Source organism: Delphinus delphis, chromosome 13 (assembly GCF_949987515.2).
Source record: "Delphinus delphis chromosome 13, mDelDel1.2, whole genome shotgun sequence".
In the NCBI taxonomy this organism is placed as follows: Eukaryota; Metazoa; Chordata; class Mammalia; order Artiodactyla; family Delphinidae; genus Delphinus; species Delphinus delphis.
This window is the reverse complement of record NC_082695.1, coordinates 18,415,163-18,559,341: the sequence shown is the minus strand read 5'-3', so window position 1 is coordinate 18,559,341 and position 144,179 is coordinate 18,415,163. Positions and strand designations below refer to the sequence as shown.

General features: G+C 47.8%; 1 protein-coding gene across 1 annotated transcript; it reads left to right on the top strand.

Annotated features, from left to right (window-relative positions):
- The first annotated feature begins 34,783 nt into the window (after positions 1-34,783).
- WSCD2 (WSC domain containing 2) lies at positions 34,784-133,228 on the top strand. Its single transcript, XM_060029413.1, has 9 exons — positions 34,784-34,832; positions 87,876-88,823; positions 99,043-99,157; positions 102,249-102,433; positions 115,333-115,454; positions 118,427-118,601; positions 122,938-123,102; positions 124,821-125,021; positions 131,119-133,228. The coding sequence occupies exons 2-9, from the start codon at positions 88,445-88,447 to the stop codon at positions 131,469-131,471; spliced, it is 1,695 nt and encodes a 564-aa protein (XP_059885396.1). The 5' UTR covers positions 34,784-34,832; positions 87,876-88,444; the 3' UTR covers positions 131,472-133,228.
- The last annotated feature ends 10,951 nt before the right edge of the window (positions 133,229-144,179 follow it).

Genomic DNA, 144,179 nt, shown 5'->3' with positions numbered 1-144,179 from the left:
TTCTCTGTGCTTCACTTTTCCTCTTTAATGAGCCTTGTTTACTCAAAGCATCGGGAGGCTTGGAACTAGAAATCGTGTTCTTTGTTAAATGCTACCCCAAGCCTCTTCCCACAAGATCCCAGGGTATCCCAATATCCTGCCACCCCCAATTATGGAAACATCAGCTCACAAATATCTGGGGTGTGATGTATGCGTCCAGAGTAACAAGGACGCCCATAACAGAGCTCCATCTTGGCGGGCCCTAAGTGATCTGGGTGAGGGAAGGACACAGACACGGCTGCAGAAATGCCAGTACACCCCAGGGGCATGAATAAAATATTCTTCTTAAAGGCCAGGTCTTCCCTGCATCACAACACAGGCTTCCTCACCCCCAGCCCAGGTTTTCAGTACCTGACTTGAAAAAGACAAAGATGCTGCTTTTAGGCTGAACTGATAAGCCATCTGCTTTCAGGTTGTCATGGGGAAAGACAGAGAGTCCAGGGACATTTCCAGGTGTGGCATGCAGGGGATTTTTGAGTTTTTTACCCAGAGCTCGGTGGAGGCGGGGATATGAAGAATGATAACAAACAAGTTTACATCATCAATGCCATCATCCCATGGAGCAAGCAGATGAAAAATAATTATATATGTAACTAGGCCATTGTGGACACATGACCACTCATGCCATGGTGTATAAATTGGTCCACATAAGGAAATCTTGCAGTATATACTGAAAACCTTGAAACGTACATACTCTTTGATCCAATTATTTCCCTCCTAGGAATTTATCCTGACAAAAATTGGACAAATGCAAATATATATTAATTGTATGGTCAGTTATAGTAGTGAAAACTTGAAAATGACCCCCAAATCCAGCCAATGAGACTGATTGAGTAAATTACACTTCAACCCCACACTGGAATACATGCAGCTATTTTTTTTACTAGTGTGACATCCGAGTCATAAAAATGATAAGGCTAATTCTGTTATGAAAAGTGGAATAAAATGATGTCAGAAAACTAGCCTCACATTCATAGGATTGCTTCTTATTTCTCTCCATCCCCATGTTTTCCACCTCAGGGCAGCTTCTTTGTTCAGTTTCCTGGACATCACTTTGCATAAAGTTCCCAGATCTTCCCTGGGGCTCCAAGCCCCACTAGAAGCGAATGCCATGTTTTTTGAACTTCTCTCTAGTGTTGTGTTTTATTGTCTGCCTGGTATTAAGGTGATCTGTGCCTGTGACATTTCTGTAACATCCCTTCCTGAACTTGGCCAGATCCATGTCTGATTTGCCTTTGATCCCAGGGCATGAAAATCTGTTGTTTAGTGTAGGTGCCTTCATCAGTTATCTTAGCGAGATGTTCTGGATAACCTGCCGCAGCTTCTGTATCAGCATTTGCTGCTTCACCTTGCACTTTTGTATTATAGAGATGGCTTCTTTTCTTAAACGTCATGAACCAACCTCTGCAAGCTTCATGCTTTTCTTCTGTGGCTTCCTCACCTCTCTCAGCCTTAATAGAATTGAAGAGAGTTAAGGCCTTGCTCTGGATTAGGCTTTGGCTTTAGGGAATGTTGTGGCTGGTTTGCTCTTCTATCCATACCATTAAGTATCAGCAATAGGCTGTTTCACTTTCTTATCATTCTTATCACTCTTACTTTCCTTCAAGAACGTTCCCTTTACATTCACATCTCAGCTGTTGGGTGCAAGAGCCTAGCTTTCAGCCTGTCTCGGCTTTGGACGTGCCTTCTTTACTAAGCGTAGTCATTTCCAGCTTTTGATTTAAAGTGAGAGACGTGCGAATCTTCCTTTCGCTTGAACACTTAAAGGCCCTTGTAGGGTTATTCACTGGCCTAATTTCAATATTGTTGTGTCTTAAGGGATAGGGAGGCCTGAGGAGAGGGAGAGAGATGGGGGAATGGCTGGACAGTGGAGCAGACAGAACGCACACAACATTTATCTATTAAGTTTGCCGTCCTACATCGGCACAGTTCATGGTGCCCCAAAACAATTACAACGGCAACCTCAAAGATCACTGATCACAGACCATCGTAACAACTATAATAACAATGAAAACTTTGAAATATTGTGAGACTTATCAAAATGTGACAAGGAGATATGAAGTGAGCAAATGCTCTTGGAAAAATGGTGCCAATAAAGTTGCTGCACAAAGGATTGCCACAAAACTTCAATTAAAAAAAAACACTATCTGTGAGACGCAATAAAGTGAAGTGTAATAAAATGAGGTATGACTGTATCAGCACTTAAAAATGTCATTGCCATTCTGGGAGGGGCAAATCTATAGCAGTAGTAAAATGAGCAGTGGACGCTAGGGGTTTAGGTGGAGAGATGAATGGGTGGAGCACAGAGGATTTTTAGGGCAGTAAAGTATTCTGCATTATTACTGTAACAATGGATACAAGATAGTATGCATTTGTCAAAACGCATAGAACTTTCGAACACAAAGAGTGAACCTTAAAGAATGCAGTAAAAAAAAGTCATTTAGGAAGTCAGGGATCCCAGGAAGGAATGGAGACTGGGATGAAGAATCTAACTGTTTTACAAATGTATGAAACAACCACACTAAAGGAGGGGGAGAGGAAAACGTGCTGACCTGAGGAACTTTGGAAATGAGCAGAGTCTGTAAGACTAAAGGCAAAAGTCACCGCACATAAGCACTGTGCTGTAGTTGATAACGCTGTTTTCCATGAGGTACAGGTTAGCAATTCTGCTACTGCTGTACATGTATACTGGAATTGAAGCATTATGTGAATGGGTGGAGCATAGTGGGATCCAGGCTTCTCACTGTTGGAGTGGCGGTTTACAGATAAGCAAGAGTCGGAGGCAGGGTGATGCATGTGGTAATGGATTGGAGCTGGAGACATCCGTATGAATTCATGTTTCCCTTAATATAGGGACAGATGATTCCATATAGAAATATTTCTAGATACATGTATATACATAGGTTAGTATACTCACATATATTTTCTTGCTCTGCCAACTGAGAGGGCAGAGAATCAATGACCCCTGTGTACCAACATGAACATGTAATGCCCAGATCTTGGTTTATAATATCATTCTTCAAAAAAAAAAAAACAAGAACTAGGGCTCATTGGAGAGATAACTGACTCAATGACTGAGGCAGTAAATATACAAGGTGAGCCTGGAGCATCTTATACTGCCTAATTGTAAGGATGTGCTCAAAAAGAAAAATGATGGGAGTATGTCAAAGGAGCATAGAAGCCAATGGAAGGAGCTCCCAAAACCAAAGCTGGAACAATTTGAGCAAGATAAATAAAGGAGCAGTGGCTTAGAACCCAGAGTATAGAATAAATAGCCATGAGTCCATACTGGTGTAAATAGATTGAATAACTTAATAAACGAGGGAGAAGAGACAAATTCCCAGAAGAATTCGAAATCATTTATATAAATACTCTATCCTCAAGGAGGGTGACCATAACTCCCCACTCCTTAGGTGTGGGCTGTGCATGTAATTCCTTACAGAGGGTACAGTATAGAAAGGGGGAAGAAAGTACCTTGATAGTGGAAAAACCTGACAAACACTACCTCAGCCAGGTGGTCAAGGCCAGTATCAACATTCATACGTCATGTTGATGCTATGTACCCTTGATAGGATGTGATGAAAATTGCATTTTACCTCTCTGGTCTTCTTCCCCAAAACCCATATCCCAGTGAATTCATGGAAAAAATATCACCGTAGAGAGACATTCTATAAAACACCTGACCAATGTTCCTCAAAACTGTCAAAGTCATCAAAAAGGAGGAAAGTCTAAGGAGACATGACGGCTAAATGTAATGTGCTATCTTGGATAGGATTCTGAACCCCCTCAAAAAAGGATATGAGGTAAAAACTAAGGAAATTTGAATAAAATGTGGACTCTAGTTAATAATAATGTACTGATATCAGTTCATCAGTTGTAACAAATATACCACATTAGGGTAAGATGGTCTTAATAGTGGCAATTCTTTGTACTCTCTTCTCTAATCTTCTGTTGATCTAAAAACTGTTCTACAAAGTAAAGTATATCTTTTTTAAAAATTGCCATTTAGGTACAGGTGAAAAATGGTATATTTTAATCTTTAATTTGACTTTGTTTACTAATGCCTTCTCATGTATGTGTTGGCTCCGTTATTTCTTCTGTGGATTGCTGATTGTCATGTGCTACTAAGGCTTTATGGTTATTTGTTTTGCAGCATTATTCCAGTCATAGCTAACTGACACAATCTCACTGAATTGCCACAGTCCTATGAAGTATTATTGGTCTGCTTTCCATCGCCCATATACCCATTTTACAGACAAAGAAATGGAAACTCAGAGGGGCTAATTAATTTTCCCAAATTCACACAGTCAGTAAGTGTCACTCCTAGGTTTTGAACCAACATCTGTCTGACTCTAGAATTCCCCAAACACTACACTATACTGTGAAGCGCCGAGTGTGACGATGACAGGGGGAAGGGAGGGAATTCTGGCAGCTAGCCAGGTGTCCAGTAACAGGCAGCCTTTGGATTCTGTGCTTTAACGTAGTGATGACAAGACTCCAAAGAGGGGCACCATGCACCAAACTAGAAACGACCTAGGAAGTCCCTGAGTGGCCACTGTGAGAAATGGCTCATGAGGACACCGAATTTCCTGTTTCAAGCCGAGGATATAGAAGAGGTCACTCCAGACTCTGCTGAGAACAGCAAAATGGGCTCTCTGGAGTCGAGCCTGGAAGAAATGTCATTGTCAGGGGCTAGCAAGTGGCACAATCCTGTGTCATGCATTAGCATAGTTTAATGTTGAGGCTCTGAAAACTGAAGCCAGGAAGGAGAAGCTCTTCTCCCCAGAACACTTAAACAGTGCCCAAGCTGCGTGGCCCCCACTCACCAGCACCTGCCTTCTCAGGACTTGACCTCAAGGAGCTGGGCTGGAGTCCAAAGGCTCTGGACTCAAGGAACAGAATGTGACCTCTTGCCCGGCTGCTTGTCCTGTGCAGCCTTGAGCAAGTCAGGTCACCATTCTGGTCCTTGGTTTGTTCGTTTCAAAATAGAGATCATAGTCCTTGCCCTACTGACCTCACAGAATTCTCCAGTGGATAAATAATAGTACTGATGGCTAACAGTTACTGCACACTCTCTACGGACCAGCATTTTGCCTGCATCATCCTGTTTAATACTCAGCAATCTTTGTGGGCATGTGCTCACATTGTGCTCATTTTATCAATGGAAAAACAGACCCAGAGGGATGATGCCACTTGTCTGAGGTCACCCAGCTTGCAAAGATTAAGCTGGAATTTAGAGCCCATCTTGTTCACCAAGGGTCACTAACCACGTTCCAACGTGATGCTTGATGGAAATAATGCTTGAGGAACGTCAGACGCGAGGAGAAGAAATTAGGAGCAGGTTGGAGAAGCTGGAGAAGGGTGGGCATGGCTAATAGCTAGCATTGGTGTTTATCGCTGGGTGTGCAGGGGGGTTTGGAGAAGCAAGGTGCGGAAAGAAACGAGGTTGAACGGAGAAAGCTGGCAGAGAAGGAGAAGGGAGAGGTGTGGCAGCTGCCAAAAGAGACGGAAATCTGGGGAAGACAGAGATGCCTGAAGGGGATTTTTAGGAAGCTTCACTCTCAGATGCGCTTTGTAATCTCCATTCTCTGGCCCCCACTAAACCTCCAGTAAAATCCCTGCTTTTTGTCAATGCCTCCAGAGGTAGATCCAGTTTCACTTGGGGACCCAACAGCCTGAGACTGGTCACAGCTTGGGGTCTCACTGAGAGGGAACAGCCCCATTCTTCTGTCCTGGGCTTGTTGGCATGAGCCTGCCTTGGGGGCAAGGCTGTCCCAGGGAGTCCTTGGGCTGCAGCTTCCAAGAGCTCTGGCTTTGGGTCCACCAAGGACAACAGCTTTTCAAGGGAGTTAGCTGTGCAAGGTATAAGATTCCAGCTGGATCCTGGCAGAGGTTATCTTCTTGACTATATGCAACTGAGTTAAACTGAGGCAAAATCACCCTTTCCTTTCCTTCCCTTCCTTTTCACCCTCTTTTATCTTTCTCTTTCCTTACTTCTCTCTTTCACCCATTTTCTTTCTTTTTTTTCCCTCTTTCACCACCCATTTTCTGTGCTTGCTCATCCAGCCCTCCTTCCATCTTTCATTATTGATCTTTCAACTGCTACGTGCAAGATACTACGCTTTGTCCAGCATGCAGGGGTGAGTGGCATGGACAGCCTTTCTTCTCTCTTACATTTATTATGTCCCCTCCACAGAGCTAGGAGATGGTGATAGATAGATAGATAGATAGATAGATAGATAGATAGATAGATAGATATTGACATGTAGTTATGGATATCACAGTCCCTGCTCTCCAAGTGTCCAAATACAGTGGAGAGGTAGGCATTTAAGCCAATCACCAGCATACTCTCTCTCCAGATTCAGCTCTCCTGGACAACCAGATCCTAGTGAGATTTACCTTCTCATCTGGTAAAATGTGCTTTTCACCTTCCAGTCCCAGTGTTATTTTGTAAGCATTTTTTCCATGTTGCTATACAGTCTCCATCCTTATTACTTTAATGCCTGCATAATACGCCACTAAGTAACCACTGGCCCCCCGTCATTGCACATCAGGTAGTCACTAGTTTTTTCACCTTTATAGGTAAAGGTATGAAGTTTTTAAGGCCAGCCCTTTCTCATGGTTCCAGTTTAAATGGGGGCATAGAAGGCACGGGGTAGGGTTTGTCCTGGAGCATCTACCTGCCCCTTTCCTGTCTCCAGTGCACCTGTCAGGATACATCAGTTGCTTTGTGAATGCTGCCCGAGGATGCCTACGCTGCCCCTATTTGAGCACCCATCCCACTGCCTTACAACTCTCCATTAAAGCATCCTCTCTCCCACCTGACCTTGACCTCCTAGTGACCTTTTCATCTCTATGTCCCCAGTGCCTGGCACTGGGAAGCCCTTCAGAAATGGAAAGGAAGGAAACAAAGAAAGAAGGAATGAAGCGAGAGCAAGGTTTCCTCTCTTATTTTGGCCACCCCTCATTAATAAGGCCTGGGTTTGCTGTGGGGCGTAAGTGACTGAAAGTGTTGACATTGTGTCATTTATTAGCCTGAACTGTACAAATTATATGTTCCCCCAGGACTTGCCCACGAAGAGAAGCAGCTTTTCACGAGTTTATCCTTGGGACCCAAATAAATAAGCAGAGAAACAAAAACCTCATGAAGTTTTTAAAGAGCTTATTGGAATTGGGGAAAAACCTGGCGTTCTGAGTACAGAAGTATCCGATAGATCAGCCTTCGCTTCTCTTTACCCTCTTAAATCCTTTTTTAATCCTCTTGCTCGCCAGTGTGAATCTGTGCTTTTCCACCTGAATTTCCTTCCGCTTCGGATCATCAGGAGAACAATAGCCACCCATGAGCCTTCCATCTGCATATCCCACTACTCTGGGGGCATCGGAGTGCCCAGACCCCAGTGAAGGCTGGACCCTGGAGCCCCAGAGGTGCTGCACCCCATCCTCTGCCTGCACCTCTTTTAGGTGGGATTACAGGTGTGGGGTTGCCACACTGAGACCCTCAGTGTCCTCTTAAAAAAAAGCTTCTTGGCTACAAACAACACCTGAGCTTATCATTCCCCAAATGTCAGCCTTGTTGAAAGTTAAGCGGTTTACAAGGTCTTGGTGAGAAATTCCATGTACTCAAAGCTAATAGAAAGTCAGCATTTTCCATTTCAATTTTTTCCTTTCCTGCTGCCCAGGGTCTAGGTAATGCTCCCTTTGGCATTTTGAAGACGTTCTTACAAATTCTGGTGAGGTAGCTGAGCACTTGATGTGATGTGTCCTCCCCAAAGCCTGTGAAATGAGGGTTGTTATGATTTCCATTTTATAAATGAGGAAATTGAGGCTTGAACAGAGAGGCATTCCCTTCCTTGCCCAAAGTCACACACAGCAGGTGATAGAGCTTGGTTCTGGACCCATGTCTATCTGCATCCAAAGCCCAGGCTTTGCTGCATTATGACTTCTTCCTCCATTTGCCAAGTCAAGAATATTCCCTCCACTGCCCCAGGTTTCCCTTTGCAGTGACCCCTGCAATTAATTATGCAGCCTAAGATCTAAACTGAAGAACTGCAGCCTTGAACAGGTGCAGTGGACATTCCATCTCTGGTTCTCTCTAGTTTCCTAGGGCAGAGGTCAGCAAACTACAACCCACGGTCCAAATCCGGCCCACTGCCAGTTTGTGCAAATAAAGTTTTATTGACACAAAGCCACATGCCTTCATTCACATATTGTTTATGGCTGCTTTCACGCTACAAAAGCACAGTTGAGTAGTGCGGCAGATACCGCATGGCCCACCTGGGGTATAATAGTGACTTTCTGACCCTTAGAGAAAAAGTTTTCTGACTGCTGGTAACTGAAATAAACATTATCTATTATCCCAGAATCTGTGGTGATAGACTACAGCAGCAGTCCTATGAGTAGATTGCATTTCTTGAGTGCTGGCTACAAGCCAGGCACTCTGCTAGTTGCTTTCTGTGGGTGATCTGAAATCTTCCAATGATACTGTTCGGCAGGTGCTCAGAGAGGTCACCAACTTCCCACGGTCGCAGGGCTGCAAGGTAAGAGGTCCAGGAGTCAACCCTGGAGCTGACTGGCAAGCTCTTTATAAACTGGCACGTGCTCTACAACATTAAAGGCATAATTTCCAAATAGATGGGAATCATCGCAGCACCTGGTATCATGCTGCGTGTTGGGCGGGGAAGTGATATAAAATGAGCAAGTCTCTGTCCGTGGGAAACCTGTGGGCTTGTGGGAAAGACAGACCTCTGTCTAGATCAGCCATCAAGATGGGCTGTCGTAGAAAACAAAGAGCCCAGAGGATGGGATTGGGGAAGGGACCTCAGAGAAGGTGACCTTTGAGTTGGGTCTTTAAGGATGAACAGAAATTTGATCACTGAAATGGGAAAGAAAGAAGAGCACCACAGGCAGCAGGAACAAGTTCAGCAAAGACTTAGATTAAAACAGTTTCCATGTGCCTGAGTCTAGGGTGAGTGAAGGGTAGAAGGGAGAGGAGGGGGACCACAAATGACAATACAGTTTGTTTGAAACCAGAGAAGAGTTTGGGATGTGATGCTGAGGGCTTTGAAAATGTATTTCCTTCCCTTTTCTAGAAAGAGCGTCAGGTTTTTCATGCCATCCCATTTCCATCTGGTAGGTAGTAGGTGCTCAATAAATGCTTCCAAGAACCAAATGCCAGTCCCTGCAGTAGGGAGCAAGTCTGCTCTTAGCTGCCCCTACGGGATGCTCACGTAGCAGCAGGCAGCAAGACCTTTCCAGGTGGCAATGATGCATCCTCCTGGGATGGCTCCAGACCTTTCAAAGAGTTTCAAGTTTGGGGGTAGCTCCAATGGGTCTCTGGAGAGGGGCACTCCAGAAAAAGCTCCTATTTTCCCACCTGTGCTCAGATGGCAGGACAGTGGTCTTGTGCCCTGAAAGAACTACACTTGCCTGGTTGATCGTTCACTTGGGTGGCAGAGAAGATAGGGAGAGCGCAGCCTGTGGGGCCATTCAAATCCTAGCTCTGCAGCTTTCTGGTTGTGTGACCTTGGGCAAGTTCCCTAAATCCTCAGAGCCTCAGTTTTATCATCTGTAAAATGGGGATGACAATTCCTGTGTCATGGAGTTGTTATTTACTATATGGCAAGAATAGCCTGCCATATAGTAAATGCCCAGTATCTATTATTGGCAATTATTTTTATTGTTAATAGTAATCAGATTTCTCTATGAGCCAGCTTTTGCTGTGATAATGATGCAATAATGCCAACAAGCTGCGTAATTTACAAGAGAATTTATTTTTTCTTCTTACGGTTCCATGGATCAGATGGGGATGGCTCTTGGGTTTAAGCCTGCTCCCTTTCTCTTTCATTTTGAGACCCAGTGGCCACCCAGAACATGCCCTTCTAGAGCCAAGGAACAGAAATTTCAAGAGGAGTGTGTGAAAATACAGGCACCAGTTAAGGCTTGAGCTCAGAACTGGCCACAGTTGCTTTGGCATATCCCATTGACCAAAGCACGTCTCATGGTCCAGCCCAATAGCAAAGGAAGTAGGAAGGGGTAGGAAGGTACACTCCAACCACCGTGACCTATAGTGAGGGTATAGAAAGGACCAAGAATTATGAGCAAATCATACCACTTCCAGAATTGCCAAAACTCATAACATGACTGTGCTCCATGAGTCCATGAGCCACCTAGCATTGCCTCCTGTCTTTCTCAAGGTTTAGCAGGTCTTCCAAATTCCCAGTCTAACTGATGGAGAAACTGAGGTTTGAGCTCCCTCCTATGGTTGTCTCTGGTCAAAGAATGTCCTAAAGACTTGCCACAAGGTCACTGTATGTCTTATTCCAGTGGGGTTCTGTTAGGTAGCTTTCAGCATGAATTCCCTGGGAAAGCCTAACTTACTACCGGAATATGAAGGCAGCTGCCTTCGCACCCCACTGTACATCCAACGTGAGGGAAAACAACAAAACAGCCCCCGTGTTACATAGTGACCACCGAAATTCCCATGATCAGTGGCCAGCACTGCCCATCTGATTTCATATGGCTGACACTTCTGGTTGTTCTACTGCCGAAACCAGGTTGGCTGTTTATTCTGGACACTAATGTCTGTTATTAAGAATGTTCATACGCAAGTCTTCCAAAATGCCATCTCAATGCCAGGAAGAGTTAATTTAAAACAATAGGAGCAAAAGCAAAATCAACAAGTCAGTCATATGGTGTCCACCCTAGCCCAGGGGAGCCTGGTGGTGAGGTGATGAGTAATTTTGGATACGGGAAACTTGAGCGGGGGGATGCAGATCAACTCATTGCTTCAGTAGTGCTTTCCAGAGAGAGTTCAAATTATTTCCTAATCTGTCCCAGTTATACCATCTTCTGTGGCTTCATTTGGGCATTAAGGTCATCAAGAGATAATCCAGCTGGGGAAAGTAGAGAGAGGAAAGAAATGCTTCATTCACTCATTCTCTCACTCACTCATACACTCACTCACTGCTGAGTGTCTGCAGTGTCCAAGGGGCTGGGGATTTAGCATTGAAAGAAGCAGGAGATGCTCATTGTACACCAGATCCTCATTAAATATTTCAAGGTAGATAGTTGGCTTCCCATCAGCCATTGCACTACAGATGATAGGTTTAAACTAATCACCACAATACTATTCCCTTGTCAATAGCTGGTCTAGAAGTTAACATGGGACCCAGTTCTGCCCAATGAGAAATGAGGGAAAGCCTGTTCATGGCTTTTGAAAAACTTTTCTGCCTTACTAAGAAGGCGCTATAGGAAGGGATGGACACTCTTCTCTTGCCTATTGTATGTGCAGATGTGACAACGGCAACTTCCACAGCCGTCTTGCTCCGTGCCAGAAGATACAAGATGAAGCCAACTCTGACAGTGGAAAGATGAGAGGAACTATATCCTCACTGACATCACTGAGCCACTAAGTTTCAGGCCACTCTACGCTTGAACTTTCTGTTATGAAGGATAATAGCTTTCCTCAGTGTCTTAGCCAGTATAGGTGGGGTTTTTTGTTATCTGCATCCCAAAGCTTCCCAGTCAGTATAGCATTATACCGTAGAACCTTAATGTAGCTGTAAAGGAGCAGGCACAGAGAAGTGTGTTAACTTGTCTGGGGTCACAAAGCTAGGAAATGTCTGAATTAGATTACGGACCCAGGACTCTCTGCCCCCAGCCTCCTCTCCCCATAGGTGACTTATCGCTGACCTCTGAGAATAAGCAGTTAGCAAACAGATGTTGAACACCTCCCACGGGCAGTGCTGGGTACTGAGGGAGTGGGGAGCTGATACCCAGAGCAACAGAAGATGGCAAAGATCCTGATGGGAGGAGGGGGGAAACCATCCATGCTGGTGCCAGGCTAAAGCCCCTCTCACATCCCCCACCGTCTCCATAGTCACCAGCTGCTTTCCCTGGGGCAGTCTGGTACAGTGGAAAGCACTCCCATTTCTAATTTAGAGAGACCTGGGCTTAAATCCCGTCTCTTCCTAGGTATGTGACATTGGGTATGTCCTGTCTCAGTTACCTTACGTTGGTTGTTCAGGAGTGGACATGATGTATGCGTATTGCTGGACACTTAGGAGATGCTCAGTGAATGATAACTCTGAGGATGATTATGACAGAATTGTTAAGAACTTTGAGAGTTACATAGCAGAAAGAGTGCTGTTCTCATGGCAAGAAGACCCAGGTCCCAGTCCCAGCTCTGCCATGATGAAATGTATGACCTCAAGCAATTCCTACCTTCTCTGGGCCGTTTAGTTGCCCCATCTGTAAAATGATGGGGTTGAGCTTGACCAGTTGTTTTCAAACTCTGCTCCATGGAGCTCTAGAGACTCATTGGCTCTGTAATGAGAAAGGGACAGAGCCAGGGACTGGGACCCTCACAGCCAGCTTCAAGCATGGCAGTTTTTTTTATTATTTCTTTCATGGGATTGGGGTTTTCTGTAAGATGTTCTTGGAAGAGATGCTTCTGCTCCTTTAATTAAAAAAAAAGAGAGAGAGAAGGCTTGAAAACCTCTAGATTAGATCACTGAATTCTTTCCATTTATTCAGTGGTTGATAGCATAAGCTTTGGGGCTCAACCACCCAGACTTAAATGATGATTCTGACATTAACTATCTTAGTTAATTCAGGGGAGCAGATAACTTCCTGGACCAGTTTCCAGTCATCTACCAGCCATTCATGAGAGTTTCCTTTCCCCTCATCTCTGCCAGCAGGAGGTGTCATAGCTCTTTTTAATTTTTGCCAGTTCAGTGGGTATAAAGTGGTATTATATTTTTACTTTAATTTGCATTCCCCTAACTTTTAGACAATTTAAGCATCTTTTCCTGTATTTATAGGTTGGCCACTCAGATTTCTTCCATGAATTCTTATCCTTTGCTCATTTTTCTGTTGGGTCATTTGTTATTTTTCTTGTCAATTTGTGAGAGCTCTTTACTGTAGTACGGACATTATCCTAATATAGTATGGATTTTATATTTTACCTGAATTACATCTTTTTCTAGAACTATCTTTTGTTCTTAAAAAAATCTCATAGTAATGATGACCCCTGCACTGTCTTGTGGCGATTAAAGCACTGAACAGGATTCCTAGTATATAGTTCAGTCAATTATTTCTAATATTTACAAGGCTTGGTGTGGGTATAGGGTTCCAGAGTTATGTGACTGTGTGTGAGCTAAAATCCCATTGTTCAAAGCAAGTCACATGGTTAAACTGAGTCATGGAGGGGGAGCACTGCAGTCACATGGTCAAGGACGTGGACACAGGGAGGGGTGGAGAACTGGGGCCATCACTGCAATCAGACACATGGCCTGGCATAGAGATCGAGATTACAGTTATGGAAACAGAAAGACTCGGCTTTTGGTGCCCTCATGCTGGGATTTGCACATCTCTCCCGTTACTCCCCCAGGTGCCTACCCCAAAGATGTTTTCCCACAAGGCTTTGTCCTCAGCTAGCTACCACGGCCAAAAATCTCTTTTCAATATTGCCTTCCAGCTGCTAATGCGTCTCTCTCTTTCAAGGCTATTTGCCTTCAAGGATCCTTCTTGCTTTTTCAGATTACAAGGGAACACACCCTCAGTGCCCAGTGCTCACGCCAGGCGGATAACTGCCATCGAGCTCTCACCACCCCACCCTGAGTGGAAACTATCCACGGTTAACATATTCTTCCACACTTCTTTCTTGTACCCATTTGAGATCTCTTCTTCTCTTTGTCAAGTACAGGGTCATGCTTTATTCAACGTACTTTTTTAAAATTTAGCGTCAACAAGGTGGACGTTTTTCTGTGCAGGGTGTAGCCAGCATCAGAATCATAGGGAGGAGGACATCAAAATGCAGATTCCTGGGCCTTATTCCCGAAGAGTCCATTTTCACAGGTCTGAAGGGAGGTTCAGGAAACCTGTGTATATAAACCTGTGTATTTAATTATTAGATCCACAGAATTTGTAATTTAACAGGGTCTCCTGGCCTGGTGCTAATTTTTGGTGGCAGTGGTGGAGAAAGAAATAAATACCCAGTGAAAGAAATGCTTAATGGAAGAGTTCCAGACATTGTGACAAGCAGTAGGGGAGACAAATCATATCACCCAAGGAGGTCAGCCTTGACCAGAGAGAGGATCCCGCCTTTAAGCCACAATTTCTCTGGCATCTGCCCGGGTATGGACCCCTAAGTAACCAAGTAACCATTACCCGGGTTCTGGAACTTGCCAACAGTGTGTCTTTGGGCGAGTGACCTCAGTCAGCTCATCTGTGACATGGGACTCATACCATCCACGTGGCAGGGCTGTTAAGAGGGTCAAGGAATTTGCACATATAAAACACCCACTCTAGGGCTGGACTCACAGTAGGTCTTCCATAACCATAGCTTCCCTTCCCCCAGGAAATGAGGAGAGCAGGGACTCACTGGGCGGTTTGGGAGGATGCCAGGGAGTCCCTGCAGAGAGCAGCAGCCATACCAGGTGTCTTGATGAATTAATTATGGAAAATTAGGGCAAGTCAGGTTTCCGCCTCTAGGAATCGCATATTAAGTTCTGGCCGAGTGTGGGATTTTAGTCATTCTCCTGGGGGCCGGAGACAAGAAAAGGCTCTTCCTGCTGGGACAGATGAGAAGTAGGGGAGCCAATCACAATATGCAAATACAGCTGAGGAAGAGGCTGCGGACACCTTCAGAGAGGGCCAAGGCCTTTCCTGGATGTTTGCTGACTGGGGACTCTTACCCAAAACCTAAGGGGGGCATTCATAACTCCTGACTTCAAAGTTATGTGTAATAGACGGATGCAAAAACGACCGCATTGCTCTACGCTTCCCTCTGTTCACTCTTTTCCTAATGTGACTTTGCAGCTGCTCCCTAAAAGCCCTTGAATCTGGGCTGGCCCTGTCCCTTGTTTCAGCCTATAGAATAGGGAGGACGTGACTGTGATGGTTCCCAACTTGTAGGTCACAAGGACTGGAACACTTCTGCTCTCTGTTGGAATCTGGCCCAGCCACTGTGAGAACTGAAATTCCACTGGTGAGAGACAGATAACAAACAAAATGTATAAATCCATGTAAAGCCAGGAATGGAGATGAAAAGAGTGCCACGGCTGGAGTTGTGATTTCTAACAAGGAGGGGAGGGAAGGTTTCTTGGAGGAGGTAGCACCTGAACAAAGACTTGAAAAAGATGAGTGTGAGAGTCAAGGGAATGTCTGGGGGAAGGTCGTCCAGAGAGAATAAGAATTATTAATCCATTTTATGGATGAAGAAAGGAACTCGGAGAGATTAAATTGCTTCCCTGTTAGATGGCAAGCGGCAGAGCTGGAACTTGGACCAGTTTTCCAGACCCAGGCAACCTGACCCCAGCACCTGTGCCCTTAACTACTTCATAGTTGTCTTATGCGCCCTTAACAGATGCCCTGACTTAGCAGTCAGTCTGGACATCTGTGCACGGATCCCGGGACCTCCACCCTGGGCCCTGAGCTGTATCGTCATGCAGATTTCAGCTGATGACAGTGGGAAACCACTTTGGTTCCTAATGGATTCAATACTCTCCAAATGCTCTGTCGTATTAGCCGTGGAAATGGACCTCGTCTCGTCCAGGGAGTCGTCACTTGATAAAACGAGCAGGCACTCAACCTCCCTAAGCCAAAGGTGATTTAAAACTATTGCAAGAGCCAGCCTTGGGTGAGGCTCATGCAAACAGTCTCTTTGATTTGATTGAGGGGTCTTGTGGCCCTCCCCAGGGACCTTGAGCTCCCGCTGCTGGCAGCTGGCAGAGAACAAGCTCCCTGAGCTTGGTGGCCATTGTCCACCACCCTTGAGCCTCCTTGACCACTGGTGCCTGGAAGCAAAGTTAACTTGGAGAAAAGGGACAGCATCCAGATGCTGTCTCCCACCCCCCAGCGGGAAGAGGCAGAGGACGGGGCTCCAGGCCTTTTTAGGAGATGTTTGTATGTTCTGGAAAATTCCCTTCCTGTTTCTCCTCATCTTCTTTCTCTCCCAGCCAGACCTGTTCATCACCAAGCATCTGTGAGTGGAAAAGTCTTAGTCTGACATTAGTGTTGTCTAGTACAGGGGCCCCGGGTCACGAGCCACGTGTGTCTAGGGAGCCCTTGAAATGTGTAAAGTCCACTCTGAGATGGTCTGCAAGGGTAACAGACAGTAGAAATCAACACAACATTGTAAACCAAGTATATGTCAATAAAATAAAATCTTTTAAAAGTGTCTCCATACATTGCCAAATATTTCCTGGGGGCAAAATCAGCCTGGCTCGGGGAAAACCCCCAGGCAGAGAGACCTTCAGGTTTGCACTGAGAAGCTGCTGCCCTGCATGGGAATAATGACTGTGTGGGAATCCGAGCAGGGCGCTGACGGCACCTATCGTGGATGGTCTGGGGGTCTGCTCCCTGCACCAGGGATGCGGTCCTAGTGGAAAACAGTTTTCATCTCCAGAAATGCCCTAGACATGGGTGGTTCCCCCAAAACAAGAGAATGTGCTTTGGACACACGCAAACCAGATTGATTCAAACCCCAGCTCTCGGGCTCACTGTCTGCTTCCTCTCCTGCCAGAGAGGATTTAATCTGAGCACAGGGAGAGCTCAGAAAAGACTGCAGCCTTCATGGATGGGTGTGGAGGTAGCCTGGTTATTCTTAGCAGTGAATTTAGGGAGGAAGAAGTTTCTTTGGGCTGCCAGGGCTACATAGCACCTTCCAGAGGGAGCAGCTCGACCACAGTCTTTCCTGGCTTGCCAAGTTTGGTCGGAAATTCTATCCGCCCCAGGCAGTGGGGAATGTGAGGAATGTGGGGTGGGCCTGCTGAGGGCCTTCAGAGCCCCTTAGCTGAAATTTCTCATCTCTGGTGTCAGAGCAGTGGGCTGGCGTAACAGGGGCTGTTCAAAGAGCCAGGCCTGGCAAGCAGGACCCCTGAGTCTGGGCTCCTAGCCCGGCTGTAGTTTTCCTTCGCCTGCCCGAGTGCTTTGATTCACGCAGGGGCTGGCCCAAGGAGGGCAAGAGGAGCTGAAAGGTAGTGTCCTCAAAGCCAAGGCAGGAGGCAGGCAGGACACTGCTGCAGCTTTGCTGAAGCTCTGGCTTTTGAAGGTTCCGGAAGAGCTGAATGCAACTGAGACTTGGCATTTTGATCCAAACTGTTGCCATACACCACTGAACAAAGGCCCTTTTCTAGGGCAACAGAGTGGGTAAGAACCCAGGCTCTGGACTTGGAGTCCTGGGTTCAAATCCTGACTCGGTCAGTAACAAGCTGTGTGGCACGGGACAGGTTATTTAACATTTCTGTGCCTCAGTTTCCTCAACTGAGTTTTTCTCATCAATAATCCCTACATGACGGGGTTGCTATGAGGGTTAAATGAGTAAACACAGTTCTTAGAACAGAGCTTGGCATAGAGAAAGTACACAATAAATAGTAACCCATGGGCCTGGCATACAGAAGGTATTCCGTACATAAAGAGTAACCATCGGGGCTTCCCTGGTGGCGCAGTGGTTGAGAGTCTGCCTGCCGATGCAGGGGACGCAGGTTTGTGCCCCAGTCCGGGAAGATCCCACATGCCGCGGAGCGGCTGGGCCCGTGAGCCATGGCCGCTGAGCCTGCGCGTCCGGAGCCTGTGCTCCGCCACGGGAGAGGCCACAACAGTGAGAGGCCCGCGTACCGCAAAAAAAAAAGAGTAACCATCATAGGACTTCCCTGGAGGTCCAGTGGTTAAGACTTTGCCTTCAAATACAGGAGGTGCGGGTTCAATCCCTGATCGGGGAGCTAAGATCCCACATGCCTCGGGGGCAAAAATACCAAAACATAAAACAGAAGCAATGTTGTAACAAATTCAATAAGGACTTTAAAATCATCAAAAAATCTCAAAAAAGAGTAACCATCATAGATACAGGCTGATTTTCCTTCCATCCATCCAGTCTGTTGTAGAGAGTGTGTCAGAATACCAGATGTGAAGGAAGACAGACCTTGCCTGGAATCTCTGATCCACTCCTTATTAGCCGTTAGCAAATGACTCAGCTTCCTTATCGGTAAAATGGGAATAATTGTAGTAGCCGCTTCATAGAGCTATAACGAGAATGAAATGAGTAAGTGTATCACTCAGTGAATAACGCGGTGCCTGGGACACAGTAAGCATACGATACTGATTTGTTTTATTATTATCTGTTATTTATTTTTGCTAGAGTTATTCATCAGTCATCAAACCCTTCTTCTTCAGGTATCACCTCTCAGAGAGGAATCAAATGTGCTGTTACCCTCAACAGGTTAATTCTAAGTCTCTTGTGTGTCCTCTCAGGATGCTTGGGGGCGGGGGGGGGGTGGTGTGGGGAGAGGAGAAGCGAGGAAGCAGGAAAACCAATGTCCATTCCGACTCCTAGGTCTTCGGGTGCAATTGTGGGCAGAGTGGTGGGTGAGTTGGGCATGTTAAGGATGCCAAAAGCAGGGCTCACACGCTCTTCTTTCTGACTCGGAGTCTTTCCTGAGCTGTCTGGGAAGTCGGGAGCCAGGTGGCAGATTGATGAGGCCACACATCCTAGTAAGAGGCAGAGGCTATTTCCTGTTCTGTGAATCTGGGCCATGGTGAGTCGCTGGACCAGTAGAATGTGGCAGAAGTGATGTCCTGGGCCACCCGAGCCTGGGTTCGTATGGAGCCTTGCTGAAGTAGTAACCAGAACAAGCAGCGGCTCCCAGGAGGGCTGTGGACCGCTTTTTATGAGACCATCCAGGAAAATTGATACACTCTGATTAAATACACTTGACCCAGTAGACCTGCCTTCCCACCGCACACAAAGGGAGTTCCCCCCATGCACTTTAGCATTTAGCCCTGAGAAGTCCCACATTAAGGAATCCTTTCATCTCCAGTGAACCCAGAGTTACCTTGTGACACCTTCTAACATCTTCCGTTGTAACTTACTAACGCTTTAGGGAATGCTAGCCTAGACGCCCACATTAAAGATCTTTGGGGCAGAGGAGTTTTACAGCTTGGAGAAAAAACCCTTGTTTCTCCCCCTGACACCCTACACACCCCCAGTCTTTTTAAAACCTCCCTCCTCTGTGAATGGGGTAGGGCCAACCTTGGCAAACCAGCGTCTACAGCCGTTCACCTGAACAGAATTAAAATGATATTACAGAAAGGGAGTCAGGCTATAGGCATCTTCGAATTACCTAGACTCTCGGGAGACACCAACTGGGGGTGAGGCCCAGAAATTGTGGAAATGCAATGCATAATAGCAACCATTCCCAAAAAAACTGAAGAAAATAATTTGGAGATTATTGAGTGCCAGAACCCCAAAGCTCTAAACAGGATGTCTGAAACCATTTCAAGCATAAAGATCACAATCTGCAATTTAAACGGATAGCTGTTGCCTTTTTTCTTGGTTATGGTTGGGTGCCACCAATTAGTCGAAGTGTGTGTGTGTGTGTTTTGTGTGTGTGTGTGTGCGTGTGTGTAAAGGTTTTTCAAAGAGCGCACTGGGAATCAGGCTGGGTTAGTTGACAGCCCCTAAGCCTGAAGCCCACACAGGGGTGGGCACATCCTTTACTGCATGAGAACACGCAGGACTCTCATGCTACACGGTGAGGGCTTTCTTCCTCATTCTGAAAAAATAAAAACATAACCTACACCCTGGATCACTGCAGCTCTCTGCAGGGGTTTTACCCTGAAGAAATGAATCACTGTAAGATCCCCCCTGGGGTGGCATTGCCCACCCAGCCCTATGGTGGTTATTAACTTGCGTCCTATTTATCGACATGGCGAGGGTGATGGGAGGGAATCTCTTCAGTTGAAGATTGGCGTCAGTCCTTTGAGCCTTTGCTCTGTGGACAGACACCCGACAGAGGTTATTTTGTGGCTTGGGCAGGGCTCAGTGAGCCGATAGCCAGTGAGCCTGCATGTCCTTCTCAAGGTTGGGACCCTTTCTGCCATTCATGGGAGGGGGGCTGTGACAGAGTTAGTCAGAGGGGGACTGAATTAGGAGTGGCTGTCAGGACAGGGTCTCTTAAACTGTCATGTGCACATGAATCACTTGGGCATCTTTGAGGTTTAGGTAAACTACTTCCTAGCATCACTGCCTCAGCCTCCATTCTACATGGCCAAGTAACCTACAGGGACGTTGAACTCACACTAGCCCCTTCCACAAGTGCATGTCCTAGACAACAGTCTGAAGAGTCATGAGTAAACATTAAGTTCCTAATATGACTCCCCCAAAGGCCCTTGTGGTAAACATCCTCCCCTGCCTCCCGGGACCATGAAGCTCCCCCAAACTCCACTCTTTCTGGTTTGAATTGACAAATCTGGCTTCAGTCTGGGAACCCCAAAGCGCTCTATCTGTGGACCCTACTAAAGGCATGTGCACTCTGCCTTGCCCTCCTCTCATGGCCCCTTGAAGTGGCTGCCTGTGGCCTCTGGGACCTGTGAGTAACAAACGTCTCTATTTATTTCCCTAGTGACTCTTTTTTAAAAACTGTGGCTCGGCATCCAACCCCCCAGGGCTCTACAACAAACGTTAATTTAACAAAGTCACAACAGTCTTATTGAAACGCAGGTTATGACTGAGTAGGTCTTGGATGGAGTTTGAGATTCTGCATTTCCAAGGAGGCTCGCGTGAGGCTGATGCTGCTAGTTTTAGGAATAACCCTTTCACCGGCAAGCCTCTGGACCGGCACTGTTGGATAGAACATTCTGGGCCAACGGCAGTGTTCTCTATCTGTGCTGCCCTTTATTGTAGCCAACAGCCTCCTATGGCTATTGAGTACTTGAGATACGGCAAGTGAGATTCAAAACCTGAATTTTAAATTTTACCTAATTTTAATTATTTTTAAATTTAAATAGCCACATGTGGCTAGCACAGTGAGCTCTGTATCAGCAGGGACCATATATATATATTTTTTAATTGGAATATAGTTGCTTTACCCTGCTGTGTCAGTTTCTGCTGTACAGGAAAATGAATCAGCTATACATATGCACATATCCCCTCTTTTTTGGATTTCCTTCCCATTTAGGTCACCCACAGTGCACCGAGTAGAGTTCCCTGTGCTATACAGGAGGTTCTCATTAGTTATCTATTTTATACGTAGTATCAATAGTGTATATATGCCAATTCCAATCTCCCGATTCATCCCAACATCCCCCCCTCCCCCTTGGTGTCCATACGTTTGTTCTCTATGTCTGTGTCTCTATTTCTGGTTTCAAATAAGATCATCTATACCATTTTTCTAGATTCCACATATATGTGTTAATATATGATATTTGTTTTTCTTTTTCTGACTTACTTCACTCTGTATGACAGTCTCTAGGTCCATCCAAGTCTCTGCAAAAAACACAATTTTGTTCCTTTTATGGCTGAGTAATATTCTGTTGTATATATGTACCACATCTTCTTTATCTATTCCTCTGTTGATGGACATTTAGGTTGGGACCATATTTTTATTTCACTTTTGTGCCCTCATCACTTAGCAGAATGTCTGGTCCACACCAGATCCTTAATACATATTTATTGACTACCTTATTACATAATATAAGTGGAGAAGGAGTTTTAAACCATGTTTGTTAGAACGCTATGGTTGTAAGTGACCAAAACTCACCTTGAACTTGAACCTACCAAAGACTTTATTTGCTCTTATGACCTAATGGCTGATCTTGGGGAGGATTGGAGCCAGGAACTAGTTTAGCAACATACTTCTTCTCTAGCCTTTTGTCTGCATTCTGGTTCATTCCTTCAAGCTAGTCATCCTCACTGGGCTCAAACCAATTTCACAAGTAGCTCTGGACCTCCAAATCTAGAGCCTTCCTCTGACCGCATGAAATAGGGCTATTTCCCACCAACATCAAGCAGAAGCTCCCAGGAAAATTTTCTGATTGGCTGAGCTTGGGTCATGTGCCAATTTCTGGACCTATCACTGTGGCCAGGGCAATAGGATTCTAAGACTGGCCCAGCTAGACTCAAAGGTGCCCCTCCATATTCAGGGATGGCTTCTTCGTGACACAAGAGGTTGGAGTGGGGAGGAGCAGTTCTCACAAAGATGGGGAATGCTCTTCTGAGCAAATAGAACGGTAAATGTGGGGAGGAGGGTGGAAGGAGGGTTCCCAGCTTCTGTAAATGGTTGTTGAAAGGTATTTCTTTGAGCTAAACTCAGGCTATGGAATTGCCTCCTCTGGTTATGGCAAAAGGCATAATGAGAATAATAAGATTCCTTTGGCCAAACTGGTATCCTTCTACTCTCCCTGACCCTGCTACGTAAGTGAGACAATGGGATTCTAGAAAGCAAGGCATCCCAAGGGAAGGCACCATTTGAAATTGAAAGATGACCAGGAGCTTGTTGGATGGAGAAGCGGAAGGAAGGAGATGAGATTTTGGGGAGGAAAAATAGCCCATACAAAGGTGAAGTGGGGAATGAGCAGGGCATGTGGGAGAGGGATGAAGAGTCTGCTGTGGAGGGTGGACGGGAGCAGAGGGAAGGGGTGCAGGAAGTGGGCTTGAGGCAAGACTTCAGGAGGCCTTGAGTGCTGGGTGAAGGAGTCTGGGCTTTCAGCTGTAAGAAACAGGAAGCCGTTTGGAGGTCTTTAGCAGGGGAGTGGTGTAGTCAGAGCTGTGTGTGTTCTAAGATATTGCTGTGGCTGGGTTTGGAGGGTGGACAAGCTGGTGATGCAAGGCAGGGTGCCAAGGATGAGGCTGTCCCAATAGGTCCTTAAGGAACAGCTGCCTCAGAGATGGGTGGTGGAACTCCAGGCTCCATTCTGCCTGCTGGTGTCCTTTCTCCCCATCTCATGCTCAGGCCTTGGCCGGGCTGGGCCCGGGTTTCAGCAGCACCACTTCCCATCTCTGTGATGGGTAGCTTACCTTATTTCCCGAGCCTCATTTTCCCCGTCTGGAAAATGGGAGTAGGGATACCCACCTTGCATGGTAGTTGAGAAGCTGCGAAGTCAAATGCATGTGATGGCCTGAGACCAGTAGACCTCAGACCTGCACGTAGCAGGAGCTCTGCAAATGTTGCTGTTGTTATTAACGGACGGTTGCTCCTGAGTGTGTTTGCTTGGGAAAAGCTCAGTGAAGACGTTCAAATTACTGAAGCTTCTTAGGGCAACTCTGCAACCAGGTCACACTGGCTTCTCCTGAACCCCAAGGTAAAAATCCACCAACCCACAAGCCCATGGCTCTCTCTCCTCCCAGGAGACTCGTGTGTCCAAATTGGAAGATGCCAGAAAGGCTGGTTTCCAAGAACATTTCCCTGGAGGCCAGGCTGGAGTTTCCAGGGACAGTGAGGGTGCCGTACTGCATTTTAGACTGCATCTTGGACTGACCTTTTTGCCAGGCTGACAGCCATGTGTCCCGGTGGAAAAACCCCAGTGTGGAACCAGGCTGTCCCAGGCCTGAAACCTGGAAGTTCTTCAAGTTTAGGAAAGTAGCTTTGCCTCGATGGGACTCAGTTTCTCTGTTTGGAGGATGGGAACAGTACTGTGCACGGGGAAGCTGTTATGAGGATTAAATCAACCAATATAGGCGGCATGTGGTCACATGGCTGTGCCTCCAGATGGGGATGAGGAGTGTGCATTTACGGAGTCTCTTTGAAGTGTAAGCTCCTTGCTGAGTGTGAACAATACACAGACAAGGAAGATATGGATCCCGGCTTCAAGGGCAAGCTTCGGATACACATAACTGAATGTACCACAAATGATGATGTGACAGTCTCTGCTTGGCACTGTTCCTCTCTATGAAAGGTGTGTCAGTGTATGTTGAATATGATTTTTCCATGGAAATCATGATATACTCTGAGATAACATTCATGTCTTGGAGACTGAGGCTTATTCTAATTTGTTTGACTAAGCACGAACACTAAAAGTAACCGTCTATAAATGTCTCCCTGGTGTAACAATAATGGTAAAAATACTGTGATAGCAGTATCTCATTTGATCTTTGAAACAGATGAATATCAATAATATCTAATGGGTAGATATTATTGTCCCCATTCTATAGATGAATAAACAAAAGTTCAAAAAAAGGGAGTTGACTTGCTTAAGGTCACACAGATCAGAAGAGCCGGGTCTAGAACTTAAACCCAGATCCAACACCTAATCCCTCATCCTTATCACAAAGATGCCGCATGGAACATCCTCAGGAAATGTGTGGCCATCAACAAACCCAGATGAGCTGGTCAGGAGAGTTTGTCAGTCCACAGATATTAACTGAGCATCTACGACACGCCAGCCTTGCTCTATGCACAGGTTAATTCCTGCCCGTGTGGAGCTTACAGCCCAGTGGGTAAGACAGCCATCCAATAAATAATTAAAATGGGTGCTCTTAAGAGGCGCTCTGTACCCCGGCTCATAACCAATGTGCTGAGTAAACCGATGCTCATTTAGCCTTCTGTAAAATGTGCCGACATATCCCAGGGTCTGCTGGTCTGAAGACTAGCAGCCTGAGCCATCCCTGCCCAACCTGGGCTCCACCAATGGGTAGTCTTTGCTCTGGGGCTCCAGTTGGGCTGCCTAAGCCTTTCTCACAGTTGTGCTGTGTCTGAGGCTCTTCCTGCACAGTCTTTCCTCCTTCTCCCTCTCCCTTCCTGATGTCAGACTTGCATCATAGTCTGAAGCCTTTCTCTGCTGAATCCTGCTCCCTCTCTCTTTAACCTGTATGGAAGTTTGCTTCAATAAATCCCATGTATATCTCCTTCCATCTTGGTGCCTGCCTCACAGAGGACCCGGGCTCCCTGACTGTCCGCCGAAATGAGGTTCTCCCTGAGGCCTGATGCATGAGTAGCTAGAAGAGCATCCTTGGAGGAAGGAAGAGGAAGTAATGGCAGCAGAAGGTATGGCTGGTGAGGGAATCGGTTAAAAAATAAATGACTCCATTCCTTTCTGGTGTTCACTATAGGGTGACTCATTTAACCTCTCTGTGCATCAGTTTCATCCCCTGCAAATGGGAATAATAATATGGATATTACTTCCTTCTTAGGGCTGTTGGATTAAATGAGATAATCCGTACTCTGTGGCTCAGAGCTGTGTCCGGGGGAGGCCGTGGGAGAGCCTCAGCATAGGACCAGGAAGGAGGCCTGCCTGGAGCCCCACAGGGATCCAGACTAGCTTACCTCTCTGTGGCCTCTGCAGAGTCTCAAAGAGCCCCCGAAGCTCCTCTTGCAGAAATTAGACCCGGGGCTGGCATAGGACTCTCTGCCCACAAATATGGCCCCAGGGAAAGAGTCTACCTTGTGGGTGTTTTGGCTGGGACGTGTGGTGTCACCATGGCAGTTTGACCATTATCTGGGTCATTTGATCCCAGGAAGCTGCCAAATCAGATAATTTGGGTGTTTGCCTGTCTCTCTGGATCGGGTGTCCTGAGTAATGGCCCTTGTCTCCACCTGGCCAGGTCCTGGGTAGACAATCCCCCTTTTCAGTGAGCCAGAAAGGGAAGCTGGTTTCAGCTGGTATGTTCAAGGTCAAGGCTTAAGAGAGGATGCTAATTTACAGGCCTACACTTACCTCCTTCATTATGTGACTTGATCCGTGATGGAACATAGGCTTCAGTAACTAATAAAGGTTGAAAGACTGGAATTGGCAAGTTTTTACATTAAGGAACATTTTTTTTTTTTTAATGTTGAGCCATCTTTTAATTTATTTATTTTTATTTTTGGCTGTGTTGGGTCTTCGTTTCTGTGTGAGGGTTTTTTCTAGTTGTGGCAAGCGGGGGCCACTCTTCATCGCGGTGCGCGGGCCTCTCACTGTTGTGGCCTCTCTTGTTGCGGAGCACAGGCTCCAGACGCACAGGCTCAGTAGTTGTGGCTCACGGGTCTAGTTGCTCCGCAGCATGTGGGATCTTCCCAGACCAGGGCTCGAACCCGTGTCCCCTGCATTAGCAGGCAGATTCTCAACCACTGCGCCACCAGGGAAGCCCAAGGAACATTTTAATTGAAGTGTAATATATGTCCAGAAGTGTACAAATAATAAGTGTACAGCTCATGCATTTCACAAAGAACACACCCATGTCACCAGCACTCAGATCAACAAAAGGAACATTATCAGCCCCTGGGAGCACCTCCCAGCCCACTTCCATCAGCAGCCTCCCACCCAAGTGTAACCACTCTTCTGACTACTAGCAGCCTGGTTAGTTTTGCAGTTTTTGAACTTTATATAAACGGCAGCAGACGATATCTCTGGGGCTGACTTCTTTTGTTCACATTATGTTTGTGACATTCATCCGTGCAGTGGTGGCAGCTGTAGTTTGTTCATTCTCACTGCTGGATCATATTCCTTTGAATGAATACAACAATATTTGTCTGTTCTTCGTTGATGGACATTTGAGTTGTTTCCAGTTTGGGGCTATTACAAATAGTGCCATCTAGTTACAGTAAGTGTATTTTTGTGAAGAGTGATGCATGTCTGTGTTAGGTATCAGGTTTTGTACTGTTTAAAAAAATATAAAGTAGAAAGGAATGAGCTCGTAAACATTCTTCTTCTCAATCTCGTTCATGCTGATATCGATATACTTTGGGATTGGGAGAGGAAGGGGTGAAGCCACACCAGGACAGATCCCCCCTGCCTCTGGGGTCTATGTCTCAGTTTTAGCAGGTCTCACATATGACCATCATCGGTCCCTTGGAAGGAAGTGAGGGTTTCTACAGGTTTCATAGGAAGAGCTTTGGAGCAGAGACCCCATACCTAACCCAGAGGGGGTCCTCCTCACACAGATGCTCCTCAAATCTGCCTCCCACGTACCCCACCACCTCAGATGACTTGCTCAACCTCTCAGTCTCAACCATTTTATCTGCAAAGACAGATTAGAAATGAGTGATCTTGTTAGATGTTTCCAGTTCTCAAATGATTTGAAATTGACTGCTGTTGACAATTAATTATGATATGAACAGTTATTTGCTGAGTGCTTGCCTGGTTTTCAGCGTTTGTATACATTATCTCATTGAATACTTCCAAGGTTTATTATCCCCATTGTAATGTTGAGGAAACTGAAACTCAGAGAGGCTAAATTCCTTACTCAAGACACACAGCAAATATCAGAACGGGGATAGGAATTAAGCCAGTTCTATTCTAGCCTTCACTCTCAACTGCTGCTTCAGTTTTCTTTTTTTTTCTTTAATGAAATATTTCAGGCACACCAAAAACTGCAGAGAACATTTTCTGTGCATCCACCAAACAATCTCAGAAATAGAACATTAAAAACATAGTTAAAACTCTCTGGAATCCTCCCAGTCCCACTCCCTCCCCCTAAGCAGTGGTAACCTATCCCCTGAATTTGATGTTCATCAGCCCCGCATGTGTTTCTATGCTTTTACATGTATGCACTCATAAAAATATTCTGAATTGTTTTTCAGACTTTCGAGCTTTATTAAATAGTATTATTCTGTCTGTGTCCTTTTGCAACTAGCTTTTTCTTTTCACTCAATACTAATTTTTGAGGTTTATTCATGATGATACGTAGAGTTCTAGTTCATTCATTTCACTGCTGCATAGCGCCTCCCTTCAAGGATATACCAGAAATGATCCATCCATTCTCCTGGTGATTAGCATTTAGATTCTTCCCACTGCTCTGCCATTAAAAGGTGCCTCAGTATACATTCTTCTACATTTATGTCTCTTTCCCTCTTTTACTGAAATTTTAATGGGTGAATTTTCTTAATCACACCAGGTTTTCTTTTAATCTGTATATATCTGTGGGAATACTGGACAGTTTCATTCATTCATCTATGTCTTCCTGAGCACCTGTGTTACAGATTGAATGTTTTTGTCCCTCTAAAACTCACATGTTGAAAGCTAATCCCCAATGTGATAGTATCAGGAAGTGGGACCCTTTGGCAGGTGATTTGGTTATGAGAATTGAGCCCTCAGGAATGGGATTAGTGCCCTTATCAAAGAGACCCCCAAAAAAACCCTTGCCCCCTTCCACCATATGAGAGCACAGCAAGAAGATGGCCATCTATAAACCAGGACATGAGCTCTCACTGGACACTGAATCTACCAGTGCCTTAATCTTGGACTTCCCAGCCTCCAGAACTGTGACATACATTTTTGTTGTTTATAAGTCAGCTTGCCTATGATATTTTTGCTATAGAAGCCCAAATGGTCTAAGACAACCTACCATGTACCAAGCACTGTGTTGGGTGCTAGGCGAAGAGAAGTGGTTAAAAGACACAACTCTTGATCTCTGGGAGTTTGCATGGTTGACCAAGCACCAGTTGCTGTCAGATGAGATGGGAGATGCTGGGAACTCACAGTAGGGCTCTGAATGGTGGGGTCAAGGAGCAGAGAGAGATTCCACGGAAGAAGCAGAAATGCAGGGTGTCAGAGGGAGTGACCAGCCCACCCTGGACGTCGTGCCCAAACTCCTTGCAGTTAGAAGACCTCCTCCATTGTGTATCTGCACCAGGACAAAATCACAGCAACCTTTGCAATTCCCCCTTCTCAACCTTAGTCTCTTTCCCTCACATTAACAGTGATGTGTGAGTCAGTTGCTTAATGCATAAAAAAAAAAGTCTGACTCTGGGAAACCCACACATGCTTGAATTGGGAATTCTGTTCAGAGCCCTAAATGAATGGCATCCTCACATCGCCTTAGCTTTGTCCTCTCCATCTGGAAACATGATAATAAAAAGGTCATGGTTTATGTGCATAATACATGTACTGTGGGAAACAGTCTATATATGCCTATCATTTAATCCACACAAAATCCTCATTCTCTATTTTTTAAAAGATGAAGCCCAGAGATGTTAATTAATTTACCTAAGGCCACACAGCTAGGAGGTGGCAGAGTTGGGGCTGCATCCCAGGTCGGGCTAACTCCAGCATCCTTCATCTTAACCTTCTGACTTCTGCCAGGATTTGCCTAGCATTTCTGGAGGCAAGTTCTCCTCCTTTCCACTTGAGAAAAATGCCATCAAGTGGGGGGTTACTTACCGCCTGACACAGCCCGTTCTCTACTCTCATAGTCTCTCCATTTGCATCAGCTACTCAGGAAATGAGAGCAAATCCTATTTTTAGATGCTGGGGTCCAAATGACAGTGATGTATGGGTTAGTGGCTCATTTTTATGAAAGTAGCTCAGAGGTGTTACCTCTTCTTATGCTCAGAAGCTCTCTTACATCACCGTTTTGATCTTTATAGTTTATTTCAAAGATCGCTTTGTTTCTTGCCTCTCTTCTCTGAGTCCTGCAACAGACTTTAGCCAGAAACAATAACATTCTGAGCTGAAATAGATGGCATGGAGAGAGGATGAGACTCTTCTCAGAAACCTGAAGCACAGATGATGGCAGGGATAAGCAGAGAGTGGAGCAAGTCCTCCCCTCAAATTAGACTTTGCCCAGTGTTTGAGCCTAGAAGCAGCAGACTGGCCCTTCCTGCCAAAACTGTGTGTTTTAGTCCAAAAAACCCTACAACTTTGCTACTTACTTTTTATAGCTAATCACCATCTCTTAGTTTCAAAGGCCAGCAAGGGGGCTAAACTATGTTTGTGGGGAGCTCTGGTAACCCTAAGACTTAGGCAAGGAAAGAAAAAAACAGAAGAAGAGGGATGGAGATGATGGGAAGTGAAAGGAACAAATACAGAGTGTTCGATGCATGCCGGCAACAAATCTAATTTAATCAGTTTCATTCTCTTGTCAATACTGGAAGGGACCTTTATTCCCATTTTACAGATTAGGCAACCGAGGCCAGAGTGGTCAAGCAACTTACTTCAGGGCACACTGCTGGTAACTATGAGGTTAGGATTGCAAGGTTTGCAAAATAAAAATACAGGACACCCAATTGAATTTGAATTCCAGATAAACAATGAAAAAAGATTTAAGTACGTCCCATGTAAACTTATAGACTTATCCTAAAAATTTAACTGGGCATCCTGTCTTTTACCTGGCAACCCTCGCTGAGGTTCAAGCTCAGTTCTTTCCATTATTTCTCAGGCACTCCTTTACTTTATACATAATACTTTTATATATATTACTGCAGAATATGATTCACGATCATTGTCAGCCAATATTGGTTGAATGCAGTGCTTTGCATCTGTTATTTCACTTGAACCCCTATCATTCTCACAGCACCCCATCAAGTAGGTACAATTATTGTTCCTATTTTCTGGATGAGGAAACCAAGGCTCAGTGAGATACAATAACTTGACCATGGTCACATGGCCAGAAGGTACCAGAGAACAGATTTGAACCTGTTTCTGTTTTGCCTAAGAATTGTCACTTAAAAAACAGCTTTTTCAAAAGTGGAATTAACACACATGCAGAAAAATACTCAATATACAAACATAACTTTCAATGACTTATCACAAACATTTGTGTAGGTACCAACTGGATCAAGGAAGAAAAGATGTCCAGCACTCCAGAAAACCCATGCGCTCCCTCCCAGTTACACCGCTCATCCTCCTCAGAGATGCCATCATTCTGGCTTCCAACCTCCAGTTGAGTTTGCCTTCATCCAAACATTATGTAAGTGAAATCCTATAGGGGTATTCCTTGGTGTCTAGTTTCTATCACTCAACGCTATGCTTGTTGGATTTACCCTGTGGTGTATATCTGGAATCTGGGCCTTTTCATTGCTGTATAGTATTCCACCAGCTATTATACACAGTGAATCCAACCTGTTTTTGGTGAACATTTGAGTTATTTGAGATTAGTTTAAAATGTGATTGTTTTAAAAAAAATTATTGAAGTATAGTTGATTTACAATGCTGTGTTAATTTCTGCCGTACAGCAAAGTGATTCAGTTATACATATATTCTTTTTCATATTATTTTCCATTATGATTTATCACAGAATATTGAATATACTTCTCTGTGCTACATAATAGGACCTTGTTATTTATCCATCCTATATATAATAGTTTGCATCTGCTAATCCCAAACTCCCAATCCTTCCCTCCCCCACCCCACCTTGTCAACCACAAGTCTGTTCTCCATGTCTGTGAGTCCATTTGTGTTTCATAGATATGTTCATGTGTGTCGTTAAAACGTGCTGTTGTGAGCAACAAAGATTGCTGTCTGCGAACATTCTTGTAAATGTCTTTTGGTGGACATAAGCATTCATTTCTGTTGGATATATACCTAAAAGTGGAAATGCTGGTCAGAGGCGGTATATAGTCAGCTTTGGTAGATGTGCCACACAATTTTTCAAAGCGTTTGTAGCAATTTACACTCCTAACAGCAGCACTTGGGATTGTCAGTTTTTGTAATTTTAGTGTAATGGTATCTCCTTGCAGTTTTAATAGGCATGCCCCTGATTTCTAATTAGGTTGAACACCTTTTAATGAGTTCATTGGCTCTCTGAACATCTTCTTTTGTGAAGCCTCTGTCCCAGTTTCTTGAGCATTTGATTTGGTTTTCTGTCTTTTACTTATTGATTTGTGGAAAGTTTTTTTATAAGTTCTGAATAGGAGCCCATAGTTCTGGGTGTTGGAAATGTCTGCTCCCACTCTATGCCTTGAGTTTTCACTCTCTTAAATGGTGTCTTTTAGTGAAGAGAAGCTCTTATGATTTTAATATATGAAATATATCAGTGTTTTCCTTTATGAATAGCTCTTTTTCCCTTGTTTAAGTCTTTTCCTACCCTCAAGGTTATAAAGACTGCCTCTGCTATAGGCTTCTGGAAACTTCGTTGTTTTGCCTTTCATATTTAGATCTACAGTGCAATTGGGATTTATTTCTGTATATGGTGTGAGGTAGGGGGATTGGAAAACTCAATACTGTAATGATGGCAAATCTCTTCAAAGTGATATGTAGACTCAGTGTCATCCCAATCCAAACCCAACAGGAATTTGTTGTTGTTGTATGAGGGACCTGATAAACTGCTTCTAAAATTAATAGGCAAATTCAAAAGGCCAAGACTATCCAAGATAGTCTTGCAGAGAGAATGATGAAAGAACATGTTTTATTGATGTCAAGACTATTATAAAGCTATAGTAATTGAGACCATGCGATATTAACGTAAAGATAACCAAATCGACCAATGGAACCAAATAGAGAGCCCTGAACCAGTCTACGTGCACGTGGGGATATATGCTATATCCAACAAAGGTGGACCCACAGATCAGTGGGGGAAGGACAGTTCTTTCAGTACATCGTGATGGGTCATCCATATGGGGAAAAACAAACTTGTCTCCAGTGCTCCCACTCTTCAGCACTTCACAGGGCCATGGTACTCTGTTCTTATATGCTTGTATGATGATGACAGTAATGATTATAACATCACCATTATATATTTATGATTTTGCCACTCTCAAGGTGCTTTCCAATCTGTTATTTTCCCAAAACCCTAAGAAGCAGGCAGGAAAGACATTATTAGTCCTTTCATGGGTGATGAAGCAGAGACTCCAAGGGGTGAGTGACCAACCCAAGGACACTTGCCTAGCACTTGAGCCTCACCTGCTGGATTTCAAGCCTGCGGCTCTTTCCACTTTGTGAGGAGCCCAATTCCCATTCCTAAGGGAGATTAGGGAGGCACAGGAAGAAGTGGGCTTTGGCAGAGGTGGACTGGGAATGGCTGGAGGTTAATCACACCCTCCTCAGACCCCCTACTATCCTGCAGTGGGCTCCTTGACCAGGTGCCAGTCCCCGGACATCTCCCCAGAGGAGGTTTGTCTCCAGGATAGAGCAAGAGGGTTGTGAGTTGTGGTGGGAAGAGGAGGGCATGGGAAAGGTGCAGAGGGTCTGCCATTTGGAATAATGCTGGCACCCAGTGGTGGGGTGGGCAGAAAAGCTGGGGTTCTAATTCAAGCTCTGCCATGAACTTGCTGTGTGCCTTTGGACAAATGACTTCACCCTTCTGGGCCTCAGTTTTCTGTGACTTCATCTTTCAATGAACCAATTCCAATATTTACCACCTAAGATGTTTGTAAAGAATTAACAGTAATTGTGCCTGTTGCTTAGCAAGGACTCAGCAATTCTTGGCAATCGATATTAGTATTATTCAGATCACTTCTTTCTGATAAAAAGCAATGGCCGCCATTGAGTGAGCATTTACGTGTCTTTTTCTCACGTAAAACTGGGAGCTCAGCCTTAGCAAAGGATTTATGAGTTGCATTTGCCAAGCCCTCTCCATCTCCTGATACAGAGTGGATGATTCTCTTTGTGCCAACTACTTTTACACGTAGGTATGGAAGAAAGACTGGAAGGAACTACATCCAGATGTTAATAATCATTATCTCTGGGTGATGGGAGTGAGGTTGATTTGCTTTTCTTCATATTTTTAGTGTTTTCTGAATTATCTGCATTAAACAATAATTAATTTTATAATTGGGAAAACAATCGCTCTGATAAAAGAAATGCAGATATGAATTCTTCTTGCTAGTCTCAATGAGGAGTAGTCTGCAAAGGGCCACTTTAAAGCCTCTCCTTGAGTCCCAAGCTTAACAGATAATGGTTTTGGAGTCAGAAAGTCCAGGGTACAAATCCCAGCTCTGCTACTTTCTAGCTGTGCTAAGCCAGGTGAGTCTCTGAACTTCTCTGAGCCCCAGTTCTCTCATCTGAAAGATGAAAATGGAACTAGCTGCCTCCTAGGGTTGTTTTGATGACTTAAGGAGATGTGTTTGAAAATACATAGCCAGGTGTCTGGCGTTTAGGAGGCTCTCACTCAGTGGTCGCTCTTCCATGAGATGGACTCCTTTCCCAGAGTTTCACTGGAGATCCTTTGAAGGCCGGCATTATCTACCATCCCACTCTACAGAGGAAGATACAGAGGTTCAGAGGGGGGACCTGTCCAACATCACAGAACTCGGAAGGAATCTTCTGAAACAGGCTCAGAGAGCGTAAGTGATCAGCCAGAGGTCACACAGCTTAAACTTACTGCCTATGTAGTTTGTAAAACAACAAACTAACACCACCACCCCCCAAAAAAACCCAGAGTGCCATTTATTGGGGGTTTACCATTGTGAGGCACCGTGTTAAGCCTCTTGAACAAAACCAGCAGCAACAATAACAAATACTCTGCCGTTTATCGAGTGCTTACTCAATGCCAGGCAGCTTGGCACTTCCCACAATCGTCTCAGTTAATTCTCCAGACAACCCTATGACGTGGGTCTCTAGAGCCCATTTTACAGACGAGGATACTGAGGCTCGGAGGCTGAGGCCCTTGCCCCAGCTCCGCAACAGGCCTGGCACCGGGTCTGCCCAGCTCCCCGGGAGGCTGCGGGAGGGCCAGGTGGCACGCAAGGAGTTAAGCGGTAGGCAGTGCTGTGGCTCCGCGCGGAGGAGCGCGCCGGGCTGAGGCGCGCTGCTGGCGGCGGCGGCGGCGGCGGCGCGGGGAGCTCGGGCTCCAGACGTGAAGTCCGGGGGAGCGAGCGAGGCAGCGAGGGAGGCAGCGAGAGAGAAGGAAGCGAGGCGGCGGGAGCCCCGCGCCCAGCCGCAGCCCGTGCTCGGCGCACAGCGGGCCCGGGCATCCCCGGGCGGGTGCCTGCGCGGGGCCTCGCCTTGGAGTGGGGCACCCGCAGTGCCGCCCGCCAGCCCGCCCGAGCGCCAGGCTCGTAGGAGCCCGGTTTTCACTTCCTCTCGCCTCCGCCCGCCTCCCCGGCTCTCCAGCTGGCGTCGCCAACCGCCTCCTCGTCCCAGGCCACCGCTGTCGCCGCTGCAACCCAGGACGTACACTCTTCCACTTTCCCGCTAGAGGCGCGGAGGATGTCCCTTGCACCACACCCGGAGAAATAGACCCCCGGGCCCGCCAGGAAGCGCCTTGGTGGCGAGAAAGAAAATCCAGTCTCTGCTTTCCTTGATGCCACTGCAGCAGCTGGCAGCTGGGAAGGTGCCCCCAGAGCGGGCGCACGAAGCGGGACGCGGGAGTCACAGAGACAGAGACCCCAGGCGCCTGCTGGGCTCCGCTGGCAGAGTTTGCAAGTGGCTGAGACCCTCAGGTAAGGGCTGAGGGGCCTGGACCTGTTAGGAGGGCACCATAATGGAGGGGGTGCAGAGCTGCTGTGAAAGGATTCCTGTCCCCCATCTGGGCTGCCTGTTCCAGCCGCTTCCTGGAGGCTGGGGTTCAGTGCCCAGAGCCAGGTGAGTAAAGAACCCTGAGTGGTGACAGCCCAGCTCTGGGTAGATGACAAACTTTCTCTCCTCTGGCAGAGGGTTGGACGTTCTGGCTCATCCAGGCGTCCTTCCTCCAGGCATCTCACTGGGTCCCCAAGGCAGGCATGTCCAGGGCTTCTCAGGATGAGCTGGGCCGGGGGGAAGGCAGTGGGCCCCTCTCATTTGGTTCATGAATCACCGCCTTCTTGGCCAGTTCAGAGTTCTGAGGGAGAAGGAGCTGGACGTGTTTTCAAGTTGACTTTACAAGGTGCTTGTCGGGGGTGATACTCTGGTGAATGAGATTCCCCGTCATTTGGAGCCAGCAGCCAGGGCTGCCTGGGTGATGGGCTCTGTGTAGAGTCCTTTGCAGTCTTGCTTACGTCCATTCTGGCGTGTGTGTGTATGTGTGTGTGTGTGTGTGTGTGTGTGTGTGTGTGTGTACGTGTAAGGAGGAGGAGAAAGAACTGGGGGCGGGGGCCCGTTCAGCCAGATCGCCCCTATCCAAGCCCTTCCAGCAGCCCCAAGCGTCATCACAGGAGCAGAATCACCTCCTTGGCAGAGATACTAGGAGCGGTAGGGAATCACCTCCCGTTCCTTGCAGCTCCTTAGATGAGCAAAAGATTTGGGGGAAGTTTCCTGAGCTGCTCAATGAGACCATTCAGACTGGAGCCTGGGGGAGGTACAGACTTTTACAGAAAAGAGGTTGGAATTGACATTTTGGGTGGAGGCTCCTGGCGCTCGCATCCCCAGCTCTGAGGGTGTGGGTACCCCCCACCCAATCCAGGCCCCTTGAGGCTTTGCTGAGCCCAGCACATAGCTCATGAGTTTGGCCAGATTATCTTTCCTTCTAATGAAAAACATGCTCCAAAGAGGCCACCTGGTCTCCAAGGATCATTTTGGAGCCACCCCTGTGGTCACAGCCCCCTAGATGGCATCATGCTTCCTCCCTAGGGTTCCAGCCTAGGGCTGGGGTCATATCGATGGACTAGTTGGTCAGTGAGGCAGGCAGTGGAGGTGCTTCTGGCCATGACCTGACAGCTAGATGTATTTCCCTGGCCCTGTGGTCACTCTTGGCGTTTGCCTCTAGGGAATAGCATTGCTGTGTGGTTCCTGGACAGTACTTGAGGCATGAGGTGGGAGTCTGAAGACCTCCTGCCCTTGCTTGGCATTCTGACCTGGGGCCAGGCTAGGAGCTGCTTCTCTAGGCTGCTGGGACCCATGGATTCCTCCAGGGTGTCAGAGGCCAGTACTTGATGTTCTGGGGAAACCCCATCTTTGGGTCAGGAGGTTGAACTTCAGGTCTGCCCTCAATTTGCTATGTGACTTTGGGCGAATCACTAGACCTCTCTGGGCCCATTACTGCTTCTGTAAAATGAAGAGATTTCACGTATCCTCAGAAATCCCAGTTCAGACACTCTTGTGGCCCTGAGTGATTGTCACAGATGCAATTTTCAGAATCCCAGAAGGCAATGTAATTTAGTGTTTAAGAGATCTAGGACTCAGATCCATCTGAGTGTGACCAGTCACTTCACCCTCCAAACCTCGGTCCCTCCATTGTAAAATGAGGAGTTCATAGTTCCTACTTCAGAAGGGTGTTGGGAGAACAAACTGAGATGGTGCATGGAAAGTGCTTAGTGTATCTAGTGAGCTACACGGATGCGGCAGCAAGGCTGTCTGCTTTGGGGTCTTGTGCAGGCGTCTGGGTGCTGTTATCCCCGGGGAAGCTGGCCCTGTCCTATCTGAGCACCAGGTGATCGTTGACTGAGGAGCAGGGTCCTTGTTCTCTCCAATCACCTGACACCTGCAGTCCCCGCCCCCTCACTGCTTCCTCATAAAAGTGCTTCTGGACCAGCAGCTCCTAGTGGGGAGCCCCAGGCGGTCTGAGAGGACTGGATGCATCCAGCTGTTGCATTGCCAGAACAACAGGAGATAGAGGTAAGCTGTCCCCACGGCTTCAACTTTGCAGCTGCGTAGGGACCCAGGACAGAGAAGTCCAGCATGTCTGCCCTCCCCAGACTAGGGTTTCTCTGGGACCATGCTAAAACCTCGACGGGGAAGGCAGACCTCATCTTGGCCAACACGGAGTGAGTTAACAGGCGTGCAGTCAGGACTGGGGCAGGAGGAACTCCACCATGTGTTAGCTCGATCTGCGGGCTCGCCTTTCAGGATGCAGAAAATGAACACTTTGCTTTCCTGGCCGAGTAGGATGTGTGTGTCTGTGTAGACACATGTGTGTGAACGTGTGCATATGTATGCATTCTCATGTAGGTATGTGTACGTGTGCGCATGTGAGTATGACTTACATAAAAGCCTTAAGTGTGTGTGGGCACATGTGAGACTAGTGTCAATATGAGAGTGTACTCGTGAGATTGCATGTCCATGGATTTATGGGTGTGTGTGTGTGTGTGCGTGTGCGCGTGCCTATGTGAGTCAGTGTGAGTGTGGGTACGCGTATGCATTTGTGAGCGTTAAGCAGTTGTATGTATGTGATTGGCTGCACAGATGCAGCTGTGTGTTGTGAGGGTCTGTGTGCTGAGCCCTGTGTTTGAGGAGCGGTGCGGGTCGGCCTGGGCGCATGCTTTGGTAGCTGTGCTGTCTGCACATCTGTGTGGGCATCTGTGAGCGCCTGCATGTGTGTGCATGAACACATGTGTGTTCAATGATGTAAGTGTAAACTTACGCGCGTATCTATCTACATGCTTTTCAATGTACCTTTGTGTCTCTGAATGCATATATGTGCATAGCACTGCACACTTCTCTCTGTGTATGTGTGTGTGACTGTTTGCCATGGTGGAGCCCCTGTGAGTGTCTCTATGTATACGTGTGAGTTTCTGAGCATGTGCATCTGAGCGGTAGAGGGTACATTTGATTGTGTCTGCGTATGTGTGTGTTCCTGTGGGTGTGTACCTGTGTGTCTTGCAGTGTTAACTTGTGTATCTTTGCGTGTACACACGTGTTTCTGAGTGTGTGTACCTATGTGAAGCATTGCGTGCTTGGTTGTATCTCTGTGTATATGCATGTGTTTCTCTGGGTGAGTTCGTTGCCGTGTCCATTTGAGTGTGTCTCGGTGTGCACGTGAGTGTCTCTGAACGTGTCTTCCTGGATGTTGCAGTGTGACTTTTGTGCATGTCTCCGTGCAGAAGTTTCTGAATGTGTGTACCTGGGGTGTTGCATTGCATCTTCTTATGAGTCCCTGGGTGTATGATGTGTGTTTCTGCGTGTGTTTGCCTGTCCGTGGGGCAGTGTAACTTTTGTGCGTGTCTCATGTGTACGTGTGCGTTTCTGAGCGTGTGCATCTCTGCAGGTGTGTCTGAGTGTCTGCAGGGCTATAAAGGTGTGGGGTGGCGGAGCTGTAAACACAGCCAAGAGCGTCCAAACAGAACACATCTCCGAACCTTTAAAGCTCCTCTTCTGTCTGCTCTGCACCTCTGAACTGTGCTCATGCGTGTACCTTCCGAGTGTTGATTCAGTGATCGGTGGTGCCAGGTCTGAGCAGAGCGTTGGGATGTCGGATGTTCATTTTCCCGAGTGCCTTTGCTCTGAAGCCCGTGCCTTCCTCTGCCTCCGACTCCTTTGGCCCCCACAATAGCCCACGTCTCCCTCACCAGAAGCCTGCGCTTAGGCCAGTCGCTGAACAGACTCACAGATGTTCAGAGCACAGGTATAATTTTAGGCAGAAGGTCTGAACATAGGCAGCCTAGGATGCACCAAACATTTCGACAGCAGTTTCTAATTAGGAGCAACTTGTTTTCCTTAAATAAACAAATCAAGTGAGGAAAGAAATTGCCAGAGATGAACGGCTCCCTGGAGCAGGTCCAGATGTTGGGAAGATGGGGATGGGGTCCCCACAGACTGCAAATGTTACTGCTCAGGGTCTTCCAGATTTTCACCAGGAGCTGATGAGGCAGGGGCTGCGGAAGCTGGTGAGGAGAGCGCGGCAGTGCAGTGTGGGAACCCTTTCCGAGGTTTGCCTAGTGTTTGGTTATTGGGGTAAATACATCACTGGCCCCAGTTCCTCCCTCCTCCCTGTATCCACGCCCTCAGCCATGCAGCGTTGCTGTTCTTCCCACTCAAGGGGCAGGCAGGGTTTATGCTCCTGATCCTTCACTTTGGGTTTGGCCATGTGTCTACCTTTGGTCACTGGTGGAAGTGACAGTGTGTCCATTCCAAGCTTAGGCCTCAGGGGCCTTGCATGTTTCAGCAATGGCTGGGAGAAGGGCTCCCCTGGGGTAGCTGCTGCCTCCTCAGCCTGGCCCCAGAATGAACACATGTCAACAGTGTTGACACAGCCTTAGTTTACCACCTTAGGAAATAAAATAAGGAAGGCATGTGCCTTAGTTTGCTCATCTGTAATATGGGAATGATAATAATAGTGCCTTCTTCTAGGGTTGCTATGAGTATTTACTAAGTAAATTCAGCCCATCTGCCCTCTCACCCACCCCCCTGGACACTGTAAAAGTGGGATTTGCCCGAGGTTGCAGAGGGTTGGTGGCAGACCTGAGGTTAGAACCTGAGCCTTCTACACACCAACCCATGACAGGTCCACAGCCCCTTAGATCCCATGCTACTTTCACATGTGAGCATATTAGTTTCCTGTTGCTGCTGTAACAAATGACCACAAGCACAGAGATGTAAAACAATACAAACTTATTCTCTTACAGTTCTAGAGATCAGAAATCTAAAATGAGTCAGCAGGACTCTGTTCCTTCTGGACTCTCTAGGGGAGAATCCACTTCCATGCCTTTTCCAGCATCTGGAGGCTGCCCACATTCCTTGGCTCATAGCCCAACATCACTCTGACCTCTGCTTCCATTGTCATATCTCCATCTCTGACTTCTGAATCCCCTGCCTCCCTGTAATAAGGACACATGATGACATTGGGCCCCTTGGATAATCCAAGGTAATCTCCCCATCTCAAGATCTTTAACTTACTCACATCTGCAAAGTCCCTTTTACCATGTTGGGTAACATTGTCCTAGGTTCCAGGAATTAGGACATGGATATCTTTGGAGGGTAGCTGTTTGGCTACCACGGTGAAAAAAGTGAATGAATTATTCCACATTCGTTGATTCAACACATATTTACTGAGTGCTTAGATGCACCAGGCATGAATATTTACTGGGCACCTACCATGTACCAAGGTCTGTCTAGGCCCTGGGGATAAAGTGTTGAGCAAAGAGAGGCCCTGCTGTCCTAGGGGTGATTCCAGGAATGGGAGTTAGAACAAAAATGCATAAATAAATAACTGAATAGCTTCAATTTAAATAGTGATGAGTGCAGTGAGGAAAGCACAACAGGTGATGGCGGTGGCGTCTTCTGATAGCCCCTGTTGCGGTCCTCTGCATTCAGGAACCTCCCTCCCCTGCCCCTTCTGGTCTGGGGGTGGTCACGGCCCCTCTCTGTTGCCAGGCCCCAGGGGATGCACTACCCACCCCTAGTGGCTTCCCCACACTCTGCCCTCCCATCATAACTGTCCTTGGTCACACCGTTGGGGTGAGCCGTCTGTTATTACCTGATGGTCCCTGACTGATACAGGTGCTTTTACGTGCTGGGACGTGTGCTCTGCCCTTTTTGTGTTTCCATTCATTGATCTTTTTTTTTTAAATATACATTTATTTTTGGCTGCGTTGGGTCTTCATTGCTGCGCGCGCGCTTCCTCTAGTTGCGGCGAGGGGGCTACTCTTCATTGTGGTGTGCAGGCTTCTCATTGCGGTGGCTTCTCTTGTTGCGGAGCATGGGCTCTAGGTGCGCAGGCTTCAGTAGCTGTGGCATGTGGGCTCAGTAGTCGTGGCTAGTGGGCTCTAGAGCGCAGGCTCAGTAGTTGTGCACAGGCTTTGTTGCTCCACGGCATGTGGGATCTTCCCGGACCAGGGATCGAACCCATGTCTCCTGCATTGGCAGGTGGATTCTTAACCGCTGTGCCACCAGGGAAGTCCCACTCATTGATCTTTATAACATCCCTCCGAGGAAGATGCTCTATTATCCCTTTCTCAGGTAATATAGCCATGTTCATAGCACCGTTATTCACAATGGTGGAAAAGTGTAAGCAACCCAAGCGTCATCGGCATGGGATAAACAAAATGTGGTCCATCCACAAGTGGAATATTATTCAGCCTTAAAAAGGAACAAAATTCTAACACACTACAACAAGGATGAACCTTAAGGATATTATGCTAAGTGAAATACACCAGACACAAAAGGACAAATACTGTATCATTCCACGTGTACAACATTCTTTTCTTTTTTTAATTTTTTATACAGCAGGTTCTTATTAGTTATCTATTTTATACATATTAGTGTATATATGACAATCCCAATCTCCCAGTTCATCCCACCACCCATCCCACTTTCCTCCCTTGCTGTCCATATGTTTGTTCTCTATGTCTGTCTCTATTTCTGCCTTGCAAACCAGTTCATCTGTACCATTTTTCTAGATTCCACATATATGCATTAATATACGATATTTATTTTGCTCTTTCTGACTTGCTTCACTCTGTATGACAGCCTCTAGGTCCATGCACGTCCCTACAAATGACCCAGTTTTGTTCCTTTTATGGCTGAGTAATATTCCATTGTATATATGTACCACATCTTCTTTATCCGTTCATCTGTCAGTGGGCATTTAGGTTGCTTCCATGACCTGGCTATTGTAAAGAGTGCTGCAGTGAACATTGGGGTGCATGTGTCTTTTTGAACTATGGTTTTCTCTGGGTATATGCCCAGTAGTGGGTGTGCTGGATCATATGGTAATTCTATTTTTAGTTTTTTAAGGAACCTCCGTACTGTTCTCCATAGTTGCTGTATCAGTTTACATTCCCACTAACAGTGCAAGAGGGTTCCCTTTTCTCCACACCCTCTCCAGCATTTGTTGTTTGTAGATTTTCTGATGATGCCCATTCTAACCAGTGTGAGGTGATACCTCATTGTAGTGTTTTTTTTTTTGGGGGGGGGTACGTGGGCCTCTCACTGTTGTGGCCTCTCCCATTGCGGAGCATAGGCTCTGGACGTGCAGGCTCAGCGGCCATGGCTCACAGGCCTAGCTGCTCCGTGGCATGTGGGATCTTCCCGGACCGGGGCACAAACCCGTGTCCCCTGCATCGGCAGGTGGACTCTGAACCACTGCGCCACCAGGGAAGCCCCCTCATTGTAGTTTTGATTTGCATTTCTCTAATAATTAGTGATGTTGACCAGCTTTTCATCTGCCTCTTGGCCATCTGTATGTCTTCTTTGGAGAAATGTCTATTTAGGTCTTCTGCCCATTTTTGGATTGGGTTGTTTGTTTATTTAATATCAAGCTGCATGAGCTGTTTATATATTTTGTAGATTAATCCTTTGTCCATAGATTCGTTTGCAAATATTTTCTCCCATTCTGAGGGTTGTCTTTTCGTCTGTTTATAGTTTCCTTTGCTGTGCAAAAGCTTTTAAGTTTCATTAGGTCCCATTTGTTTATTTTTGTTTTTATTTCCATTACTCTAGGAGGTGGGTCAAAAAAGGTCTTGCTGTGATTTATGTCAAAGAGTGTTCTTCCTATGTTTTGCTCTAAGAGCTTTATACTGTCTGGGGTTACATTTAGGTCTTTAATCCATTTGGAGTTTGTTTTTGTGTATGGAGGTAGGGAGGGTGCTAATTTCATTCTTTTACATGTAGCTGTCCAGTTTTCCCATCACCACTTATTGAAGAGACTGTCTTTTCTACATTGTATATCCTTGCCTCCTTTGTCATAGATTAGTTGACCACAGGTGCGTGGGTTTATCTCTGGGCTTTCTATCCTGTTCCATTGATCTATGTTTCTGTTTTTGTGCCACTACCATACTGTCTTGATTACTGTAGCTTTGTAGTATAGTCTGAGGTCAGGGAGTCTGATTCCTCTGGCTCCGTTTTTTTCCCCTCAAGATTGCTTTGGCTATTCGGGGTCTTTTGTGTCTCTATACAAATTTTAAGATTTTTTTGTTCTAGTTCTGTAAAAAATGCCATTGGTAATTTGATAGGAATTGCACTGAATCTGTAGATTGCTTTGAGTATATAGTAATTTTCAAAATGTTGATTCTTTCAATCCAAACATGGTATGTCTCTCCATCTGTTTGTGTCATCTTTGATTTCTTTCATCAGTGTCTTATAGTTTTCTGAGTGCAGGTCTTTTACCTCCTTACATAGGTTTATTCCTAGGTATTTTATTCTTTTTGTTGCAATGGTGAATGAGATTGTTTCCTTAATTTCTCCTTCTGATCTTTTGTCATTAGTGTATAGGAATGCAAAAGATTTCTGTGCATTAATTTTGTATCCTGCAATTTACCAATTCATTGATTAGCTCTAGTAGTTTTCTGGTAGCATCTTTAGGATTCTCTATGTGTGGTATCATGTCATCTGCAAACAGTGATAGTTTTACTTCTTCTTTTCCAATTTGTATTCCTTTTATTTCTTTTCCTTCTCTGATTGCCATGGCTAGCACTTCCAAAACTATGTTGAATAATAGTGGTGAGAGTGGACAGGCTTGTCTTGTTCCTGATCTTAGAGGAAATACTTCCAGTTTTTCACCATTGAGAATGATGTTTGCTGTGGACTTGTTGTATATGGCCTTTATTATGTTGAGGTAGGTTCCCTCTATGCCCACTTTCTGGAGAGTTTTTATCATAAATGGGTGTTGAATTTTGTCAAAAGCTTTTTCTGCATCTATTGAGATGACCATATAATTTTTCTTCTTCAATTTGTTAATATGGTGTGTCACACTGATTGATTTGCATATATTGAAGAATCCTTGCATCACTGGGATAAATCCCACTTGATCCTTTTAATATGTTGTTGGATTCTGTTTGCTAGTATTTTGTTGAGGATTTTTGCATCTATATTAATCAGTGATATTGGTCTGTAATTTTCTTTTTTTGTAGTACCTTTGTCTGGTTTTGGTATCAGGGTGATGTTGGACTCATAGAATGAGTTTGGGAGTATTCCATCCTCTGCAATTTTTTGGAAGAGTCTGAGAAGGATGGGTGTTAGCTCTTCTCTAAATGTTTGATAGAATTCACCTGTGAAGCCCTCTGGTCCTGGACTTTTGTCTGTTGGAAGATTTTTAATCACAGTTTCAATTTCATTACTTGTGATTGGTCTGTTCATATTTTCTATTTCTTCCTGGTTCAGTCTTGGAAGGTTGTGCTTTTCTAAGAATTTGTCCATTTCTTCCTGGTTGTCCATTTTATTGGCATGGGTTTGCTTGTAGTAGTCTCTCAGGATGCTTTGTATTTCTGCAGTATCTGTTGTAACTTCTCCTTTTTCATTTCTAATTTTATTGATCTCCCTCTTTTTCTTGATGAGTCTGGCTAAAGCTTTATCAATTTTGTTTATCTTCTCAAAGAACCAGCTTTTAGTTTTATTGATCTTTGCTATTGTTTTCTTTGTTTCTATTTCATTTGTTTCTGCTCTGATCTTTATGATTTCTTTCCTTCTGCTAACTTTGGGTTTTGTTTGTTCTTCTTTCTCTAGTTCCTTTAGGTGTAAGGTTAGATTGTTTATTTGCGATTTTTCTTGTTTCTTGAGGTAGGGTTGTATTGCTATAAACTTCCCTCTTAGAACTGCTTTTGCTGCATCCCATAGGTTTTGGATCATCGTGTTTTCATTGTCATTTGTCCATAGGTATTTTTTGATTTCCTCTTTGATTTCTTCAGTGATCTCTTGGTTATTTAGTAACGTAGTGTTTAGCCTCCATTTGGTTGTGTTTTTACATTTTTTTCCCTGTAATTTATTTCTAATCTCATAGTATTGTGGTTGGAAAAGATGCTTGATATGATTTCAATTTTCTTAAATTTACCGAGGCATGATTTGTATCCCAAGATGTGATCTGTCCTGGAGAATGTTCGTGTGCACTTGCGAAGAAAGTGTAATCTGCTGTTTTTGGATGGAATGTCCTATAAATATCAATTAAATCTATCTGGTCTATTGTGTCATTTAAAGCTTGTGTTCCTTATTAATTTTCTGTCTGGATGATCTGTCCATTGGTATAAGTGAGGTGTTAAAGTCCCCCACTATTATTGTGTTAATATAGATTTCTTCTTTTATGCTGTTAGCATTTGCCTTATGTATTGAGGTGCTCCTGTGTTGGGTGCATATATATTTAAAATTGTTATATCTTCCTCTTGGATTGATCCCTGGATCATTACGTAGTGTCCTTCCTTGTCTCTTGTAGCATTCTTTATTTTAAAGTCTGTTTTATCTGATATGAGTATTGCTACTCCAGCTTTCTTTTGATTTCCATTTGCATGGAATATCTTTTTCCATCCCCTCACTTTCAGTCTGTATGTGTCCCTAGGTCTGAAGTGGGTCTCTTATAGACAGCATATATATGGGTCTTGTTTTTTTATCCATTCAGAAAGCCTGTGTCTTTTGGTTGGAGCATTTAATCCGTTCACATTCAAGGTAATTATTGATATGTATGTTCCTATTACCATTTTCTTAATTGTTTTGGGTTTGTTTTTGTAGGTCCTTTTCTTCTCTTGTGTTTCCCACTTAGAGAAGTTCCTTTAACATTTGTTGTAGAGCTGGTTTGGTGGTGCTAAATTCTCTTAGCTTTTGCTTGTCTGTAAAGCTTTTGATTTCTCTGTCGAATCTGAACGAGATCCTTGCCAGGTAGAGTAATCTTGGTTGTAGGTTCTTCCCTTTCATCACTCTAAATATATCATGCCACTCCCTTCTGGCTTGTAGAGTTTCTGCTGAGAAATCAGCTATTCACATTATGGGAGTTCCCGTGTATGTTGTTTGTCATTTTTCCCTTGTTGCTTTTAATAATTTTTCTTTTCTTTAATTTTTGTCAATTTGATTACTATGTATCTCAACGTATATCTCCTTGGGTTTATCCTGTGGGAGACTCTCTGCACTTCCTGGACTTGAGTGGCTGTTTCCTTTCCCATGTTAGGGAAGTTTTCAACTATAATGTCTTCAAATATTTTCTCAGGTCCTTTCTCTCTCTCTTCTCTTTCTGGGACCCCTATAATGAGAATGGTGGTGTGTTTAATGTTGTCCCAGAGACCTCTTAGGCTGTCTTCATTTCTTGTCATCCTTTTTTCTTTATTCTGCTCTGTGGCAGTAAATTCCACCATTCTGTCTTCCAGGTCACTTATCCGTTCTTCTGCCTCAGTTATTCTGCTATTGATTCCTTCTAGTTTATTTTTCATTTCAATTATTGTATTGTTCATCTCTGTTTGTTTGTTCTTTAATTCTCCTAGGTGTTTGTTCTTTAATTCTTCTAGGTCTTTGTTAAACATTTCTTGCATCTTCTCAGTCTTTGCCTCCATTCTTTTTTCGAGGTCCTCGAACATCTTCAGTATCGTTATTCTGAATTCTTTTTCTGGAAGGTTGCCTATCTCCACTTCATTTAATTGATTTTCTGGGGTTTTATCTTTTCCTTCATCTGGTACATAGCCCTCTGCCTTTTCATTTTGTGTATCTTTCTGTGAATGTGGTTTTCATTCCACAGCCTGCAGGATTGTAGTTCTTGTTGCTTCTGCTGTCTGCCCTCTCTATACAACATTCTTAAAGTAGTCAAATTCATAGAGACAGGAAGTAGAATGGTTGTCGCCAGGGGTTGGGGGAGGGGGAAATGGGGAGTTCGTGTTTAATGGGGTAGAGTTTCCATTTGGGAAGATGACAACGTTCTGGAGATGGATGGTGGTGATGGTTGTACAACAATGTGAATGTAATTAGTGCCACTAAACTGTATGCTTAAAAATGGTTAATGTAGAAAATTTTATTTTACGTATATTTTACCAGAATAAAAATAAATAAGTTAAAAGTCTAGAGAGGCTGGGATTTGAACCCGGGTCTGACCCTAGAGCCTGTGTTCCTTTCTCCGTACAGTATGGTCTCAGCCCCAAAGCACCATGCACACCCAAAGGTGGGTGTGCAAGCAGATTTTGAAACAACCTGGGAGAATATGGGATGGGGCTTTGGACGCAGCAAAGGGAAGACCCCCAGTGTTGAGGAGCCCATGGTACGCTAGTACCATGCACTCCCTTTCACCAAGGTTTACCCATTGGTCTATTGGACAAATTTCTATTGAGCACCTACTGTGTGCCAGACCCTGTGGAGATGGTGGAGAGAAAAACAAGATACTAACCTGCATATAATTCCTTGAAGTAACTGCCAGGAAGGAAGGTCTCTGACACTGGGGGTGCACAGATTAGGGCCTTTGAAAGGAAGACTTCCTCGAGAGAGAAAAATGTGCTGGGCTCTGAAGGATGAATAGGATCCATCAGGTGAAAAAGGTTGGGAAGATAGCAGAACCAGCATGTGCAAAGGTCCTGAGGTGAGGAAAGTGGCATGAACCAAAGGCTTCTAGATTGTAGAAGAGTTGGTACACTGTCAAGCAGACAGTTCTCAGGGCCTTGCCAGCCCCATAAGTGTTTTGCTCTTTATCCTTCCAGCAGTGGGGAGCCTTGTAAAGGTTTTAAGCACAGTGAGTGAAATGAGTCTATTAAACCCTGACCAGAACAATAAGAAGAAACCACACCCCCACGTGAGGTGGGAGCCCGTTGAAATCCCCACAAAGAAGGAGCTGGGTGGACAGCAGTGATTTCAGGATTTTAGCTTCATTATGCAAAATACACAGCTTTCCAGGGGAGAGGTGAGCTTTGGCAAAAAGAGTCAACAAATTAGTTTTTTAATCTGCTTTAAGTTGCTGAAATGCCTTTGTCTTCCTTCCATTGTCACCTGATGGCCCGTGGGCTATTTTAACTTTAATCAGAGAATTTTTTTTTAATTAAGGGAGTTTTTTCCTTTTGAAAAGCAAGTCCCAGCTGTGTTTTGATAAGATAGAATTAAAAATGGCATGGGGGAAATGCCACAGAAAGCTTTGATTTTTCTCCTTGTGGCATCTGAACTGATTTATATAATAATTATATATTTTACTTTGATGCAGCGTCTCCTCAGCCCTTCCTGGCCTCCCCCAACACACCACAGTGTACCAGTAGCTCTGAACACAGGCTGTTTCTAAAATCCCCAACTCTTGGCTCCTAGAGGCAGAGGGACAGCCCTGTAAGAAACCAAGATTTCTGACCTAACAGCTTTAGGTTTAGGGGAAAGCTTGCTCACATCCAAGCGCTACCAATTCACAGCTGTGTGGCTTTGGATAATTTATTTCAATCTCCTTAGCTTCCAATTACTCATATGTAAAATGAAAATAATGATAGTATTTATATTCGTGGGATTCTTCTAGTTGTAAGTGACAGAAAATCCAGTGTAAACATCATTACACTCTTATTCTCAGGCATAAAAGGGACTGTATTGGTTCATGTAACTGGCAACTAGCTTCAGGTTTGGCAGGATCCAGGACTTTGACAGAGTCTCAGGGCATTCTCTCACTTTTTCTCTCTCTCTCTCCGTCCTTCCCAGTCTCTTGACTCTCCTTTTTCTCTGTAGTGGGCTTCCTTCTCCAGCTGGCTCTGGCTATCTTCATCTGTGCACAGATGCCTACCAGTAACTCCATGATTACATGGTGTCGGCTGCAAGCCCTGTTCCCACAAGTTCTGGAATTGAGACCTTGTAGGTCTCCTGGAATCAGAGAAACGGACTATGCTGTTCAGTCAGATGGGGGTCATATGACCACCTTGGATCCTCCTGGTGGGGAGGGTGTGAATCAACCTTTGTGGTTTCCTGAACCACAAAGACCAAAAGTGGGAGTAGGATGGGTCCCCAAAGGAAAATCAGGACCCAGTTAACCTAAGAAGAGGAAGTAAATGCTGGTCACACTAAAATGACCTATTGGCAGTCCTCATCTCAGAGGGTTGTTGTGAGGTGAAGATTTAATGATATTGATCATGCCAGGTACTTAACACTGACCCCGGCATGCAGTGTACTCAGTAAATGTTATTACTACGACTACTACTGCTACGGCTCCTGCTCCTGCTCCTGCTACTACTACGATGTTATTATTAGCATGGTGATAATATAGGCCAGGGAGGGGCTCTTCAAGTGTTCAGGGCTATGGGAGACACCCATGACCAGAAGACTCAACCTGGACATCCCATTGGCCCCTATGAACCTTGGACCTGTCACTTTCCTTCCAATTTTGGTTGCCAAAAGCCATCATCCCCTAACAAACCACACCTCATGGATCACTTCACTGGCTAAAAGCCGTGATGGCTCAAAGGATGCAGGGAGTGGACGCAAATCCAGATGCCTCCAGGGGTAGGTGGGTCCCTTAGGAGCGAGACAGAGCAGAGGGTCAGTGGTGAACCAGAAACCCAGTGGACCCTCTACTGGGAGCATCCACTCCCACCCCAGCCCACCGTCTCCCCACAAGAACAGAGCCCAGGTGGCCACATCTCTCAAGGATTTTTTCCAAGAAGATTCCAAGGTATTACACAAAATCTCTGTGGTTGTAAATGTTGGTCACCAATTCAGGCAGTTTTGAAACACAGCACAGACCAAACAAGCATGTCTGTGGGCTCAGCTGGACCTCTGCTGTAGAGCCAGGTCTCCCCCATCTGGGGGACACGGGGCCTGTTCTTTCTGAACCACAGTGAGCACATGTTGGGGATGCCCTTGGAAAACACACCAGCCCGTTGTTTTGAATCAGTTTGTGTGCTGCATGCCGTCAGCATCCCCTTGGATGACCACTGGAAGACCTTTTTATTCTGAGCTGCGCCATTTGTAATAGGCTCCGTGGATCGGATTCAGTGAGAACGGCTGCTTAGAAGCAGTTCATTTTGCTGCCTGAGATTATTAAGGTTCTCTCTGATTTCCTGCTTCACTCTATTGATTTCCTGGGATAAAACTTCCTCTGCAGAGGCTGCGAAGGTAATTCAGCTGCCATCCCTCCATGTGAGGGAGGGTTGGATCCTGGCTCTCCCATCCCACTTCCTGCTGTGTGACGGAGGGCAAATCACTCCACCTCTCTGAGCCTTGGTTTTCTCATCTGCAACCTCAGGGGGTCATCATAGCTCCTGCCTCCTGAGAAGGTGTCGGGCACATAGCAGGTACTCACCAACCTTAGCTCCTCCTGTAAAACTCCAGCCCCAGCAGCCTGGTGAAAGGGAGATAGAGGCTCATGCTCCTTGTATGTACTTAGCACCCTCTCTATGGCAGACCCTTTCAAACCATAGTCCCCTTCTTTTACTCACAGCAGCCCTGAAGCTTGTGGCTTTATATCACTCTCCTGTTTTACAGATGAGGAAACTGAGGCTCTGAGAGGTGAAGGGATCTGCCCAAGGTCACACAGCTGGGACATGCTGGAGCTGAGACTTGGACTTCAGTGTGCCTGAATCCAGCAGTCCTGCCTCTTGAGAGGGGCCCTACCTTCTAAGGCAGCCAGCTGCATTCACACTAACCCATGGGCCCCAAGGACCCCTTAGTAGTGGAATCTAGACCCAACTGTGCTATTAACTTGCTGTGTCACCTCAGGAGACTTTCTTGATCTCTCTGGGCCTTTGTTTTCTCAGCTCCTTAAACTCACATTGCTCCCTTCCACCTCAGGGCCTTTGCACATGCCGTGCCATCCGCCCAGCATACATCCCTCTCCGCCTCCACCCCTCTTTACCTGGCTAATTGCAACTCCTCCTTAGGGTCTTGGGTGAAGCATGATTTCTGAGAATTCCTCTGGGGCTCCCCTGGGCCAGGTCAGACCTCCCCTGCTGTGTACTTTACAAGATTCATCTCTTTCCTTCAGGGTTTGTGATTACAGTGCTGTGTGATGATTTAACTAACCTGTGTCACCTCTGCCAGACTGCCCACTTGAGGGGGGTCTGGAAGCCATTTAGCACCGTTCCTATGCTCACACTCCAAGCCTGCCACATACATACAGCAAAAAGCTGTGGTTATTAACTGAAATTTAAAAAGAGCTCTTAGGACCCTCAGATGCTGCTGATAGGAGTGTGAATTAGTACACCTGCTTTGGAAAACTGCTTGACCATATTTTCTTAAATGGCATGATACATCCTCTAATCTGCTATTCTACTTTGAGATATAGACTCAATAGAAATGAGTACATATGTTCTTTTTATATATGTTGTAGTCATAAGTGTGAGAAACCAGAAACTACCCAAATGTCCATTATGGTAGAATAGACAAGTAAAATGAGCTTCCATCATAACATGGAATAGTACACAGCAGTAAAAATGGGCAGGCTATAGCTGCATGCCACAGAGGGATCATGCAAAAGTAATGCCTAGCAAAGGAAGCCAGACACAAAAGGGCATATACTATACAGTATTAATTACAGAAAGCTCAGAACAGAAGCCAGAGTTTAGGAATGCATGCTTGGTGAACACATTATAAAGAAAAACAGGGAAGAAATAGGATGGTTGTGATCTTGGGTGAGGAAGGGAGGGGGGTGATTTTAAAAGAGCACAGGGCTTCCCTGGTGGCACAGTGGTTGAGAGTCCTCCTGCCGATGCAGGGGACATGGGTTCATGCTCCGGTCGGGGAGGATCCCACATGCTGCGGAGCGGCTGGGCCCGTGAGCCATGGCCGCTGAGCCTGCGCTTCCGGAGCCTGTGCTCCGCAACAGGAGAGGCCAAGGCAGTGAGAGGCCCGCGTACCACAAAAAAAAAAAAAAAAAAAAAAGAGCACAGAAGGGGCTCTGGGGCGCTGGCCAGGTTCTGTTTCTTGCCCTGGAAGGTGGTTACATGGGTGTGTGTTCACTGTGCAATAATTCATCAAATTGTACATCTTTGTTTTATGTTTTCTTTTGTCTGTGGGTCATGGGTTCCATGGAAAGACCCCCTATGTCCCCCACCACCACCACAGATAATTACCTCTGGGGGGACTCCATCTGGACCACCCTGCTTTGGTTTATGCACAGAGAACATCTCTGCTATCCTGTTTAAGCAAGTTTTTTTCTACTTTCAGCACAAAAAAATCGTATGTGGTGTGGGGTGTGCCCCTCTCTGTCCTATAAGGCCACAGGGGTCCAAATTTACATGGGCAAAAACAACCCAGTAACTTTTTGTCTTAACACAGAGGCCACCAGCCCAGAGGACACAGTTAGCCCCTTTTTCTCAGACTGTGATAAGCATGGGGGCTGGGGGGCAGGGGGGTTGATGGCCCCAGAAGAAAATAAAAAAGAAACTACGAAAGAAAGAGAAAAATAAAACCTGAGAAGCATTTTCAAGTTTCTAGCTTTTCAGGCTACCAAAAGATGGAGGATCAGCTGTCCTGGATGGAGGGTCAGATAACAGGGCTGGGCCAGGAAAAAGAACGAGGACGTGGAGCTCCGAGGTGGGGCAGCTGAGTGCCAGACCCAGGGTGGGCTGGCCTCCAATCCAGGAGAATTAGGTTGATGGACTCACTGCTCCAGATCTTTTCCTACCACCCTGACCTCCATTTCTGTGCAGACAGGAGGGTGGGCCTGGACCCTACTCTTGAACCTGGGCCCTAGCTGGAGAGCAGAAACACCGTGACTGGTAATGGTCCTTGGAGCTTGAGGCAGGATATACCAGGTCTGCCAGGGGCTTCTAGAAGTCTGGCTGATGGTTTTGGATTATTAACTCCTTGACAATGAACTTTCTCCATCCATTTAGGAAACATTTGTAAGTCTCCTACTTAAGATTCATTAAACAAATATGAATTGTGCTTACCTTGGGCTGGACTCTGCTAAGCATCAGGGATAGAATTAGAGTGACCAGCTGGTTTTGGATTGCCCGGGATTTTCCCAGTTTAAGCACTAAACATCTAAGTGTCCTGGGAACCCCTCAGTCCCAGGCAAACCCGGATTGTTGGTCCCTGGTGAGCAAGATTCTTCTGACGCCTGACCTCACAGAGCTCACAGCCCAGTGCAGGAGGCAGGGAATTACAAACCAGCACATCAGTGTTTTGGTGGAGGACGCATGGGGGCTGTGAAAGCCCAGAGGAGGTCTCTCATCCAGTGGAGGGTTTCCAAGAGGGCTTCCTGGAGGAGGTGACATCTGAACCAAGCCCTTCAAGAGGAGTAGGGTCAGGCAGGGCTGAAGGATGGGGGAGGGTGGAAGGCAGTTTTCCCGATGGGAGAGAGAGGCGAGAGGCTGGTGTGTTTACGGAGGTGAATCAGGTGAACTGTGGCTGGAGGTGGAGAAGAGTAGGGCTGGGGAGAGGGCTAGGGGACCTGGAGGGGTAGGTCATGGATGACCTTTTGGGCCTGGGTGGTACACCGGGCATTTGGGAAACCTGGGTGGGGGTGGATCAAATTTCTATGTAAAGGTTGCCCGGGCTGCTGTATGGAGGGGGAACTGGTAGTGGGAGGTGCAGGTAGGGAGGGGTTAAGCATGGCTATAAAGAGACTGTTGGGCAGGGCTGTTCATTAATCCTTCCACATGCTCAGGCCAAAAGCCTCGGAGTCATCTTTGACTCTGAGCTTCATCTCCTGCGCCACATACGACTTTCAATAAATGCAGCCCCTTCTCACCACCTCCATCCCCATTCCTGGCATCCCGCACCCTTTTTCTGCTTTTTCTCCACAGCTCCTATCACCTTCTAATCTACCATATGATTGACATATTTATTTGTTTACGCTCTGCTTCTTCTCTCAAGAGCAAGGTTTCTCAGCATCGGAGCTGCTGACATTTTGGATCAGATCATTCTTGTTGGTGCTGTCCTGGGCATTCTGGGAAGTTTTTGGAGCATCCCTGGCCTCCCTACCCACTAGATGCCAGTAGCATCTCCTCCCCAGGAGGTGACAACCAAAAGAAACGTCTCCAGACATTAGCCAGTGTCCCTGGCAGGGGAAGGGGGCAACACCACCCCAAGTTGAGAACTACTGCACAAGAATTTCCGTTCTGTGAGTGCTGGGATTTCTGTGTCCTTCATCATTGTTTCCCCGATGCCTAGAATGTGAAGCTTGGCTCGTTCATAGTGATGCTCAATGAACGTTCGTTGAATGAATGAGTGAGTGTGAGATGATGGGGGCCTGAGCAAGGGAAGGGTTTGGGAAATAGTGAAGTGAATGGATCAATAAATAGAACTACCATTGTATTTATTATGGCGATGATCCCAGGCCTTTTCTTTATCCTCTCCGGAGCTCATATTCCTTTCATCATATGACAGAGGAGGGTCAGAAAGGTTAAGTGATGTGAGTAAAAACCCTGCAGGAATGAGTGGTGGAACCAAGTTTGAATCCAGGTCTTTAGGAATCAAGTTCAGAGTCTTTTCAAGTGTCAGATACTGTTATATAATGACAACTGCTGTTTATTGAGCACTTGTTACATGCCAGGCACTGTGCTTTGGATGGATCGCCTCGTTAAAGCCTCTAACAACATCGTGAGATGACTACGTCATCCTGTTTTTACAAGTGGGGATTGTGAGGATCAGGGAGGTGGAGTGAGTTGTCCAGAGTCACACAGCCAGGAGTAGAGCAGACCTGTCTGACACAGGAGTCTGAGGCTGACTCCCAAGCAGGAGTCAAGGATGCACAACCCCTCCCCCCTCACACTTTAGGTAATGGCATCACCCCAAAGTGCTTTTCCTTTCCCTCTTGTCTGAGAAGGAGAAATGATCAAAGGATTCCCACTGAGGTGTTAAGTATCAAGGCTGCATTTCAAAGTGCCCTACAAGGAGACTTTGTAAATTTCACAAAGCCCCCGGGCCATGTGAAACCTCTTCCTCCTTAACCTGGATCTCCTGGCCCGGCTGCACTGGCCTGATATGGAAGGCTGTGCTCTTAACCACTCTGCTCTCCTTCCCCTCTGATCAGACAGATTTCAAATAAATAATTTCAGGGAAGCATCATGAACGTTTCCGAGGGGAAAGGCTGGCGCATTATGGGAACCTAAAGGAAGGAGACTCAGTTTATTTCAGGGATTCAAGAGGGGCTCTCCAAGGAAGAGGTGTGGATATGGGGATGGGAAGGATGTGTGGGAATCTGTTCAAGGGAAGGCTCCTTCAGACAAGGAGATGGAGTGTCGCATCCTGCATCCTGCATCCGGCCCGCCTGTAGCTCCGAAGCAGAAGAGGGAGGAGGTGATGCAGAGAGGAGTGGGTGGGCCCTGGGTGCAGTAGGTGCGTGCTTGGGAACAGGTCCTGGTCCTCACTTTGGCCTTCCCTTCGGCAGGCTCTCTGCCCATCCCATCCTGACCCATCCTGGGTCCAGAAGCAACACAGACAGCCCCCTCTTGGAAGTCAGGCCCCGAGCCCAGTGTGTCTAGCTGTGGCCAGGCCGAGTGGGCACGCTGGGCAGACCTCCATGAGAAGCTCTTAAGAAAAGCCCGTTGTTGGAGTTATGAACTAGCCTCCTGCTGCAGCGGCGGGAAGGTCTGACGTCTGACCCTGGGTCCTCGCCTCATAAACCCTCCTTTGACCTGAGTTTCTCCTGAGATCGGGGCTCCTGGCCCCTCCACGGTGTTGTTCCTTCTCATCCCGCCCCCAGGGCTCAGCCTCTGCTCCGCTGGGGCTCCTCTGACTGTTCTTCACAGTATCACACACCATCTCCTAGGATTCTTGCTCCGATGAGGTCCCACTTATTGGTTTACTGGTCTAACTAGTGACCTGCCATCTACAGCAGCGTTCCTCCACCTCGGCCCTGTTGGCATTTGGGGCTGGAGAATTCTTGGTTGTGGGTGCTATCCTGTGTGCACTGTAGAATTGGAGCACTATCCAATGCCAAGGACACCTTCCCCTTTGACTGTGACAACCAATGTCTCCAGGCATTGCCACATGTCCCCTGGGGACAAAATCGCCCCCAGTTAAGACCACTGGTTTAGATCAGTCATAATGCGTTCCTTGAGAATTGGCAAATCGCTACCCCCTTCGAAAGATAGGGGTTCTGTTAGCCAAGTAGAAGGAAGGGGATATATATAAGGTACATAAGAGTGTATGCTACACACACTGCTGTAGAGAGTTTCTTTCTTTTCCTTCCTCACCACCCCGCCTCCCACCCCTGCCTTCCTTTCTTTCACATTCCAACAAAACCTTCTTTACATCATTTACAAACACAGGCAGCTGGATCTGGGATTTGACCCTGTGGGTGCAGTTTACAGACTTTTGGAATAAAACAAACAAAAAACCTCTCTTCGTTGAGGTAAAGTGTCCCCTTTAAGGCAGGCACTGTCATATTTGCCACCTTCTTTGTATAGTGTTATCTACTTAATAGATGGTAAATCCATTCTTTTTAAATTTTTTACCTTTTCTCCCCAATTTTTAAATAGCAGTAAAATACACATAAAATTTGCCGTCTTGACCACTTTGAAGTGTACAGTTCAGTGTATTCAGTACATTCATACTGTTGTGCTCCCATCACCACCCTCCAGTTCCAGAACTCTGCTTGGTCAGAGGTGGATGAGCCAGGATCACCTAGCCCACCCTCTGAGTTTATATCTGGGGAAATTGATGATGCCCAGAGGGAAAGGGACTTGCCAGGAGACATTGCCAGTTAGAATCAAAGTCAGGATTAGAATGTCGGGCTCACTCTGCTCGGTGTCCCCTTCCATGTGGCCCTCCCAGGCATCTCCCAGAATGCCTCACACACAAAGTCACCGCATAGATATTTAGTGAACGTGCTGGCCAGGGACTCCACCGGGGTGCCCCCTGGGACTAATCCAGTTCCCTCTCTAATCTCTGGGAGTTTGGGAGATGAAAACCTACTCCAGAGGCTAATGGCCAATTAATTGCTTTCTTTGGCCAGATAACACGTCTCATCTTTTTTTCTAGAAATTGCCTTACCCCCCACCCAAGGTCCTACCTGTTCTTTCCAACGGCTCTCTTTACTCTCTCCCTGCCCTCCCCCTGCCCACGCTGGGGCCAGACATCAGGAGGGCTGCTCTGTGATAAGAGGGCCGTCGATCCCTTTTCTGGCCTCCTGGACCCATCTCAAGGTGTCTGGGGTACTTCAGTTACTCTCACAATGAGGACATTTAGCCAGACCCTCCTCCCCTGGGATGCACAGAAGCAGAAACTGGAGGAAGAGTGAGAAGAGAAACAGAGGAAACAAAACCCAGGAAAACCGCCCATTCCGAAGGCAATGTGCTGGGAGAATGAGGCCCAGCCAGCTCTGATTTCTGAGATTTTTTTAGGAAGCGCCTCTGCGTGGCTTGTTTTCCCCACTGGCAGGCTCATAGGGGATGGCGCCCAAGGCAGGACAAAGTTAGAGGCCCCACTCAGACAAGCGAGGCAAGGGTCCAGCCTGTGCTGGGAAGGGTGGGGGCCAGGAGAACAAGGGTTCTGTGTGTTCGTGGGCACAGGGATGGGAACCACGGGCTCCCACTGGCTCCAGCCAGGCGCTGGATGCCATCAGAAATGCACGAGGCTGGACAAATACTGGGTCAGGCGGCACTGGTGCTGGGCAATTGAGACAGCCGTGAGCAGAGCCCTTTCAAGTGAGCTGCATTTGAGATGATGACGAATTCCCCCTCTCGGTGGCCAAGACTGCTTGGGATGAAAATGACTGCCAGGAATGAGCCAAGCCCATCCCAGGAGGCTGAGGGGAGGTCTTCGGTCTTCTTACCCTGGGAAGAAGAACCCAGGGAAGGGGTTGCAAACTCAGATGTCCTCAGGGGCCAGGCAGGTGACCTAACGCAGGTCACGTGGGGCTCAGTTTACCATAGTTGACCGCTGAGCTAGGTTCAGCTCCCAGCTCTTCTGCTTGCTTAGCCGAGTAACCTTGGACAAGTGATTTTAATCTTCGTGCCTCCCCATTTAATCTTCGTGCCTCCCCATTTCTATATGGGGAAATCTTCGTTTCCCCATATAGAAAATTGAGTTACTGCTAGTACTTACCTCGTTGGGGTCATTGAGAGGATGAAATGAGCTAACACACAAAAGCACTTAGAACAAACTGTGCTGGTTCGTTTTATCGTTCAAGAGAAGCGGACCTGTGGGTTTGTATTCCAGAGCTCCAAATCGTTAGCTGTTAGCCGTGAACTCAGATTGGAAAATGAAATACAACCTGTTCCCTGGCTCTCTGCAGCCCACAGCCCATGGGCTGCCCTGGCAACCTCTGGCCAAGGGCTTTGGACAGAACTGGGCTCCAGTGCTGTCTCTCCCACTGCCTGGTTCTGGATCCTGGACAAGTGACTTAACTTGTCTGTGTCATGTTTGCATCATCTATGGTCGCAGCAGAAGCCAGGGGGAAGCCATGACTCACTATCATGAAGTGGGGAAATCGCAAGGAATGGTGCAGCACATCAGGGTTTGTGCCAGAGGGGAGCTGTTACCACCTCTAGTCCTGAAAAGGCGGAGGGCGAGAGAGGTGACAGAAACCTGGAGAAAAGTGTGTGTAGAGGGCCACCTGAGGGACCGTGGTCTTTGGTAGAGGGACTCAGCCAAGCCTGGTGGCCCCACAGGGAGAGAGTGGTGCTGGGGGAGGGAATGCCTTGACCATTTTCTACCCACCTTCTCATCTCCTGCCCTCATATTGGCCAAACCCAAGTGGAAGTCAGAGAGCCTGTTGATGTGGTCCATGCAGACCACCGCAACTAAGGCAGAGAGCAGTGTGGAGAAGGGGAGGAGTCAGTGTGGAGGGGCGTATGAAAGACAGGTGATGCTACCACCTGCCTCGATTCTGGAAGGCTTTCCTCAGCTAGCAAACGTGTGACGCTCAACACCCAGATGTGGCAATAGGCCGACGGTGTTATTGTTACTGAAGGAGGGAAGGCAGGGGCACTGGAAGGGAGACTGAAGGATCCCTCTGGGTGTCCTCAGAGTATGTAAGCGGCCCCTTAGAGATGTTGAAGGGTGTATGTGTTTCCTATTGCTGCTGTAACAAATTACCACCAACTTGATGGCTTAAAATAGCACACATTTATTCTCTGATAGCTCTGAAGCTCAGAAGTCCAAAGTGGGTCTCACTAGGCTAAAATCAAGCTATGGGCAGGGCTCTGTTCCTTCTGGAGGCACTAGAGGAAATGGTTTCCTTGCCTTTTCCAGCTTCTAGAAGTTGCCCGCATTCCTTGGCTCATGACCCCCTTCCATCGTCAAAGCTGGAAATCACATCACTCGGGTCTCGGCTTCTAATGTCCCATTTCCTTCTCTGACTCTGACCTCCGGCCTCCCTCTTCTAAAGACTCGCGTGATGACATTGTGCCTCTTGGATAATCCCCATCTCAAGACCCTTAACTTAATCGTATCTGCCAAGTCGCCTTTGCATGTAAGGGAGCAGAGTCACAGGTTCTGGGGATTAGGACGTAGACATCTTCGGAGGTCTTAATTCTGCCCACCATGAAAGGGATCTAGGAAGCTTCTCAGAGGGAAAATACCTTCCCCCTGCGATGCCCAAGAATTCAAAATCCCCTCCATTAACATCTCTTTTTCAGACGAATGATGTTCCCAAACTCCAGCACTTCTTGATCTACCTTCAGGGGTTTTCCCAGAGCTGCATGTTTCTCTTTAAATGAATCTTCCATCAACTCACTATTTTATTCAGCTTCATCCTAAGTAATAATACATGGAAAATCAAGGTTCGATGTTCACTTATAAATTTTCTAAGTATTCCCATTAAAATAATTACATAACTATTGACATTTTAAGGAAACTTGATATGTGAACCACCTAAAAGTGCCTCATGGAATACTATGAGTGTGTGTATCCCACATGGCAGAGAACTCTGGATTGCCACAGGAAAGGGCAAATAGGTTTCCTAGATGGCACATATGCCCTGAATCCCAGCCTACTGCCTGCACAGTGATTGCATTAGTCAGGGTTCTGCAGAGAAACAGAACCGAGAGAGACAGGAACAGAGACAGAAAGAGACAGAGATTTATTGTAAGGAGTTGGCTTACTCAATTTCAGAAGCTTTGAAGTCTCAAGATCTGCAGTCAGCAGGCTGGACACCCAGGAGAGCTGATGGTGTAAGGTCCAGTCTGAGTCTGAGTCTGAAGGCAGAAGACCCATGTCCCAGCTTGAAGACAGTCAGGCAGAGAGTGAATTCTCCCTTAGTCTACCTTCTCATGTCACATCTCCTTCTTTGACTCTGACCCTTCCACCTCCCTCTTCTAAGGACCCTGGTGATGACGTTGTACCCGCTGGATAATCTGGGATAATCTCCCCATCTTGAGACCTTTAACTTAATCATAGCTGCAGAGTCCCTTTTACGTGTAAGATAACAGAGTCACTAGTTCTGGGGATTAGGACATGGACATCTTTAGGGGTCTTAATTCTGCCCACCACGAAAGGGATCTAGGAAGCTTCTCACAGGGAAAACAATCTTCCTACTGCCATGCCCAAGAGTGGGGGCCACCCATATTGGGGAGGGCAATCTGCTTTCCCGAGCTACCAGTTCAAATGTTAATCTCATCCAGAAACACCCTCTCAGGCACACCCAGGGTCATGTTTGACCAAATATCTGGGCACCCAGTGACCCAGTCAAGTGGACACATAACTTTAACTGTCACAGTGCTCTTGTGGAAGGAACTCAGAGGGGAGTGAAGAGACCTGGGTTTGGGATCTGGATCTGTCTGTGACATTAGCCAAGTCTCATTCTTTCCTGGGGCCTTGGTTTCCAAATCTGTATGGTGGGGACAATCCGATCCCTAAGGTTCCCTCTGGCTCAGACGTGATATGGATTTGCTCTACGCCCATTGCTATGTCAGTAATCAGACACTGGAAGATGACAAAGGCCAGTTTTGACATGGATTCCATGGAATATGGCGTACGGTTGGCGGCATCGTAGGGATCCGTCCAACCCAGGACCAGCATTACTCATTCTTCCTGGACCTCACCTAGCACCATGTGCACACATAGATTGTGGCTCTTAGTGGGGAGACTATTTTATTCAGTCTTGTAGCCATCACACCAGGCCTGGAAAAAGGACTCAGTATATTCTCTGGTTGTTGAATGACTGATTGACTGATAGAATAAAAGTCAGTGTGATGTGTGGGATAGTGTCAAGAGGTCCACGTGTGCTGAAAGGTCCCTCATAGACTGGAAACCCCCATAAAATTAGTGGTGAGTATATGGGCTCTTTGAGTCCTGCAAACCTGGCTTCAAATCCCAGAGCCACTGCATAGGAGCTATGTGACCTTGAGCAAGGTACTTCACCTGTCTGAGCCTCAATGTTCTTATCTGTTCAATGGGGATAATAATAGAACTGAATTCATAAGTTTGTGATGAGATTGAAATGAGATAATCTATGCAAAGGGCACAGCCCAGTGCCTGGCACATAGTTAGTGCTCCATAAATATTAAAAATGACAACTATTAATGTTGCTATCATCCTGCCTTGCACATTGTCTGGGGAAGATGTAGATGATCCATTAAAAGCCCATGCCTTTCCCAGGCCATTCAGGGGATGTAGGGGACTGTTGTTGACCCCATATATAAGAAGGCACGTTAGGTTCTTTGAACTATACACTGACCACCCTCCCCAATACAGGACACCCTACCCCATCGTTCTACATCAATGAGCCATCTGTGCTGTTCAAATATTGTTCAAATGTAATATTTTTGAAACTATTGTTAAGATGCTTCCTAAATGCTTGCCAAAACTCTAACGATCCCACGTGAACCAAAAATATAATTGTTCATTGGCTTTGCATTGTGGGAATGGATTGTCAGATGGAGATACCATGAAGGCAGTTAATTCAATTCATCACAAAGAGGAGGCGAAGATGTGCTGGGTGCACACCTGGCTCTGCCACGTTCGCCCAGGTAACCTCAGAACAGTCATTTAGTATCTCAGAGATGTTTCCTCCCCTGCACGACGGGTTACTCATAGGTTAACCGATCGGGTTGGCTCAGTACCTTGTAAGCCCAACCAGTAGTCGCTGCTAAAACTGTTTAAAAGGATACTTATGAAGTGACCTTCGTAGATGTTAGTTTCGTCACAAGCTGGACCCAGTAGTAGAGGGATCATTGGATGAATTTTGGATGGATTTGAGCAGAGCCTTTCTAAGAATGGGTTGCAATCCAGCCCTGTCTGTGTATTTGAGGAGCCAGCACATTTAAGAATTTGGTTTGACAGATTGCTGAATTCCATTGAGGTGGGAAGGTGTGGGTGGTGGGTATCAAGGAATCTATTTAAGGCCACAAATTCAGGTGTGCCAGAAGCATCCACTTTCTTAAATCTCTAAGTGAATTCAAATTAGACTTGGAATCTCTACTGGGTTGCAAGAAGCTTAATTTTCATCATTACTGGGTCTACCTGGTCACCATCAAAACCCATTCACCTATCCTGTTTCCTCCAAGTCTGAAAACTGCTACTTCTGGGCCAAGCTTGGAACGGGGGAATCTGTGCCTAGATCGGTATTTCTGGCATCAAGGGTCCACCCACTCCCCTTGGGGCTCTGCCAGGACTTATTTGCGACCTCTGGCCTGGTTCTCTGTCACAGAGAAATTGTTTCCTCTCCCCCAGCCTCCTCCCCAAGACCCCTCTGTAGGCCCATCAATGAGCTTTCAATAGGGTTTGCTAATAGTTGTAAGACTGAACGAGGCCCCCAGATGTTTCACTCTGGCTTGTGATGTTTGTTTATTTAATTAATAGACTTTATTTTTAAACGTACAGAAAAATTGAACAGAAAGTGCAAAGAAGTCCTATATAGCCTTTCAACCCACCCCCATGCCCCCTCTGCCCAGTTTCCCCTATGATTACCATCTTGTACTAGTGTGGTTATTTGTACAACTGATGAGCCAGTAGCGGTACATTATTATTATTACCTAAAATCCATAGTTCACATCAGAGTTCACTCTGTGTTGTACATTCTATGGGTTTCGATAAATGTATAATGACGTGTATCCACCATTCCTGAATCATGCAGAATAACTTCATTGCCCTAAAAAATCCCTGTGCTCCATCCCTCCCTCCCTCCAACCCCTGGCAACCACTAATCTTTTTACTATCTCCATAATTTTGCCTTTTCTGTGTTTTTTAAATTAATAATTTAGCTTCCAAGATTTAAAAAGTGAAATATTTTCTATAAAAACCCAGATGTTCAATATCTCTCCAAAAATTGGAATAGCCCAGGTAACTCTGGGCTGGAGCTGAGTACCAGGTGCTGCCCTCTCAGAGGGGTGTGGGGTCTCCCATTCCTTCTTCTGCGTCAACTGACATGTGACCCCCATTCTCTTCCTTGGCCCCTGTAGGCATTTGAGTTTGCGACCACCCTCTGGCCCCCTGCACAGAGCAGAACAGCCTTTGACTCATGGGCTGCTTCTATTTCCTGCCCTGCAAATATATCCCTGAGGCCCGGTGTCACAACAAGATCAGATACCTGCTTGAAGTGGGGAAGAGAGAAACATATAGGGAAATCAGGCACAAATTAAACCCTCTGAAAATTGTCCCGTCATCCGTGGGAGGCTCATCTGAGGTCATGCAAACACCCAGCTGTAGGGATGTCTGAGGCTGGAACGAGGTCAGCCAACATCCTACACTTGGCAAGTTTCTTCTGCGTTCTCTGCACAACCTGAACCTACCAGTTGTCTGAGGTTGTGGGCCCCGGCATGGGTTACATGCAGTGTCCTTCAGTGGCCGCCACAGCATGGGTCAATAATTTATGCTAATGATGCAATTGACCCTACTGACCTCCTTCCTGGACCGTGTCAGGGAACTGGACACCCAGAGATTAAATTGCCCCTGGAGTGGGTGGAGGGGGGGGTGGAATGGAGTGGGTGGTGACGAGTGCACGGGGAGACAGTAGGAGGTTCAAGGCCAGAGCACCACCTGCCAAGACACAGCCAGAAATGAAGACAGCCCTTTAACGTGGCTGCAGGGTTTCACTTTGGGGAAGAACCCGAGTCTCCAAGCAGCGAAATGCGAACCAGAATGTTATGAGGGTGCTCCCAGCCTTCTGCCTACAGCAAAGCCCCTGGATGGTCCTTCTGCCCAGGGCCTCCGGGACAGACTGAGCAGTCAAAAGAGCACTAGAGGCAGAGTGCAGTATCTGCCCCTTCAGTGCTGTGTCGTCTTGGGCAAGTTGCTTTGTCTCTCTGAGTCTCCATTTCCATCTCTGACATGGAGACTCACACACACACACACACACACACACACACACACAGACACACACACAATGAAGGTAGTAATAATGCTTGTCTCGCAAGAGAATAAATGGGGTTGTCATATCCCAGGGGGTCCTCTATATCTCCTCCCCACAGCACCAATATCTTGTCCGCTGCCCAAGTCATCATACACAAGTCCTTCCTCTTTTTTGCCCTCTATATTTATTCCATCCACAGCAGTTCATTTCTTTTTTTGTTTCATTTTCACCCACTCTCCTGTTGAAGAACACGTGGGTTGTTTCTCCAGCTTGGGGCCGTAGGGAGCTGCTAGGAATGTTCTTGTACAAGCATCTTGGTAGATAGAACACTCATTGCTTTTAGATGTGTGCCTGAGGACGGAATCGCAGGGTCATGGGCCAGGCAGATGCTTAGCCTTAATAGACCCTGCTGGTTCTCCAACCTGGAGCTCATCTTAGAAATGCCTTCCCTGCCCAAATCCACTTTCTCTCCAGAAGACCCATCTTCCATCTCCATACTGCAGTGGTAACTGGAATTACGAGACAACCCAGCCCAGCAGAGCATCTTCTGACTCAGAGGTTTGGGGTGGGTGGGACATCGGAGAGGATGGAGAGGAAAGAGGGGCCCACTCTCCTTTCCACTTGGGCCTCGTTCATTCTTTGTTAGACCCTCCCGTTTGCTGAGTTGATGAGACAGAAGTTTGGGGTTCATACGACGGTGTGGTAGAGACATCTCCCAGACTTAACTCATCAGCACACCACCTTTGTGATTTTTGCCGCATTTGCTTATTTGAATTGACTTACTTTTTAAAAAATGAAAACCGTTTACTTAAGAAGGGAACTTACCTTAGAATGTAAAATCAATATGACTTCCCCTAAATAGAGGTTAATCACTATAAATGCTAAAAAACAAAACAAAACAAGGTTGATCAATTCCAGCCAGACGCTGTTAGTGGCTGGGGACTATGAGCCTGAGACCTTCTTGTACCTGTAAGGTACTCATTCCATGACTCTGATCTTGGTATGATCATGATGGGGACATCTCATGAATCTTATGGCTGGCAGTAGGAATGAACGCCCAGGACGCGCCTGCATTGTGATTCTGTGAGGGCTTCCACTCCTCAGCAGAGTCATCTGTTAGCTTCAGCACAGTCCTCTGCCATTCTGGGGGAGTGTTTATTGCCCTTGGAATCCTGCCAAGGTTAAGTGGAGAAAATGGTCCTGGTGAAACTCACTCGCTTTGTCATTTGCTCACAGACACTCCAAGTAAACCCGTCCACTGGAGGGTAAACAGGCTCTACCCAGGGCACCTGCTATTAGAGGGGTGGTGACATGTTAGGGTCGGGGGTTTCCATGACAGACCCACCTGAGTGCCAAGCCCAGTTCTGCTCTCTCCTCACTGTGCGCCTTGAGTACAGTGGGTATACCACTTCTCCTCTCTGGATCTCAATTTGCTTATCTGTAAGTGGGAATACTCACCCCTACCTCATCGGATGGTAAGAATGATCAGATTAGGTAATGCACAAAATACAATAGCCAGATACTTAGTAGACAAAAACCATTATTACGGTTCTTCTTTCTTGAGGAAGCCATAGGCTGTATTTAAATTCTCTGCAGAACTGATTCTGCCTCTTGGAGACTCATAATCATCCCAAATCTTTGTCTCAGAAAGCCCCTCACCATCCAACTTCAGTTCCATCCCAGATTTCTGCTTTCCCCACGGCCCAGACCGCAGGTGTTCACAGATCTGGGTGAGAATCCTGTAATAGCTCTGACACAAGTAAAACTGTTTTTATATTCAAAGTGTCAATAACACAACTCGGATGGACTTTCTAAAATGAGAATAATTTATTTTGGCTCCAAACCATCAAAATCTGTAAGTATCTTGCTTTAGGTGTGGCTTGATCCAGGCTCAAAGGAAAACCATCATATCTTGGTTTCTCTGCATCTCCACCTTACCCTGGTCTTTGGCTGCCCCAATAATAGCGAGATGTCCCCAGGAGCCCAAGCTCATTTCTCCTATATGCACTAATCCATAAGAAACCAGAACCTCTTTCTCCCAGCCAGTCTCATTGGTTCTAATTAGATTAGCTGCCTGTTCCTGAGCCCTCACTGTGTTGGGAAAGGGAGATGGCTACACTGATTGGCTCAGTCTAGTCAGGACTCATCTTTGGAGCTGAATGTGGAGCTAACCCTACTCAAACTACACTGGCTGGAGGAGATGTGGGTTCTGTAGGGTGTTGAAGCCAGAAGAAGGGGGGCAAGGGTCAAAGGATGCTGCAGTTGCATTAACCAGTGTCTTGAAAACTTTCTCAAAGAAACAAATTTTCCATTAGAAACCTAGTGATGTAACAAGATTGAAGGTGCTTCTCCCCCGCCCCCCCACCCCCCACCCCGCCCCGCCCCACCGCCTCTCTCTCTCAACTTATTCCCAGTGCTGTGTTGCCTGAAAATAACAAGGTTGGAGTCAGAGTGATGAATGGGGCAAGATTGACTCCGCACTAATTTTGCCTGGAAGCCATAGCTATTTTGGGCTCTTACTGAGCCCTGGTTTAGCTTAGCTGGTTAGAGAGCAGGGCTCACAAGGTCAAGGGCATAAAAAAGGAGCAGAAACATGGGCCTGGAGGCAGAGTCCTGGGGCCAGATCATGCTCTACCACTTTGAACCTAGAGTCTTCAAGTAGGTCACTTAGCCTCCCCCAGGCCACTATCTCCCCATCTCCCCCAAGTGTCCTTTCCTCCTGCCCCACCTCCTTCACCAGGCACCTCCTACACATCTCTCAGGTCACAGCCTGATTTCTCACTTCAGAACTAGATTGGATGCCCCTCCATGTAATTCTTAGCCCCAGGTTCCTGGGTTCAAGTCCCAGTTCTTCCAGTTTCTCAGTGAATGACTTGGGCCAAGTTTGTCAGCCTCACTGTGCCTCAGTTTTCTCATCTGTCAAATGGGGATAATGTAGGTAGTACCTGTCTCATGGGGTTGTTGCAGTAATTACACTGGGTGATTTTTGTGAGCATTTAACACAGGGCTAGGTTCAGTAAATGCTAGCTTAAAACAATGATGACTGAAATTCAGGCAGAATATTAAGCTAGTGAAATCAAGCTTCTGCTCTCTTATCATGTAAAATACACAAAACTGGGGTTTCATTTCGTTCTCTCCTCTACCTCACTATCTAGAAATGTGCCTGGTGTATAGCAGATGCTCAATAGAATATGTTGAACAAATGTCCAGTTCAGCATGTTCTAGGGAATCCCCCTAGTTCTGTTGAGAGCCCAGAATTGCATGATTAAGTTTTGAGAGCCCAGAATTGCATGATTAAGTTATCTCAGGTCTCACCAGAAATGTCAAGTTTGCAAGGCCAGCGTGAACTGGGAGTGGGAGGCTTCCTGTATAACAGTTTGAGCAGTGCTTAAGTTACTTCCCTTCTTTGAAATTCCATTTTCTACTCTCTCCAGTTCCCACCCACCCAGAGCCTTGAAATTCAGGAAGATCCTGCTAACATGCAAATACCTGCGCATAAATTCATTATCACCTTGGTGTCACTGGCTTTAAAGAATTAATTAGAAGAGCAGCCTGGGGAGGGGATCAAGACACTGGGCTGATAAACTTTGTGGAGTCAGGGGTGGAAGAATGAAGAAGTCACCAAGAGGCTACCTCCCTGGGTGAGAGGAAAGGCAGCCAGAGAGGGCATCTTTGGTTCTGCCCAGACCTTGACCTATAGCAACTCTATATAAACTTGGTTGGCAGTAGTGCTAACAATAAATAAATAAAATACCCCATACAAGGCCCCCTCTGTTTGAGTGGCCCATTAAAGACCCAAGGGAGGTTATTTCACTTGGCATCTTCCCCCATGAGTGGCCAAGAAGCCAAAGTTGGAGGCTGTTTTTCCTGAGCCTTCTTTTTTTTTTCAATGAGCAAATTCCATCTATATTTATCAATACAGTAAATCTCAAAAACATAATGCTATATAAAGAGACAATGAAAGAAATGAGATTGAGTTATTTGCAGTGAGGTGGATGGACCCAGAGGCTGTCACACAGAGTGAAATAAGCCAGAAAGAGAAAGACGAACACTGCATGCCAACATATATATACGGAATCCAAAAAAAAAAAAAAAAAAAAGTGGTTCTGAAGAACCTAGGGGCAGGACAGGAACAAAGACGCAGATATAAAGAATGGACTTGACACGGGGAGGGGGAAGGGCAAGCCGGGACGAAGCGAGAGAGTGGCATGGACACATATACACCACCAAACGTAAAATAGATAGCTAGTGGGAAGCAGCTGCACAGCACAGGGAGATCAGCTCGGTGCCCTGTGACCATCTAGAGGGGTGGGATAGGGAGGGTGGGAGGGAGACACAAGAGGGAGGAGGCATGGGGACACATGCACATGCATAGCTGACTCACTCTGTTACACAGCAGAAACCAACACAACAATGTAAAGCAACCATACTCCAATAAAGATGTCAAAAAGAAGAGAGAGACAATGGTTTTTTGATGCTAAGTAAATACTAAAACCCCCGAATAATACATATTTTTAATTAATTAATTTTATTTATTTTTGACTGTGTTGGGTCTTTGTTGCTGCGTGCCAGCTTTCTCTAGTTGTGGCAAGCAGGGGCTGCTCTTTGTTGCGGTGCACGGGCTTCTCATTGCGGTGGCTTCTCTTGTTGCAGAGCACGGGCTCTAGGTGTGTGGGCTTCAGTAGTTGTGGCACGCAGGCTCGGTAGTTGTGGCTCTCAGGCTCAGCAGTTGCGGCTCACGGACTCTAGAGCACAGGCTCCTGAGCCTTCTTGTACTGGGAAGGAGAGAATAAATTCCACAGGACCTGTGGCGGGTGACTTCTTTTTCTCTCCCCAAAGGCATTTTCAAAGCTGTGTGGTGCAGTGTTCTTTGGCCAAAGAAAATACTCCTGGGAGTATGTGTGTGTATGTGTTTCAAACAAGAATTCTCTTTCAGCCTTACCTTTTTTTGGTTGGATTTAACCTAATTTATTGCTTAACCTGCTTAAGAAACTTGCTTAAGGTAGGCTTGGCAACTCTGTGCCCAACACTGTGCTTTGTGCTCACAATACACATGGGGAGGTAGAAGATGAGGATGAGGATAACCGTGATAACATGGATGATGATGATGATGTAACTGATGATGACCATGATGGTGAGGGTGGTGATAACGATGGTGATGATGGTGATGAGGATGGTGGTGGTGATGGGACAGAGTCTACTGAGCATGTACTATGTGCCCAGCACTCTTCGAAGTGCTTTCATTTACTTTACTAATTCATTTAGTCCTCACAACCACCTTATGAGAAAGGGTCTATTATCGTTGAATCCATCATTTGCTAGTTGTGTGGTGCTGGGCAAGGTATTTCATCTCTCAGAGCCTCAGTTTCCCCATCTGTAAAATGGGGAGAAAAATAGCATTTCTCTGTAACATAGTCAGTGTTTGACATAAGTGTACAGGAGATAAAAGTGACACTTATAGTTCCTCATTTGACACTCCTGCCAACCCTGTGAAGAAGGAGGTATTAGATGATACCAGTGTTACAGAACAGTGGGCAAGTTCTCCCAGTTAGGAGTGTCTGAGCTGCGGTTCAAAGCCAGGCGTAGACTCTCAGTCTTGTTGGCTCGCAGAAGTTGTTTCTGCAGGGCTGTTTCTGATCCACAGGATTCCTGGGCTTAGGCTGGGGTCCGAGGTCCACAAGAGCCCAGATTGGCTCAAGAACAATCTGGACTCAGTCAGCCCCCAGCAGGGCCCTCAGAGGGGGTGGCCTGGAGCTGCCCAGAGGGTGGGGGTCGGGCTGGAGGTCTTGGGCACATGGAATGAGTCACCTAGTACCTAGACTAGTCTGGATGCCAGAGAAACAAATTGTTCAGCTCCCCTCCCTCCCACATAAGGAGGCCATGGGGCAGCAGCACTGATGCTTCTTGACTTGGAGTCTGATGAGTCTAGATAGTTTTTCCAGCTCTGCAAATCCACAACAGGTATCCAGCTCTCCTGAGCTACACCATCCACTATGGTGGCCACTGAACTCTGAGATGTGCAGTACGTGTAAAATGCACACCAGATTTTGCAGTCTTCATATGAAGAAAAGGAATATAAAATATCTCATTGATAATATTATTTTATATTTCTGTCATGTTGAAATGACAATATTTTAGATATATTGGGTTAAATTAAATATATTGTTAAACTAATTTCACCTGTTTCTTTTTACATTTTTTAACGTGGCTACTAGAGCATTTTAAGTTATGCGTATGGCTCATATTGTGTTTCTCTGCTCTGAAGCTTATAGTCAACTGGGGCGACTTAACAGCTTGGTTAAGAGTTTCAGCCCTAGAGTCAAACAAACCTGAATTCAAATCTTCAGTTAGCCCCTAAACAGCTGTGTGACCTTGGGTAAGTCACTGCCCCTCTCTGCGCCTCAGTTTCCTCACCTATAAAGGAAGGGTAATAAGAATATCTGCCTCATAGGGTTGTTTTGTGGGTAAATGAGAGGTGATGTGGACAGTAGTGAATAAGATGCCTGGCACGAGGTGAGCATTTCATAACTAAGAGCTGTTATTGTTGTTCCTTTAGCTGATATCAGCTAACCCCACAGAGCTCAAACCTCTCCAGACCTAAGAACTGACTTATTATTCGTCCCTTCTGTGTTTGGAAATATTTTTGTTTCTCAAACAAACTTCATGATTTTAAATAATATTTTTTTCACTAAATTAAAAAAAACTATCAGAGACATGATATTTACTGTTGAGGAATTCTGCTTGTCTTAAGAATGGACTCTAACACTGAGTCAATCCATTTCCAGCCCAAAAAAGCACAGAGTTGTACCATTTTTGAGGATTAAAGTATAATTTCTAGGGTTTTGGAAATCCTAAGAGGTCCCATGGACCCCTGTGGTACCATTGGGGACCTTTAAGAGCTATGAGAGGGAGAGGAGGAGCATGATATCTTTCAATCTCCTCATCCTTATGGACAGAGGAACAGATGAGCAGAGAGGTTAAGCAACCTGTTCAATGTCACACAGCAAGTTGGTGGCAGGTCATCTGGCTCCAGAGTCTGTGCCTGGAGCCACTTGCTATACTGCATCATCATACCCAATCATCACAAAAATACTATAATGATTTCTTTTTAAAGATGAGGGGAAAGGACCAGAGAGGTTAAGTCATTTGTCTACCAACACACAGCTGCAAGTGGCAGAAGTAAAATTCAGTACCTGCTATGTTGGGTTGAAGAGTGTGCCCCCTCCCCCAAATTCATATCCATATGGAACCTCAGAATTGGACCTTATTTGGAAGTAAGTGTCATTCATTAAGATGAGGCCACAGTGGATTCAAGTGGGCCCTAATTCAATGAGTGGTGTCCTTATAAGAAGCGAAAACAGAGACACAGACACACAGAAAGAATGAATGCACGTGAAGATGGTGACAGAGATTGGAGTGATGTATCTACCAGCCAAAGAATGCCAGAGGTTGCCAGCAACCACCAGGAGCTCTGAGAGAGGCATGGAACAGATTCTCCCTCAGAACCTCCAGAAGGAACCAATCCTGCTTCCTGCTGACACCTTGATTTGGAACTTCTGGTCTCCAGAACTATGAGAGCCTAAATTTCTATTGTTTTAAGCCCCCCAGTTTTGGTAATTTGTTATAGCAACCCTAGGAAACATCCACCAGGCATGACATGCTGGCTGCCCCTTTACTGTGGAAGCCCCATCTTGTTCCTGGGAGCTGTCGAGATGTGCCCTCCTCCTGTCCCCAGACCCTCCCACCACCCTGCAGCAGCTGCTGGTCCTCGAAGTGGCTCCACAGGCTCTGGGCTGTGAGAAAGGCTGGCTGTGGTGCAACTGTGCCGTTCCGTCTGCTCCTTGCATTGTGAGCTCTTGCAAATTACTGTTTTCAGTTGAAAAGAGGCTCCACGGAGCTCTTCAGCTGCTCAGCAGGAGCCGTGGATGCTCTTGAATTAACATGGAGAAGCAGAACCTTCTATGGCTGATGGCCCAGGGGGTCCCCCTTTGTCCTGTCCCTCGGTCAGGCCTGGAGGGACAGTGGTGCCTCTCGGTGTCTCCCACAAAGGCAGTCTCTGTTGAGACTCTGAACGCAGAGTTGCCTGTGTTCAGCATGTCTGTTGAGAAGGGGTCAAGGGATGCTGAATTAGGCTCTGCACTTTCCAGGGGTTAGCAGGCTTCTGACTCCTATGGTAGAAGGGCCTGCATGGGCCACTTACCTAATTGGCAGCCTGTCATTGGTCAGCACACACACAGTGGACCTCTATTTGGTCCAATCGGGCAGGAGGGCATTGAGGAATAACCAGCTCTGGCTCGTGTGTGTGTGTGTGTGTGTGTGTGTGTGTGTGTGTGTGTGTGTGTGGTGGGGACTGTCTGGGATTCAAACACCCTTGCTTTGCTGGGTGTTTTGATGTAAACTCACCTCTCCCTCTGGTTTCCACCTTATCTGGGTCCATTCTCCCCGTAGCCTATTGAACGTATCTATCCAACTAATATTTATTGAGCTCAGGCCATTTTCTAGGCTCCAGTAAGCACTTTACAACATTATTTCATTTAATCTTTACAAAAATCCTGTCCTGTATTATTGTCATTGTCCCCACTTTACAAATGCCAAAATGAGGCCCCCCCCCCCCACTTGCCTGAGCTCACAGAGCTGGTAAGTGGCCAAGTGGGATTTGGATGCTGGTAGGTCTTGCACCTAAGTCCACACTCCTTACTCTATAAATCTTAGCAGATTTTCTGCTTTTCAACCACATTCCCTCCCCCATGCATCTAACAATAGATGCATGTATCTGCATCTATTGTTAAAAAACAACCAGAGCTGGATAGTAGTTGAAGTGGAAAAGCAGATTTTATTCAGGACTATTGCAATGGGAGAAAACAGACATCTGGACAGAACCAGCTCAACTCTGAATACAGCGTGGGCAAATGGGCATTTATAGCTAAAAAGCAAGGTGGGGTGGGGGGATCAGTGGATGGAAAATTATGAAAAGCAAACATCAGGAATAGGGGAGGATTCTGACTAAACCAACCTAACAGGATTAGTGCTGAAGGCAGACCAGGTGACCTGACATTACCTGGGATTGGTGAAGGGTGAGAAAACCTATTAGATTTAGCAGGTGACCAGATGTGGAGGATGGGAATTCTGCTAAACTGACTTAGCAGGATTCTTAATAAAATTGGACAATGCAGAGACACCTATGTGTAAAAGAATTCAGGGAAGCCTGAGTAGAGTTTGGTTAAGGAGGGAATCACTGTCACTATTTGTTCCCCATCTCATCCTTAAAAAATATTTAAGGCTGCAGCTGCCTTAAATGGAGTGTGATAATCAGAGACTGGGCCCTGACATCGGACATCTCTAGGCTCAAATCCCAGCTCTACCACCCACTAGCTCAGTGCCTCAGTTTCCTTACCTGGAAAATGGGGATAATCATGGACCTCGATCCCGGGGCCAGGTGAGGTGATGTGGGAACAACCTGACTCATGGTGCAAACCCGCATGGTGGCCAGAGTCTGATTGCGGGACACTGTCCTCCAAACCAAGGCGGCTGGTGGCCGTCAGTATCACTCGTGCTGCCATGGTTTGCTCATCCCACAAAATGCCTTTGAGCCTCCAACATGTGCATTCTAGGCACTACGGAAAGAGCCAGGGGTGCGGAGGTGCAGGAGAGAGTGTCAGTGCTCTCTTTACGTGGGTCTTGGAAGGCAGAGGGATGCTGAGTTGAGCTTGCTTGTGTGTATCTTCACGCGTGTGCCAGTGGTTCTCAAGCAGGGGCGATTTGGCAACGTCTGGAGATATTTTTGATCGTCACGTCTGGTGGAGGGATGCTGGTAGGCAGAAGCCGGGGATGCTTCTCAACAGCCTGCAATGTACAGGGCAGCCCCCCTCAACAACGAATCATCCAGCCCCAAATGTCAGTGGGGCTGAGGCTGGGAAATGCTGGTGCGCGCACAAGTGATTTCGGTGAGCACTTTTATCGCCTTTGCACAGAGACCCCAGGGCTCCCTTGGAGTGGGAGGAAATGCATGCCTACCTAAAGCATCCTCCTTCAGCCTGCCCTCTCCCATCAGCTGCTTCCAGCCAGATAATCAGCCCTTCCCACCTTTAATAGAATCCAGGCTGCTGAAGCAAATGTAAAAACAAAACCCCGTGCAAATGTGTTTTTTTGTAAACCCAGCAGGGGGTGGCGGCTGCCTGCAGAGAAAGTACCCTGTGGCTGGTACTTCTCAGAGCAAAAATAACCCTGAATGTGTTCCTGTTCTCGGAGCAGAGCAGACAATGAGATGACAGTCACGGCGGGAACCCAGGTGCTCATGGGAGCTGTCCTTGCCCTGGCTGAGCCATCCCTTCCCTCCAGGTGAGCATCCCAGGAGCCTGGAATGAGAAGTGAGCAGGTGTTGATTCTCTTGGAAGCATCCCTTCCCTTCGGGGCTCAGCCAGCATTGTAGGAAAAAGCACAGTGGTTGGGATATTTTTTTTAACGTTTCTTACTGAGTATCATTTGCCTACAGTAAAATTCACCCATTGTAGTTTATAGCTCTGTGAGTTTTTAACAAATACATTCAACCATGTAACAAACCACCAGAATCAAGATATACAACAGTTCCTTCACCCTCAAAAATTCCTCTGTGGCCCTTTGTAGTCAGTCCCTCCCCTGATCCTAGCCCCTGGCAACCACCAATCTGTTTTCCCTTGGCCTTTTCTAAAACGTCATGTGGATGAACCATATAGCCTTTGAGTCTGGCTTCTTGCACTCAACATAATGCCTGGGAGATTCATCAGTGCTGTCGCAAATACCTATCAATAGTTATTCCCTTTTTATGGCTGAGTAGTACTCCCTTGTATAGATGCACCAGACTGGAGTTGTGGGGAGAATCCTGGGATCCTGTGGATGAGATGAGGAAAGAGACATTTTCCCCCACAGATGATGCATTTGTGAAGGTTTTGCATGATAACCTCTCCCCATGGGTGGATCTGCTGGTTCAGGCCAGGCCCGTGAAGCAAACCTTGGCTTGGCAGATGGCTGGCACTCAGTGAATGTTTGTTGAATGAATGAATGAGTGAGTGAGTGAGTGAATTGTAATTAGAACTGCCAGGGTGAGAGGGAACAATAAGTAGGAACCAGAAGAAAATTTAAGGTAGTTTTTGTTTTTGTGTTTTACGAAGGAGAAACTGAAGGCACAGAGAGGGTAATCCACTTGCCCTGGGCCACACAGTCATAGATTGAGCTTGAAAGATGGGGCAGGAAGAGGAAAGGAAGGGAGAGACCAGGCTTGCATCTCCACCCGGTGCCCTGCACGGGGCTAGGAATTTCAGTCACGAGCCTCCTTCCGTTTTCACAACTACCCCAAACCAGCTACCGACTTTGCAGGGCCCACTACAGAATGAAAATGCCCCTTGTCCAAAAATTATTACGAAATTCAAGACAGTGACAGAAGACAATTAAAACCAAGTGCAGAGCCCTGTGGGACCACACAGGTCACATGCCCTTGAAAATGACCCTGCAACAATTTCAGTTATAGATGAGGAAACCCCAGCTCAGAGAGGCTGCACATCTCACCCAGGACACCCAGCCTGTCTGCAGGGGTATCCACATTCAAACCCACAGACCTTAGTGATCATCTAGTCCACCCCTTCACTGAACTAGCCTTGCTGGTGAGCCCCATGGATCGAGCATCCGAGCACCCTGGCTTTCCATCCAGCACTCTGGGCGGGGAAGAGGGGAGCTTCCCTCCCCGCAGGGCCCTGGCTGCTGAAGCCTCCAGCGTCAAGTCAGCTCGCCTGCCTCCCTCTTCCTCCTGGAATGAGGAAGGTCGGTGATGAGACAGACCTTCCTCTCTCCCACCCTGGCAGATTTATTCCTGGGGGTGTGTGGGTGGATGTGTGTTTGTGGGGGGATATTCTAAATTTAAAGACATCATGACAGCAGCGACCTATTAATGTTGGGGCTGGGGAGGCCTCTCTTGTAGAAGAATCAGAAATAAGTTGAGAGATAAGGTGCCTCCTCCAGTTCCAACTTCTGCCCCAGGCCCACCCCGCCTGGCTCTGTGCCCGCCAGCCCTCCGGAATGGGGTAATAACAGTCAGGCACTGACTGGCGCCAGACGCCCGTGGGCGACCTTGAGAAGTGGCGTGTTCCTGCCCATTTTACACCTCAGGAAAAGGGAGGCTCAGAGAAGGGACGTGCCCTCCCAAGGTCTTGACTTATAAGGTGACAGAGCTGAACTACTAACATATTCCAGAACCCATGTGCCTTCAGCCGTGCTGTAGCTGCCTGGGTTGATTCAAAAATGAAGTTAACCGTAATTGTGATTATGCTGAGACCCACAGCACGCCTGACCCCGAGCTAAGCATTTTACACGCGTTACTTGAACTAACCCTCTAAACAACCCATGCAGTGGGTACTGTCATCCTCATCCCATTTTCTGAGTGAGGAACCTGCAGCTTAGAAAAGGTGAGTGGCTTCTACACGTTCTCAGTGCTAGTAAGTGATGAAGCCAGTTCCAGCCCAAGTCTAACGGACATCAAAGTGCACATGCACTCTCCATCTCTTTCTCTAAACCCCAGCTGATTGTGAAAAAAGAAAATGCAGATAAGCCAAGTGAAAAAAAAAAAATCTACTCCGACACCTACCCTGCGAGAGGTAACATCTTTATGTACATTGGTGAGTTTCCATCCAGCTGTTTTTCTCTGCTGAAGGGGAGGTTCTTGCTCCCAGCACATGACCCTTGGTGTTCTGTAATTGCTGAGCAACTTAGAGATGACAGGAAGTATATAATTCATGGGTGCATCTTTCATCCTGGTCGCTGGAAGGCAGCGAGGCATGGCTGTCTCCCAGGGAGAGTTGCAAGCTGGACACGGGAGGAGATGGGATCTTAGGGGCTTAGAACACAATTTCAGAATCAGAGAACCTGCCAACGTTGAAACTGACCCTGGAATCCCAGCACAGAATGCTAGAAGTCGGGGCTCCTAGTATGGAAACTTCTAATAGCATCTTTTGAAAGAGCACTAGGATAAAATCTAGAATTGAGCTTTAGAGTTGGAGACTGCAACTTTGAAAAGCTGGAGTCAGATGGGTCAAGAGTGGTGTTCTGGTCCACTCTTCCTTTATTCACAAGGGCAAGATCTAGAACAATGTCTAGGGACATTTTGCATTGTCATAACTGGGGGGTTGGGGAGTTGTGGGAGGACAACAGCGGCATCTAACGGATGGAGGCCAGGGATGCTGCTTTAACATCCTACAGTATACAGGATGGCCTCCCACACCCCTGCCAGCAAGGAATTATCCAATATTCAGAATAGTGGTGCTGAGGTTGAGGAACTCTGACCTAGACTTTTGAAGACATGTGCTGGCTTATGCTTTTGACAATCCCAGGGGCTAAGAAACTATGTTTGGTCAAAGCGAGAAGCTTCAGCTTCTTGTTTTACCTTCAACACTAAACATGTTTCTTGGGCAAGTCACAGAGCGCCCTCTGTGTCTCATCTGTGAAGTGGGCTGAAGGATTCCTGCCACGTGCTGTAAATGGGGATGGACCAGTAGGGATGGGTACGTATGCATATGTGCTGTGAGGGACGTGGGGGATGCACATGTTCACACACGCGTGTCTCGGTTGGCACATGCACCTGTGTGGTCGTGTGCCCCCTCAGTGGTGTCCAGATGGTGATCCAAGAGGCTGTCGTGTTGGTCAGTTTCTGGCGGTGGTTGCCCGCGTGGGATGGGACATCTTTCTGTTGGATGCCAGAACTCCTTGGGCCACGGAAGGACATGGTGAAGATACCCCAGGGGTCTGGGGACCCCTATGCCTTCTAGAAGAGGTTCACTTCCCTCATTCCCAGCTGAGGAGCCCCAAGAAGGGTGCCAGCTTACCGAGCAGACTCCCTGGAGAAAGACCCCTGGACGTGAGGGCTTCCTAATCAAACCACTCACCCTGCAGAGGTCAGTGGAGGGCACTGTTGCAGGAGGTTATGATTAACATCCTGGAGTCAGACAGGCCTGGGTTTGAGTCTCACTCTGCCGCTCCCCAGCTCTGCCTTCTGGTGAGTTGGCTGACCTTTCCTACCTCGACTGCCTCATCTGTACAGTGAGAAAACCAACCTACCGAGCAGAGTCACTGGGGACAGTCAATGACACCGTTTAATGGAAGGGCCTGGCACATAGTAGGTGTGCAATAAATAGTGGTGCATCCACTTTCCTTCCTCCCCAGGTAAGGTGCCAAGGCTTAAGGTCTGGGTCTGGGTAAGTCACTGGATGCCTGTGGGGAGTCCCTCCGCCTTACCCTTTAAGCCTCAGTTTCCGCATCTGTCAGTAAAGAAGCTGGCCTGGGGACTGTGAAGGGTCCTCCCTCCAGCTCTGATGGGCTCTGAGCCTACCTGTTAGTCCTCCTCTGAGTCAGCTGCAGGGGGCCGGTGACCCCTCCAAGGGCACTGGGTGCTCCATGCTGGAAGAGAACTTGAACCCGTACAAATGGGCTGTGGGCAGAGACCCCTCCCCCAACACACATATACACACACACACACACACATACACACCTACACACTGGCTTAGACAGAAAAACTAGGCTTGCTTGATTGGAGGGTAGGGACAGTGGTTCTTGCTGGTGAAACCCCTGGTGGAAAATTCCTCTCTGGGAAGAGTTGCTAATGAGAGCTATCACTATTCCTAAATTAGCGCTTAAACCTCCATGGCCAGCATGGAGCCTGCAAGCGGCAAGTCACCCGTCATGGTAGGGTGGGAGGTGACGGGGGCTGTCAGGGAGAGGCATGGGCACTGGGAAGAAACCTGGAACCAGCTCAGCCCTGGCCTGGCTGTGTGACCCTGGGCAACTCTCTCAGCCTCTCTGAGCCACTGAGGCATGGCCATAGCCCACTGGGGCAGGGAGGGTCCTTAGGGGACTCCTCCCCCACCCTCCACGTTGTGTGCCAGAAGAAACAGGTGTGGGTCACACTGCAGTTCAGAAACAGTCCTGAGCAGAATCCGTGGCCCCCGCAGGATGGGGTCCTGCTCCCCAGCCCCTGCTCTCTCCACTCTGACCCTGCCCCCGATTCAGGTTCCTGGGACGTTTGGGGCGCTTTCCCACCTCGCAGTCTGCATTGTGTCTTCCCGGCCTGCAAGAGTCTTGCCCCAGATCTTCCCATGGCTGTCTCTCTCTCATTTTTCAGGTCTTCGCTCAAATGCCTTCTTCTCAGTAGGTCCTTCTGTGACCACTCTACCCAAAGTAGCTCTTCCCTACTATTCTCTCTCAAATGATTTTTATGGACCTACAGGGAGAAATGCACTTTACATTAGGATCCAGTATATACGCACACAACTAAAGCAAAAGGTTCACAAAATCATACTCCTTACTGCATGTGAGTCAGGAATGATTCACTCTGTTCATTCCCTTCCATCCCATTCCTTCCCCTCCCTCCTTCCTTCTTCTCTGTTCTCTGCCACCTCCTGTAGGTCTGCCCCGTAGGTAAACATTCTGCCCAGAACCAGTAGAGTCATCCATTATCTCCCCCAGACAATTAGCAGCCTATTAAGGACCTCTATGCAAATGTGCACTAATTGACCCACAAGACAGCATCTCCTGGAGGAGGAGGACTCCAGATGACTTAATGATAGGGATTTAGGGCCTTTCTTTAGAAGTCCCTGTTGGGGAGGAAAGTGATCTGGGCTCAGAGAAGGGCTGCCAGCTGCCTGACAGGGAAGACCAGTGGATCGGGTGACCCTTTCATCAAACCACTGGACAAGGGGAACTGTCAGTTTATCATGACCTTTATCCCCTGCCCCACCCCTGTTCCTTCCTGCAACTCTTTCCCTTCTCCCCAGCTCAGAGTTTAAATGGCTCACTGACATCTACTCCAATGGGTCCGTGCCTTTTCAAGTATATAATTGCCTCCCCTTTTTAAAAATTGACTTTACTTTTTAGAGCAGTTTTACGTTCACAGCACAATTGATCGGCAAGTACAGAAATTTCCTGGACATCCTGCTGCCCCCCACCACAGACAGCCTCCCCCGCTATCAGCGTCCCCCAGCAGAGGGGACATTTGTTACAATTGATGAACCTACCCTGACACATCATTATCACACAAAGTTGATAGTTTACATTAGGGTTCATTCTTGGTGTTGTACATTCTACAGATTTTGACAAATATATAATATGTATCTACCATTGTAGTATCATAAGAGTTTCCCGACCCTAAAGATCATCTGTGCTCCACCCATTCATCCCTCCCCTCCTAACTCCCGGCGACCACTGATCTTTTTGCTGTCTCCATAGTTTTGCCTTTTCCAGAATGTCATATATTTGGAATCACACAGCATGTAGCCTCTTCAGATTGGCTTCTTTCACTTAGGAATATGCATTGAAGTTTCCTTCGTGTATTTTCATGGCTTGATAGCTCATTTCCTTCTAAAACTGAATAATATTCCATTGTCTGGATATACCACAGTTTATTTATCCATTCACCTACTGAAGGACATCTTGGTTGCTTGCAAGTTTTGTCAATTATGAGTAAAACTGCTATAAACAGCTATGTGCAGATTTCTGTGTGGGCATAAGTTTTCGACTCCCTTGGATAAATACCAAGGAGCATGATTGCTGGATCATCTGGTTAGACGATGTCTAGTTTTTGTGTAGTGTACCTTTGAGGACTAACTGTAGCTAACTCTTATTGAGTCCCCTTGGTTAAGAGTGCAGGTTCTGGAGCCAGATTGCCTGGGTTTGAACTCTGCTCCACCATTCCTAGCTGTGTGACCTTGCACAGGTGACTTAACCTCTCTGAACCTCAGTTTTCTCATCTGCAAAATGAGGCTAACCAATGAGACCTTTCGTATAAGATTGTTCTAAGGATTAAACAACGTAATATGTAGAACAGTGCCTGTCACATAGTAGGTGCTCAATAAATATTAGCACGTGCTATGTATTTTAAACACATTAGCTCATTTAACCCTTATACATTCCCAATGAGGCAGAGTAGATTGGTCCTGTTTTACAAGCGAGGAAACTGAGTCTCAGAGAGGCCATTTGCTGAAGATCACACAGCCACCATGTGGCTGAGGCAGGTTCAAGCCAGAAACGTCTGACACTAGATATGACCTCTTTCCATGTTTCTCACTATGGCTCAGCCTGATTCCCTGTAACAAGTGATGATGGCCATAAAGTTTGCCCATGGAGCAAGAGGCACTGAAGTCATTACCCAGGGAAACAAAATTTTAATATTTATTTATAATGGGCACCATATGTTCCCTCTGATTTTTTTATTTAATTACATCATGGCAGATGGCTGGATGTTAAAGGACTTTAAGCTAATGGCACTTTGCCTTCTCATTTATTTTCTCGAGTTTTGGGAAAGACAGATGAAAATGGACATGGATGGTGAGCTGTGAGTGCTGGGCGGTGGCAGGTGAGTCTCTGCCCTGGAAACCAAGGGAAGGGAGTGTAGGGGTTCTGGAGACTCTTCCTGGGAGATGGGTGAGGATGCAGGAGGCAACACGTCCTGTGATCAGGAGCCCGGAGCAAGGTTCCCCCTGTGTGCACACACAAATATGTGGAATCTTGGATGAAAGCAATCCCCTTTTTTTTACCCAGGAAGTAAGTCTATATGTACAGAAGTGCCCATTGCAGCTTTGCACAGAGTGGCCAAAAACTGGAGAAAAGAACACAATATGTCCATCCTGGGCACGATGGGCTCATTACACTATAGCGCACCCATGAGTGGGAGGGTGTGTCCTGGAGGGGGTTCACACACCAGGTAGGGGTGCGAAATTCTTCCCCAGGGTTTGTTGGGGTAATTAATTTCTGGATTCCTAAAGACCATGAGTGAAAGCCACAAGACTGACAATTATAATGGTATTTCTCAGACTATTTCATTACCTCTTTCACTGGCCAAGTGACTGGTCCAGGAGCAAGAAGGATGAGAAGGAACTTTGATTTAAAGGAGTGGGGGGTTCATTTACCTGGAGAAGAAGTGTTTGAGGGATGTCTCCAAGCTCAGGAAGCTTCCTTCCTTTGAGGCTGGGATTCAACTGAGAGATGCAGAGTGTAAGAGAAAGGACTAGCTCTCCTGGTGGTCTGCACCATGCGTGCCATTACATCATGACGTTGAGACTTAGTTCTGCACTTGAATTCATGCCCCACTTCTTGCTATCTGTATGTGTGGGCAAGTAACTTAATCTCTGTGAGCCTTAGATTCCTCATCTGTAAGATGGGTATAATCGTGCCTACACTTCACATTCATGAGAGGTCCTATATTGCCTTCCAGGAGTCTGGTTAAGATCTACGTTTGGGAGGTTTAGCATAGCACGACTTATTTACAAGGAATGAAAACTGGAAATATTTTACACCTCTGATGATAAGGAAAAGATTGGATGACTCAAGATATATTCCAAGTAATGGATTGCATGAGTAAGTAGTTTATTTAGGTGAAGAGCACGCTAACCCCTTTCCTTCCCTGAGTGGGCAAGGAAGACAGGGAAGGGAAAACACCAAATAGAGTGTGGTGCTGTCAACTCAGTTACCACTCAGGGTGACTGAGGCTGGGGAAACTCAAGGAGCCTGTGCAAACACAGCCTCAGAGTTATTCTATCAGTGGGGTTAGGGAGCTGGGGCATTTATACACCGACTCCCATCAGTCATTCCTTGAGGCTGCTTCCGAATGGCATTTGGAAGTCAACTCTATAGGTAGGGCACATACAGTATCTATTACAGATCTACCAGACTGGCAGCAGTGAAGAAGGGTAACAACATTAAGTGCTGATGGGAATTGTAGCCATAGGCATGTTCATACACTACTGGGGGGAGTTGTCACTACAGCCACTTCAGAAAACAAATCAGCATTTCTCGGGGTAGTCATAAGATGCTCTCACAGTAGGGCCCAGCAATTTCACTCCCAGGTATATACACAGCCTACGTTAATTCTTGTACACATGTATCAAGAGATAAGGACGAGAGTGTTTGCAGCAACCAGGGAGGGGATTCCGTTCTGCCCAAGCCATGTGAGCTGAGAATTAATGATGAGGAAGCCCTGTGAAGGAAAATGGGATCCTTATACCAGGAAAAAAGGGGCATTGGGAGGCAAAACCACATATATTCTCTACAAATTATAATAAGAGGTAACAGGTAACACTTGTACCTAATAATTCAATTTAATATTTAGTCCTCACACCAACACTATGAGATAAGTACTGTTATTTCCCTCATTTTATGGATGGGGAAAGTGAGATTAATAACCATCTCAAAGGGTTCTCGTGAGGATCAAGTGGCGCAATGGAAATAAGATACTCAGCACAGTGCCTGGCACATAGTAAATGCTTAACAAATACCAGTGATTTCTGATGTTGTTATTATTTGGCCTGGGCTCTCCGTTTCTTGGAGAAAAACTGAAGAAACTGAACTGTCACAAACCTGGTTTCTCAGCAGCTATTTCTTGGCAAGTTTAGATGGTCAAGGGGTCAGTTGGTGCCTGGGCTTATGCCCTCAAGTCAAGTTCAGGGAGTTGTGGAGGGAGAGCCGGCTCCTGCCCAGCCTTCTGGGCTTCTAGCCAGACTTACCTGCTCCCCAGAATCTCCGGCCCCTCCCAGGGAGGGAGCCATGGGGCAGGTTGCACCTCCCGGTTTCCCTTCCCACAGGGCAGCTCTGCCCTGTCCATCATTCTCTTGGCAACTCAGCACCCGAGGTTCATTCTGGTGCTAAAAATAGGCTGTGTTTAGACACTCCAGGGCTCCGGCTGGAAACACAGACTACAGTAACCAAATACTGTCATGCCCGCAAAAGGGGGCCTCTCAGCCTCACCCTCGTGGCAGCTCACACTACCCTGGGGGCAGGGTAGGGGGCATCCACCACTTTCAACAGATGGGGAAACTGAGGCTCAGAGGGCGGTCTCATGTAAAACACAGAGATATGAAGCAATGACAGCCAGCTTTTAGCGAGTGTCAACTCCGCCCCTATGGGTTATCTCCTCAAGTCCTCCCTAAACGCCGGGAGGGAGATTCTATGGGCCGCCCACTCTGCAGAGAGAAATCGGCAGCTCAGAGAGGTGAAGACACCTTCCCGACTCTCACACCCATAGGTGACGGGAGAGGATGTTAATGTGATTCTGGCTTCCAGCATGTAATGAACAAACAGAAACTGAGAGGTGAAGGGGCGTTCTGGAGGCCAAGCCATGCCCCCTGCCCAGGGTTGGACAGACACAAGCTGTGGAGTACGGGGAACCATCACACCTGCCTTGCAGGTTGCCAGGAGGGAGGAGTTTGTGAGAAGATGTTTGTAAAACCTTTAAACACAGTGTTCAGCCTATGGTAGGTTTTCAGCCAATGGCAGTCAGCTTCATTCCCCAGTTCTGTCTGGACAGACAGAGGCAAAGAGAGATTGAGAGAGACTTGGAGAGACAGGAGAGAAAGGATGATGGGTGGGCATGAGAGAGAAGGTTCCCTGGGGGAAGTGGGACTGTGGCTCAGCGGGGGCCCCTGCACCCCAGGACCACACAGAGCTGCCTCCACAGCGCCCTGAATTTACGGCTCCCTTAGGCTGTCACGCGGGGCGTTTGGCACATGGCATGGACCCATTGGTGTAGGTTTAAGCCCCAGGGAGAGGTCAGTCCTCTGAGTCTTCTCACTCATTTTCTGCACTAGTGTTTCTTGGGGACCTACTGTGTCCCAGAGGCTGGGGCTGACACTGTGAGAGCACAGGTCGGGTCCCACTTACATAGGGCTCAGATTCCAGAGTGTTCTCCGTCCAGGTGACCCTCCCACCTCCTGGCACTGGCAGGATGGTGTGGGTGACTCAAGTCAGAACCCCCCTTTCCCCGCTCGCTCTTCCCACCACTGCTGCCTCAGTCTCTTTCTGTTCCCTGCCAGCTTCTAATGAGCTCATTATCCTCTTAAAACCCATTTGGCACCCACTTAGAGGAAAGATGTGTTGAAATATAAAAGAATGAGAAGGGAACAACAAAAAAGAACTACACCCAGAAATATCCTCAGAAAGACAAAAAGCCACAGGGAACAGAACAGCTGAAATCTTTGCTGTCTTCATGCCCACAGCAAATGTGCTGCTGTAGCAAGTGACTCTGATGGCAGCTCACATGTGCTCACGAGAGGGACAGTGGCCGGAGGCTTTTCTTGAGCACCTACTATGTGCCAGGCAGTCTTCCTACAATTTTTAATGCAATCCTGCCGGCAGTATTTGCGGGGCAGGGGTGGTGTCAAGCTTCTTATTGTCCACTCCCCAGGAAAGGAGCCTCAGTCAGTGAGAAGAGGTGTCTTGCCCCAATCACATAGGTGGCGGGCGGAAGAGGGAGGGTTTGACCCCAGGTCGGTCTGCCTCCAGAGTCCATGCTCTTGCTTGCCTGTCTCTGGAATGGCTGGTGTCCCCTGCACATTCCCTTGAGGGCTGCTGGCCTTTTTTCATCCTGTCCCAGCTGCAGAAATCTCTGCCATGTGTGTGATCTACATGAAATACCGTGGGGCACAACCCACTGCCTGGAGGTTTTCTAGCTGATAGGAGACTGGTGAAACTTCAGTTAGAGCACAGTCCAGACTGCTGAGCTTGGCATTCAAGGCTCCCCATGGTCTGACCCCACCCAGCGCTTCTCTGCATTCTCACCATGGCCTAAGCTCCTTGGCTGCCTCCACCCCTGTGCCCTGCCGGCCGCGTGTGCTGTTCCTCCTCCCTAAGGTGTCCTTCTGCTGTTCCTTCACACAGAAAGCTGACTCCCCTTGCAAGACCTGCCAGCTTAAAGACCCCTCCTGGGAGAAGCCCTTCAGGGCAGCTACAGTCCCTCACTTCTCTGGGCTCCTGCATTCCAGGGCCTCTTACCCCGGGGTCCAGAAACCCCTTGACATTGTAAGCCAAAATCTAGGAGCTTATGTGCAAGGGCTCTTTTCTGGGCATATGTCTGTAGTTTTCGCCATATTCTCAAAGGGATATAAGTCCGGAATAGGCGTGTGGTTAGGAATACAAGCTGTGAAATCAGATGGGCCTCGGTTCACTATCCAGCTGCAACTTCATAGCTGTGTGGCCCTGGACAAGTTGCTTAATAATTCTGAGCCTCGTTCCTCGCCTCTGTAAAGTAGATACAGATCTCCCTCATTGAATTGTTATGAGGATTAAATCAGAGTATGTAAGCATTTAGAGCAGTATCTGGCACATAATAAGTGCTGGGTAAACATTAGCTATTAATATTAATTGCTGCTCTATATCATATATACATCTACTATGGGATTTATCATTGTCTATGTAGTATAGTGATTTAGTATAGTGATTGTTTAAATCGCTGGCCCCCTCAGTAGACTCTGAATTCTCTGAAAGCAGCAACTCTGAATTATTTATTTCTGCATTCCAAGCACACATACAGTAGGCAAGCAACACATGTTGTTAAATGAATGGAAGAATGGGTGGATGAATGGATGGGTGGAGAGTCGGATGGATGAGTGGGCTGCTACAGTTCAGATGAATGGATAGATGGATGGATGGGTGGATGGATTAATGAATAGATGAATGATGAATGGATGGAGGGGTAGGTGAATTGACGGATAGATTAAAGAATGGTTGAAGGATGGGTGAATAGATTGTGACTTGACAGATGGGTAGGTGGACTGCTGGATAGATTAAAGGATGATGGATGGATGGATGGATGGATGGATGGATGAACAGATAGTCTGACCCCGCGAGAGCATGGATTTGGGGCTGTTTTGTTCATTTAATTATTCCAAGTGCCTGCAACAGTAGCTGGTGCATGTAGGTGCTCAGTACTTAGTTCCTGAATGAATAGGATGGCATATGGAGGGACACTGGACTCTACCTTGAACCACAGTTAAACTCCCATGCTGCTGTCTGGATTGGTAGGGGCTGTTACCATTCAAATCACCCATTGGCTGACAGCTGAATTCTTTGCGCTGGGCAAGATTGTCACGAGGCCCCCTGCTGGTGGTACAATGAAACAACATAGGCCAAGTGGAGTCTTCTATTTTCTAATTTAGATTCTATTTTCCTCCTGGCTGATGATTCTGAATGTTGACTCATAAAGCCGTGGTTCTCAAACCTTTGTGCTCATTACCATCACCTGAGGGCACCTTGTTACACCTGTAGGTGTCCTCTTCAACCAGAGATTCTGGTTAGAGAGGTCAGGAAACTTCATGTTTAACCAGGCTGCCAAGTGTTTCTGAATCAGATGCTCCTCAGACCACACTCTGAGGGACCCTCAAAGGATGAGCCACTGCTGGTCATTGGAAGGCAGTGGAGATGGGCTGCTGCTTCGGGGGCTGTCTCTGGATTCCCAAGTGACGCCCAGACCATCACTTGGAGAAAGAGCGTCAAAAAGGCAGGGGTTCAGAGCTGCGGTTTTGTGTTTGGACCATCCTGGGTTCAAATCCCACCTCCACCACTCACCAGCTGTGTGTCCTCAGTTTCCTCATCTGTAAAATGGGAAATAGTTACTTCCCACAGGAACATGGGGAAGAATCATTAATACACATAGAAGGCTTGGCACAAAGCAGGGCATACCAGAGACACTCAATAAATACTGAGTGAATGCGTATGTTGCTAAATAATTCTGCTTTCCTTCCTTCCTTTCTTCCTTGGATGGAAGAGGGGGGCTATGGATTTGATCTCTCCCATTACCGTGTGAGCCCTGTGAGGGATGGGACTGTGTCTCTCTGGTTTACAGCTTTATTTCCAGCACCTAGGACAGTGCCTGCTACACAGTAGGTGCTCGCTAAACATTTGTTGGGGAAAAAAATGAATGAATTTGATCTGGTTCAGTACCAACCATGTCCAGCAGACAGTTCAGCAAGGACCTAGGAAGTACTTTTTGGCCTTGAAGTAACCCACGAATCAGTGTATATTTGACAAATATGCAGACGTGTGGGGCATAAGAACCTGTGCTTGTCCAAGATAAAGCTTGCCCTCAAACCAGGACCCAGTAGGATTCGCTTCTACCCAGCACTGCTGGGTGCTTTGAGCCGCTGGTTTCCTCCCCTCTCTGACTCTGCATCCCCCCTTGAGAATGTTCAAGAACGCTTCGAGTTCTGGCCTCTATGAGGAGATTTCTTATGCCTGTACCTGTGCTGTTTTGCAGGTGACAGCCCTGAGCCCGAATGCTTAACCGGATGGAAGCCCGCTAGCTTCTGTTTCTGCCAGGTGGACACGCTGAGCTTGGTCCCCAGCTGGGGAAGAGGCCAGACACGGCCCTCAGTGAAATAATCCAGCCCCTATAGGCCTGAGCAGCTGAGAAAGGGCGAGAAGCGAACTCCAGCTGCTAGTGAAGCCTCCCAAAATCCTCCTCCGATGGCTGTTTTCAAAGTTCTTCGGGAACGCTGAGGCAAAGAACAAGATGTAGGAAAATGGGACCAACTCCTGCGTGGCCCGAGCCTCAGAACCCCTGTCATGGCCCAAAGAAGCTCTCCTTGGCTCCGGGAGGGCTGGTGAACTCTGTCCTCTATTCTCTTGGCTTCAGCCAGGCATTGGACTTGCCCTCCTGCTCTGATCTTGGCAGTCACCTTCGCAGACGGATTAAGCCTGAAGACCCCCAGGGGCTCCATCCCTAAGGGAAGCTTGAGAAGCAGAGCCCTGCCTCCATTCCCTCCCTGGATCACACCCCTCAGCCCCCAGCGGAGCCGAAACGATCCAGTCCGGAATGATCCCGCTATGGCCAAGCTCTGGTTCAAATTCCAGCGGTACTTCCGCAGGAAACCTGTACGTTTCTTTACCTTCCTGGTGCTCTACCTGACAGCTGGGAGCCTCGTCTTCCTTCACTCTGGTTTTGTGGGTCAGCCTGCTGTCTCCCAGAACCAGGCCAACCCCGCTGCGGGGGCCCCAGTGGAGGGCGCTGAGCTGCCCTTTTTGGGTGACTTAAATCTGGGCAGAGCCTTCCGGGATACAGGTGAAACCTCGAGCATCGCCCGCAGGTATGGACCCTGGTTCAAGGGCAAGGACGGGAATGAGAGAGCCAAGCTGGTGGACTACGGGGGAGCCTGGAGCCGGGCCCTCAAGGGGAGGGTCATTCGGGAGAAGGAGGAGGAGCGAGGTAAGAGGGGTGAGCATCTGGGCTTGGAAGGTGGCTGAGGAGAAGGGAAGGGGGATGATGATGATAATAACGTAATAACAGCTGCCAGTGTTCAGTGTTTAATAGGAACCGGTCATCATACATGCAAGAGGTTTCACAGAGGAGAAAATTGAAGCTCAGAGACATTAAGTAGCTTGCCCAAGGTCACACAGCTTGTAAACAGCCAAGCTTAGATTTGAACCCTGAATCTGTCAGAGTCCAAAGTCTGACCCTCCCCTGCAGGAGTTTTTAGCCCTTGTTACATACACTTGAAAATCAAAACACCTAGCATCTACTGAGCACTTACTAAGGGCCAAGTACTTTTCTAAGCACTTGACATGCATTGAATTATCACCACAACTCTATGTGATAGGTGCTGTTATTCCCATTTTAAAGGTGAGGAAACTGAGGCACCGAGAGTCTTAAGTGTACACAGCTAGCTAGTGACAGAGCTTCTGCTCCGCTGCATTGCTTCTCAGTTCACTTTGCTGGATCTCTCAGTGATGGCACTTGGGGAACCTCATCGCCCTGGGCATATTTCGTTGCATTTTCTTAGCCTGTCACAGTCCAAAAGGGCTTTTCTTGGGCTTCCCTGGTGGCGCAGTGGTTGAGAGTCCGCCTGCCCGATGAAGGGGACACGGGTTCGTGCCCCGGTCCAGGAAGATCCCACATGCCGCGGAGCGGCTGGGCCCGTGAGCCATGGCCGCTGAGCCTGCGTGTCTGGAGCCTGTGCTCCGCAACGGGAGAGGCCACAACAGTGAGAGGCCCGCGTACCGCAAAAAAAAAGAAAAAAAAAAAGGCTTTTCTTCGTAAATGCGTTACCTCATTTGATTTTCACTACACTCCACGGACTTAAACAAGGAATATGAACTTATGCCCATTTAACAGACGTGGAAACAGGCTTGAAGAAGTGAAGACTCTTCTCCAGGGCCACATAACTGGTAAGTGGTAAGTTCAAATCAGACCCATCTGGCCTGGATGCTGGCTCTATGACTACCTCCCAGAGTCAGCCGATGCCTCCCCATCTAACCCGCATTCTGGGGAGGACCCCACAACCCCTGCAGTTCATGAGATTAACACGAATGGATGTTTCCAGAATCTGGGACAGATGGTTTGGGAGGATCTACGACCAATCAGGACAGAAGCAAAACCTCCCTAGCCCTTGTGTTCCCTGCCACGTGTCACGCTTCTGCTGTGATTGAACCTATGAAAAACCCCTTCTCCCACCGCGGAAGGAAGCAGGACTAGTGGAGGGGACTCATCCCGGGGAGCACATTTCCCTGCTTCAGTCCCACCCTGCACCTGGCTCAGGAGCCTCCAGCAGACCCTACCGTCTCACCCTCAGGAATTTCCTAGAATTCTGCCTCTTTGAAAACTTCACAGGGAGGTGAAGGGGATTGTGGGAGGTGGCAGAATGGATTGGAGGACTTGGATTCATAGTCCAGGTCCACTCCAACCAGCCGTGTGGTCCAGGCAAGTGGCTTTACCTTCTCATGCCTCAGTCTTGTCATCTGTAAAGTGGGAATAATGACCCCCTCCCCGCCAGGTTTCTCCGGAGAGTTCAATGAGACATGGTTATGGAAACACTTAGCACACTGCCTGCACACAGTAAATCCTTAGGGATGATCAGGAAATTCTTGTAATCTACCTGGGTAAGGGACCCCATCTTGTAGGCACAGTTGAGGTGTGAGGTGCTACACTGATGGAGAAATCATGATGTGGGTTCCCTCTCTACCTTCTCCAATCAGTAAGCTTCGTCTCACCCCAGCCACACCAAACTCCTGCTACTTTGCAAACCCCAAAGTTTGCCACAAGCCTGCACCTTAGGATATGCTCCCATCATACTTAGGATAAATTCCAGAGTCCCCACCATGGCCCACCAATCCAGCCTCATGTTATAACATTTCCTACCCCTCCTCACCACACACTCCTCTCCGTTGTCCTTCTTGCTGGTCATTGAACACACCAAGTCTTATCCTACCTCGGAATCTTTGTATAGATAGTCCTGTCCATCTGGGGTGTTCTTCCCCGTATCTTTGCATGGCTCCCTTCCTCCCTTCCTCCTGGACCTCAGTCAAACCTGGCCACCCTGTAGAGGTCTTCCTGGACTGTCCCAAAGTAGCACCACTTTGTGCCTGGTCAGGACCAGGTGCCCCAGCTCTATTTTTGTCACAGTACTTACCGCTATCTGAAAGTATCTCGTTTTTACTTGTTTATAGTCTGTCTTTCTTGTTTATAGTCTGTCTCTACTACTAGACCGTCAGCTCCAAGAAGGCAGGGATAGTGCCTGTCCTGTCACCTCATTCTATCAGCACCTGGGACAGCACCAGGAACAAAGATGGCGCTCAATACCTACTGGTTGAATGAATGAGTGATTGGATGGACAAATGAATGAATGGCCAGCCCTCTGCCTGGAGTGTCTCCACAGGCTTGGCTCTACTCTTCCTCCAGATCTCAGCTTAGCTCACCTCCAGAAAATTGTCCCTGACCCCACCTCCAGGCTTGATCGAAGGTTCCTCTTCTCTACTCCCTGTCATGGCCCTTATGTAAATGGTAATTGCCTGTGTTTATCAAGGTCCTTTGGTAGAATATGATTCCCTAGTGGCACAGTTGATCTATCCAACGACAATAACAACATCCCCCCATTTGTTATGAGAATGAAATCCCACTGCCACTATCACGAGTAATTATTACCATTTCTTGAGCACCTGCTTCATGCCAGTCACTGTCCCACTTGCTTTTCATATGTTATTTGCATGGAATGATATATGTAAAATGCTTATTACACCTCCTGGTTTATAATAATAGGTCACTTAATAGTTTCTGCTGTTAGTAGTAGAAATAATAGCTAAACATCTGTTGAATGGTCATTATTGGCTAGACCATGCTATAAGTGCTTCATTGCCTTATGTAATTATCACAACAACTCAAAAAGTTAGAGACTATTATCCTATTTTACAAATGGGAAAATTTTAAACTCAGGGAGAGGTCACTTACCCCAGGTTACACAGATAGTGAGTGGAAGAACTGAGGTTTGAAACAAGGTCCATTTAACTCCAAAGCCTGTGAGCCTTCTTCTCTACCACACTATCCCCGCTGCCTCTGGAAATCTTATGTATTTTATAAAATATAAAGAGAGAAGGAAGAGAAAATAAGAAAGAAGCCTGGACCCCAGAGCTCTCCTCAGGCAGCTTTAGAATCAGGTGGTCTTAGTAAGAAAACACAAATTCAGACTGTCCTTGATTAACTTATTCCAAGTTCAGCAAGGAAATACAACATATTAGATTAACGCTAATAAAAACGAGACACTTCTTTGACCTGATGCTACACCCATTTGGCTTTTCTCTGAAGCTGGCAAGGGCTCTGCTTGATGCAGTGATGCAAGACTTAAGCTGTAAAGGATTCGGAGCCCATCACGGCGTAGTTGGTGAGGGTGGAGCTGCTCCCAGGCTGGGCTGGGGCTGGGCAGGAAGTCTGACTTCCTGGGTGGAGCTGGCACCTACAATGTGCCAGTCACCTTGCTAGGCTTGCGAAATCCTGAGCAGCCAAATCTGAGCAGCCAAATGAGGGTTCAAATCCCAGTTCTGCAGCTTGCTGGCTGTGCACCTTTGGGCAGGTCACTTCACCTCTCTGAGCCTCAGTTTCCTTTGGGAGATAAAAAGTACTTAACATCAGATGACTGATGTGATGATTATATAAGATAAATCGATAGCATGCTCTCTGAATGCCAGGCACTGTTCTAAACCCTTTGCATCTATTACTTCATGTAATCTTCGTAGCAACTCAGTTAAGTAGACACTGTTATTAACTCCCCCATACAGGGAAGAAACTAAGGCACAGAGAGGCTAAGTAACCTGCCCAAGGTTATCCAGCTGGAGGAGTGGGTAAACCAATATTTGAACCCAGGTGGTTTGAATCTTACACCTGAACCTTAAGCACTACATCATCTCCCTTCTCAGCACACAAGTACTCAGCACAGAGTGTGGCACACAGTAAGCAGTTAGTATGTGCTGGTTATTATTATTAATATTGTAATTCTGTAGGACAAAACAGAGATGATTTGACTTACCTTAGGTGACCCAGTTGTTGGGACCAGAGCCAGGAGCCAAATCCAGTTTGATTTCAAAGTCTGTGCTGTTTCTGTTCCCCCCAGATTACAGAAAGGGTGGGCTGGGTGTAAAGAAGGACACGGGGATATTTAGTCAGCATTTTTGGAAGGGGCAGCAGGGGACCCACTCCCCATCTCCTCCAGCTGAAGATGCAATCTCTGCAGATTACGGAGGGTCTGCTCTGTGTCGGAGACTGTGTGCTCATACTCAGCCTCACATCAGGTAGGAAGTATTAAACTCTTTTCATACATTAAGAAACAGAGGCTCAGAGAGAGTAAATGACTTGCCCCCCATGTCACACAGCTGCTAAGAGGCAGAGCAGACTCCAACCCAATTCTGTCTGAATCCAAAGCTCTTATTCTTAACCACTGAGCTATAGAATCCCCAACTGCAATCATTCATTCATTCATTCATTCATTCCATATTTACTGCACGTCTGTATGCCCCACCCTGTGCTGGGAGGTGGAGACACAAGAATGATTCAAGCAGTGTTTTTTTTTTCCTCTGAGGAGTATTCACACCCTCCTGGGGGAAGACAGGCAAGTAAAAGATAAATTATGTTTTCAAAAATAACTTTTTTCTTGATTATCAAAGAAGAAAAATTAGAATACATAGCAAAAAAGAGATGAAAATAAAAATAGCCCAGAGTCCCACCATCCAGCAACAGTCCCAGTCAACACTGTTGGTGTATCACCTTTACCTTCCTGTCTTTTTCCTCTATGTGTGTATTTCTAAAGAATAGAATGGTGTATATATAGCATCATATCCTGCTTTCCCCTACGATAGCACTTTTTCATTTTATTAAAAATTCTTCCCCAATGGGCCTAAATTATTTCTAATTTGACAAAATAATGGACAATACTTGGAAAATTGTTTCAGAAAAGTGTTAAGGTGGGGTAAGCCAGGGGACTCTGGGATCCCAAAGGAGGGATCCTGTTCGGTCATGGGGCTGTATCATGGCTGCCTTCCTGGGGGAGGTGATAGTTGAGCTGAGCCTGCAAGATCCATGGGCCTTGACCAAAGTGAAAGATGCATCCCTTCTACCCCAGGGAAGCCTAGATATGAGCAGGAAATTCCATTCTCTCTGCAAGGAAACCCAGACAGCACTGGAGTGATCCTCTTGAAGGACAACTTTCCAAGATGGCGGAGAATCCTCAGCAGGAATATACAGTTTCTCTTCTCCATGAAGAGATCAATCTTACAATCAATCTTAAAATTACCCTTGTATTAGAGTCTGAGGGCTGCTGTAGCAAAATACCATGAACTGGGTGTCTTGAACAATGGAAACGTATTACCTTGAAGTTCTGGAGACCAGAAGTCCAGAATCAAGATGGGCTCTCAAAGGCTCTAAGAGGAAATCTGTCCCAAGCCTTTCTCCCAGCTTCTAGCATCAGCAGGCGCCCTTGGCATTCCTTGCAGCTGTATAACGCCAGTCATTACCTCTGTTTTCCCATGGCCTTCTCCTTGTTTCTCTGGGTCTTCAGAGAGCCACTTTCTTACAGGGACACCATTCACATTGGATTGGGACCCACCTGCTCCAGTATCACCTCATAGGTAATTACATCACCAATGACCTTATTTCCAAATAAGGTCACATTCTGAGGTACTGGGCTTAGGACTTCAACCTATCTTTTTTTTTTTTTTTTGATGAGGGGCACAATTCAACCCATAACTATTCCCACTTTTCAGGCAGGAGCTTGAGTAATTCTGCAAGGCTACTGCAGTGTCAGGATTAGAACCCCGATCTGGTGGACTCCAAAACTCTTCTTGTAGGACACTGTAGTGCCTCCTGTCTGTGAATCTACTCACAGACGGTAAATAAGAGGAATACAAATTAGCATACGTGTAGCTATCTTTTTAACGAATTACTTTCATTGAAGAAAGCAAAATTTCTTGAAAAGGAAGATTAATTGAAGCAAAAGAAAAAAAAAAGGAAAGGAAAGGGGAAGAAACACAGTCAGGAGAGCTCCTTTCCAGATGCCTGTGCTCTCCTGGGCTCACCCCTCACTGGTTTCTGTGCTTGAGATAAATAGGCGGACTGGGACAGGACTTGGCCATTTCAGCAATATTTAGATGGCTGCAGAGATAAACTGACAGATTATGTGAACTCGGCCATTAATTCACCCTCGAGTGACCTGTGATTTTTGTCCCTGTGCTACATATTCGATCTCCACCTCATCTCCGGGAGATTCTGCCACCACAGCAGAACTTGAGGCGGGCCTTTGGAAAATGGTGGAAGTGGGTTGGACAGTACCCTTGCTGATGAGCTCATTGCTAGCAGGGTGATAGAACTCCAGGGACAGGGTCACCGGTTACGTTGGCCACAGCCTGCACTGAAGGGTCAGTGGGGAAAGAGTCACCAGCACTTGCCCAGGACAAGGAGGAAACAGATTCAATATCCATTTCCTGACCCAAAGAGCTCAGCCCGTCCATCAGGTCACAGTATGTAACACGCCCATTCTTTTCCAGAGCATCAGTGAAGGTACCATGTATCTCTTTTTTCCTCCTGTTGACAGATGAGGAAATGGAATGTCATCTGTTCACCCAACAAGTCTTTGAGCACCTGTTATGTAGGACATCTCAGTCTGATGCCTGGCCTGTGGGAGGGTTAGGGAAGGGGTGGTATAACATTTAAAAGCCCAGGCTTAGGGGCAGTTGGACCTATGGTCAAATCTCAACTCTTCTCCCAAAAGACCTTCCCTCTCCCATCATCCCTCCAGGAAGGCCTCTCTTGGAGGATGGAGAAGCCCTTCTCCCAAGCTGAGACTGAATGTGGTACATGGGAAAAAGCAGCCTAGACATGGTGTAGTCTAGACTCTCCAAGCTGGGTGGACTTAAGCAACTTAGCTTGACAATCAGCATATTAGTCAGTGCACCTTTGGTGGCAAGGGACAAAAACCCATCTTGAATCAGCTTAAGCTAAAGAAGAAAATGTATTGTGTCTTGTCTCCAAACTACCAAAGGGGCTAGATTTTCAAATGAGTGATTTGTGCCCTTCTCTTCCTAACTCTCATCTCTGCTCACCTCTGACTTAGTTTGGTTCTTCTCCTGTACAGACTGACTTTGATGCCAGGGATTGTGGCTGTTGGTAGCTCTGGGCTTAGAGAATGCCAGTGTCATAACCCAAGGGAAACAGATTTCTTTCTCCCAGCTTTAATCTATAAAAATCCAAAGAATGGGTCATGTGCCCTTCCCTGTAGCCATCAATCACTGGCTGGTGGCAGGTGCAACATGATTGGCTCTTTCAAGTTCAGTGTCTCCTCATGGTCGGGGCAGCTAAGATCTGTTAACAGAAAAATAGGAAGAGGGGGTGCTTTGAAGGTACAAACAGTACCATTACAGTCTTCCCCTTAACCCCGCAGAGGACCTGTGTGTACATACACTCGCACTCCTATTAATTTGATTATAAAAATCTCATCTAACACAATCCACTATCCCATATATGGCCAAATGCACCTACCCTCACCCTAAGGTGAGACCACCCATGGTCATAGTACACCCAACTCCAAGCCTGGCATTTCTGGGTCACGAGTGTTACTCTCCATCAGAACTCAGTGTGGCCTCCTGTTATCCTGAAGTCTGTGGGCCAAATGGAAGTGAAGCCCCCCCCCCCCCAAATGTAAAATGGACGGAGGACAGATCTGGGCTTAAATTTTAAGTGAGACACTTCCAAGCTGTAGTAACATAGGCAGACAACACAGTTTCGAATTCTACGTAAAAACGAGTAACATGGAATAACATGAGTGGTTACCAGTCAGAACATATACCATATGCCAAAAGAAAGGTTTGCATCTAAGACAGAGAGATGTAATAGTCATTAGGATCAGCCTCTTCATCTATAAAATGGGTTAATAAGAAAGGTGTGAGGACTGAATTTTTTTAAATAAGGCATGGCACTTAGTAAAGTAGATAGCACATAGTAGACACTCAATACATATTCTCTCCTCTCTCTCTCTCTCTCTCTCTCTCTCTCTCTCTCTCGCTCTCTCTTGCTCGCTCGCTCTCTCTCTCTCTCTCTCTCTCTCTCACACACACACACACACACACACACACACACACACACACACAGTTTTTGATCTGATGACAGTGACCTCATGCTGACAAAGTAAAACAACCACTTCCCCCCTTCCCCTCTCCCTCCCTCTCCTTCCTCCTTTTTTTTCTCCTCCTGCCCATCCTTGGACACTCTGTCCTCTAGTGACCTATTGAGCTGAAGTTGGTGTGAAGCTGTCACCACCATGGCCCATGGAAGTTCTCGCTCCCAGCCCAGATGTAAGCAAGCATCCGTGCCCCAGGGCCGTGGTTCCTTCTGTGACACAGGAGGGACATACATTGTTGAACAAGCAGTGACAAGATGTAGGCTTTTCCAGAGCTGTCACCATCTGATGCGCCCGCTCCAGGGAGGCAATGTTTCTTTTAAAGATGGACGGACAGTTCTTAGTTGACCAAATCACCTCTGTCTTATGAAAGAAATTCAAGGTGATCAGGGATGAGACGCATCTCCAGCGAGGCTAACAAATTCTGCACTTACCAGGGTGGTGTTGAGGGAAACAATTGCTCCATAATGAGCCTGTATCCTCTGCTAGACCCTGCTCTCCACCATGAGTGAGGGGGACAAGAAGCCCACAGTTTAAATAGATAGCAGCCCACCCATGAACCAGATCAAGTGGCATGTAGTATTTCCCTCAGTTGTTCCCTATGAGGGCCATTTAATTCCAAGGGCTGGCTGGGTCCTCGGTCTAACCTTCAGTTATTTCCAAGTGCAAGGGTGGAAAGAGCACTGGTTTGGGGTCCCATAGATCTAGATTTAAGTCTTTGTTCTACCATCAATTAGTTTCAGGTCTCAGACAGCTCACTTCACCTTTCTGGGCCTCTGTTCAATCATCTAAGAAAACAGTTTAAGCATGCCAAGGGTCATTGCACCTGGGTCGTTGCAAAGATCCTCGGATTCAAAGAGAAACAAGCGGTAGTTCAGAACATGGGCTCTGCAGCCAGATTGCTTGGGTCCAAACCTAACTCCACAGGTATAAGCTGTGTTTCCTTGGGCAGGTGACTTAGCCTCTCTGGGCCTCAGTTTCCTCTTCTACATTGAGTGGGAATATTAATACTTACCTCATAGGGGTCATTCTAAGAATTCGCTGAGACAATATGTGTAAAGCAGTTAGCAAAGTGCATGTCCAAATTAATGATTATAAGAACATATGGGAAAAGACTTTATAAACTGTAAAGTACCATCTTTGTGTAATATTTACCAGGAAGTACAGGAACACGTGTACTACTTTAAGAAAACTAAGTGAATGGTTTGTACTTGGATAGTTGTTTTACATTATTTAAAATTTTCCTTTTGGATGAAAGCATTCACCTTGGCCCACAAGGTGGGCAAACTGTAAAGTACTTATACAGCACTGTGAATGGCTGGTTTTTTATTCCACTCACCTTCACTTTGTGCCTGTTATATTCAAGACACTGTGGTAGAGACGTTTATACAAATAAGTCCATGTTAACCTCATTGGGCTGATATTTTCATCCCCACAATGAAGAAAACTAGGCCTCAGGGAGGTAACTGGCCTAAATGCACTAGGTCAGCACGAGAATGTTACCAAAGTGATACGACAACCTAGATCTTGAGATATCCCAGGCCAGTGTTCCTTCCAAGGGAAAATAACACCTTAAGCCATCTTGCAGAAATGATAACAGGCTGTCAACTTATCAGGCTCTTCAGAGCTGTCCTAATACAGGTCTCATCTGCTTGGTGCTTAGGGAATGAGGTTGGCTTGGGTTACTGGGTGCCCAGTTGTCACCAGTAGAGCCCAGGGGCATGAGCTTAACCCTGGCCTTGGAAAGGTCCCTCCCTCCTCTCTGTTGACCTCCAGGGCCCACAGCCTCACCCATGGGACACCACTGCCCTTATAGATCATGTTCTGCCAATGCACATGAGTTTCAGTCTCTCTTGTTTCTACTTTACTGCTCAGAGGAAGGAATTGGTACCAAAAGGTCAACAAGGCCACATAGCCAGAGGCACACTGGTTACTCCTGAAACCCTTTCAGCTTTGTCCCCCCTGCCAAATCTGACTTTTCTCATCTCCCCAAAGCTAAGTACATCGGCTGCTACCTGGATGACACCCAGAGCCGGGCCCTTCGAGGCGTGTCCTTTTTCGACTACAAAAAGATGACCGTCTTCCGTTGCCAGGACAACTGTGCAGAACGGTAGGGCCCCACCAGTGTCCCAGGCATTCAGATCCCTTCCTTCTCAGATTCCTACCTGTGGTGGTCTTTCTTTTTCCATGGGAGGGCAAGATGGAGGATGAACATGTGGACAAGGAAAGGGTGATGTGTGTGTGTGTGTGTGTGTTTGTGTGTGTGTGTGTGTGTGCGCGCGTGCGTGTGCATATGCATACGTGCATGCAACTGAGCAGGGAGTTGGTCTGTGGGAATTTGTGAGACTGCCTAGGAGTGAGTTTGCAGTGTACAGTATGCAGGGTCGTATGTTTGTAAGCTTAATGCCAGTACCTAACTGTCTTTAAATAACAGTAGCTGTGAGTGCAGGAGTCTCCGTGGATATGTTTGCAAGGGTCCCGAATTGTGGGGAAAGCACAAGTGGGTGTTTACACGCAGGCAAGTGTGAGTCTGTGAGCGTGAGGCTTGTGTGATGCCCGTGGGAAGGGTGAGGTGGGAGCCCGGGATCAGGGCTATTTAATGGTTTACCAGCCAAGAAACTGTTTCTCTACCAGAGAGAAACACTCACCTGTCCAGACAGTGTTTTCCAATCTAAGAATAAAATGATGTTCTTGATTAGAACATGCACTGCGGGGAGGGCGCTCACTTTCCAAGAGTGGATGAGGCCCCAGAGGACTGGCGAGTTGGGACCCTCAGTCCAGGCCTGGGAACCAGCACTGCTGCCCTAGAGGCACTGTGGAGTGAGCTGACCTTCTCCTCCCCTGTGCCCTGGGTCCCCTGATGTGTGATGGCTTGTGAGAGGCCTCTAACATGATCATCTTCAGGCTCTAGCCTGATCACAAGCTCTGAAGGAGCTCCACTGCATGGCTGGAGTGGAAATGGGCAAGTGGGTGGCCAAGGGACTCTTCCCTCAGTTCCTGACTAGAACACACTGTCCCCTTTATAATCAGCTTCCATAAGAGTTCACCATTGAAATCCTGAGCCCAGGACCATCTCCAGCTTGGGAAAGACTCCAAGCTCTTGAGGATGTTGATTCTTTAATTTATTTATTGAACAGTGGGGAGACAGAAGTGAATTTCAGAGTCCATGCCCTCAGAGAGGTCTTGTGGGGTCTTGCAAAGCAAATATTTGAGTGCCTGGAAGAGAGGAAGTGTAAGCTATTGGCATTCTGTGGCCCAAACCCCGTTCTTGCTTCTGCCTCCCCAACTAGCTGGGGAGCCCCTTGGGGGCAGGGCTGCAGCTGGCTCATCTCTGCATCCACCTGGTAACCCATGTGGGCAGCGCTGAACCAGAGTGAATTACGCGAGTTGATCTGACTCGTCTTCTGAAGCTCCACCTTGGCTGTCACCTCCTTTGAGAAGTCTCTCCTGACATCCCAGGCAGGTTGGGGGCCTCTTCTGCATTTCCACAAGCTGAGACTTACCCCGTCTCAACCCTCATCTCACTATGCCGGCGTTTTCTGGTTAAGCGCTTGTCACTCCATCTGGGCTGTGACGCACACGTCAGCATCACCTGGAATCTCTCAGGATTGCCGGGCCCCACCCGCAGCTTTTGATTTGGTGGGTTTGAGGTAGGGCCCAAGAATCTGCATTTTTAACAAGTTCCCAGGTGACACTGGATGCTGTTGGTCCTGGAACTATGGTTGGAGCACCACTGCTCTGATTTTCACACCCAGCTGGGAAATTTTAGAAACTCCTGCTGTCCACTGTTCCTTCTATCAGTGGGTCCATTTATATGAGACGGGCCCCAAGGGCACCTGAGAACCAAGGCTTGAGAGAGACAGCGACAGACAGGTGGAAGAAGGAGGCTGGCCCAGCTCCAAGATGCCCAGATAGTTTAAGCTGCTCTTCCTGCGTCTGCCCAGGTGACCGTGTGATCACACGCTACCCGAGTAGTAGGGGTGTTTGGAGACATGAGTCTGGGTGGGTCTGTCCCTCCAGCCCAGCCCCTGGAAGTCCCGAGTGATGGCGTGAGCTGACACCTCCCGTAGATCCAGCCTTGCATGACCAGTATTTTGCAGGCTGCTCCCCCAAGGAGCTTTCACGATTCTGGAAAGTGCCCCAGAGGCCACAGTGGGCAAGAGGACTGCGCAGGGGTCGTCCTACTCCCCTCTCCCCCACCACTTCATACCTACCCTGCGAGGCAGAGCAAGCGCTTCCCTTTTCATCTGTTTACAGAACAGGTCCTCACTAAAAGTCCTTTTTAGGAAATGATTCCAGAGCTATGAAAAAAAATTGACAATCTTGCAGTGCCTGGATATTTTTTTTGTTGTTTTAAGGAAAGGAATTTTTTACTTGGCCGGATACGTGACCTTGGTTTTGCCACCTTCCAAAGACATACGAGAGTCCCTGCCCCCTCCCCTGGGTCCAGCTCCTCTCAGGGGACATAGAGGCATCATTCCTGGGGGATGTTTCCTGGAATAAAGAGGCTGGACTTTGCAGATAGGATTGGCTTGTGGCTCTAGACAGGGAAGAGCAAGAGAGTGAGTGGGGCAGAGGGACCACAGGACCAGAGGGGTGTGTGTGTCAAGTGTCCTGTGTGTTGAAGGTATATGTAGATGGGTGTGAATATGACGTTGTGTGTCTGTGTGGGTAAGTGTATGGGGGTGTGAGACATGAGGCAGGAATGGAAGCAGGTGGTCCCTGGGGTCTTGTCCCCTTCCAGAGTCTCCCTGTCCCCCAGGGACCTCTTTGTATTCCTTCTTGGCTTCCTGCCCATCCCACCTCCAAGACTTTCTAACCCCTTAGCCTCCCTGACCCTCTCAGGGTCTCCTTATTCTCAGTCCCGATCCCCCTGTCCCTTGGAGTATCCCTGTACCTCAGATCTCCTTGGGTCTCCCTGACGCCCAAAGTCTTCCTTGTTTCCCCTCTTCCAGGGAGATAGGGAGACCCCCACCCCAGTCTCCTTACTCCTCTGGGATCTCCCTGTCTCCTGGAAGCCTCTGTCTCCTGTCCCGTGAGGTCTCCCCTGTCCCCCTTCCATCGTCTGTCTCTCCATTTCCCCTGGGACCTCCTGGTCCCCAGAGCCCTCCCGTCCCCCAGGCCTCCTCACTAGGTGAGTCACCCTGTCCCTGGGGTCTCCATGGTGGCAGTTACCCTGGCCTGACAGCAGCCTCCCCCAGGGGTTACCTGTATGCTGGGCTGGAGTTCGGCGCCGAGTGCTACTGTGGCCACAAGATCCAGGCGACAAACGTGAGCGAGGCGGAGTGTGACATGGACTGCAAGGGCGAGCGGGGCAGCGTGTGCGGTGGCGCCAACCGCCTCTCCGTCTACCGGCTGCAGCTGGCCCAGGAGTCAGCCCGCAGGTGTACGTGAGTCGGCCCCTCCCCTCTCTGCCCTCGCCCACCTGAGCGCCCACCTGTACCTTCCACGGCTCCCCCCGCTCCTAAGCCCTCGGCTGCCCTCCAAGGCTGCCACCATCCTGCCCCAGCCTCACCTCCAGCCACGCCCCTCTTCCTCCTTAACAAACAGCTAGAGCCTGAGCTGGCCTGTCCTTCCTCATTTTCTGAAAGCAGCTTGTGTCTAACGATGGTGACAATGACGACAGCAAACACTTCATCGTTTTCCAAGTGCCTCCTATGGGAGAGCACATCTAATCCTCGTGATGACCCTTGAAATCGCACTGTTATCCACCCACTCCCATTTTACAGATGAAGAGACTGAGGCTCGATGTCACACAAACAGCAGAGGATTGAAACCAACTCCAGAGCTTGTGTCTTTAATGCTCCTGTAGAGAGAATTTATCCCTCGCCTGCCAGTGCTTCAGTCTTGTTGGAAAAACTCTCCAGTTTCCAAACTGAGGGAGGGAAGGGGATGAATAGCCGAGGACAAGAGCCACCCCTTCTTCTGCGGATATTGTCCCGTTGTCCCCTCTCTGGGTGTTTAATAGCAGTTAATGTCTATTTATCAAGCATCTGCCGTGTGCCAGGCACGTGCTGAGCCCACTGCAAGCCTGATTTTGTTTCCCTTCCCTACAGACTTTTCAGGCAGTTACCATGGTTAAGTATCTCCATTTTACAGTGAGGAAACTGAGGCTTGATGAATTTAAGTAAGCCTGCCCAAGGTCACAGTCTTGTGACCTCAAAGGTGACCTTCAGACCTATACGAAGAGCTAATGGCCTTGACGAAAGACAGAGGGCTGAGGTTTGTCCTGGTTACTCTTCTGATGCGGGCCTGAGGTAGGAATAGGAATCCAGAACTAAGAATCCCAAATCTGAATGCTCCAATGAACCCTAGGGAGATCTTGTTAAAATGCAGATTCTGATTCAGCCGGTGAGATTCTGCATTTCTAAGGAGTTCCCAGGTGATGCTAGGTTGCTGGTCCATGGACCACACTTTGAATAATAAGGCCTTAGACCTCCATGGAACTGACAAGTTCCGCCCAGAATGTCAGCCTGCCCACCCAGGTGGATTTGGCAGAACCTTAATGCCTGTCTGCATGCCGCCTTTTCCGTATGAATGTCATTGTTTATAAGAATTCATTGCTGGTGTGCTTGACACTGTGTTTGTTTTCCAAACCCCGTGTTTCTGAAGCCCTGTTCAAGCTTTGCTTTACAACGGGGTCCCGCGTGCCACCAGTTTACAAAGTGGCTGATTTCTAGAAACAGAGGCACCCTCTGCCCCCGCATCGTTGCCTCAGTTCCTCCAGCTCTGCAGGTCTGGCTGGCAGAGGGCGGGGAGGGTGTGTGAAATCCAGGCTGGATGGTGTCCATACAGCAAGTCTCTGGTTTGGCCATTAGTGTAATGAGGTTTTAATTTGATAGCAGATTTATCATCCCCAATACTGATTTCTTTATGCCAATGTTTACATTATTTTGATGGTGACGTTGACCATATGAAGAGATGGCCTTAAAGTTGTGTGTATTTAGAGGGAAAGCTGATGCCACTAGAACATTCTAGTGGATGATGCTGAGCTGGATAACAAGAATTGGGCTGTGTATGTCATCAGCCACTATCAGCTAGACCTCCTTTTGGTTAATGTTCACATTGGTTGAGTAATACGAACATTCTCCTGTCTTTCTCTCTCTCTCTCTCTCTCTCTCTCTCTCTCTCTCTCTCTCTCTCTCACACACACACACACACACACACACACACACACACACACACACACACACACACACACTATTGAGATCACCTGGTATAATAACACTCTCATGGACCAACAAAGATTTTTCAGTCATCAGGTGAAATATATAAACCTCGACACACCGAGACCACTAGATCCCGCTACAATTGGGTGTGTTTTGCCCCGGTAGCAGGGGGAGGGCTGTCTGGGTGGTGGCTGGTGAGAAACCCCTGAGGCTGATGGGAATGCTGCTGTGCCCCTCGGCTTGCCCACCTCTGCAGTGGTGTTTTGTTCCATCTGAGAAAGGAATCTTTGTATTTATGTCGAAGACGGGGACCCCATTCATTTCTACCGAGAGGGGAGTCCTGGATTCTGTAAGTCCAGCCCAGCTGTTCTGAATCGTCGCTGTACAAGGCTGGAAGCTTGGGCACCTTCAGCTGGAAACTCCAGAAGGAAAGCTAAGCCTTGCTAATCTCAAGGCTACTGTGGCTGAGATGAGAATGGAAGTGGCTTGGATAAGGAGACAGATGGTTTGTCAAATTGGGACTCCTGGTGGGCTCCCAGTTGGCAACATGGTATTTGGAGAGAGCGTGGGGACTGTTCATTAAACACGTGATTGCTCCCATGTGCATTAGGCATGGAGAGGACAATGGGGAATAAAGCACAGTCCCTGCCCTCAAGGAGACCACCGTCTAGTGGAGAGACAGACCCAAGACGAGTGGGATCTGTTCAAGCATGGCGGGTATATATAGGAGCCACGGGAGCAACATTTGAGCTGAATCTCATTCTAAGATTTCCAGGTGAAAGGGAGAGTCGTGTATTCAGCCATGAACAAAAGGATCCTCAAAGGTGATGTTCTGAATGACCTGTTGGAAGCACCTTCCTCACTGATGCTTCATTTTACGGCTTTAGAAACTGAGGCCCAGACAGCACAAGTGGCTAAATTGAACAGCCCTGCGGGAGGCTCCACAGAAGAGGGCTGACTGATTAAGGCCTTGAAAGATGTGTAAAAGAGGAGGATATCCAGACTCAAGGAATTGCCAGAGGGTGGGGGAGAAATCTAGGCAGAGGGAATAGAGTGTGCAAAAGCTGAGAGGTAATTTCTAGACATGACGGGCAGGCATGATCTTTCCAAGGCCACAGCGCTTCTTAGGGACTGAGCATAGGCTGGAACCCAGGTCTCTGACTCCTAGTTTGAGTGCTAACTCTATATAGTGCTGTAGACACCTTGACCTCTTGTATTGGATTTTGGACCCCATTGCCTCTCCTTTGGGAGTGTTCCTTGGATTTAACTTACCTCCTCTCTTCCTTGACTCCTGACCTCTCCTGCTGCCCTGCGTCCTGACTCTACACCATACAGAATATCCAGTGCCTTTGTTCTGACTCAGTGGCTTCCCATTCCTGAGATCTGATTTATACACAAATAAGTCAGAAAGGGAGGCCTTCCACTGGCACACGACACTAGCATGTATTACATTAGAGAGGGCAATGAGCAAACACTGCAGGAAACAGGTATGGTGGAAACCAGATTCCATTCGTAGAGTCATTAGTTTGTATTAACACCGTGTCCTAATTGTGTTTCCCTGAGCAGTGGCACAGAACTCTTCATGATTGTGAAGATCCAAAGGAGGCTTATTATCGCCCAAGCACCGCTCTGGTGGGGTGTCCACCTTGCGTGGGGAGCCAGCCTGCGTGTTTCCGAGGTGATGGAATGCTCCTACAGTAGTGAGAGCATTAGAAGGTTGGCAGAGCAAATGTCTGCAGGCACCCTGCTCTTCTTTCTTGCCACAGACACTCGGGCACACGGACTCTTTGCCCTTGTTAGAAAAGAACCGAGAAATGGACTTCCTTCTTGGTTGGCTTACATTTTTTCACAGCAGTTCGCTAAATGTGTCAGCAAGTGTAGCTTCTCCTCCCAGGGGCAGAGACCTGCTGGTGATTCGAGAGTATTATGGCTTTATAGGGTGTTGCAAGAGATTTCATTTGCCTGAAAGATTCTTGCAAGATTCGCATTGCAAGGTTCATTAGAATTACACAAAATATACAATATGTATGTGGGTCCTGTGGGTGGCTGTCCGTGGTGCTGACAATCCTTTAGTGCTGCCTAAAACCCCCATGACTGCAGACCAGCCTCTCCCAGGACCCGGCACTTTTCCCTCTTGTTTTTTCTTTTCTGTCTTGGTGAAAGTATTATGAAGCCATGTTGTCACCGAAACAGTAGATCTTGACTCGTGGGTCACACTGTACCTGGTGACTCTTGTGTACTGTTGCTAGTTCTGGCGATTTTTTGTCTTTGAAGGTTAGAAGGGAAACGTTGTGCAATGCTTGTAGTTTTTGTTCACTGATACTCCGTTTTAACCAGTTCTGCTGAGAGGAGCCTCAGATGACCATGGAAAGTCATATTGGATGGGTGGGCTATGTCTAGCTCCTTCTTTGCCGGGCCTGGAGGCCTCTCCTTTCCCTTGATATATGCCTGGGACCCCTGAATTTTATAATTCATATGGGTCTTCGTGTGTTCTGCTGTGTAGGGCCAAGGAGATGTTAGCTAGAAAATTTTTTCTCCTTCTGCATCATGATGGGGGAGAATTGGTTTGCTCTTCTCCGTGAACCGTAATCCAGGAAGGCTATGGGAGCAATGATTGTAGATTTTGAAATCAGGCAGACATTGTTTCTATCCCAACTCCTTCACTTACTTGCTGTGTTGATTTTGGTCAAGCCACTCATTCTGTCTGAGCCTCAAATGCCTCATCTGTAAAATGGGGACAATTCCAACCTTGAAAGATTGCTCTGACCACCAAGTGAGATAAAGTTGAGAAAGCACGTAGCACAGTGCCTGTTATGAAGTAGTGGTGATGCACCCTCCTTCCTGAAATGAAAATTCCTCAACTCACTCCGAGTAGCACCCAACTCAAGCTATTTGAATTTCCAACAGCTCACAGGAGCCGCTGGTGATGCCTAAAAATAGCTGGTTTGAATTCTCCTCGGACAGTTAGGCTCTTTGTGTAATTCAATCTCTCTCTGATTATAGGTAGCCATTAACAGCTCCCAGCTCACTGCCTTTCCTCCTCACCAGCATCTTTAATGCAGTAGAGCTCGGCCTAATTACCCGGGGGGTGATGGCCTCTTTCAAACCAAGGAGAACTCTTCCACGCCTGCCTTTAAGCTGATGCCTGGTGGGATTTACCTCATCTTTGTGAAGCCCCAGAACAAAGAGATGATGGACTTCAGAGATACTTGCAGCTGGTTCCAGGATGTTCTTCATCTGCCCCCAGTAAAGGGAGTTGATGAACAGTTGCTCTGCTCGCCTCTTGCTAGTAGAAACTCCAAGCTTCCGAGGTCATGCACCATCCCAGCTGGCCTGGCGATGAAGAGCTGACATTATCAGAATGTGGGGCATGGGCTTTTGTGATCCTCGGACCCCTACTGTGGCGCCTCAGAGGGTTTCTGGGAAATTCAGGTGGCTGGCATGGGGTCTCTGGAGCCCAACCATGTTGGAATTCGGCAGGCCTCCTGCAGAATAGCAGAGAGGTGGGAACCTAGGATGTGATGTCAAATAAGATCAGGGTCAAATCCCTACTCCGCTCCCCACTAGCTGTATGAGCTGGAAAAGTGACCAAATCTTGTTACATCTCGGGGTCTCCACCTGCAAAACAGGATAATAGCATCCTCTACCTCTTAAGTTGTTGTGAGGATTAATTGAGGTGTGATATGTGTAACATACTTAGCACTAAGGACATACAGTAAACAGCTGTTATTATTACCTTTGTTGCTACTCTTCAGCAAGGGTTGGTCGTTAGGAAGACACTACTCAGGGTTGCTGCTACTGTCCACGGACTCTGTACTGCACAACTCCAGGGAGCGCCCTTCTCACAGGCTACAGGCTGTGAAGAGCAGTGGCTCTGAACTCTGCAGGATTTCCCTTGTGAATTAAGAATGCTCAAAGATCCAAGATATTTTAAGTTGGGTTCTCCCAGAGACAAGGATGTGAGCTCTGGTTTACTTGAATCATGACCCCAGGATGCACCTCCAGGGGAGTGGAGATGTGAGAAAGGGAAGGGAAGGAGCCAATACTTGCCCTTTACAAAGCAGGTCACTGCTGAGGACAGCTGAGGCTTAATCCCACCAGGGAGCTGTGGGAGGTGGTGGAGAGCGTGCTTCAGAGATGTCCCATTGGAGGAGCAGGAAGCTGCAGTATTTATCCTCCAGCGTTCACCCATCATTGGCTGAGGGTGGCTCCCAGGGAGATTAACTCCCTGGCAAGTGCAGTCTGTCCCTCACATACCCTAGGTGTTTACAGTAGGTCACTGTCAGCCTGTACTGGGATGGTGAGTGCCAGGAGTGTATTAATGGGGCACTGATAGTGTCTCCTACCTGCAATCTAGCCACCCTTCACATATCATGAACGAGCAATGAAGAAGGAGCAGGAAGACACATTGACTGAATCCTGGTAGGTCTCAGGCACTGTGAATGTCACTGCATCGCCTTCTGTCCCACCTGTGCAGGGTAGAGATAATCATCCCCATATACAGATGAGGAAACCGAGGCTCAGTCCAAGGACACACAGCTAAGTAAGTTGCTGACCCAGGCCTGTCTGAATTCAAAACCAAGGCCCTTTCTGCTGGGCACGAGAGCTTTTTTGCAAACAGGAAGGCATCTACCTACTGCTGTGGAAGTCCAAAATTCTTTGTATCACAGGAAGAGTGTTAGGAAGGTCAGGGGACCCAGGCTGGCCACTTCTCTTTTGTTTTCAGACGTAAGAGAAAAGAAAACCTTTCACCACTGGTGTGGAGAACCGGTGACGCAACCCATTTTACAGATGGAGGAAATGAGGGTAGCAGGAGGATTCAACGTGTTGGCCACCGTGCATGTTCTCAGTGTTCCAATCACCAAGCCATAATGGAGAGCAACCTGCAGAGAGAGGTGGACTCCAACGTGTTCCCCAGATCCCTGGGAGTCCGACCTTCCCGTTAGACATCACAGAATTCTCTGTGAATCCATGTGGTTTCCCTCCAAAAGCAGAATGGGCAAGACTGTAGGAAGACCCCACATCCAGCAGGTTTACTGTTCCTAGAACTAACTTCCCAAACCTGTTCCCCTCCCCCCACCACCCCAGTGCATACCTTGACCAAAGAGAGACTCACAGCAGCAGCTTCTGATCCCTCTCTGGCCCTTTAAGGCCTCTGAAAACGTCACCTTACTTGGTATTCAGGGCATTCAGCTCAGCTCTGCTTTCTAAGGTGGGAGGGTCAGGGACTCATTAGCGGATGCTTAAATGTCAAAGGGAGACCTGTCTCAGCAGAGCTGGGCTTACAGAGTCTTCCTTCCTCTTCCCACACTTGCAGTCTGGCCTCCTGGCATCCAGGAAGGCAGGAGAAAATCATCTGGGGAGAAGCCAGGGTAGGAATTCTACTTCCTGTAAGGAGACAGATTCACAGCCCCTTGCCTGTCCCTTCCACTGTACTGACAAATCTCATTCCTGTCCGGCTCTGAATGATCCACCCAGTATTTATGCCTCCATTTTAGAGATGAGAATACTGAGCCTCTGAAAGGAGAGGAAACATGCCAAGGTCAGTGAAGCAGGGTGGAGCTGCCAGTGTGCACTGTGTGGAGGAGAGCTGCCCGTTTGACAGGTGAAGACGCCACCTTTCAGGGAGGAGAAGCAAAGTCGGGATTAGAACTCGTGTCTCTGAGCCACTGGTCTTCTGCTCCTTGGCCAGGGCAGCTCATCCAGAAAAGTGCCATGGTCCTGGGAAGTACCGTGGCCTTCCGGTGTGGTGCCAGGCCGGATGGCCTCTTCTGGAGCCCCTGGGTCAGAGTTGGGCCCTCGGGGCCATCTGGAGATGCGTGCTGATCTGGCCCAAGAGACGGGCATCCAGCTGGGGGTGATAGGAGGGCAGAGCATTTGGCCAGAGGCCTAGATGAAGAGCCTGTGGGCTCACAGGGCCCTGAGTGATACCCCAGTGCCCTCAGTTACTCAAGGTCACATCTGCAAGAGGATCCAAGGGTGAGCCCCTCATAGCAGGTGACTCCAAAGACTACCATGGGTGGACTCCTGCTCTCACATGCCTACGGTCAGACACACACACTCCTGTACAGAGACCCGTATGCAAGGTGTTCTGTGATATGCAGGAGCTGGACCGATACCACCAGGGCACCTGTCTGTGGGCTCCAGGTGGAAGGGTCTCTGTGGTCTTGACACCCTGGGGAGAGACTCAGTCTGGGCTGGACTCCAGCAGAGGGGCCCACCCTCCTGTTCTGCTCTCTCGTGTGGCTCAAGCATGAAGTGGCCTTGCACTGAGGAGACGAAAGTTTTTGTTCGAATCTGGGTGCTGGCTGTTCAGGGGTTGCTGGGAAATGCCCAACCCTGGTGGCATTGGGCCAGTCCGGTGGGAGGCTGGCTGAGGCTCAGCCAGGCCTTCTGGTAGAAGAGGGGGAGCTCTTCTCTCTGGTACATGGTTGCCAGGCAACCCAGAGAGAGCCTCCAAGATTATGTCTCCTCCCCTTGATAAGACTCATCCCGTAGAGGTCCAGTGCACAACCATACAGTCACAGCCCGAAGCACACAGCCACAGCCAGGTGCCCACTGTCACGAGGCCAGGCAGGCAGGTGGACATACACCTGCTCATACAGGGTCCTAGACTCCCACGTGGACAGACCCAGATGCGCTCAGATGAACCAGGTCCACGGGGGCCCATTTGTGGTCTCAGAGCTCAGTATCCATGCACCCAAATAGGTAGATCTCTACTCACACCATCACAAACCCAGTCACGCACACACGCGCGCGCACACACACACAAGATGCACACACTGCCTCCCTGTCGCACACACTGCCTCCCTGTCGCACACACTGCCTCCCTGTCACACACACTGCACAAGTGTCCCACCTCCCAGACACACCCTCACTACAACCAGGCCCAAGCTACCCTCATGGTCTGCATCTCCTGCCCCATCGGTTCCCTCACACCCACACATACCCCCAAACCTCCAATGCCTTCTGATACAACTCTGTCTTCCCCTGCACAGTCCTGGGTTGGGGAGGGTCTCAGACCCCCCAGGGTGGTGGAAGAGGGCTCCAGGAAGGATCCACCCTATAGGATAAAAGGTGGTGGGCTTTGCACCCCTACAGTGTACCCAGGACCACACCAGTCCTGAAGGGGCCTCCCTTGGCCTCAGCCCCAAAACCATTGCCCCAGCTGGGGCCCAGGAGGATTATAAGGTGGTCCGTCGAATAGGGTCCTGGTGGGGAAGGGGCAGGTTAACAACTTGAATATGGTTCTAGAGACTCAGTGTCAAGTTCTAGGCATTTTTAGGTGCTTAAAGAGAAACCAACTCCAGAGTTGAGAGACCCCAGAGTGACAGCCTTTGTGAATGATTAGTGGTCAAAGGGGAGTGAATATATGTCACAGTGTTTTGAAAATGCTCAAACAGGGCCTGGGGGTGGTTCCTTAAAGAGGGACAGCCCAGAGTGTGAGGACTCTGAGCTCAGACGTTCCCAGGTTAGAATCCAGATGCTGCTAGTTGTCAGCTGTGTGACCTTAGGCAAGCCACTTACCCCTCTGAACCTCTGTTTCCCCTTCTGTATAATGGGGAGAGTGAGACTTTCTTTATAGGAATTAGGAGGATAAAGTATATCAAGTGCTTACACAGTGCCTGGTACGGCGAGAGCATTCGATAAGATCGTCAAGAATGGAAGCATCTCAGACTTAGATTCCAGTCTCAGCTCTGCCTCTTATAAGCTGGGTGACTTGTGTCAAGCGGTTTCAGCCCTCTGAGGCTTGAGTTTCTCCATCTGTAAAAATGGGGATCCTTATACCACCAGAATGATGCAAGGGTTCAACGGGGCCACATGTGTGAACAGTTTAACCTAGTTCCTGGCTGATAGCACATGACCCATATATGGTGGCTGTGATGATAACAATGATACTGTGATATGACTATAAGCATCTACTCATCATAGTAGCATTATTATTATTGGAAGAAGCGTAAACTTGGGAGACAGAGCAACTTGGCTTTGATCTCACTCTGTCCTTAGACAGCTTTGTGGCCCTGGACGCCAGAGCGCCTCCTTGAGCCAGCCGTGGCAGCTACTGCTCGTGGCTGCTGCGAAGATTCAGTGGAGCCAACGCGCCCAGCTTGGAGCCTGGCATCCGTGCGGGCTCAGTAAACACTGGTGGAGTCTAAAGAGAAAAGGCGAGTCCCCTTACTTCTGAGAGTAAGTCCAGCGTCTCTGCCCTGGGACCTGATTGGCGTCCAGCTAACTAAGTTTTCTGGTTACGTGAGGTTTCGTCCACACTGCTTCCGGCTTCTCATCTCATTGCTGTAAATCTTTAGCTTAAACGCCTGACTCCCCTCCGCATCCTCACCTCGTACGGCACATTCTCTGAGCATCGTTAACTCTTCCTCAGGGTGACCGATGAAATGGCGCGTCCCTCGGTGCATCCTGGGCCACAGGATGGGAGACTGTCCCGTGTTCCCCCACGGGACACTAGTGCCATTTGGGGTCTGGCAGTTCCTCATTTGGGGGATGGAGGGCTGTCCTGCACAGAAGAGACTGCATAGTCTAACCCCCTCCCTATCATTTACATGTGGGGAAACTGAGGCGTGGACCACAGCGTCCACCACCGTCACTTCTCACCAGCCTCTCGCAGCAGCCTGGAGTGAGAGGTGGGGAGTGGAGGAGATGGTGCTGGGTGGCGGGAGCCTGCAGCATGCTCTGGAAATCAGTCATTTAACCCAATTCCAGATGTCTTCTCAGCTTGCTAGATTTGCCTCCACGATGAGCAATTTCAGGCTACAGGGTGCCAGGTGGCAGAGGTAATCACTAGGGTGCCTTTGACAGCTGAGATTTAAAATTTTCATTCCTAGACTCCCTCCCCGCTCCTCCACCATCCTTCTGCCCGGGGAGTAATTTCATATCCTTTTCTCTGCACTTAAATATAGATATATATGTATATGCTAAAAAAAGAGGGCTTCTTCCTGGGGGATCTGAGACCCTCCCCAGCCCAGGACTGTGCAGGGGAAGACAGAGTTGTATCAGAGTTGTTGATTTTTGTAGCTTGCTTCACTTTTCCCCAAGGATTAGCATTGTCTTTCTGAGATAATCCTTAGCACGTTTTCGCTAACAGTGGGTCCCTAGTATTGTCACATAACCTCCCCTCTCTAAGCCCTGCGTCTCTCATCCGTAAAATGAGAGTTTACTATGGACCCTGCAGAGTTCCCAGGAAGGTAAAATGAGACGGCATTCGCAAAGTTCTCAGAAGAGTGGATCACACATGGTAGGTGCTCAGTAAATGGCACCTACTTTTGTGCTCCTGATTTTGATTCACTGCATCAACAGTGTCCTTTATTTCATGTGAAAGCTGTGCTTCTAGAAAAGTGTATACAGCTCAGATTTGAGAACAGTGGAACCCAATTGAAAATGGGCACCATGAGTCTTTAGATAAATTTGACAGGGGCCACTTATAATTTTTAAAATTTGTCTTTATTACATTAAAAAATAACTATGCACTGTCGAAGAAGTTAGAAAGCGTTTTACAAAAAGGTGGAAATAAAAATTGCCTATATCCTATCAGAGTTCCCCAGAGAAACAGAACCAGTAAGATATATGCAAATATATAAATCAAGAGATTGATTTAAGGAATTGGCTCATGCAGCTGTAGAGGCTGGCAAGCCTGACATCCAGAGGCTGAATTCCTTCTTCTCTGGGAAACCTCGTTTTTTCCCCTCATCCCTTCAACTGATTGGATGTGGCCCACCGACGTTTTAGAGGGAAATCTCTGTTAAGTCTCCTTAAAGTCAATGAACTGTAGATATTAATCCTATCTTCAAAAAACCTTCACAGCAACACCTAGACCAATGTCTGACCAAACAACTGGGCACCATAGCCTCACCAGGTTGACACAAAACTTAACCATCACGTCTGCTATTAAGAGATAACCATGGTTGTTAACGTATTAGTCTATGTCCCTCCAGAGATTTACACTGAGAGAGAATTTGCGGACACAATTGATATTTTATAATATGTGGAGTTTCATGGTCTCAGTTTTTATTTAACATTCTATCTTGAACACATCTTCATCTCTTTAAAGTAACCTTTAACATCATTATTTTTGATGGGGCATAGAATCCCATTGTGTTGTCATTCCCTACTTTATTTGTCCAGTACTTCATTGTTGGACAGCAAGGTTGCTTCCAGTCTTTCACCTGTTAATTTAAATAAATGCTGCAGTGAGCATCCTTATTGATGTCTTTGTGTACACCTGTAATGGATGCAAAGGGTACCCACCCAAATCCTCTTTACCACCAATGGCTCACATCTGCCCCCTTGCCCCAGCAGCCTTCCAAATGACAGACGTTGGGGAGGGGGGCACATAGGGCCAAGGTCGGCCCCTTTCCTTAAAGTGGGACCAACTCTGTGGTACAGTTTACCCTCCGGGCTGGAGGTGGGACCCAGCCAAGATCACATGCTTACTTAGCTCCTCCTCTGCCCTGTCCTGCTTCTCCTGAAAAGCCATAAAACATTGTCTCAGGTTCAGCTTCAAGTAAACCCAGCTGAAGACAACATCTCTGAGTATTGTTTTGAGGATGACTTCTATTAAAGAGATAGCAACATCTTCTGAATTTTCTGTTGCGTAGCTGGGATGTTTCCAGATTAGGTTATCTGAAGGGGAATCTCTCCAACAAATCAGTCCCTTAGAGCACTGATGGGGCAGAGGCTCCCGAGGCCCCGGTTTTTCCCCTAAAGCCCAGGACAATGGGAGGGAGAGGGGGCACCCCAGTGCTGGAAGGAGGGGCAGGAGAGCTCTGGACCCTTTGCTTCCCTCCGTCCCAACCCTCTCCTGATGAGATCACGAAAATCCTCCATGGCATCTGTCATTTCCCTAAATGAAAAGTTGCCACCACCAAGAATGGGAAAGCGAGACATAGGAGTGGTGACAAAGAAAAGGGGATTATATGGCCCAGCAAGAACATCTCAGTGACCTGTGTTGTTGACAGAGATGCCAGGGTTGAGGACATTCTTTGAATTTTCTAGCTCATGAGTCTCCACTGTGGCTCACTGCGTGACCTTGGGCGAGACTCTTGCCTAGAAGGTGGCTCTCCCAGCCTACATCTGACTAGTTCTTTTCCCTCTGTCTCTCCAGATGGAAGTGCAGTCTTCCGAGGCTGCTTCCGCAGGCCCGACAACCTCTCCCTGGCCTTGCCCGTGACGGCTGCCATGCCCAACATGTCTGTGGACAAGTGTGTGGACCTTTGCACAGAGAAGGTGAGCCTGGTTCTGTGCACGGAGCTCTGGGGAGGGTGGTGTGGAGCAGCTGGAGGAACGGGATGCTTGGCTGGAGGAGCAGCAGCCCAGCTGGGATGAGAGAGGTCATTACTGTGATCTGTGATCTGTGACATGGGGGGAATGTGACTGTTTCATGTGGATCCGGAGGGTAGGAGTTACATGGGACCCATTTCTTTCCCTCCAAAGAAGTGTGTTTGTTCTAATAGTGAGGACTGCTCAGGAATGAGGGCCACATGTGAACTGGGCCGAGAAGCGTGTGTAGAAGATTGCCAGGTAAAGGCAAGGACAATCCCACCTTGTGACAGTGTGAGTTCCCCGTCACTGGAGGTATGCAAGCAGAGGGAGAGCGGCTGTGGCATACGGAACTTTGGACACTGGATATCAGTTGGACTGGATGATCCAACTGGCTGATCCTTTCTCAGCCTGAGATCCTTGATGGGTGACTGTTTATCCTTCCTCCCAAGCCAGACAGGGAACACCACAAGAGCAGAGACTGTGGCCCAAAACATTTTGTGACCACTCCCAATACCCAGCACAGAGCTAGGCTCATCGCTGGCATTCAGTGATGTCTGAGGAGCTCCCTCCTTCACTCAAGGTGAGCTAATTACACGAGGGTCCAAAGGAGAACCAGCCCTCCCCAACCACAAGAAGGTGGTTGCCCATTTCGTTCATTCACTCAGCTAATATTTGATGAGAACCTGCTTTGTGCCAGGCCCCTGTGCTCAGTGCTGGGGGTGCAAAGTCAACAAGATATGGTCTTTATCCTCCATGATGCTGACATTTGCTGGGGGCCAACTTTGTGGCTCTTCCTGGGTGCTCAGCGTGTGCCCCAACTGCTGAATGCCCCCACCTGCTCTGACTCATCCTGCTTGGCTTTTCTTTCATCAAGACTCCTAATTCACAAAGCATGTCTCAGGAAGACTGAAAGGATCATCATAGAAACTGCCACTTACCGAGCACCTCCTCCATGCAGCCCTCTGCCCTACGGGTCACACAGTTTACCTCTCACAACAAAGCTAGGTGTTGGGAATTTTCATCCCCATTTCACAGATGACAAAAACAAGGCTCAGACAGATGAAGTCACTTGCCCAAGCTCACAGCGCAAGCAAGTGGCAGAACTGGGACTGACACCAAATCTATTCTCTTGACTTCTGAGCTACCCTAGAGACCCCACAGAGAGGCTTCCAGGAACCATTCAAGGGCAGCCAGGCCACTTCAGGTCACCAAGCATTTCCTGAGTGCTTGCTCTGCTCCCAAGAGGCATCCTGGAAGGTCAGGGGCGATGTTCATAAGAATGAAGGAGGTTTGACCATCTTTTTGTCCAGCTTTCTCTCTTGGGCAGGAATCCCCCTCCCATGGCATCCCCTCCAGGTGGACATTCCTCTGTCCTGAGGGCTCTGGAGGAACCTACAGATCAGCCAGAGGTGGAGGACAAACACAAGACAGTGAGGTCACAGGGCAAACCAGGATGGAAGAGGGTCCAGCTGCACATAGGACTGGAGGGAAGCAAAGGTGTGGGCAGGTTGCGTGGGCGGGGTGGGGGGCGACAGGAAGACCCCGCTGCAAACCTCCCTCTTCTAGTTTCTTCTAATCTCCTTAGAGCACCACAGGAGGAAAATTGAGGGGATTAAGTGGACAGGGGTCCAGAGCTGCTTGTGTCAAGTGGTGGAGGGTCTGAAAGACTTAGGGTGTCAGAGGAGGCTTCAACATGGGTCACCGGCTAGAAAATACCATCAGTCCCAGCCCAGGTCCACCCACCTGTATCAGCATCTCTCTGATCTTTGGCTACGTGCTGTAGCTCATATTTAACACCTGTGAGAAATAAACCAGACCCACCTACCATGGCAAAGCTCACCGGAACCAGCCACGGCGGTATGACCTTGGTTTGTTACCACATTATTCCTGGACCAGCTGCCAGGGAGAATTCAGCTTCATGCGTCTGAGCAGAAGCAAGTTGGACCAAGGACGGTCCATTGCCCTCCAGATCTCAGGCCCAGCCTGCTCCCACTTAGCTCTTTCATAGAACAAATAAAACAATTAGGAGCAGCTCTCCCAGCAAAGACTGCGGCTACGGGTAGGTATCAACATCCTCTTTGGCTTAAAAGGAAGGATTCAGACAGCTTTTCCCAAAGCATGGGCTTCATATCACTGTCAGACACAGAGGATTTACTCTGGCATAATGCATGGCCATAAGAAAAACTTTTCTTTTTCAGTTTTCTTTCAAGACCTCCAGGAGAAAGCTGCTTTTCAGTGCTAAAGTATCTTTAACACCTCTCTCCCCTCAACTAATCTCCCTTTTGCAGGAAAAACAGAGTCGACCCCAGGCTCAAGTTCTTGGCAGGCAGAGTGCCTAGTTAGAATTTAATCATGTGGTTTTCTTTCTGCAGTATTGGGGTTTACAGTATGGAAATGTATGGAAGTGATACTTCTCAACCAGTGCTACTTTCAGGAGTAATAAATAGTTCCTTTGAATAGAGAAAGCCCGTGCGCAGCAACGAAGACCCAACACAGCCAAAAATTTTATATATATATATATATATATATATAAATTAATTTTAAAAAGTGACTTGACACATAAAGGCAACAAATAAATGAATAATAGTACAGGAAAGCAAAAAAGAAAATGGTAACTATGTGAGGTGATGGGTGTGTTGACTAGCTTGATTGTGGTGATTATTTCACAATGTATACATACATTGAAACGTCAAGTCGCACATCTTAAATAGATGCAATTTTTTACTTAATTATACCTCAAAAAAGCTGGAAAATATAATAGTACAGGAGGTACGCAGGTAGGGCAAAATCTTGCTGCTGAAGCTTGGGGACCCTTGAGCTGGGGAGAGTGATGGAGAAGGGGACGATTGGAACGCAAATCCTGTTCTGCACCCAGAGTCCGGGCTGTCCAGGGATTTGGTGACTTTCTTCCCTTTCCTCTCCTGCTTCATCCCCAGGAGTACCCACTGGCAGCCCTTGCGGGCACCGCCTGCCACTGTGGCTTCCCCACTACGCGATTTCCCCTCCACGAGAGAGAGGACGAACAGCTCTGTGCCCAGAAGTGCAGCGCGGAGGAGTTTGAGAGCTGCGGGACACCCAGTTACTTCATTGTGTATCAGACGCAGGTCCAAGGTAAGCCAGGTCCGCCCCGACCCAGCAGACCCCCAGAAGCTCTCCCAGCGGCCTCCCTCCCAGAGATGCTCCAGCCAGTCCATTCCAGCCAGCCTGTCAGCAAGAGGACTGTGCAGGCCAGAGAGCAGAGGGCAGAGGGCAGAGGCAGGGCTGGTGAGCATAGCCAGGCTTAGAGATCCTGCATGGGCAATGGAGAGAGGGCCCCCGGGGGGCGATGGTTCTGAAAACCTTCATCTCTATCCCTTATACTGAAGACCCCCTTGGTGGCTCTTCCTGTAATGGGGGCTGTGAGCTTGAATGGGAAAACATCTGATCTGGGAGTAGGAGACTTGGGTCTTCAACACAGACCCACTGCATGATCCTGGGCGAGTCATGTCCCCTTTCTGGGCCTCAGTTTCTCCATCTGTAAAATGAAGCTGTAGATGGTTAGCCTTCCAATTCTAAGATTCTGCAAATTTGCCTGTAACTTTTTCTTCTCTTTCTCTGTCTCACTCATCCTTTCCGCTTTTATCCTTCTTCCTCTGCTAGTGGAACCCACACTCAATGTTTATCTCCTCTTCCATCTGTTGGGGTACCGGACTGTGATGACGATGGTGGTGGTGGTGGTGACGGTGGCACTTAGGGACTTTCTTTGTGCCAGACTCAGTGTTGAGTCCTTCGTATGCATTTTCTCACTGATTCCCCTCAGCTTTCCTGTGAGGCAGGAATAGTCATTATGCCTTCTTTACAGGTAGGGAAACTGAGACTCAGCACAGGTAAAGGACTTGCCTGAGGTCATGGTGTTTATAATATTTCTAGATGAAAATCTTTTCTCTTGCTGGAGGCATCATGAAAGGTGGTGGCACTTGGAAAGGTGCCTTGCTGGGATGCTCAGCCCAAAGGAAGCCCGTGAAGGATTACCCCAATATCTGAAAAAACTGTCCACCTGCGACGTGCAGTCCTATGCCAAGCTTCATCTCATTTAATGATGGGAAGCCCACAGTAAGCCTATGATCAGGATGATACCATCCCCATTTTACAGATGGGAGAACCAAGACTCAGAGAGATTGAGAACTGGCCATAATCACACATCTACAAGAGTGATTTGCTTTCAGGTCTCTGACTCCAAAGTCCCTGCTAGAAACCTCTACCCACAGTGCCAAGGACACTCCCCGCACCCTCTGAAGCCTGGAGAGCTAACAAAACACCACTGGGCTAGACCTCCTCTTCATCTCCCAGGAACTAGACTGCCATATATGGTCGGGCAGGTTGAGCACTGCACAGGCATAACCTAGAAGAAAAGTAATGCCTGAAAGCCAGCCTGTGCTCTGCCTGTCATGCCGTGCACTCTGGATGGCAGCACATCTGCCCAGAGGAAGGGGAGGGAACCTTTACCTGATTTTTACAAAGGTGCTGTAAGAGCTAGTGGCAGCTTCACCAACAGCCTGTCCCCTGTTTGGCCTGATGGGGGTACCGGTGGTGGCCAACTGCGGCTGCTTCCATGGCAGCTGAATATTGCTCAGAGCCCAGTGAGCAGAAATGTCTTTAGCCAGTGTGGCCCTTGGCTTTATTTACACTCTGGTGAGGAAGGATGAGTGTTTGTTAGTTTCCAGGAAGTGTTGGTTACTCTGTGCAGAACTGTGTTACCCCAGCTTGGGGGAAGGGTCATACACAGCTTAATTATCCCGTGACCATGAACAGCTTTGATGTGGACAGAACCGACACTGGAGCCTTTTCAATAGCCCCTGATTGATGGGTTTGCTCATTCCCAGTGCCTGGCCCCAGGCCATTACTGGTGTTCAATTTCCCATGTCACACTTGCAGGCCCTACACACTGGGGTGGCTTGAGAGTCATGTGGTTCATGAGGCCGCCAAGAGTCTGGTCCACGATGGCAGCCATTTATTGAGTACCTACTGTGTGCCGGGTACTGTCTAAGCTCTTTAGACTGAATTAACTCATCTAATCCTCATAACAGTCCAATGACATAGGTGCTGTTATTATTACCGTTTTACAAATATGGCAACTCGGCACAGAGAGGTTGAGGAGCTTGGCCAGAGTCACACAGCTGGGACAGAACAGAGTTGGGATTCAGACCAAGGCAATCTGGGTCCTGAGCCTGCACTCTTAATCTCAGCTTCTCAACATATACTGCAAATACTTCACATGCATTATCCATCTAATCCTGTAAGGTTTATTAGCCCCACTTTACAGGTGAGGAAACTGGGGCTCAGAGAGGTGAAGAGCCTTGTTCAGTGTCACACAACTAGGCCATGATCATCCGAGATCGAAACACAGGTCTGTCTGATTCCAAAACTATATACAACACTGCCTCCAGCATCTGTTTCGATTTGTGGAGCTTAAGAACCAAATCAACTTCCTTTTTAGTGCTGAAAATAACCAGCTTTATCCTCGCCGCCCAGGCAGTATTTGAATGGAGAATTCTGTTTTCAGGGGAAATTGAGGGGCCAGGTTCTTTCTCTCTCCCAACATTTTATTATGAAAAAATGTCAAACCCCCAGAAAAAAATGGAAAGAATTACACAGTGAACCTGCTAGACTTATCCTACAGATTTTACATCTGTCGACATTTTGTTCTGTTTACTTTATCATACATCTCTCCATTTCTCCATCCCTCAATTTTTATTTTTGGATGCATTTCGGAGTAAGTTGCAAACATCATTACACTTCAGTCTGCATATCACTAATTATAATTCAATATTTACTTATGATTTTTTTTTTTTTTTTTTTTTTTTTTGCGGTACGCGGGCCTCTCACTGCTGTGGCCTCTCCCGTTGCGGAGCACAGGCTCCAGACGCGCAGGCTCAGCGGCCATAGCTCACGGGCCCAGCCGCTCCGCGGCATGTGGGATCTTCCCGGACCAGGGCACGAACCCATGTCCCCTGCATTGGCAGGCGGACTCTCAACCACTGCGCCACCAGGGAAGCCCCACTTATGATTTTTTGAAGTAGCATTTACATAGAGTGAAATGCACAAATTTTAAGTGTACTATTTGATGCCAACTGGGTCCTATGAAATCCACACCCCTGTCAAAATATAAAACATAACCACTCTCCAGAAAGTTTTGCATCTAGGCTCCTTTTTGCAATGTGTTCCCGTGAAGACCATTCCCAGACACCTACTTGGCTTGATAAAGATGCTTTTTGGTTTGTTTTTTTCCAAAATCTGCTCTCCTCTGAACAAACAGATTAAACCTGCATGACGGGGAAGAGACCTGGTCTCTGGCTAGCAGCATCAATACTAAGAGCTCACAGCATGTGAGCCCTGTGTTAACACTCAACACCCATTCTCTCTTCTAACCCTCCTAACCAACCCCCAGGATGTCATCATTATCAGCATTCCCATTTTACAGGTGAGGAAACTGAGGTTTATTCAGATCCATCATTTTTCCAAGGTTACCCAGCAAGGAGATGGCAGAATTGGAATTTAAATTTAGGACTTCAGACTTTTCCCTTGAAGCGCTATTGTGAGAAAGCAAGTAAGGATAATAAATGTTTCTTGGATGGATGGGTAGATGGATGGTTAGGTGGATGCCAGATAGTATGGAAAGTGCCAGGAAATCAGCAAAGGACAATATGGGCAGGGTTTCTGACTAAACAAATAATGATTTGAATTACAGTAGCAGAAAGTAATACAAGAGAGATGGACACAGTACACTAATGATAGCCCAGGGAGTCAGAGAAGGAAGGGAGGGAGGGAGGGAAGGAAGGAAGGAAGGAAGGGAGGGAGGGAGGAAAGAAGGAAGGAAGGGAGGAAGGAAGGGTCCAGTTCAGCAGAGAGCAGGATAATAAGCAGTCAAAGACAGGTAGGAGGCAGTGAAGGCGGAGGGACCAGTGCACCTGAAGCTGCCAAGTCAGGAAGGAGCAGAGCACGGATGAGACAGTGAACCAAGTGGCTGGCAGGTGGGGGAGTTTGAGGGGAGAGCATGTGGGTGGCGTGAGCCTGGGAGGATGCAAGGGCCAGGCCACACGGGGCTTGAAGGTCAAGATAAAAACCTTGGACTCAGTCCCATGCAGATGGACGGCATTTGTGAGTTTTAATCTGGAGGCAGGTGTGGGGGTGATAAGAGACTCAGTGGGACAGGGGAGAAACTGAGGCTGGAGAGAAGGCTCATCCTCCTGGCTGACTTTTATTGAATCCCTACCATGTGCTTATCCTTTTTCATATATTATCTCATATAACCATTTTCCCGTTTCCAAATGAGGAGACAGGCCCAGAAAGCACCGGGTCGCACAGCTGGGAGGTGGCAGGGATGGGACTCACACCCTGGTCCCTTCTAAACAGGCTCCTTCTGCTGTGCCCCTGCCACTGACCCCTGTCTGTGCCCTGCCCTTTGCAGACAACCGCTGCATGGACAGAAGGTTCCTTCCAGCCAAGTCCAAGCAGCTCATCGCTCTGGCCAGCTTCCCAGGTGCCGGCAACACGTGGGCTCGCCACCTCATCGAGCTGGCCACCGGCTTCTACACCGGCAGCTACTACTTCGACGGTTCTCTCTACAACAAAGGTGAGGAGGCGGAGGGGAACAGGGAACGGGGGCAGGAGCTCGGGAAGGACCCCCTGGGAGGGCATGGGAATACCCCTTCCTGAGCACCTACTGTGTGCTGCTCAGCTCACCTAGGCATGTTTATCGAGACCTACTATATGCTTGGTACCTTCCCTTCACTTACATCCCACAAACATTTCCTGAGTATCATGTCCTGGGTACCTCACCTGCTTCTGTCAACATTAGACGCTTATTAAGCACCTACTATGTGCCTGGGACCTTCCCTCCATTTAAGTCATTCCTTCAGCACTTACTGTATGCTGGGCACCTCATACAGGAAACTGAAGCCCAAAGACGTGACACGATGTCCCAGATCACTCATTTGAGTTGGACACACAGCCAGTGTCTTGAAGGTCTAGTATTGATACATTAGCATTCTAACTGGCTTCGAAGAGCCCATCCAAATGCCTTAACTCTCACGGGCATGGGAGGCCAAGATGGAGAAGAGCACAGTCTTGGGCAGCAGGATGGCTTAGCTTTGAACCTTATTCGCAACCCCTACAAGACCCTCATGGCAGAGTTCAACCGCAAGTATGGCGGACACATCGGCTTTGCTGCCCATGCCCATTGGAAGGGCCTCTCGCTAGCTCTGTAACTTGGGCAAGTTATTTGCTCTCCCTGGGACTCAGTTTCGTCATCTATCAGATAAAACCCACAAAGGATTATTGAAAGGATCAGTTGTCTACTACATGAAAAGGGCTCAGAGCAGTGTTCAGCATGGAGTCGGTGCTATAGAAGCATCCTCCAGCTACCCAGAACGTCTTTCAGTTCCTCAGCTTTTGAAATGAGAACCTGATCCGGTCCCTCCTTCCTTTTGCTTAATTCCTTTTAAGGGCTGTGTAGTCTTTCTGGTCCAGTACTAAAACTCTTCATCACAACCCCCTCTTGCCCTCTGCTCTCCTGTACCAGTCGCTCATGTGCGACACATTTCTTCCCACCCACCACAGGACCTTTGCACCTGCTGTTCCCACCACCTTTCCCTCCTCACTTGGATTGGTAAATTCTTCCTCGTCCTTCAGTTCTCAGCCTAAGCACCTCTTCTCCCAGGAAGTCTTTCTGGATGCTGCCTGACTAGGTCAGTGATCTTGGCCAGGCTGGCTGGGCTGCTCAGCTGCAGACTGCAGGTTGGACCCGTGTCTGTTCCATGGGTCTCTCACCATCTGGGGCCAACAGGCTTCCAGGGCATGTCCTTCTCACAGTGACAGCAGAAACACACAGAGTGAACAGAAATGTGATGCATCCTAAGACTTTGGCAGAGACCCATTTCCGCCCTATCCGCTGGCCAAAGCAAGTCATACGGCGTGCCCAGCATCAGTGGGGTAGAGATGTAGACTCCACCCAAAGAGGAATCCTCCAGCACATCACTGTCAGGCCCCTCCTGTGGCACGTAGGCATGATGACTCCTCTTCTGTAGCTCTAACCACGGCAGTGACTTTACATTCATCTATGTCACTATTCAAATTATCTCTCAAAAACTAAGACCCATGGATGTTTCTGTAAATCATTTTCTCCCTGCACAGTGCCTGGCATGTAGTAGGTGCTCTGTAAGTACGTGAGTAAATGAATGAGTAGACAAATGAACGTCTGAGGATTCCTGAAGGGGTCCGGGAGGGGGTGGGGTGGACCTCTTGTCTCCCTCGGCTCAGTGCCACGTTCCCTAACCCCCTGGTTGTGGGAAGGGTTTAAAGGTGAGCGGGACCACTGGCGCAGCGGGAGGACCATCTGCATCAAGACGCACGAGAGTGGCCAGAAGGAGATCGAGGCCTTCGACGCGGCCATCCTGCTCATCCGCAACCCCTACAAGGCCCTCATGGCGGAGTTCAACCGCAAGTATGGCGGACACATCGGCTTCGCTGCCCACGCCCATTGGAAGGGCAAAGGTACTGCTTTGGAGTGGGGGGGTGGAGCCCTAGGGTGTAGAGGGCAGTGCGAGGGGCTAGTGCTGTCTCCTGCCAGGAATCCAGGAGGGCATCCTTGAAGGCATGTGTGTAAGTGTCCAGGTCCTTCTTACAGATGAGGAGGTATGCTTTGCACGTCCCACCATACCCACCAGCATCACCCTCTGTGAGCCAGGTTGTTACCGTGGCACAGTGGTTAAGGGCTTGGGCTCTGGACCAAGACTCCCTGAGTTCAGATCCCAACTCCACCACTTCCTAGAAAAGCGCCTTCACCTCCATGAACTTAGATTGTCCTGTTTATAAAGTAGAGGTGGTAAAATCCAAGAATTTCACCCTTTAAAAACACTCAGTGGACCCTCGTATTCAAGAGCCCTTTCCTGGGATCTGAATCCAGCCCAAGGTCAGTGGCTGAGTGGCCATGAGGTCACCTATGAGCTCCTAAGATCATCATTCTGTGAACCCCCTCCACTACTCTGGATTGGAAAACTCAGAGAGGTTAATGACTTGCCCCAGGTATAGCTGGGAAGTGACAGTGTCAGTCTCCGAGCACTAAACTTCATTAAGATGACCTGAATTTGATGTTCACCTCTGGTGCTTAGTAGATTCCAGAATGGAAGAACGTCTCAGTACAGAGCAGCAGCCCACAGTAGTGGGGAGAGCTCCGAAGTCAGACCCAGCCTCCTCAAAATCCCATGTCAGTTATCACCCATATCTCCATTACCATAATGAAAGTCACCTCCATGCGTGACCAGAATGTCAGCAACACCCCAAGGTGAGAGGCAGCCTGGTAGCTAATGCCTGGGTTAGGTTCACACAGTTCACCCTGTGTCATGGATGGTGCAAGCTAGTTTCAGGGAGGTGAAGGCACTTTTCCAGGAAGTGGTGGGGCAGGGGTTTGAACCCAGGGAGTCTTGCTCCTGAGCCCACACCCTTAACCACTGAGCTATGATAATGAGTTAGACTGAACGTCAGTGGCTACAGATCCCCCCGCTCAGAGCTCCTGATGCCAAGTAAGTACTCTGTGAACGTGAGCCCAGCCAACCTCATCCAACTTCAAGGAACCAGGCTGCTGCAGCCTCTAGGCCCAGGGGTGCGTCCCACTCCTCCAAACCCTCCCCCTGGCCCCCAGCTGCTCCACGCTCCAGCCCCTCCCCAGAGAGAACTGGAGCAGGCAGGACAACATTAACTCAGCCAATCACATTCTCAGCACTGATGTCACTGATGGAAACTCTTGGGCCTGCCTGACCAACTGTGCCCTGGGTTCCCAGTTTGCTCAAGGGGCCTGTCTGTCCCTTCCCCTACTTCGCCCCCTCTCTCAGTGAGGGGGTGGAAGCTTGGACAGGGGATGACATTTGTTCCCAGGGGTAAAGAGACCTCTGAATTATTTATTTGTAGAACAATCAAAAATGACCACTGTTTGGGGCCAGGCTGAGAAGTCTGCAGGTGCCAACGGCAGGATCCTGTCCCAGGAGCAGATGTTCTGCTTGTCAAGCTGGAAAGGACCTGGGAGATCGCTGAACCCAGGCGTCCTCAGCCCCAGCAGCACATCAGAATCCCAGGATGTGGGGAAGTCCCAGTTCCAAGGCTGCACCCCAGACGATCACTGGAGTGGAGCCTGGGCACTGGTATTTTTTAAAGCAGTGTGCAGGCAGGCCTGAGAACCATGGATTCATTCTCTATTAATGGGGAAAATGAGGCCCAAGAGAGGCAGGGCCTGCCAGAGTCACTCGGGCACATAATGACAGGACTAGAGTCCAGCTCTCCACCTCCCAGGCATCCTACTGCCCCAAGTAAAAAGGGAGGGAATTCACTTGGGAAGCTCATATGGGACCAGGCACTTAGCAATAATGATCTCATTTACATCTTCTAATTACCCGAGGAGGTAAGAAGGGCTGCCACGATCACCATCCCAGGAAGGGAGCGGGTCATGTGGCGGAGGCCCCAGGAGTTGAGCGAGCTGAGATCCAAACCCAGGCATTAGCTACCAGGCTGTCTCTCACCTCGGGGTGTTGCTGACATTCCGGTACATTCAGAGGCTCCCCCCTCCTGGCATAACCCCTCGTCTCAGGTTTAGGCAATTTCCTAATTCCCAGGAGCCACCTTGCCTCTTCCTTATTCAAGACAGTTGGGAGCTTTAAAACCGAAGATAAGGGAGGTGTCAGGACAGGCTGAGCCCAGAGGCTGCAGGGGATGGGAAAGAGGAGATTTCAGGACACACACCTCCTATGGGGGGCCTGGGGCCCCCTCATTAGTCTGGGTTGGGAGGGACCTTCTCCCAGTGCTTCCTCCCAGGCCTGACCCAGGTCTTCAAGTGCTCTGCCTGAGAGCCTTCCCCAAAGAACCCCATCCCCACGGACCCCACCCACTCAGTCCTCTCATCTGCATTAACATCTGACCCTGTAGGCACTTGAGTTTGAGACCCTTGCCTGCTCCAGCAGCGTCAGTATCACTTGGGAATTCGTTTGAAATGCAGATTCTCAGGTCCCACCTCACGCTTACTGGATCAGAATTCTCATTTTAACAAGATTCCTTCCAGAAGCTTCTTGTGAGCTTTCAAATTTGAGAATCACTGCTTTAGGACACCCTCGCCGGGAATGTGAGGGTTACTCCCACCTAAGAGCAGAGGTCACTCACCTGCTGAGAGGTCACTCACCCGTGTCCCCCTCCCAGTTATAGCTGGGTCGAGGCTCGTGTCACCACCACCCACCCCACCCCCCCGGCTTTTGTTTCCATAACATTGATTTTATGATATCCCTGGAGTGGGCCCAAAGCAAAGTTTTATGTGATACGATTACACAAGGTGAATTGTCCTGGATCTGTTTAATGAAACAGAGACCGTGTTTAATGATTCCGTGGAGAATTAAATACAGTTAAGCTATTAATCAGACCCCGGTTCCTCCCTTTGACAGGAAGATGAAGCAGAGAGTGGCCAGCGCGTGTCCCGCCGGGCCCTTGTGGGGGACGGTTCTGGCAGAACCAGCGCTCATCACCAGTGGTCCACGGCACAATGTGCCTTTATTACCCAGTTTGAAGGCAGCCATCAATTACCGGGAATCCTGAGCTAAATGAGGGCTTTTGTTTTTCATTTTCATTTTTGTTCTTCATTCCAGCGAAGTCATTCAGGAGCTCCAAGTGAGGGATCTTTGCTCTAGGAAGGGGTGGGGAGGGGGCGAGTATCTGCTGCCCCAAAATGGTGGGCCACTTGGGGCATCTCAGAGATGCTGGGGACCAACATCGAGAATAGTTGTAGCCAACATTTATCCAGCGCCTCCTGTGTCCCAGGCCTGGTGCCAGGGTCTGCAAATCTTATTCCATTCCATCTGTATGGCATGTCTAGGATGGAGTTCTTGGCACAGTTGCCACTGTGCAGATGGGTAAACTGAGGCTCAAGGAGACCTCCTGACATCCCCAAGTTCACACAGCCAATATGGAGAGGAGCTGGGTCTTGAACCCTGGCAGTCTGACTCCAAAGTCTTCAGTGAACAGACCCGTGTCTTAGATGACACCTGAAGGTGAGGTAAGCGGATGTAGACTAGGATCTGGGGCGAGAAGAGTGCTGGAGATGGTCAGATCAGGTGCTCTTAAAGGGTTTGCCAGGAGGGCAGGAGCCAGGCTCATTCCCGTGTGTAAGATGGAGCTAGAGTAATTCCTACTCTCCAGGCTTCTTGTAAGGGGCACTGCACGAGGTAGTGCGTGCAAAGTGCCCAGCACAGTCCTGGCACACAGTAGGTGCTCAGGCAACATACATTCCCACCCCAGGGAAGTTTGCAGTCACAGGGATGCCATGTCATCTCCCCCCAACCTGTGTCCAAGGCCAGGGGCACCACCTGGGGGATCCAGGCCATCATGCAGACAGGCCCTTCCTTTTTCTTGAGGACCACCCTCCAGGCACCTCTTGAGATGGTCACAAGTGGCTAAGCCTGGAAGTCCATCCAGATGGACTGAGTAACTGAGTGCCTTCCGCATCCATCTGGGTTTCTGCCATGGGAGCGGCAGTTGTCCTGAATCACCAGGGATGCTGTGAGATGACTCAGGAATGGGGACATTCTTTCTCAAAAAGTAAAGCAGAGTATACACATGCTAGATTTTTTCCTAATCACACAGGTACATCTGGTCTTATAACAGTACGGGCCCAGTTAGCTAGATACATTGTAAATAATCTATTTGAAGGATAAAAAATATCTTTGTCAGGGGCTTCCCTGGTGGCGCAGTGGTTGAGAGTCCGCCTGCCGATGCAGGGGACGTGGGTTCGTGCCCCGGTCTGGGAAGATCCCACATGCCGTGGAGCTGCTGGGCCCGTGAGCCATGGCCGCTGAGCCTGCGCGTCTGGAGCCTGTGCTCCGCAACGGGAGAGGCCACAACAGTGAGAGGCCGGCGTACCGCAAAAAGAAAATATATCTTTGTCATCAGCATAAATATTTCCCAAGCGGCTGTGGTATTCCAGGGGGTCACTGGGGGAGCAGGAGCCTCACCACAGATTCTGATGTGCTCTGCGAAGAAAGAGGAGCCCTTTATCACATCACAGCTTGGCGGCTGGGAATTTCAATTCAGTTCAACAACCATTTATTAAGCCCCTGCTGGGTGTGAGGCAGTGGGAGGGAGTGGGGGTGAGGCTGCTGGTGCCTAGGAAAGATGGGGGCCTGGAATCAGGCAGGCCTGGTCTGGATTATGCTTCCCGGCTGTGTGACCTTGGGCAAATTACTTCACGTCTCTGAGCCTCAGCTTCCTCACTGGTGACAAATGAACAGTAGTCTTTTCCTTTCAGGGTAGTTACTATGATTAAATGAGATAAGGGGTATCCATCATCCAGCAAAGGTTGAGGATTTAGTTATTAAGAACCAGCTGGGCTCCCCAGCGCAGCTTGGGAGACTCACTGAGCCTCGTTCAGTAAACATATCCGTCTGGAGGGTGCAGGGTGGTGCTGCCCCTGTGAGAAGCAGGGGGTATGGCTTCAGGGTTCCGGAGTACAGGCCCCGTGATTCTCCAGCTGGGGCTCAGAATTGAGGCTGCAAATCCCTCTCTCTGTTCCCAACATCCTCCAAGACCCCCCTCCTGGGTTCCCCTTTATCAGAGTTTCAACAGCTCCTGGGGCTGGCTGGCTGGCTGTCTCTCTGAGGTCCTCTCCAGGGCTCTCTGGTGAATTTCCCACATTCTGTTGTAGCCTGTCTCTTTCTCGAGTCAGGGGATCCCAAACACACACTCCCAATCTGGGTGAAAATCCATCCTGTCCTTTTACCATGGCAAGGGAACAAACAGCACAAAGAAACAATGTGTGATACTTCAATAGAAAGCAAAGAAAGAAAGATAGGATAGAAAGGTGTCAAAACGACAATGTAAATAATCTGATTTAAACTGCCCTCAGCCCAGAGGAGGTACCTGCCTGAGCCTGGGGAGTCAGGGAAGATGACATCTCACCTGAGAACAGAATAATCACAGTAATAATAGCCAACGTTTACTGAGCACCTACTGGGTACAGGGCACCATGCTGAAAATTTTGTATGCTTTTTCCACTTCTCTGTACAAAGGCCCTATTACTATCCTGTGAGAAGATACTGTTACTGCACAGGATAACTGTTCCTACACAGGATAACTTGGTAGTTAAAAGCCCAGACTTTGATGCCAGACTGTTTGGTTTCAAATTCTGGCTCTGCCAGTTATTAGCTGCGTGACCTTGGGCAAGTTACTTAACCTCTCTGTGCCTGAATTCCCCCTTCTGTAAATGAAGAAAACGATGATGCCTGCCTCACAGTGTTCTTGTGAGGAATAAGTGAATTGATCGCTCTATTAGTATATTTATTACACTCTATATTAAGATCAATATATATTAAAATATAAAAATAGAGTAACAAGGATTTATATATGTCTGTGCCTGGCATGGAGTAAGCACCAGACAGATGTCATTCTCCCCAGAGAGAAGGAAGGGCTAAGATGATTCCAGGCAGAAGCAGCAGCCCCGAGGTGGGAGGAGGGAGGCGAGTTTGGTGATCTAAGGGTTAACAGTGGTGGCGCTGCTGTGAATAGCCAACGCCATCTGACCTGTGTCCTCCCGCTGACCTGGGCCTCCTTGCTCTGTCCACAGAGTGGCCAGAGTTCGTAAGGAACTACGCCCCGTGGTGGGCCACGCACACGCTGGACTGGCTCAAGTTCGGCAAGAAGGTGCTGGTGGTGCACTTTGAGGATCTGAAGCAGGACCTCTTCGTCCAGCTGGGCCGGATGGTCGGGCTGCTGGGTGTGGCTGTCAGGGAGGACCGACTGCTGTGTGTGGAGAGCCAGAAGGACGGCAACTTCAAGCGCTCGGGGCTCCGGAAGCTGGAGTACGACCCCTACACGGCGGACATGCAGAAGACCATCTCTGCCTACATCAAGACGGTGGATGCGGCCCTTAAAGGGAGGAACCTCACGGGCGTTCCCGACGACTACTACCCCAGATGATGGGTCGGAGCGGGGCGGGGAGCTGGCAGTCCAGACCAAGCAGGCCCTGGGGACTCCAGACCCCTGGGGGCCCACACCCATCAGTCCCCTCTTCGATCTGGGGACAATCCCCATGGCTGCTGTTGCCTTTCGCTGAGTTCCCTGCATGACAAAGGAGGCTCAGGCGAAGAGACTGTGCAGGCACGCCCCGCCTACTCACACCGCGCCCCCAGAGATGGAGGGGGCAACTGGGTTAGGGAGCTCTAGCCACGTGGACCCTTCTCTGTCTCCCGTGTCCCTGTGCCCACCACTCTGGGCTCCACTTGTGGGAAGGAGGGCTCATGGGTGTCCCAGAGACAAGGGTGCCCCACCGCAGGTGTTGAGGACCCTGGTGCAAGAGCTAAAGAGAATGACGTGGAAAAATGTGGCCCCAGACTCTGCTCCGTGCTGAGCTGAGCACTCGTAGCTTCCCCGTCTCTGCCCCGCCCAGGAAGCACTGACGCCAGGGTTTATCCCAGCCACTTCTGTTTGAAGAAAGATTGCTGGGAAGTTTCTCTGCGGCCTTAGGTTTCTGACATTCTGGGTGGGTCAGGGAAGCAATGGTGCTCAGAACAGGTTAACTGGGGCCACCGCGTGGGGTCACTGACATCCCAATCCACCCCCCTACCAGGTCACAGTGCTCCTGAGAAATGACCCGGTTCCTGTCCACCTCGAGGGCTGGAATTCTTCCCTTTCTTCCCCAGCTGTATCCAGGTGGTGACCCACTTCCAGGGTCCTCAGGAACCAGCCATTATCTCACCAGGACGGCCACAAGCCACATGCAGAATCTGAGCGAGAATGAGAGCTCTGGTAACACCCCTCCCCACCGTGGGCTCCAACATGTTGATCTGACACTGCCCTTCTGACCCCTACCAGTAGGTCCCTTGCTATCCAGGAGAGAGAACAAGAGTGCTCCAAATCAGGTGGAACCCTGAGCGAAAGGGACCCCCCACTACCTTCCCAGACTGTAGACCTCCCTTTGGTCATAGGCCAGCTTCTCTTAGGGGGTTAAGGAACGGGGTGAACGGGGTGGTTGCTCATGTCCATACAAACGCTGCTCTTTTGATGCTGAGACATCAAACCAAAGGATTCCCGAGGACCTGAATCACTGATCATCTATCTCAGAAAGCATCGAGATCCAGGATCCCATCTCTCCCCGCCACCTTGGGTACCGGTGATTTCGCATCCAGCCCACATGTGTGCACCTACACCATCCCCCCACCATGTAGGTGCGAAAGCCATAGGTCCCAGCTCTTTGCTATTCTGTCTGGAGCAGCCCCCCAAGCAGCCACCCCTGAAGCCTTGGGATGCAAATAAATGCTCATTCCCAGATAGCCAAGGGACTGTGGAGAAGGCGAGTGTAAAGAGATATATTTTTCTAAGAGGAATATGACTAATACATTCCACCCCTTCGAACGTGGCCATGCAAAGAGAAGGGCCAGGGGGTTGGACCTGTGGTTCTCTTCCCCAAGCCCCTCACCTGTAGGATTCGGGCCACCCCGGGGCCCAGCCAGGGGGCTCTGAATGTATTTTGTACCGTGTTTCTTTCCCCCAGGCAAATTTCTAGTCTTCTTTCACGAAGCAGTTAGAGGGCTTGGCCTCCCTTCCCTCTTAGAGGTCAGCTCTCTCTGGGAGACTCTGGGTCCAAGACCTGGGCCAGTTCTTTGCTGGTGGTCACCTCAGGCCACCAGCCTCTGTCTGAAGATTCCTCAGGTCAACACCATCATTAAAAACAAGTTTTGTTGATAATTCTACCACGTGATAGACTGTCATGTAAGGCAAGGTCACAAATGGAATGTTTTTCTGGTGTGTGTGTGTGTGTGTGTGTGTGTGTGTGTGTGTGTGTAAGAGACAGAGACAGAGAATGTTCTGGGAGCATCATTGCTTTGAGGTCTGTGCAACGCTAACTGCCTGTGGAGAACTGTGTATCTTGGTGTGTAACATTGTCTCTGCCTCTGTGTTCAGCTGCCCTTCTGTGTGGTGATGCATCCCCCAGGCTGGTGTGATGACCGCCCAGTGTCTGATGTGTCTGTGTGCCCTCTCCAAAAAGTGCCACCCCAACCCTGGCACTTGAGGAGGAAGGAAAGCTTTGCATTCCAGTGGTCCCCAGGGCAGGGGACATGCCTGGCCGGCAAGCCGGGACACGTAGGCTCTCATCCTGCTGTCACCTCCGGTACACCTCCAGAACTCAAGGAGAACAAACAGGGCCCAGCATCTGCTGACGGCTGGGATTTCCTCCTGATTTCTCCAGGAACCCTGGAGGCCGCTGCAAACATATCCCTGGTAGACAATGTGGGTGGGAGAAAAGGATGGGGAGGCAAAGGGGATGGTGGGGGGCAAGGTCCTACAGGGACCCAGCTCCTCCTAGAGGCTTTCTTCCCTTCCCCCATCTCTCTTGCATTGGTTTGTTTTCTGGCCATCCCCACCCCCGTCACTGTTTTTCTTTACACTGCCTCCTGCTCTCAATTTCTCTCTTTGTGGTCTCTTTTATTTCTTCCAGCTGCTCATTAAACCTCTTTTCTTTCTTGTCTTTCTCCTCTCTCTCTCCCTCCCCCCACCCCTGAATCTCTCTCTCTCTTCCATCGTAATCTCTTTCTTGATTTCTGCTTCTCTTTGTGCAAGCAACTCTCTCCCTGTCTCTCTTAATCTCTGTGTCTCTGCCTGTCTTTTGCTCCCTGTCTCCCGTCCTCCCCACCCCTGTTGTTCTCTCCCACCTCTTCCTCCTCATCTTCCTGGAGAGTGGGGGCGACTCAGTGGGATCCAGACCCAGTGAGACAAATGCTACCCAGGCCGGTAACCAAGGAAGTGGTTTCCTTAGCAACAGAATCTGCAGGCACGCGCTCCACTGCCCCATCCCTTAGCTATTACAGTAAGTACTGAGAGGGCGGGGGGCAAGCCTGGAGATGGGGCAGTTGCTATAGACGCTGCTGTATTGGTCCTCTTGAGAGGGGACAGCGGTCAGAGACCAGCTCAGTTCCTGGCACTTTGGGGACACTCAAAAAAAAATAGAGGGGCTGTGGGGTCAGAGAGAGGCAGAGAGAGTAGAGACAGCTGGGGAAGGAGTCCACAGGACCTGGTGACAGGCTGGATTCAGGGAAGGGGAGGTGGCCAGGAAGGTAAAGGGGCTCCAAGATTCTGTGCATCTCCAGAAGGAGGTCCTTTGACTGAGATGGAGAACAGGGGGCAGAGGAGCAGGTGGGGGTGGGGGTATGGTAAACTGACATAGCTCCCTGTCCCCAAGAGTTCACCATCTAGTTGGGGGGACGTTGTGGGAGGGAAGGTGGCAACAGACAGAAATATCTCACTCAATTCTCCCTACAAATTGGCAACAAGGAGCCCCGGAGAAAAAAGCACAGCCCCGAGGGTGGTGAGAGACTCAGGGACGGTAAGTCATTTGATCGTGTGGCCCAAAAGTTGGTGGTGACACTTGGATTCGAAGGATCCAGAACCTGTCCCGAAGATGGAAGACAGAAGAGGGTAGAATATAAAGAGACAGGCAGAGAAGGAGACAGGAAGAGAGAGAGATTTAAATCATCCATCTGGCACTTTTTCCTACTGGGAAAACAAAAATATGTTCAGTTTTAGAGAAATGACAAAGGGGGAGGGAGGAAACAAAAGCACCCTACAGGATGCTAGCTTTTGCAGCTATAACTATCCCCAAAGAAAACACCTGTCAAGATGCAGTCACTCCCAGGGAGACGGATTGTGTCCCTGGCCTAGGTTGATATTTAAATGACTCAGAGCGGGTTACGGGGGTGAAGGGCAGAAAATTGATCAATGTAACATGAGAACCTCGCTCTGCTTTTCCCCAAATGCAATAAAGCATGCAGGCGAGGAGAGCTGTAAATCTGGATGATAATAATATCCGTCCCCGCAAAACCAACATGTTTATTTATCACGTTTGCACATTTACTACTTCCCCTCAAATTTACAGTCTGCAATCTGCCGGCGTGCAGGGGGAGAAGCGTGGAAATGAGAACAAACTGGCAGAACATCAAGAAGGGAAGAAATGATGAAATATTTATCCCCTCTGTCCACTCGCCCGCCACCCCCCACCCCGGCTGCCTTAAATCCACTTTCAAACCAAGGTGGTGATTTATCCGAGGAGTACCGTGCATCTCTATTTCAGGCTCTGCCAGCTAATTGAAATGATGTCATTATAGAACGGAATGTGTTGCAACAAAATGATTTTTGTGTATTCTGGAGTCATTTGCTGAACAATTATGGGGAATGAACCATCCTCCAGAAGTGAGAGAGGGGGTCGATCTTAGGGGGGGACAAGACTTGTGTGTGTCCTACTGTCGGGGTTGAGAGGGAACAGGAAGCAACTTAGAGGCCAGATTCTCTTCCAAGACCTGAGTTAGGCACCCAACCCATAGTCAGAGTTCCCCGGGCTTCCAAAACGTGGAATGCCCATGCCTTATCCTAGACCTTCTGGATCAGATTTCCCAAAAGATGGAGTCCAGGTGTGGATGTGAAGGATCTGGTGGGCTTGCTGGGAGGCAAAGTCGTATTTACAATTGCCTTGTTGATAATTACTGGCTCCGATCTATGCTCTATGGTAGAAGCATTCAAAGGATTGTTGTTACCATCCCTACATCCATGGCTTTTCACGCATCGTGATCTACGTATCCCTAGAACTAGCACAGTGCTTGGCACACAGCAGTTGTGACCGAAATGCTTGTTGATTTTCTGAATGAGTGTATCACGGACTCTTAAAGGATATTCAGAGAAAAACCACAAGTCATCAGCCAAAGCAGGCCCTTAGCTGCCCTGAATTTTCTCTCCAGTAATACTGAATTGTTTTCCTATTCTCTCACCCCCAGCCTGAGCCCCTAAAGCCGATGGTGTGGTGCAGCCCACTTATACTAGCTCTCAAAAGCCCATTGTGCACATCTCTTCTCAAATTCACATTCAGTGACATCACATCGGTAGCTTGAAATTGGCCATGGTGAGAATATTTACACCATGGAAATTGGCAACTGCTACAAATCAGGTGAGTGGTTTTTTCGTTTTGTTTGGAGAGTTGTTAAGTATCTGCCAGCACACCACTGCCCAAAGCACACAGGCACATATGTGCTATTTCTAGTCTTTTCCATGCCTTTATTCATGCTGCCCCCTCTACCTGGAAAGCCTCCTTAAGACTCAGCTCAGGATCTTCCTCCTCCAGGCAGCTTCCCCTGATCACAAAGACCAAATTCAACTCCTCCTCTAACAACTCTGGACGTGGCCATTGTTGTGATCTCTTCAGTAAGCTGGTGCATGTCTCTCTCTCTCAGTGCTCAGGGCATGAGCTCTGTTAGGGCAGGAACCTTGTCTTCGCCTCTGGATTTCCACGTGCTTCCTAGCCCAGATGAGCAAACGTTGACCCAGTGAAAGAATGAATACATCGATTGCATTTAATACCATCCACCAGCCTCTCAGCTATCACAGACTTTGTGGTGAGTGGATAGAAGGATCCACCTGACCAGACAATGGCCAGGAAGGCAGGAGAATGAAAAACTATTCAGAGTGATGATAGTAGCTAATATTTAGTTAGTACTAATTGTATGCTGGGCGCTGTGCTAGGAGCTTCATAGGTATGAATCATCGCCACAACTCTGGGAGACAGGGACATTTAGTCTCCCCACTTTACAGTGAGGGAAATCCAGGTTCAGAGAGGTTGACTACTTTGCCCAGTGTCACACAGCTGGGAAATGATAGATCTGGGCTTTGAATTTAGGCAGTCTAGCTTCAGAGTCCATATGTTTAGCCACAATGCTGCCTCGCAGGGGGAGAAATGAGTGCAGAGCCGAGAAGGAAGGGGTGGTTTTCGGGTCAACACAGAGGAGATTGCTGCAATGGGAGATGAGGGAAGAAAACACATCATGCAGAGGATTGGCCTTTCTGGGGTTGAGGAACCACCGGGTGAAGAGGGGATAGAGACAAGGCCGGAAGCTGGTGCTCCAGACAAGTCTGGGTTCTCAGCAGCAAGGTTGGTTTATAGGTTCCCATGGCAACTGCCAAGTAATAATCTCTTACTCCACAGCTCACTGATTCTCTGGAAAGTCCTTCCTACTCTCTGTCACTACCACTCCTCCCAGCCGACAGAGGCAAGGTGACGGCTTCTTCCCCAGGACAGACTGTGCTGGAGGAGAAGAAATGGCCTGAGACCCTTTCATGATGATGATGGAGGAGAAATTTGAGTGGGGGGACCAAAGAAAGAACAAAGAGGGGCATAAAACCTCACAGGTCTAATCATCAGACTGGGAAGGGGGTGTCAAATCAGCTTATAAATCTCATGAAAACCATGAACTGTCTCCCCAGAAAAAAGTGAGCATACACATATACCCATGCATGCAGAGTTTTGCATAGAGTTTCAAGGAACATTTAGGCTCTTTGGGACCTAAAGTAGGAAATTAAAAATCATGTCATCCAGTGGTTTCCAAAGTAGGGCAGTGGAACCCTATCTTCAATCAAAACCAAATGTGAACTCCTAATCTCTAATACAGTGGTTCTCAATCAAGGGGGATTTAAACCTGGGGATACCTAGCAATATCTGGAGATATTTTTGGTTTGGGTGGAGGCCAAGGATGTAGCTCAAAATCCTACAAAGCATAGAACAGCCACCACAACCAAGAATGATTTGTCCCAAAATATCCATAGTGCCAATGCTGGCAAACCCTGGTGTAATATAATAAAAGGGGAGCTGTTCATTCATTCATTCACTCATTCAGTGAAATGGGCAGGGAGCGGGGTATGGAGCTCCTCCAGCATCAGACTAAACTGACTTACCTTTGGACTCAGCTGTGTGACTTGGGACCAGCTGCCAAAGATCTCTTAGCTTTAGTTTCCTCATCTCTAAACTGGAGATTATCATGGAATATAACTACTGGACTTCTTGTCCTGGGCACAGTACTCTATACACAGAGGGAATAAAAAGTGCAAACGTATTCTCTTTATTATCATTACTATGATTATTCATGGTGTTGTGGAAGATTCTTGCAAATGAAGAATTAATTCAGTTTGTAATAACCCGGAAAATTGTCTGCCATTGGCTAACTTGAGGGATCAAGAACAGCTATAAACCATCTGTTTGTGTCCTCCTGAAATTCATATTTTGAAGCCCCAGTCTCCAGTGTGATGGTACCAGGAGGTGAGGCCTTTGAGAGGTGATTAGGATTAGGTTAGGTCATGAGGGTGGGGCCCTCGTGATGGGATTAGTGCCCTTATAAAAAGAAGAAGAGGCACTAGATCACTTTCTCTGTGCCATGAGAGGACACAGCAAGATGGCAGCCATCTGCAGACCAGGAATTGGGTTCTCAACAGACACCAAATCTGCTGATACCTTGCTCTTGGACTTCCCAGTCTCCTGCCCCTCTGTAAAACCAGAGCACTGAACTGGGCGATCCCCTAATGATCCAATCATCCCTAGGATAGGACAAGTAGGGGCATATGTACAACTTAGAATCACACAAGCCAACCCACTGGGAACAAGGTCTGGAGGGGGAAAGAGGTTTGCTCAAACTGTATTTCACACCTACGTTCCCTTTGGTCAAAACTATGGTTCGGAGAACAGTCACCCACCACGTGCCCTTTCTCTGTGTGCTGATGGGCTAAGTGGACTAAGGCCACTGGGTCTTGATGGGAGGCTGGCAGGAGCCCCACCTGGGGAAAATCACACCCTCTTCCTCCTCTTGGTTGCTGCCCTGGAAAGCCAGCCATCCACTCTTCTCTTGCCTCCCAGGGCTGTGGAAAGTGTTTAATTAATAAACGTACCTTCAAAGCAAGCTAATGTTTAAAAGCAATGTTTCAGTGCTAATTATTGTTATCAGAGGCTGCTTTCCGCCTCATTGGTGGCATGGATTCGGTCATTGTTAGCTAATCCCCAAGGAGAAACCAGCGCCCCCTCAGGTGTTAGGACTGCATCTTTCCCTAGCAAATGGCCTGATTCCCAAGCCACAGGATGGCCAGTTCTTTGGTCTTGGAGCCTGGATGAGGTGCCTTCACCTTCCCAGGTTCAAGTCCCAGCTCTGCCACTTCCCAGGTGTGTGGCCTTAGAAATGTTGTTTCATGTTCTTGAGCATCAGTTTTCTGGTCTAGAAAGTGAGACTTGTATGTGGAGCGCCTGACCCACTGAAGGGATTTAATTATTATTGTTGTCAATATCAGTATGTCTTCCACCGTGGGCTCAATGTTTTCTTTTGCTTTTTGATCAGGTTTATTGAAATATATTTTGCATATAACAAAATTTGCCCATTTCAGCTATACAATTTGATGACTTTTAACCATCACCATATACAATCATGTCACCACCATCACCATCATGCTATGGAACATTACCATTTCCCCCCAGAAAATTCTTTGATGCCCTTTGCAGTCAATTCCTTCCCTCCGCCCCCCACCCCACAGCCTCTAGCAACCACTAGTCTGCTTTCTATCATTATAATTTTCCAGAATTTCATGTAAATGGAGTCATACAAGTCTTGCTTCTTTTAGCTAACATAAGGCTTTTGAGATTTATACTCAATGTTGCATATGTAAATAGTTCATTCCTTTTCACTCCTGAGTAGTACTCCGAGTACTCTTTTTTTTTAACCCATTCACCAATTTATAGCAATTTGACTTCTTTCCAGTTTTTGGTTGTTATCAATAAAGCTACTACAGATGTTCACATGTGGGTCTTTGTGTGAACATAATGTTTTCAGTCTCTTGAGTAGATACCTAGGAATGGAATTGCTGCCAGATCACAAGGTAAATAGATGTTTAACTTTAATAAAAGAGACTCTGCCAAACTTTTCCAAAGAGGCTGCACCGTTTTGTATTCCCTCCAGGAGTGTATGAGAATTTAGTTGTCTGCATATTTAAATTTTGTGCAGGGATTCACATGACAAAACAATCCCCTGCCCCATCAGTTGGGGATGTTTTGGACAATAAGTATTAGAATATCTGACTCACAGATATGTGAGCCCCCATGAGAACAGGGACTTTGATCCCTCCCCCTGCTATTAGTGGCTGCCATTTTGCTGGGCCTATTCAGAAGCAGGCAACTTCCCAGCATGTAATTCTCACACTAACCTTACAGTTCAGAGAACACCACTAACCCCTTTCACAGCAAACTGAGGCTTAGAGGATTAAATGAATTGCTCAAGAGAAGCATGGAATAGTCAGGACAAGGGCTTGAACTTTGGTGGGTCTGAGACCAAAGGCAGAGGCTTGAACCACTTGTCAACATGGCGCATGGCAGCAGGTGGGGAAGGATGGTGGGGGAAAGATGCTGCCATCTCATGTAGGAAGTAAGACATGGACACAGATAGACCAGAACGCAGTTTATTAGAAAGAAACCAGAGCCTTGTGCGGAGTGCTTTGGGGGTCCAAGGAAGCAGAAAGTCTGAAATCTCCAAGAGCCCTTTTTTTCTCCAGCTCCTTTGTGGTTTGCAGTCCCCAAGCAAAGCTTTCCCTTAATCCAATTAAAACGCACTTGTTTATGCTTATCAGCTCTTTATTTGGTTTGTTCAAAATGTGCAAATTACCCAGAGGCCTCTTCGTCCTCTGAACCAAAAGGCATCAATAAAACTATTAAGTTAAATCCAATTAAGCGCAACTGCTGGAACTTGAGTGTGGTAGAGCAGAACAGAAGGGAAGGAGGGAGGGGAAAGGATTTTGCTGGGGAGAGGAGAGATTCTTCCTACTCCTTTCAAACATTCCGTGAGTGTGGGCAGGAAAAGGGCAGAAAGATCCACGTCTACCACATGCTGGATGGTGGATTTATATGTAGTGTATCGTTCAATTATGTCAGTAACTCCGACAGGTGGACACGATGGACCCATTTTGCAGATGAAGGAACTGAGACTCAGAGAGGTGAAGCTGGTAGTCCAGAATGTCCCACGACTGGGAAGTGGCAAAGGCAGGATTTGAGTCCTGATCTGTCTAAACCCTCTGCCTAGAATCTTGGAATGTCAGAGCTTAAAGGGTCCTTAGAGGTCGTCTGGCCAAGAGCAAGCCTCTGGAAACACACAAACGTGAGTTTCCACATCCATAAAATGTGTATAGCCATGCTAGCCTCCCCGGGTTTGGGGAGGATTCGATGAAGTGATGTGTGTCTTAAGTACCTGGTACATAGTAGGTACCTGTTATAGGCTAACTTCTGATAACTGCATTCCTGTCAAAACCCATCTCCTTCCCCTTCCCTATTTTTTCAGAAAGAAAGGCTGAGATCCAGAAAGGGAACATGACCACCTCAAAGTTACAGAGACCCCGTGACAGAGGTAGGACTCAAACACAAGTGTCTTGCCTTCTGATTTAGCACCTCATTTCAGAACCTGCACTGCTTCTCCATTTTGCAGATGAAAAAAAAAAAAGAAAGAAATTGAGGCACAAAGTGTAGAAGACACTTGGTGACCAGGTCATCAAGTTCAATACTGAGCCCAAGAACTTGGCAGCCGCCATGTCCTAAACTCTAGTCTTGGCACCGCTATTCCTTAGCTGTGTTGCTTGGGCACATGTCTTGACCTCTCTGCGCACCTGGTTCCTCCTCATTAAAATTGGGGCTCATCCCCCTCGTCCCAGCAAACTTTTAGGGTGCAGTGAGGTCAGGCAGGTGAAAGCCTCTTGTAAGCCAGAATGGCTGCCAACAGCACTGCACATGGAACATTTGGGGAATGGCTTGAGCATCTGTTCTTGTAGTCTCCAAAGATCCAGGATGGGTCTCTAATTCCCGGCAACCCTCTGACCCAGGGGACGCAGAGAGCTCAGGAAGGGAGAGAGGATGCCCAGGGTTCCAGGCAACATTAATCCTATTACAGATGCATTAGGAGACTAATGCTGGCTGAGTCCCAGGTCTCGGAAATCTGGGAAGCAGCTCACCTAAGGGGGCAGAAAATCACATGCGGCTGTGCACAGGAGCCTGATTACAGCAACACCATCCCTGGGCTGCAATGATGCACTCTTCCTAGTGCAAGGATAAACAGCTTGAAGTCAGACAAAGGTGGGTTCAACTCCCATCGCCATACTATCTCCCCAACCCAGTCACCTTGGTCAAGAGACTTCACCTCTCCAAGCCTCCATTCCTCCTCCGAATGTGAAATGTAGAATAATTGTCAATAATTGTTGAAAGTTGTTAATAATGATCTTAATAGTGATCATTATGACTTTTTCATTCCACTTTTTAAGACTCAAACCCTGTTGGGAGCAGCAGAAAGTCAAGAAGTAATGGTAACAGGTGGCTCTTCCGGAAATGATAATAAAAGGAAGCTTTTATTATTAGTGTTCCAATTGCAACATCTTTGTCCAATTGGCCCCGAGAGGCTGTGCGCGTGAGGGGAGAGTTGGACCTGTTGTATAAGAGGAAGAATGATGGGATATTCTGCTCTGACACGCGCAGTGGGATTTGCAGCAAAGCTGTGGACTAAAGGCCGGCTGTTGTCTTGAGGAAGGATTTTCCAACTTCCTTTGTTCTCTTCTTTTAACACACAAAAGAAAGCCTAGCTCCTGGATTCTGCCAGGGTGCAGAGCAGTCCCCCTTCCTGCTACAACTCCGAGGCTTACCACCAGATGATAGGGGAATACAACATAGGGAGAGGAAAAGAAAAGATGCTTCTTTTTCCAGAGCCAGGAGTCGTAGAAGGAGAAGGGGAGAAGGATTCAGGAGAGAGGACTGCCTAGACATTTGCTTGGCCTTCCTTCTTGCAGCTTTGCCCCAGGTACAGTGAGGACAGGGGGGCTCTCTAGATCACAGCCTCATCTCACTGGCTTTCTCAGCACCCTCAGTTCTCATGTGGTGTGGATGTGGGGCAGGACCAGGTGACCTTCACACAAGGTGGGATGCCTCACCTCAGTCCAAACTGGGAGGAGGGCAGAGGAGGGGTGCTGGGGTTAATATTCAGGGGAGCCACGGGGAAGCTAACCAGGCAAGCCCAGGGCAAGATCCTCTTGCCCTGGTCTTATACTCACACACACAGGACCAGGGAGAAGGGAGACATTTCTCCACACGCACTGGGTCAGGGAGCCCTCGGGAGCTCTGGACTCCTCCACAATCCCCTGGGACCATCAGACCAAGCCCCGCCCTCCACATGCCCAAAACCACCCCAGGAGGAAAGCAGGAGGACAATTAACCTCAGGAACCTGTATAACTATCATCTGGACTAAAATGTCAAAACGGGGTTAGACTCGTTTGCTAGAGCTGCTGTAACCAATTACCACAGATTGGGCGGTTTAAACATCAGAAACACATTGTCTCACAACTGGAGGCTGGAAGTCCAGGATCAAAGTGTCAGCAGGGTTGGTTCCTGCTGAGAGCCTGGAAGGGAAGATCTTCTCCACGTCTCTCTCCTTGGCTTGTACTTGGCTGTTTCCCCCTCTGTCTCTTTATGTCGTCTTTTCTCTGTATGTGTCTGTGTTCAAATTTCCCCTTTTCATAAGGACACCAGTCATATTGGATTAGGACCCACCCTAATGACCGATTTCAACTTTATTACCTCTGTGAAAACTCTATCTCCAAAGCAGGTCACATTTTGAGGAACGGGGGGTTAGGAGTTCAACACATGAACCTGGGGGACACACTTCAACCCACAACATGGGTAAAGCTTAATTGTTTGTTTTTTGTTTTGTTTTCTGCCAATGCAGGGGGGTGGGAGAAGTTGGGACAGATGTCATAAGGAAGACCAGATCAGCTGCAGACAAAGAAATTACATTTTCTTCACACACCAGCAT

Bases quoted from the DNA above. Each gene is read 5' to 3' on its own strand.
- WSCD2 (XM_060029413.1), top strand. From the start codon at position 88,445: ATGGCCAAGCTCTGGTTCAAATTCCAGCGGTACTTCCGCAGGAAACCT. The intron at 102,434-115,332 runs GTACGTGAGTCG...CTGTCTCTCCAG, and splicing joins CCAGGAGTCAGCCCGCAGGT to ATGGAAGTGCAGTCTTCCGA. The intron at 118,602-122,937 runs GTAAGCCAGGTC...TGCCCTTTGCAG, and splicing joins GTATCAGACGCAGGTCCAAG to ACAACCGCTGCATGGACAGA.